Genomic DNA, 144,179 nt, shown 5'->3' on the forward strand with positions numbered 1-144,179 from the left:
CGTCCCAATACTTATATAGTAATATAGTGTATGTCCTTTATGTATTTATTGATTTATTGTCTTTGTATTTCTTTGCAGCTGGCCATCATGTTCAAATAGCAGTGGTAAATGGAGATCATCGAATTTAATGAAAATATTTTTTTTTTCTCTAGAAAATAGAGCTCTTCATTCCCAACAGTACTGGGTGAATAAAACAAGGGGTGGGAGGGGGGGTTATTTCTGCCATGCCAACCTCTCACAGTAACGCCAAGCTCTGTATTATTTGCTGGTGATATTTAGTACAAGAATATTTTACAGTACAATATAAACGTTTTTTTTTTTTTTTTTTGGAAATAGGCTTTTATTTCAGATATATCCAAAGGTCAAACAAGAGAAAAATATAATAGGAAAGACTTGGGGTCAAGTGCTTGTTACTGGATGAGTTTTTAATTAAAATGGCATACGTGTGTTTGTTTCAGAATAATACTGCAGAGAATCATGGAGAAAGTATCAGGAGAACAATTAAGCTCACGTTTTGATTGTTTAAGCATAAGTGATTTTAATTGATGAACATTAGTTTGTTTATTTCTGTAACAAGGTTTTGCAGCCTCATTAGCATGTGTGTGTGTGCACGTGTGTGTGTGTGTGTGTGTGTGTGTGTGTGTGTGTGTGTGTGTGTGTGTGTGTGTGTGTGTGTGTGTGTGTGTGTGTGTGTGTGTGTGTGTGTGTGTGTGTGTGTGTGTGTAGGTTATTTCGCACACATTCAGTGTCTCTTAACACAGAGAGAAGCAGAGCAATAATGAACATTTATAAAAAAAAAACCTTTGTTCCAAAATTAAATGTTCATAAACTCAAACTAATTATTTGTGATATAGTAATACCTCAAATCACGTTGTTAGTCACGTTACACCCTGCATACAGAAACTATGTAAGAAATCATATTTTGCATAAAGAAAAAGAGCATTTTTCAGGGAATATTATTTTATTTATTTACTTTTTTTCATGAATATGCTCTCAAAAAGACAAGTATTGTTTAATGTTAATATTATTAATTATCGCTAATGAAATAAAAACTGTAATAGAATTATTTTTAATTCAGCATTATTAAATAAGGCGGTATACATATAATTTAAATTCTGATTAATTATATCAATTTACAATTTTTGATCAATTTATGGAACAAATAGAAAGATTTTTTAAATTATTTAGTTAAAGAAGGGATTACAACATACTACCAATATCATAATATAATATACATTTGAATTACATATATTTAATTGTATTTATATATAATTCAAATGTATATTATATTGGGACTATGTACGATAAATTTACAGAAAAAATATTTAAAAATTATTTTACATTTAATTCAGCATAATTAAATAAGGCTGTACAACATACTGCAAATAATATAATATAATATACATAATTGTTATCATGTTAGAGTAATAAGAATGACAATTGCATACGATAGATTTCAAAAATCTGAGAGAGAAAAAAAACAGCCTTCATTGTCTTCATGCAAAATATACTTTCTTACTTTTGGTCAGTTTTTTCCCTCGAAATGTTTTGACATTTTCTCAGTAGAATGTGGCTGTGACACATTTACAAAGTTACTGAGGGTCAGAAAATGCCTCTTCCATGTTGAGTTATTTCACTCTCACACACACACACACACACACACACACACACACACACACACACACACACACACACACACACACACACACACACACACACACACACACACACACACACACACACACACTCATCCGTTTGGCCCCTGTTGGCTTGGATCACATCTTCAATCCCCTGCAGGTGTGCGTCCGCTCCCAACGGGAGGCCCATGGTGTGAAGCCTCTCTTAACGCCTGACTGGATCTATCAAAAACACAGACACCTTCTCTTTCAACCAACTCAGCTTGCATTTCTCCTTTTATTCATCCCACTTTTCTCCTCCTGTTTCAGAGGAACGGCTTTGGCATTTGCAGCGGCCCGACCTCTGGGGCACAACCAAGCAAACATGGATTTCCATCCCACTGCTGTTAGCCTTTCCAGCAGCCTTTGTAGGTTGCTGCTCCTCCCTTTTCAGTTTCCCATTGACTCGTCCATGTGAGAAAGAGAGTGACAGACGGAAAGAGGTGCGCGCCGGTGCCAGAGGATGAGAGTCGCTGATAAGACCCCTGTCGATTCCACAGGTGGTCACTGATCAGGGCTGAGAGCTCCTCTAGTTATCGTCTCCTCATTATAGACCCCTGACAGGCGGCTCGGAGAGAGAGTAAAACAAGAAAAAACCCATGGAAGAGGAGAGGAGGAACATCAGGAAGACAGCGAGAGAGAGAGAGAGAGAGAGAGATAAAAGAATCACCTTCATCCGTTCGTTCTTACCCCGGTGTGTCCTCCTGCCATTGCCTTGTGAGAAGACTCGTCTTAGGTTTCTCATTATATCCCATAGTTATATTTTACCTTTGTGTCTCACCAGAGACCAAAATATCACCAGCTCAGAAGCTGCCTTCAAGCCATGTCCGAATTATTGCATTTACTAGGAGAGAACACGTGAACCCCAATGCAATTGCCAGTATTTAACTCCCAGAGGTTCCAAGTTTGAGGGTTTCAGGTAAAGAAATCATGGTTTGAATTAGCATCGGTGTTAGCTCAATTTTGTATATCTTCTGAACTTCCCCGGAGGACTTAGGTAGGTCTACACAACAGTTTGTGTATCTCCTAAAACGTTAATGCTGCTAATAACAGCATTAGCATTTACAGCTAAAGGTAACCTGTTCACAATACTGACACTCCCAGAAGAAAATATTAATTCAGAAATCTAAACATGTAAACAAGAGGAGACACATTTGTGATCAAGGGCTCTATTTTAACAATCTGAGCATGTGGTCTGAAGCACATGGCACTGGTGCACTTAGAACGTGTCCGAATCCACTTTTGCTAGTTTAACGACTGGTCTAAAAGTGTTGTACTTAGTCTCTTAATGAGTCATGCTTGCACCATGGTTGATTCGCTATTTGTATGAAATCAGAATTTGCAAGAGACTGAACGCTAGCCTAGAAATCTAGACGCACCCAAATCTAATTTGCAGCCAGGGTAGTCTAGCAACTCTCCGTTGGCTTGTGAGCTGGAAAAACCAAACTCTGGACAGGCCAATCACATTGTGTATAGAGTCGGTGGGCGGGCTTAACATATTGACGGCAGAGCTGACGTGGTTCCGAGTGCTACTTTTAAACAAAGAAGCTGGCGAACGGCGGTCTTTCGAATCGGCTTTGGCCGCGACTCTGGAAGACTTGGAGTTCAGCTTTTCTTTGAGGAAAGAACAAAAAACGGCACTGAAGTCATTCTTAAGAAAGAAAGATGTGTTCGGAGTTTTGCTGACCGGATACGGCGAAAGTTTAATCTCTCAACTAGCTCCACTTCACCTTCTTCGTTGCTCTGGTTGGTTGTAGCGCTATCCAACTGGGTGCAGAGGGAATTTGAAAGACAACCGTTTATCCCGCCCCTTGGATTGAGCCCTGTCCACGGTGAGTTCCCAGACCCAACATCTTGATGTGGGTCTGGCTTGTCAGGCTAACTGAACGCTTCTCCAGAGAGGAATCCTTTTATTTTTCATATTTAAAAATGTTTGTATGCTGCTGCGCTCTCGTGTTTCTAGTCAACAGCTCTGGTCTAGCCTTCACTGGCTGCCTATTCAATTCAGAATTGATTTTAAAATCCTGCTATTTGTTTATAAATCTTCACATCATTTAGCCCCCATCTATTTATCTGAATTGCTGCAACCCCATATTCCTTCCTGAAGTTTGAGAACCTTCTTTTAGTCCCACATTCCAGACTCAAACGCAGAGGGGATAGAGCGTTTTCTGTGGCTGGGCCTCGGTTGTGGACCAATTTGCCTCCAGAAATTAGGTTAGCCCCTTTCCTGACCACTTTTAAGTCTCTTCTCAAAACGCACCTGTTTTCCATAGCTTATAATTCAATTTTATTTATAGTTTTTTTGTTGTGTTTTATGTTTAAATGTCTCTACCTTGCTTTCTTAGTTTTTTTCTTTATATCCATTTAGTTTTGTTTAAACTGAGGTCTGACTCTGTTTTATAGAGCATTTGATTGGACAGAAGACGTGATGAGAAGGTGAAGTCTGCGATGATGTCATCAAAATCTGTGATCCATTTTAACGGAAGTGAGAGACTGTAAGTTTTGAATGCTTATGTCTCCTAAATGCGAATTTTGTCATTGTTTTGGAGAACACCAACTTATTCATAACCTTAAGGCTAACATTGTAATACTAAAAGCTACAAAACGTCAAAATAAAAATATAAAATAACACAAAAAATACTGCGCTATTGACTTTAGACCAGGTTTCTGTTGGTCAGTGGCGCAGTCATTTTCAGTTCCTCAAAATAGCAACTCCCCAACAATGCAGCTGAACACACCTGGTTTTCAGACCAGCACCCATGGGCGAACAGATGGGCGCGAGTTTGCTATTTAAACAACGTGGCGCTGGACGTGAAAACGATAACTGCGTCGGGCTGAAACTAGCAAAAAAACACTTGCGTCGCACCGCGTGTAAGATAGGTCCCCAAATTGACATTTATCTTCACCTCGTATTTTTCCAAAAAGTTTTAGAGAAATATAGAAGTCAGAAATAAATATAATTATATAAATATTTGAAGCAATATTTACACTTTTTTCCTTTTTTTGTCTTGACAATTCTGAGCTTTTGAAACTCGTGTCCGGAAACGAATGTGAAATTACTAGCGTTTTTTATGGTCTAATCTGAGATGCTGGATATGTAAGCAAAAGTGTCAATTTGATCTCTATTAAATCTCTTTTATGTTTTGACAAACAAATAAGATAGAGATATCCTAGCATATCCTACTTTTTTGCATAAAAGTTTACAAAATTGCATGCTGTAAACGGCATATGTACTCTGTATTCTGTTCTTAACACATCCCACATCTTATCTTCAAGAAAAAAATTATGAATATTGACGGTACAGTTTCATTTGTATGCATTTGTAACCCATAACTACGTCTTTACAGCTTCCCAGGACGACTTGAAACCAGAAAAATATGCAACTGCACTTTAGCTCTAGCCATCAGCTGAAAATGCTAATGCTACAAAAGGCTAATGCTGCTAATTATAGCTTGACAACATTAGCATAACAGCTAACGGTAATGTTTTGTGTGTTATAAAGGTCATGCAAATCTAATTGGATATGCATGGTGTTTAAAATGTAGTATTTGTGAAAACCTTGAGGTAAATTGGATACCAGTCCAGAAAAGAAAAGAAAATCAGAAAAGAAAATGAGACCGGAAAATGAAGACTTCTTTTGGGTGAAGTTCTAAACTGATTCACGTTCACCATCAAAGAAACCGTTCATCTTTCTTCCTTTTTTTCCCCTCATATCTTTGATATTCAGATGGTGGAGCCATGAGAAATGCATCTTTATATTTGTTTGGAACTTATAGAGCAAGTGAGCTGGATGGAAATGTCAACGGCGTAACTACCAGCATTTGTTCTCCTCTTCGCGATCAATAGAGAATATCATTATGCTCCCTGTATCCCTCCACGGAGCTCAGGCGTGCAAAGTTTCCAGAACCTCCCTTTGATAGTTCCCGATTCCTCTGTGTCCTGGTTGTGGCCTTATTTATGCAGGAAAATGAAGGAGAGAAGAGACCAAATGAGATGAAAAGAGAACACGTGTGATTTTTCTTGTGTCATTTCAGTCATAATCATGTGTTCTCCAATTTCCTTGAAGCCAAAAGATGAAGAGACTAGAGAAACCATAAGGTGATCCTATATATGACGAGAAGAGATGAGCTGAGAGGACAACTGTAAGACAAACATAGCGAACTAAAGAGACAAGTATGAGATTTGAAGAGAACAACTGAGATATCTTTTCTGTTAGCAAAGAGATGAAGAAACAAAATGAGACAAGAAGACAACAACAGTCCCCTTTATATTGTGCAATTTTAGTCATAATTGTGTGTTCTCTTCAACAGAGATATGAAGAGACAAGAGAAGCCATATAGTTATCATTTCTATAAAAAGACGAGATGAGATGAGACAAGATGAGATGAGACATGAAAAGAGAAGACAACTGTGAGACAAACCTCTTCTCTTAGAGAAATAAAGGGACAAGATCAGATCAGAGAGGTCAAGAGAACAACTGAGAGGTTAACCTTTTCTATTAGCAAAGAGAAGACATATGGTCATAATTTCTACGAAGAGATGAGAGGGGATGAGACCTATAAGAGAAGACAACTGTGAGACAAACCTCTTCTCTTAGAGAAATAAAGAGACAAGATGAGATGAGAAGAGAACAACTGAGAGGTTATTCTTTTCTATTAACAGAGAGATGCGAGACAGAAATTAGACATTGAGAAATGCCCTGGACATTCGACATGTTAGAGGATCTGAAAATCTTGTAGCTGACGCGCTGTCACGCGCCCCTGTGAATCATTAGATTTTATTTTTGTTTTGTCTTTTTCCTCTCTTGGCCTTTCCTAGGTCCTGAAGTATTGTGTGGTATTGTGTGGTAACTCTTGTTTATTTGTTACGTCCCGGAGCTCAAAAAGGGACGCAACAAAAAGAGGGACACAAGAAAGCCGAAAAAATACCCAAATTTATTAACAAAAATAGACCTATACAGAAAGAAAACAGTATATAAATGTAACAGTCAGGAATCAGTGGTGTAGTGTAATGAATGCATGGAAAGGTAATGTGCTGTTGGAAGTGTCAAAGGAAAAACAACTTTAAAGGAACCCAAACGTAAATGAAAATCATGTCCAGTCTGTTGCCCTCCTTAGCCTTTTCCTCATGCTCCTTTTCAACACGCTCGACAGGAAGTCCACCACAGGTGTACGGAATAACCACTTGAAAGGGCGGAGCCAGCCAATCATTCACCTGAGCCTGGGGAAACCCCACTCAACAGAGGAGTCGTCACACCCCTCCCCTTAAGACAGGGGTCTGTCAAGAATCCCTGTAATAAACAAGAGTTACCACACAATACTTCAGGACCTAGGAAAGGCCAAGAGAGGAAAAAGACAAAACAAAAATAAAATCTAATGATTCACAGGGGCGCGTGACAGCGCGTCAGCTACAAGATTTTCAGATCCTCTAACATGTCGAATGTCCAGGGCATAGGCCTGCAGAAATAAAGACCAACGTATGAGCCTTTGATTCGGGCAATGAAGAGAATTCAAGAACTTCAACGGGTTGTGATCAGTATAAATCACAACAGGTTGACTCGGACCAACATAGACGTCAAAATGTTGTAACCCCCAAATCAAAGCCAATGCTTCCTTTTCCACCACCGAATAATTTAGTTGATAAGAATTAAACTTGCGTGAGAAGAAACTGACAGGACGAACTACCACAGGTGTACGGAATTACCACTTGAAAGGGCGGAGCCAGCCAATCATCCACCTGAGCCTGGGGCAACCCCACTCAACAGAGGAGTCGTCACAAGGGGGCTCGTCCGAGATGAGGAGATAAGAACAAACATATGGTTATCCTTTGTGTGAAGAAACAAGATGAGACAAGATGAGATGTGAAAAGAAGACAACTGTGAGACAAACCTCCTCTATTAGCAAGGAAAGGAAGAAATTTGATGAGATGAAAATAAATGAGATGAAGAGAGGTTAACCCCTAGAAGTCTTCATAGTTTTGGGGCCCTTTACACGTTTTGACATGCTCTGACATTTGTGCTTTTTTCAGTTGCTTATAAACATTAATTGCAAAAGTGTCAGTAGACTGTATTCAGCACAAACTGGGCGACCATAATAGGTGAGCAACATTGTGTTTTTGAGAGAATAATGTTTATGTGTGTCACTGAATTAAGCCCACAAAAAACACAGTAGATTTGAGTCCACAATACTTTTGACTAATGTCTGTCGTTGCCTAGAGTTTTTGCTTCAAACTGATTGTGCCTGCTCATTCACATCAAACAATATATTGATTTAAATTTTGTAAGACACTTCTTCTTTACAAAGACCGTATACGAAGGGGTGTGAATGACCATGAATACTGCTGTGATTTACACCTGAGGAGAACAAAAGACCCGCATAATGAGCTGCATAATGAATGAGCCTTTGAGTCAGGTATGTGACTGAGGGAGCTAAGCAACAGGACACAATAAATATTTTGTTGTAGTTTATTTTGAATATAGTTAACAATATAAAGTGAGAGCATTCAGTAAATACTAATAACTGAATAATTGGTAATGATGAATGTTTGAAGTTAAATATTTGGATTTAAAACAACATAATGGGGTGCAATTATGATTTCAAAAAGTATATGGTGAAATCAGGTTCATTGGGACACGTTTCCCAGTCATTTCAATGGCAAAACATTTCTGAATCATTTGATTCCGATACACACAATACTCAAATATAATTTTTAGTTTCGGTTCATTTATGACAAACGGCGTGCAATGCATGATCGCGCCTGCACTTATTATAGGCTATTGTCCGCTATATTTGCATCTTATTTGTTAAATCAGGGCAATTGGCTGATGAAACATTGATTAAAATTATGATACAATTGATACAATACGAAAGCAGAGAGATGAAGAGACAAAATGAGACAAGATGAGAAGCCCATGACATTTGTATTGTGTAATTTCAATCATAATCCTGTGTTCTTTTCTTTCCTAGCAGAGAGACGAAGACACAAGACGAGACGTGAGAAGAGAGGACAAAACCTAATGCTGTGTTCACACCAAACGCGAATAGAGCGTCATGAGCGAGTGATTTTAATGTTAAGTCAATGGAAAGGTGCGTTGACGCGCGTCTGTAGGTCCTGCGGCGCGATAGATGTGTTTCGCACGGTGCGATGGACGCGATTCCACCTCATTCACGCGTCCAGTTCGCGCGAATGACGCGAATTTGACACGAATTGAGCGTCTGACGCCCGAGTTGAACAATTTGAACTTTGGCGTCAATTCGCGTCGCGTTAACCAATCAGGAGCCTGCTCGCTGCTGTCACGTGGTGAAGTGACATGATGAGAAATCCTGCATAATTTAAAAATACTACTATTGTGTCACAAAATGTAGTTTTAAGACTTTTTCAGGTGAGAATGTAGTTGTTTAAAGCTCAAATCTGTGGTTTATTTATAAAGAGAGCGCCTATTTAAAAAAATAATCTTGTGTTTTTGGAGTTGTGAGATCCAGGCGATCACCAGCCGCTCAGCGCTCATTAACCCCAGCGAGAGCAGCCTTTCCTCGGCCAGTCCTTCTGACGTTTGCCGCTGGATCTGATTTCCTGTAGTGGTTCGTCTTGTGTGGATCTAACGGCCGATCTTTGGTGTCATGAATCTATAATTAGTTGTCTGCCAAATCGTTTTGACTGAGGGCAAAGAGAAGTTTCATAACTTTATTTTTTAAGGATATTTAAATATACATGCAGTGAAGATAATGTAGGAGTTGCCTGGACCACATTTGTGTGGCTATTAATGTTTAATATATATTTTTAATGAAAATGAGTGGTGTTTTATTACATATTTCTCCTGGAGTGCCTTGAACACGCGTCTATTTCGCTTCAAACGCTCGATTTATACGCGTGTCCAATTCGCTGTGGACACGCGAATGGATTCAAAATAGACGCGATTTTAACGCTCTATTCGCTTTTGGTGTGAACGCAGCATAAGAGCTGAAGATTTGACAAAAAATTGTTGAGAACAACTGAGATGTTAATTTTATTAGTAGAGAGATGAAGATGTGAGACAACAGGATAATAACCATGACATTTATTTTATGTAATTTCCATCATAATCCAGTGTTCTCCTCTTCCCTTGTGGCAGAGAGAAAAAGAGAAAACCATGAGATTATCCTTTCTATGAAGAGGAGAGAAGAGGCGAGATAAGATTTCAATCATAAACTTGAGACCATGAGGTTCTCAAAGAGAAGACAAATATCTGGGTTTTTTTTTCCTTGAGATGAGATGAGATGTGAGGTTAACATTTTTCCCTGATTAGCATAGGGATGAAGAGAAGCAAACAAATGGAGAAGAGAAGAGAACAACGGGGAGATTAGGCAATATGAGTTTACCTTGTTTACCTTTACTTTCAGAAGAAAATAGAAGTGATGGTTAGGGTTAATTGTGGGTTTAACTTTTCATATGAGAAGAGACAAGATGAGGTGAGAATAACTGAGAGGTTAACTTTTCCTATTAGCAGAGAAACTTAGCAGAGAAGTGATTAGACAAGGTAAGATAAGAATAACCGAGATGTCAGCTTTGTCTATAAGAGGAGGGATGAAAAAAGCCAAGAGATAACATGAGAAGAGAACGATTAATGAGATTAACTTTCCAATTAACAGAGACGAAATGAGTCAAGCTGAGAATAACTGAGGTTTACCTTTCCTTTAAGAAAAAAGCAGAAGATATGAGACAACGTGAAGAGAACTGTGAGTTTAACTTTTCCTACGAGAAGAGACAAGATGAGACTGAGGTTTTACTCTCCCATTACAGCAGAAAGCTGTAGAGAGAGAAACAGACAGCAGGACCTAGTAACCAAGATTTATTACAGTAGAAGAGCTTTGACGGACAGAACAAAAGGAAACACAGAGGAATGCGTCTCCAAATTCAGGCCTTTCTCTCCCAAGTCTGTCGTATTCTAGCCACTCTTGTCTGTCCTCATAATTCTCCTCGCCGCATCCTCCATAAACACATCGTCCATCATTACGGGAGCCCCTGTGGTTAGAAAAAAGTGACTGTAAAGGCAAGGAGAGAGTGAATGAGAGGAAAGGGTGTGGTGGTGATACACGTCTGTTTTAACCTGGAGACTTCGTCTGTCTGGTGAGATATCAACAGCACCACCTACTGGAGGCTTCGGTAGTTTTATTTTGACATACTTAGTTTGTACTTTTTTTTCTTCCTTTGCATGCAATTTGAGCCTTTCCTTTTAAAAACCGTCTTACGCAATCCCCTTTTATCTTGAGAAGAAAAATATTTATCCAGCGTGCCACAACAGCGGTTTAAAAACAACGATTGGTTTAAATTTCACACTTCAGAGGCGAACTCAAGCTTCCGTTTAATTAAACCCGCGTCGTTGTCCTCGCCGGAGTGATGAAAGAAGGAAAAACTCTGCATGTTTGAATCTGTAAAAATCCTCTGGGTTGACCCCGCAGCCATTGAGTTGTGGCCCACTGTGTGGGAGAGAGATAATTGGCTCACTGTTCGTTAGCTAATTGCGTTTTCCTCATAATTGTCCTTTTTCATCATTAATTTGGGCCGTTCGGGATGCGGTAACGAGCAGTCAGCAGTCACATGAAGGGGCCGTGGGTGGTGGAAGACACGGCAAATGAATTATATCGCAAATAAAAGGGTTTTCACAAGCAAGGTGTGTGTGGTTTGGCGTGAACTGGAATGGCTCAATGAGGATTTTCAGTTACATTTATGATGTGGGTCAGATGTGGATACACTTTTGTTCTGCTCATATATACACACACTCACCCACACAGATAAAGAAACATGAGCAGTGACGATCCAGCATGTGTGTCCAACCCAGAGGAAACTCTGTTCTCAGGAGAATTGCATTTCCAGCTCTATTTCAACAAACTTTGTCTTTGATTTTCCTCCTAAAATTCCTTGTGAAGAGTCAATTTTGAGGCAAGTGACTCAATTGTTGACATAGAGGAAGGGTTTTAATTTAGATGTTGATAACAAAGATCTGAACACTTGTTTTTTTTTATTTGAGAAATGTTTGAGTTCATAATGAGATCTCTGGCTTTTGATTGCAGACTTTAGCCGTGTTTCCACAGCAGGAACTTTTGGTAATCGGTGTGTTTCGACCGCAGGAACCAGGGTCTAAATGAAGTTCCGGGTAAATATTTCCCCCTCCGAAAGTCCCTGCTCACGAGGTAGTACTTTTTCAAAGTTCAGTAACTTTCGGGGGTGGGAATTGGTCGCTGAACATGCTGATTGGTTGAGCTGACGCAGTATTTTATTTCAACCGTCATTTTTAAAAGTCTTTTTGCGAGGTTCGTTCTGCGTTCAGTAAATATCAGTCTTGCTCTGTCTGATGGCGCGCGTTGTCTCAGCAATTGCTTGGTCAATGTCCGTAATAGCTGATAATAACATACGTCGTCTTATTTTAAATCTAGCTTTGCAAGCTTTCAGAATACGCTTTTGTGTCAGTGCTCATCTCTTTTCTGCCATTTTGTTAATTACATCTTTAGTAAACCAATACCTAACTAGCAAAAGCAGCGCTGCTTGCATCTCCTCCATACTTGTTATTGTTGCAGACAGTGTCGCACAAATATTATTGGGAGGAACAGTCGCGCGCAGTCCTACGTTTCTGGACTAATTTGCTTAATCTTCACAGTACTTTAGACTGCAGTGGAAACGCAGACTGTAGCAGGTCTGGGGAAAAAAAATTTCCTGGTACAAATTGGTCTGGGTAATTTCGGTGGAAACGGGGCTTCTGTTGGTGATTTTTCATTATAGCCGCATTTCCACGCAGGAACTTTCCCCAGGAACTAGGGACTTTGGGGTGGTACTCTGTGTGTTTCAACCTAGGATTTCCTAGGACGAATTGTTCCAGGTAATTTTGGTGGAAACAGGGCTTATGAAATCATTCAAGATGTAAAACTTCTTAGTTATGTTTTACTTAACCTAAGTAGTATCTTTGTCTCAGAGTATTCTGCATTTTTATATAATTATTATATAATTTTAGCATTTACTCTCACTTTCGAGTGCCATGGCAAAGCATGCTGGGAAAATAGAAATCCCATCCCAGTTTCAGTTAAATGTAAGTTTGTCTAAATTAAAAGAAATAAATTCGTAAAACTCAAAACAATTCAGATTACGTAAAATGTGTCAGTTTTGTGAACTCAAAAGAAAAAAATTTCTATATACTCATAAAACTTAAGTTGATTAAACTAATTTGTTTAATTTATGTTTACCCTACTAAAACCAAATCATTATTTTGCCAATTAGGGTTTTAAAAAATCTCAATTTGCTCTCAATTTAATCTGTGAGAAACGAATGAGCTATGAAAGAGATTTTGTTTGTGTTTTTCACTTTCCTTCTGGAGCTCTTTCAAGTCACTGTAGTTTATTTTCATGGTCTCTTTTTACTTTCTTTCGTTCTACTACTCTGTTTCTCTTGGCCTTTATCTGTCTTTCTTTCTTTCCCTTCCGCCTTCATGATGGCATTTCAGTATGTAGGGCGCACAAATTCAGAACAAGCGTCTGCCTCGTTAAATGTCGTCACATGTCTCCCTTCATTGCACCTTCCCCTCCATCTTCCCTTCTCTCCCTTCTTCATTCCCTCGGCATACTTGGAGGCTTCGGACAGTCACGTCAGAAGCTGAATACCAGTGTAAATGATGGCAAAAATATGGGTGACAGCATGTGAGACTGAGAGAGTTTATTATCGGAGGCTCTCCCAGTTCTTTTTCTGACTGAGTAAAGCAGGATTCAATTTCCAAAGCCAATTTTTGTCACTATTTTGGCATTTAAGGCCATTTTTGGGGATCAAAAAAGATTTTTGTAGTAGGATTACAATCTTTGATCGGCCAAATACAGAGCTCCTAAAGGAACATGGTGATTGAAAAAATATGATATATTTTAACGCTTTTGTGCTTTTACAGACATTTTGCATTCCCCCAAGAAACTTTGCATTCGCTTACAAAACCTTTGCGTTCCCTCGCAAAACTTTTGTTCACTCGCTTGAGATTACTGGGGTCTTTTCTTCCGGAGAAACATCTGAGCAACATGAGACTAAAGCACAGATCTTCTTTTTATCTAGCAAATAATGAGAAACAAGTGCGATATTGAAACGATCTTGTGAATTTTCATATGAGGGCTACTAAAGTATCATCCCTGAGGAAAATTAGTCAAAAGGGGTTTATTTGGTTTGTTTCCAATGCTAACATTTTGAGTGAGAATGCAAAGTTTCTCAGGGGAACGCAAAAGCACATATAATTTCCTCCCATCTCATATTTTTCTAGCCTGGATGCCAGCCGAACTTAGCCCCGCCCAAAACATTTGAGGTCGGGAAGTTTGGTCTGGACTTGATCCGTTGTGGAGCAACTATGCTCGAACCAGAGCTGTTCGGACCAATCAAATTGTCAGGGCGGGCTTTATACGATGATGTACAGATGATCAACAGTAATGTAGTCATCACGTCACCAAAGAGCGCTTGGGTTGAATTTGTTCTAATCCTAAACGAAGAACTTGTTCGTTTATGCGTTCACCTTTACTATTTCTCTCAAAAATTACGATTGTGTTGGTAAGTAAGTTTGTTTACACTCATCTTCTTCTTCTACTTCTTCCAGCTTGCGTGCAGTTGAGTTCTGTTGAAAACTATGCGTCGCTCAACATACGTCACTTAGTCCGTTGCTCTGATTGGTTGTGGGTCTATCCAATTGAGTGCAGAGGCATTTTCTTTCCTGGTTCGGTTGAAACACGCCTCATAATCACAGCCCAATGGAGCAGTTTCAGACTCATATTCTGACTAGAATCTGAGTATGACAATGTCAGGCTAATATTTTTCCCTTTTACCATGTCATTTTAGAGGCTCCATAGCCAAAGGATTGCTTTTGCGAATCTTAGCCTATGGCGAGGCGACTAGTTCTGACAAGTGATGTACAATATCTGTACCATATTGGTTATCGGCTGACAGTGTTTGGGAAAGTTACTTTGAAATGTAATGCATTACAATATTGCGTTACTCCCTTAAAAAGTAACTAATTGAGTTACTTAGTTACCTTTTAAGAAAAGTAATGCATTACATTACTTTTGTGTTACTTTTTATGGCTTGGTTTTTTTATAGCAAAAATTTTCTATTTTTGTGCAAATGTAAAGACCTCTTCGTACCAAAATTGAAATAATAAACCTCAGGCTGAGGTAAAAATGCAAATTCATGCATGTACAGTTGAGGGCGCAGCTCAACAAACCTTCTGCAATTCTGGATAAAGGAAGAATAGGACACAGGCGAAACAAGTTTTAACAATAAAAACCAAAAATCTAGTAATTTTTGCTCATGGTTTAACTCATCGAAGGTTAGCAGCAAGACATTGGTCAATAAAGGTAGATTAATAAAATATTTGTTTTATTTAACATTTAATTATTGGAGGTTTGCATAGATTCTGATTTTGCATTTGACTGATTGTATTCATTTTGAGGAGTGCTGAATCTTTATTGTGCAAGTGAGATGAATAAATGCTCACACTTAGTCTAGAACTACAACAACTCTTATGTTTACACACAACGCCTCTGCACTTACTCTCAATTTTTCTCAACATGGGGACAGGAGAGCTGTCAGTTAAATGAATGTGAAAAAGTAACACAATATTTTGTTGTGAATTTTAAAAGTAATGTGTTACTTTACTAGTTACTTGAAAAAGTAATCTGATTACGTAACTCAAGTTACTTGTAATGCGTTACCCCCAACACTGTCGGCTGATATTAAAGTTCTTTTATTTATTGTATCGGTCAATATTGGATATTTATGCTTATTTCCCCTCATTTTTACATTTAGATTGCATTTACAGTCCTCTCATCTAATGCTTACATTTATTTAGACAAAATAGTCTACAATTTTCAAATTGGCCAGTATCGGTAAACGGCAATAACATGAAAATAATTATCTGCTTATCTATACCAGCCAGAATTTTAACTCTCTCAGTGGTGACCACAATTTTAGCTAATCACGTCATACAGTCTGACATATTTTTGATGTTAACCCCTCCTGTTCGATCCGCCTGCTCCAAGCGAGACTCGAACCCGGGTCCACCGACATGAGAGTCAGACGCTCTAACAAGGAGGCTAAAGGCTGCAACCTCTAGGGTCAGTCGCTAGAGCGTCTCTTGAGATCAGAGGAGTGAGGTTTACTCGCACAGCAACTACTAGCTGGCCTCCGTTACAGTTGCACAATGCTTAGATCTCATTGATACAATCCCAAACAACGGTAAAGTACATAAAAATTGCACTACTTACCTGACATTGCTACAACCTGCAAATTGAGAAGATCTGATTCTCCTTATTGATTTAACTCTCTTTTTAAGCTAAGTGAGATGCCAGCGGTTCTTGAACCAACTGTTATTTTAGTCTGAAAGTTGGCAAAATGGTCCAAATCCATAATGAAGATCCAATGACAAATTTAGCTGTAGTTACGGTATTCAAGGAAGGTCAGGATAAATTGGGAGAAGCATTGTGGAAAAAGGTAATATACTAGAGACATTTCTGTCCAGACTGTATTGGATTTCTCAGAGGATGCAGCATTATTTTTTACAGACATTGGCGTGAGAAAAACATGATTAAAACATGATTAAAATCTCTAAATATGTCAGTGACACAGGAATTTACCTGTCAGTATAATCCTCTTCTGGGTTGTGCAAAATCTATATATATGCGTCAACGCCTCGAAATCCATCCAGTTCGGGCATGTCAAAAACAGACAAGCTTTTGGTATCAAACAGATATCAAATCAATAAATTCTGTCTCTGAAACCCCAGGAATCTTCCCTAATCTTTCTTTTATTAGTTTATATTCAGACTAAGAACATTTTTCCTCCTTGATATTTCACTGAACATCCTTTACAAATTGATGAGGCTTGTCCGCAATATTTAAATGCCAAGTACTTTAGGGGTCATATTATATTTATATATATATTTTTGCACAAACACATTTGCAATGTATTTTTATTTAATTTTTTCAGAACTTTTTTTTGTGTCCCAGAGAACAAAGAATACCGGTTTGAAATGACATGGGGGTGAGTAAATAATGACAGTATTTTTTACTTTCGGCTGAACATTATAGTTTCAGTGTACAGTCGTCCATCTTAACATTGATTAACTAAACGCACACCCACGCTAATTAATTTCCTTGCTAATACGTTTGTTTGAAAACACAATTAGCGAAGTCCGCGCTAAACATTAGGCAGTCATAAATAATGTAACAAGTCGCTACAATCATTGTTTTCCTTTCCGTTAGTCACAGAGAATACAGCAGGTCAGCGCATGTGTTTTCTCAGTAATTAATATCCTCGCCCATATGATCCAGCTGTAGCTGGCGGGGGGTTTCTCGTTGCAGCCCGCGTCCCCTCAGTCTGCGCGGCATCTGTGGCTGCTGACAGCCTGCATCAGTTCATTTCTGAGCAGAAAATGGCTGTAATTAAAAAGCCATTCCGGATCCCTTAACGCCTTCCGCCCCTCGCCCCAAGAGCTTCCCCCTTGGATGAGTGCCGTGAACAGAAAGTTGATGTCTCCTTTCCGTCATTTGGAGTATATATCATACAAATACAACTTTAATATGCTTAAAGTTAGGGATGGGCCATGAAGCAAACATCCACAACAACCCTGTGTCATAGTCCCTTTAATCAGCTCTGAACCCCCCCACCGACACACCCGTGGGTCCAATAGTACATCATCATAATCATTAAAACAAATCTATAAGTTGTGCAGCACAAAACTAGACATATATGATATCGTTTGAAAGATTAGAACCTCAACTTTCTTGATAACCCAATCACTTTTGCATTTATGTTACATAGAAAAAGATAATAATGTCTGAATTTGACCCCCCGCAATGACCCCACCTCGAGATAATCATATGAATAATATTACATTTCATGTTTATATCACTCAAACACACCAAAAATAGACAAGTCATATGTCAAATGAAAGCTCTTACCCTCAAGAATATCACTGTTTGTTTCACCGATCCAACACTTTACAGTAATGTTAGTATCAAAAGAATCACAAAGAGGGAAATGACTCCTTTGAACAAGCTAATATTGAGTCATATTCCTGTTTGGATCACTACCTCCTTGTGTATCTAATACCCTCTATATCACTATATCAGCTCGTTCCTTAGGTTGTTTTCTTCAAAATGAGACCATTTTCACATGTCTGTGAGCATGCATGGCCAAACCACACGGTAATATGCCACCGATGTCCAGATCAAAACATGTGATGTACAACCCCAAATTCAGAAAAAGTTGGGACAGTATGGTAAACGCAAATAAAAAAAGAAGAGGTGATTTCTAAATTTACTTTGACTTCATTGCAGACAATATTAACACAAAATATTTCATGTTTTGTCTGGTCAACTTCATGTCATTTGTAAATATGCATCCTTTCCTGTCATTCAGACCTGCAACACATTTCCAAAAAAGTTGGGACAGGAGCAATTTAGGGCTAGTAATGAGGTAAAATGGTTAAATAATGATGTGATTTGAAACAGGTGATGTCAACAGGTGATTGTAATTATGATTTGGTACAAAAGCAGCATCCAAGAAAGGTCTAATCCTTTAGGAGCAAAGATGGGCCGAGGATCGCCAGTTTGCCAACAAATACGTGAGAAAATTATTGAAATGTTTAAAAACAATGTTCCTCAAAGAAAGATTTGGATATTTCACATTCAACAGTGCATAACATAATTAAAAGATTCAAGGAATGTGGAGGAATTTCAGTGCGTAAAGGACAAGGGCGCAAGCCTAAGCTGAACAACCGTGATCTCCGATCCCTCAGGCGGCACTGCATCAAGAATCGTCATTCATCTAGAACTACTTTGGCAAACCTTTGTCAAGTACCACAATACGTAGTTACATCCACAAATGCCAGTTAAAACTGTACTGTGCCAAAAGGAAGCCCTATGTTAACAGTGTCCAGAAGCGCCGTCGACTTCTCTGGGCTCCGAGGCATCTGGGATGGACCATTACACAGAGGAAACGTGTACTGTGGTCAGATGAATCAGTATTTCAGGTATTTTTTGGGAGGAATGGACGCCGTGTGCTCCGGACCAAAGAAGAAAAGGATCATCCAGACTGTTACCAGCAACAAGTCCAAAAGCCAGGGTCTGTCATGGTATGGGGTTGTGTCAGTGCCCTTGGCAAAGGTAACTTGCACTTCTGTGAAGGCACCATTAATGCTGAAAAGTACATAGAGATTTTGGAGTATAATATGCTGCCTTCAAGAGGACATCTTTTCCAGGGACGTCCATGCATATTTCAACAAGACAATGCAAAACCACATTCTGCACACTTTACAAAGTCCTGGCTGCGGAGGAAGAGGGTACGGGTACTTGACTGGCCTGCCTGCAGTCCCGACCTGTCTCCAATAGAGAATGTGTGGCGCATTTTGAAGCGCAGAATGCGACAACGAAGACCCCGTACTGTTGCCCACCTTAAGACTTGTTTGCAGGAAGAATGGGACCAAATTACACCTGAAACACTTCATCACTTGGTGTCTTCAGTCCCTAAACGTCTTTTAAGTGTTGTGAAAAGGAATGGCAACATTACAAAGTGGTAAATGCTTTACTGTCCCAACTTTTTTTGAAATGTGTTGCAGGTCTGAATGACAGGAAAGGATGCATATTTACAAATGACATGAAGTTGACCAGACAAAACATGAAATATTTTGTGTTCATATTGTCTGCAATGAAATACAAGTCAAAGTAAATTTAGAAATCACTTCTTTTTTTTTTTATTGCGTTTTCCATACTGTCCCAACTTTTTCTGATTTGGGGTTGTAGACAAATACTCTTATTATCCTTAGTTTTGAAAGTCTTAGTTAGCCGCCATACGCAATATTGCATCATACGTCAAAAAAGCTGAGTATCTCAGCTCTCTATAGACGTGTCGATCATGCTTCTAGACCAATCAGAGCCCGAGATCACCCTTTACAAAGTTGAGGAGGCGGAGCCTTCTTTTCAATGAATTAATTAAAACAAATGAATTAAAACATAAATCAAACTATGACTTTTTAAATATGTTTCTCATAAAATTGTGAATAAACTCAATATAATATATGCAATATTCCACCACTGTTAAAAAAGAGTGTTTTCTGTAAAATGAGACCATTTTTATCAATTTACTCCAATGTATGTTGGTTGGGCGCTCTTTTAAATTCAGACATGCCTAATTCTCAAAAAAAAATCTAAATATGCTGCAGAACTGAAGTGGTTAAAGGGGATGCTAATTATACTTTATTTTTACTAAAGCCTCAAAATGTACTTTACTTATCTACTTGTTTTCGTACAATCTGTTTACCTCCGGGACAGTTAGGTTTAAGTGGGACTTTCATGTGTATGTTATTTCCTAAGAATACGTTTCCGCTAGGGGTGTGTCACGATCACCAGTGAGAGTGCCCGTGTAGTCCACCAGAGGGCACTCCACCTCAGACTATTGCCATATCACCACAGACTACATTACCCACAATACTCACTGCCCGGACACATCATTCCTGATTACATTCACCTGCATCTCATTTACCTTGTTAGCTCACCCTATATAAGGCCTAGTCCACACATACACAGGTATTTTTATAACCAGAGTTTTTCCTCCTCCGTTTTAAAAAACAACCGCGTCCACACAAGCACAGTTTTAAAAAAAAAATCTCTGTCCACATGAAAACGCAAAACCTAACTGTCCCGGAGGTAAACAGATTGTACGAAAAAACTATAATTGGCTGCCGGATATCCACATGGGTCTCATCCACGGCACCGATGCACTGAGGGTTGCCATGGGCTGCAAGTTTACTTTGGACTCAGTGACAGGTAACTGTACACAGGGGCTGGCCCAAGTGGACTGAAGCTTCACACACTTGCCTTACTATGTTGTATTATTGCATTCTGGTGCCTCTGTTCTGCAATACAATGAGATAACTGTGCATGTATCTGTATACATGTGATAAGCTCTGTTAGCAGAGTTATTAAAAGCTACATCCGCCATTGCATAGACTCCACTCATGTAAACAAAAGCGATAACGGCGCACAATCTGACGTCAAACAAAGGAGAGAACGGCGCACACTTCGACTCAACAAGCCGAAATCTCCGGTTTCACCGTCTACACGACATCGCTGTAACCAGAGTTTCTAAAAATCTTCACCCTGGCCGGAGTTTTCAAAAAAGTCTGGTTACAGTAACCGGATACTGCGCTTGCGTGTGGACGAACAGCCAAACCGCGTAGAAAAAGCGGCGGTTTTGAAAATACCCGTGTTCGTGTGGACAGGGCCTAAGCCTGGTCCATTCTGTCAATCATGGCTATATCTTGTTTGTTGTAACACTGCATGTTGTCTCTTATATCTTGGATTACTTGCCTGTTCTGTGGATTACCCTTTTGCCTGTCTCTCCTGCCTTGTTGGACTGCTTGCCTGTTTTTGATTAAGATTGTGGATTACTCTCTCAATAAAGCTGCGTTTGGATCCTAAACCTTCTGTCCCAGAGCAGTTACATTACAGAAGACTTAGCCATGAATGAATGAATGTGATAACCAGGCTATATACACTCACCTAAAGGATTATTAGGAACACCTGTTCAATTTCTCATTAATGCAATTATCTAATCAACCAATCACCTGGCAGTTGCTTCAATGCATTCAGGGGTGTGGTCCTCGTCAAGACAATCTCCTGAACTCCAAACTGAATGTCAGAATGGGAAAGAAAGGTGATTTAAGCAATTTTGAGCGTGGCATGGTTGTTGGTGCCAGGCGGGCCGGTCTGAGTATTTCACAATCTGCTCAGTTACTGGGATTTTCACGCACAACCATTTCTAGGGTTTACAAAGAATGGTGTGAAAAGGGAAAAACATTCAGTATGCGGCAGTCCTGTGGGCGAAAATGCCTTGTTGATGCTAGAGGTCAGAGGAGAAAGTGCCGACTGATTCAAGCTGATAGAAGAGCAACTTTGACTGAAATAACCACTCGTTACAAAACCGAGCAACCCAGCAAAGCCACAACACGCACAACCTTGAGGCGGATGGGCTAAAACAGCACCGGGTACCACTCATCTCCACTACAAATAGGAAAAAGAGGCTACAATTTGCACAAGCTCACCAAAATTGGACAGTTGAAGACTGGAAAAATGTTGAGTCTCGATTTCTGTTGAGACATTCAGATGGTAGAGTCAGAATTTGGCGTAAACAGAATGAGAACATGGATCCATCATGCCTTGTTACCACTGTGCAGGCTGGTGGTGGTGGTGTAATGGTGTGGGGGATGTTTTTCTTGGCACACTTTAGGCCCCTTAGTGCCAATTGGGCATCGTTTAAATGCCACGGCCTACCTGAGCATTGTTTCTGACCATGTCCATCCCTTTATGACCACCATGTACCCATCCTCTGATAGCTACTTCCAGCAGGATAATGCACCGTCACAAAGCTCCAATCATTTCAAATTGGTTTCTTGAACATGACAATGAGTTCACTGTACTAAAATGGCCCCCACAGTCACCAGATCTCAACCCAATAGAGCATCTTTGGGATGTGGTGGAACGGGAGCTTCGTGCCCTGGATGTGCATCCCACAAATCTCCATCAACTGCAAGATGCTATCCTATCAATATGGGCCAACATTTCTAAAGAATGCTTTCAGCACCTTGTTGAATCAATGCCACGTAAAATTAAGGCAGTTCTGAAGGCGATAGGGGGTCAAACACAGTATTAGTATGGTGTTCCTAATAATCCTTTAGGTGAGTGTATAGGGTGAGGTAAACAGGGTAATGAGACACAGGTGTAAACAATGAGTGATGTTGAGTCCGGGCAAAGGATAATGGGTAATGTAGTCTTTGATGGAATGACAGTCCGGGATGGAGTGCCCTCTGGTCGTGATCAGGGGCACTAACACTGTTGAATCATTAAAGGGTGTAATGATACAGTCGTGTCACGATTCGATATAAATCGCGATACTGAACTCACGATATGATATGTATCCCGATATTTTAAGCCAAAATAAAGAAGAGGGTTTTTCGCAAGAAAGCGTGCCAAAATGACCACTCTCAAACTGTAAATGTTTAGCTCATCCAAGAATTTTAATTCTGCATTTACACACTCTCGTGTTGCTTTCGCGTGTCACACAATCATTTGAACGTCCGTGTTTACTACAGTATGCGTCGTGTTAAATATATTCATCATATAAAGCCATTGTGTCTCTTCAAAAGACATGGATTTGGATTAGACCACTCGATTAGTTAATCTTACGATGGCTTTATGACATTTTTTGGATCTTTTAAGATTGAGAGGAATGGACTTTAAATGGAGGGACAGAAATCCCTCTGGTTCCATAAAGAATATCTTCATTTGTGTTTGGTAGCTAAACGAAAAAACGACATGATGGTGAGTCCATGATGACAGAATTTACATTTGTGGCACATTTGTATGTTTGTGTTTGGGTGAATTATACCTTATAACTTGGCCTACTACAGCAAGTTGTGCCTTGGATAAAACAACTCTATTGCGAATCATATCGTTTCCATCAACGATACATATCGTCACATTTTTATATTTTTTGTATTTTTATATATAGTTTTAATCTAAAATTACTATAAAATCAAAGTCATATGTCTAACCAAGTTATGTTCCAAATTTGAAGTTGATATCACAAAAATTGAAGTTCCCATGAAATTTTGTATAGGCGCTGTACCACAAATAGCCACCGGGTGTCATTGAAATTCCATTGATTGTTTTTTTATGCATTTTCCTGTACATTTCTGTCCAAATGTCACTTCCATCACAAAACTGTTACCAAATATGGAACCTTGAGACTCGGACCTTTCTGGCGATATGTGTTATGTCAAGATTAGAAAAGAAAACATAAACATGAAACATGACACCGCCCACTAGGGGAGGAGCCCGCTAGAAGAATTTAAAGTACCATTTCCATGGTAACGCAACATCCAATTTCAAAACGGTTTTCACAGGATGAATTTTGAGTTCATAAGCTTTAGAATGATACCTAATTAATGATAATTACTCAAATATATGATGTGAAAAAAATGCGATCAAAAAAAGAGTGCCCGGTGTCCTGGCGGGACGGTGACAGTTAAGAGGGTACAAATCTGCAAAAGCAGTAAGACAAAAAAATTATATTCAAAATACAATCACTGAAATCATGTCTTATTATCTTATACAGTGTTGGTAAGTAAATGTATCGTTTTGAGGATTATTAGATATTTTTATTATGAAACGAGTAAAAAAAAAAAAAGACTAACTAGGAACGTAAAAAGTCTTTTTTTGCCATGTGTGTAAATGTTAGAACACTAAGCCGTTTGAACTTTAGGGGTGTTTTGGGAAGGATAAGTGAATGAATGACTGAGAAGATGATGTAACTGTACATTTGAGGTCTCATTTGTACTCCGGAGATTCCTGAGGTCTCACACTTTCTGTTTTATATAGCAATATATTCTGTTTCTCACCATTTCTGGAGCAATTTCAGTACGCATCACCCCATTTATATCAAGCGTGTTACTTCGTTTGGTCAGACAGTGTTGGATTCCTTTTCCACCGCAGTGCAGATAGAACTGGATAGGATTTGTATTACTTTTGTGTGAGATGACAAATTTAACTTTGTACAGCCAAGTGTTTTGACAGGAACAGGGGAATTGTAAAAGATGAGCACTTGATGAAAACTTGATCCGAAGACTCGTGCCTTCAGAAAGTGTGAGTATATGCATTATGAGTGCAGGTTTTTGAAGAATATGACCGACGTGATGATTTCTAGAGATGGTACTGAAAGCAGATGGATGTTAAAAGACCATTACTTCCATTCAATTGTCAAGCTTGAAAGTTTTACAACCTACTATCCAGTTAAATGCGTCAAGACTAAGCTATCCAGAGGTTGCAACCCACTTCTGCAATCTCGTTTTTGTTTTCTGGGAACGGAACTGGATATTCAATGAGAAAAATGAATTGTGTCCATTGGGAATTGGCTGGATAATGAAAAGTAGGTGTTGCGTAGTCGAATGGAGGCAGGAAAACAGCTGAAAAAAGGTGGAAAAAAATATTAGGTTAAAGATTCGTCAGGCACAAAAAGAGCAGAAACATGCTTTTGAAACGTATAGTAAATGGGCTATTTTGACTTCATGTTGACTTGCATAACAATATCACGGCCCTAACATCTGCGTGCTGACTTCACCAGTTCCACCACGGCCAACTTCCTCCAAACACATGTGTTTATGGGTGTGGGTCTTTCTCTCCAGAGCCCCTCTTCATATCTGGTCTAGGGAGCAACTGCAGCTTATTTGAATTCAAAGGGTGGGGCTACACGTTCAGATAGCCGACATGAGAAAAATATGAGGTTCATATCTGAAAAGCACCAGAGAGAGACAGATAAAGAGGTGAGACGTTTAGCACATGGCCCTTTAACAGCGTGCACTGTCAAACTCGAGGCAAAGTTCCAGTCAGTGGACGTCAATTGGTGAAACAAGGCAAACCAACCTGCTGCCGCTGGCCTGGTAAGTTTTAGCTCTGTCGTTCACTCCACTTTGTTGTGTTTTTGCTGTCGTGAGACCCTCATGTAGCTTCGTAAGGACATGCTGCCCTTTCGCTGGGACAGAAGGTGAGGACATTAGATCCACGCTGCAAGGCAACACCTGCAATGTAACTAATTGTCGGTCTCATTCTGTCAGCAGCGACGCTTTCGAATTTGACAAATAAGACTCATCACAGGCGCCTGGTCCTTCGTGTCACTTTTGCCTTTTCCTGGGAAAAGTTTGAAATAATCCACAACACCTTAATTAGCTTCCACACGCACATATTCCTCCTCTATGTGACTTTACGCTGAAGTGACTGATTTGGAAGGTTAAACAGGATTAGCATGCTGCTAAGCTAACATTGCGATAATCTAATAAGTATAAGAAGCACATAGCACTCATAAATGTTAAGTAAAATGTTTTTTTGTTAGACTAGACTTTTTCATTATTGAACAAGTGAACGTCTAGTCAACAAGTCAGGTGGATTCTGATTGGCTGTCAGTGTTTTTATCGTTCATCAGATGGGAAAAAAATCTTTCTGAAAGTGATTCCAACTATATCGTTCCTCTGTGTCATTGTTATAGTTGTGGTATGGACTCCGGTATTCTTTTAGCGATTATTAAAACGTTATAGTTATTGTTATAGGTACTGTCCATATTCCAGTAGGCCTAGTTGATGTTAGCATGTTGCTAAGGTAACAACATGATGTAATAAGCATAAAAAAGTACATAGGACTAAAAATATTGATTCAAAATTACATTTTTATATTAGATTAGACTTTTATTATTTCTAGTCAACACATCTGCCATCTTGTATATTTTTACACAGCTTGTTGATGGCCTATAGAAGCATGAAAAGGAAAATACACGCACATTTTGAGTAAAATAGTGATTGTTTTATTATATAAGACTTTTTAAATGATACACTCTAAAAAATGCTGGGTTAAAAACAACCCAAGTTGGGTTGAAAATGGACTAACCCAGCAATTGGGTTTTTTTAACCCAGCGATTGGGTTGTATTAACAAGCAAACATTTAACCCAACCGCTGGGTTAAAATGACCCATTCACTGGGTTAAAACAACCCAATTGCTGGGTTAGTCCATTTTCATTGTACTTTCATTCAGTGTACTTTTTGATGTTTAACATATTACAAGTGTATAATCCAACCCGATCTCACGGCAATTCGTATATATTTTACGAGGTTTGTACAACCTCACTCATACAAAATTTGTAAGTTTTTTGCTAAATCGTACTTATTTGACGAGTTGCCAAATTCGTATGAATTCGTACGAATGACCTACCTCAAAGCCCGCCCCTAAACCTACCTGTCACTGGGGTTTAGACAAAACGTACAAATTCGTACGAGTAAGGTCGTACGAATTAGCCACCTCGTAAAATACGTACGATTTGGTCGTGAGACAGCGTTGGTATAATCAGCATTTCTCTGGACTTATCAGCCATTTTATCACAAAGAATAGTCTCTATTGATTCCAGTAAAAACTGATGTTAGCTTGTTGCTAAGCTGACAACCTCAAATTTTTTTTACTTTTATTATTTCTAGGCGACACATCTGCCATCTTGTATATTTTTACACAGCTTGCTGATAGCCTATAGAAGCATAAAAAAGAAAGTACACACACATTTTGAGTAAAATAGTGATTTTTTTTATTATATAAGGCTTTTCAAATTATACTTTTTGATGTTTAACATATTACAAGTGTATAATCCAACCCGATCTCACGCAATTCGTATATATTTTAAGAGGTGGCTAATTTATACGAATTTGTACAACCTCACTCATACGAATTTGTACGTTTTTTGCTAAATCGTACGTATTTGACGAGTTGCCAAATTCGTATGAATTCGTACGAATTACCTACCTCAAACTCTGCCCCTAAACCTACCCATCACTGCGGTTTAGACAAAACCTAAAAATTCATACGAATTAGCCACCTCGTAAAATACGTACGTTTTGGTCGTGAGATAGCGTTGGTATAATCAGCATTTCTCTGGACTTATCAGCCATTTTATCACAAAGAATAGTCTCTATTGATTCCAGTAAAAACTGATGTTAGCTTGTTGCTAAGCTAACAACCTCATACTCTAATAAGCATCAAAAGTACAAAGCACTCGTAAAATTGATTAAAATACTATTTCTTATTAGAATGCGCTTTTTAATTGATATTTTGCTACGTGAATTTCTAGTCGACTTGTCCACCTTCTTGGAAACATTCTGTTTACGTAGCTTAAAAAGCACGAGAAGTCCTTTACACACAAATATTAAGTAAAATATTTTTTTGTTTATTATACTAGACTTTTTGATTGCTACTTTTGAAGTATTGAATAAATTATATCAATTATATAAACACACGGGGAGACTAATCAACATGAAAAACTACAAAGAACTAAAAAATAAAGCACAGGAAACACTTCAACTTAAAGGGTTAGTTCACCCAAAAATGAAAATTCTGTCATTAATAACTCACCCTCATGTCGTTGGACACCCGTAAGACCTCCGTTCATATTCGGAACACAAATGAAGATATTTTGGTTGAAAGCTGATGCTGAGAAAGGCTTCAGACAGGCCTCCATTGGCATTCAGTACATTGACACTTCCAAGATCCATGAAAGGCACTTAAAACGTCGTTACAAAGTCCATCTCACCACAGTGGCTCTACAATAATTTTACGATGCGACGACAATAGTTTTTGTGCGCAAAAAAAAATCAAAATAACACCTTTATCCAACTTGTTCTCGACTTCCGTGTATGCCTCCACGACGCATGCGCGAGAATATGACGCAGATCCGGCGTTCGGACATATGACCCAGAAGCGATTTGTTTACGAGCAGAGGAAGACGCGCGTGTCTAAGCTGTTGGATTCTACATTGATCGTGCTTTAGGTCTCGGCGTAGTGCTCAAAATGGGGCTTAAGTGTGTATTTCATGGATTCCCGAACGCCGTCGCTACATCATATTCTCGCGCATGCGTCGTGGAGGCACACACGGAAGTCGAGAAAAAGTTGGATAAAGGTGTTATTTTGATTTTTTTTTGCGCACAAAAAATATTGTCGTCGCATCGTTAAATTATTGTAGAGCCACTGTGGTGAGATGGACTTTGTAACGACGTTTTAAGTGCCTTTCATGGATCTTGGAAGTGTCAATGTACTGAATGCCAATGGAGGCCTGTCTGAAGCCTTTCTCAGCATCAGCTTTCAACTAAAATATCTTCATTTGTGTTCCGAAGATGAACGGAGGTCCAACGACATGAGGGTGAGTAATTAATGACAGAATTTTCATTTTTGGGTGAACTAACCCTTTAAAAGTCCAAGGACAGACACAGAGCACATGTGATACCGCCCTATACCTTAAATAGGGCACTATTTGAAGGGACAGTCATTTGTAGGGATGTCCGAAACCATAGTTATTGAGTGCACTTATTCTATCCCACATTGCACCACAATAACGAGTGTCCGAATTCACTCGCTTGTTTTCATTCACTCCTTCAAGTGAACTGTATTAGTGGACTAATGTAGGGAATAGTGAATGAGGGTTTAGGGGGCGATTTCGGATCCAGCCATCCTTTCTCGAGTCTTCCGCCATTTTCATTTTTTTTTAGCTTGCACTGCATTCTGGGATTTTCTTCTTTGTAAAGGATATGTGGGTTGTTGCCTTAAAGGATTAGTTCACTTCAAAATGAAAATTTCATGATATTTTACTCGCCCCCATCTCATCCAGGATGTTCATGTCTTTCTTTATTCAGTCGAAAAGAAATTAAGTTTTTTGAGGAAAACATTCCAGGATTTTTCTCCACATTATGGACTTCAATGGCAACCAAAATGTTGAAGGTCCAAATCAATGCAGTTTCAAAGGAAGGGCTTCAGAAGCTCTGCACGATCCCAGACGAGGAATAGGGTCTGATCTAGCGAAACCATCGGCCATTTTAAAAAAAAACATTACAAATTTATTTATGTCTTAAAAAATGTCTTTTTAACCTAAATGACCGGAAAGTGACCTTTCCGACGTAATTACGCAATCTGTGGTGGTTACAAAGTATATCTTTTTTTTTTATGACCGATCATTTCATTGGATAAGACCCTATTCCTCGTCTGGGATCGTGCAGATCCTCTGAAGCCTTTCATTTGAAACTGCATTGATTTGGACCTTCAACATTTTGGTTGCCATTGAAGTCCATTATGTGGAGAAAAATCCTGGAATGTTTTCCTCAAAAAACTTAATTTCTTTTCCACTGAAGAAAGACATGGACACCTTGGATGAGATGGGGGTGAGTAAAATATCAGGACATTTTCATTTTGAAGTGAACTAAACCTAATTTTTGTCCAAAAGTAAGGTAATGTAGAAGGAATGAAATTATTTGAGCATGTATATGTTGTCTTAAAATGCTGCCTAAGTAGACAGAACACTAGCACAGTTGATGTGTCTTTAATTAGCTGTGTGTATGTATATGTGAATCTATTACTGCTAGTTTACTCTTTTGAAGATGACCCTTTTAGTTATCATATATGAGACTCGTTCTTAAATTGGGAAGAGAAACTCTTTCAACGGCAAATTAAAACTGCAGCATGTTTACGTGAACTGGCCGCAAGATCAGTGAACAGATTCATATGTTCTTGACTGATAACTTTGAGCGCTCACCAGTGTTTCATCCAACGATTAATTTTCTAAAAATAGGGGCGTGGGTCTGTATGTGTGCGGCGACAGCCAATCAGAAGCCAGATCTCTCTCTGAGATTCTGTGCCGCAGCCAACAGCTTCACAGTCTGATATCAGACAACTGTCGACACTTTCTGATCACAGCTGATGTGTCAGAGCTAACTGAGAGTCTCATGAAAGCAGTTTTTCTTCGTAGATGCACCAGTATTGAAGAAAATACAGTGTTAAAAACATGATTATACATACATTTTAATATGTATTTGTATTTTAAAAACGGATACCCTCATGATTCTTGTCTAGATTACATTACCAACAAGCAAGTCATGGAGAATTTTACTTCCTACACCCCACTCCCTACCAAATCTACACTCTCCATAAGCCCAAATGATCCAGATCTACAGACCACAACTTTACACAATGCCACATGTAAGTGTGTGTTTCTCATATTTCTGAATAACTAAGGAGCCATTTATTCACTCTTTCACACACTGTTTTGTTGTGATTGCATAATTATAACTTAATTGACTTGAAATGTATTTGAAGGGATACTTTACCCAAAAATCTAATAAAAAATATTTTCAGTCCTGAAATGTATTTATTTATTATGATATATGTGGTTGTTTGGGGGTTTGTTTGATATATATATATATATATATATATATATATATATATATATATATATATATATATATATATATATATATATATATATATATATATATATATACACTCACCTAAAGGATTATTAGGAACACCAGATAAATTTCACATTAATGCAATTATCTAATCAACCAATCACATGACAGTTGCTTCAATGCATTTAGGGGTGTGGTCCTGGTCAAGACAATCTCCTGAACTCCACACTGAATGTCAGAATGGGAAAGAAAGGTGATTTAAGCAATTTTGAGCGTGGCATGGTTGTTGGTGCCAGACGGGCCGGTCTGAGTATTTCACAATCTGCTCAGTTACTGGGATTTTCACGCACAACCATTTCTAGGGTTTACAAAGAATGGTGTGAAAAGGGAAAAACATCCAGTATGCGGCAGTCCTGTGGGCGAAAATGCCTTGTTGATGCTAGAGGTCAGAGGAGAATGGGCCGACTGATTCAAGCTGGTAGAAGAGCAACTTTGACTGAAATAACCACTCGTTACAACCGAGGTCTGCAGCAAAGCATTTGTGAAGCCACAACACACACAACCTTGAGGCGGATGGGCTACAACAGCAGAAGACCCCACCGGGTACCACTCATCTCCACTACAAATAGGAAAAAGAGGCGACAATTGGGCATCGTTTAAATGCCACGGCCTACCTGAGCATTGTTTCTGACCATGTCCATCCCTTTATGACCACCATGTCCCCATCCTCTGATGGCTACTTCCAGCAGGATAATGCACCGTCACAAAGCTCCAATCATTTCAAATTGGTTTCTTGAACATGACAATGAGTTCACTGGACTAAAATGGCCGCCACAGTCACCAGATCTCAACCCAATAGAGCATCTTTGGGATGTGGTGGAACGGGAGCTTCGTGCCCTGGATGTGCATCCCACAAATCTCCATCAACTGCAAGATGCTATCCTATCAATATGGGCCAACATTTCTAAAGAATGCTTTCAGCACCTTGTTGAATCAATGCCACGTAGAATTAAACTATTGTTGTTCCAAACCTGCATGAGTTTCTTTGTTCTGCTGAACACAAAAGAAGATGTTTTGAAGAATGTTTGAAACAAAGATAATAGAGCAACCATTGACTACCATAGTATTTGTTTCCCTACTATGGTAGTCAATAGTTGCTCTTTCTGCTTGGTTACAAACATTCTTCAAAATATCTTATTTTATGTTCAGCAGAACTAAGAAACTCATGCAGGTTTGGAACAACATGAGGGTGAATAAATAATGGGTGAACTATCCCTTTAAGGCAGTTCTGAAGGCGAAAGGGGGTCAAACACTGTATTAGTATGGTGTTCCTAATAATCCTTTAGGTGAGTGTATATATATATTGATATACACATTTATAACAATCTTCAAAAAACAAATAAAGACGTTGAGATCTGAAAGGGCGGGAAAAGTAGGAAGTCAGGAAAACATAAAACATAAATATAGGACTTGTGCAGATGGTGTTTTGTGATTCTGGTCTGGTAGAGCTTTGTTCAGGTTGGCCTTTGATTTAGTGCCTTTGAAAAGTGCCCGATTGGTGTATGTACACGAGGCCTTTTCATGATATCCAGCTTTGAGCGAATAACGGCAAGGATGGCGAAGTGTGTATTGATTCTTCAGACTCCTTGTGTGTGGATAGTGTTTCAGGATCATGAAACTGGATCTACTTTTGGATTAAAACTAAATAACTTCCTCTTAATATATGAATATACAACATGTTCACAATAGTCTAATTGTTTAATGTTATATAATATCTATTTCATATTTCTATTAATATATGTTTATAATAATCATAAGTAATGAAAAAAGACAATGAATTTCTAAATGATAAAATAAACTATAATATAAAATTATGATGTTGATAAATTATAATTTATATGATAAATTATAATTATTATTTTTTTTAAATGATTTTTAATATATCTATTTTATTAAAACAATAGAAATTATCATTTCAATAAAATTATTATTTGTGTACATTAGTAATAAGTAAAGCATATTCTAAGTATAATATAGCTCAAATAAATTATAATTTAAAATTATACATATAATTTGAAGCATGAAGGAAAAACATTGCATCATTTATTTCCATCAAGAGGTGCATCAATTTTTTGGTTAAGATCTTGTATTGACAATGCAAGAGTCCAGCACTCGGTAAAGTGTGTATTCAAAGTATGGCCTGGAATATGGCCATAATGTGTCTTCCTACATGGTTGTTTAAGAAATTAAAGCTACACACTCAATCAATTAGGGTTAGAAGAACGGTCGCCAAACATATAACACGCTAGAAACACAATAATCATTGCAATAATGATCCAATCATAGACTCTTAAGCATTTGCCTATTTTAATCCAAACAGAATTGGCCGAGCAGTGTGTGTATAACTTTAATGTAAATATTGTAAACCTTTTTTCTTTGTTCTACAATAAAAAAATATTTCATCTCTCCATCATTCGCTGTGTCCTTAAATATCTCTTCAGAAAGACTTTGGACTGTGATCTGACTGGCAGGAAAGTGGAGTGCCTATACATTTTGCTGTTGTCTGAAAGATCTCCATGTTGGAGCAATAAAAGGCTTTTCTTCCAGTTGCGTTCCTCCCTTTAGCCGTTATAGAGTGCCTCTCGCTAAACAAATTGCACATCACTCTAGCGCGGCGGCCCGGCGTAGAGCAAGCAATGTTTTGAAAGCTTGAGATTATTGGGCTGCCATACGTGCGGCAACTTACCAAGACAAAGAGAGAGTGTTGTATAACAGTTATTGTGCGCACACAAAAAGGACCATAACAATATGTACTAAAACCACATTTGGCAAGTAATTGTTTCTCGAGGGAGCTTTTGTAAAATAATGTTTGCATGGATTTTTCATGATAAAACTCTTGATTTTTGACAGCTATTAATTAACTAAAGGAAAAAATATTGTATACCTTTTAGCCATAAAAGGGGGGGGGGGGTCTGTTTGAGTCGAAAATGTCTGTTTTCCTAGCCTAGTCCTACCAGACTCGCGTACGTTTCATTTGTACAGAGAGTCTGGCCACTATCCATTGACAAGCGTTAACTTCCTTGAAGGCGGGAACTCTGTTGAAGTTTAAAACTATTGGATCTGCCCAGAGCCGCTCTGGATCTGCCATAACCAATCGCTAAAATTTGGTCGTGACGCATGTCATCTCAAACTAGCGCACAACATCAACGTCATCGTTCTCACCCACTCCCTCTGTTCGCTGATTGGGCTGATATGAATACAATTGTCACTCATAAAATTAAACATCTTGAAAAATAAAAATGCATCTACAAATATCTCACAACACAACCAAATACAAAAATGTGCTGCAAATACTCACAATGTAACCATATATAGAAACGTGCTGCAAATACTCGAAACTCAACCAAATACAAAAACACGCTGCAAATAACACAGACCACAACGGAAATGTTTTTCAAGGGGACCCCAACAAGTGACGAACCTGGCTGGGACGGCTTACTGTGCTGCTCAATGTCTACTCGTCTGTGGTGCTGTCAATGACCTGAAAGGTTTGTTTTTTGTTTATTTTAACATGTTTCTGTATTTGGTTGTGTTGTGAGTATTTGCAGTGTGTTTCTGTATTTGGTTGCGTTGTGAGTATTTATAGTGTGTTTCTTTATTTGGTTGCTTTGTGAGTATTTCCAGTGTGTTTCTTTTTTGGTTATGTTGTGAGTATTTCCAGTGTGTTTCTGTATTTGGTTGCTTTGTGAGTATTTCCAGTGTGTTTCTGTATTTGGTTGCTTAGTGAGTGTTTGGTTGCATTGTGAGTATTTGCAGTGTGTTTCTGTACTTGGCTGTGTTGTGAGTATTTGTAGTGTGTTTCTGTACTTGGCTGTGTTGTGAGTATTTGCAGATTGTTTCTGTATTTGGTTGCGTTGTGAGTATTTGCAGTGTGTTTCTGTATTTGGTTGCGTTGTGCGTATTTGTAGTGTGTTTCTGTATTTGGTTGCTTTGTGAGTATTTGGTTGCGTTGTGAGTATTTGTTGTGTGTTTCTGTACTTGGTTGTGTTGTGAGTATTTGGTTGCATTGAGTATTTGTAGTGTGTTTCTGTATTTGGTTGCTTTGTGAGCATTTGTAGTGTGTTTCTGTACTTGGTTGCGTTGTGAGTATTTGTAGTGTGCTTTTGTATTTGGTTGCTTTGTGAGTATTTGTCGTGTGTTTCCGTATTTGGTTGCTTTGAGTATTTGGTTGTGCTGTGAGTATTTGCAGTGTTTCTGTATTTGGTTGTGTTGTGATTATTTGTAGTATTTCTGTATTCTGTATTTGGTTGTGTTCTGAGTATTTGCAGTGTGTTTCTGTATTTTTGTTTGTGTTGTGATTATTTGTAGTGTGTTTCTGTATTTGGTTGTGTTGTGAGTATTTGTAGAGTGTTTCTGTTTTTGGTTGCGTTGTGAGTATTTGCAGTGTGTTTCTGTTTTTGGTTGCGTTGTGAGTATTTGCAGTGTTTCTGTATTTGGTTGTGTTGTGAGTACTTGCAGTGTGTTTCTGTATTTGGTTGTGTTGTGAGTATTTGTAGTGTGTTTCTGTTTTTGGTTGCGTTGTGAGTATTTGCAGTGTTTCTGTATTTGGTTGTGTTGTGAGTATTTGCAGTGTGTTTCTGTATTTGGTTATGTTGTGAGTATTTGCAGTGTGTTTCTGTATTTGGTTGTGTTGTGAGTATTTGTAGAGTGTTTCTGTTTTTGGTTGCTTTGTGAGTATTTGGAGCACAAACGATGTCAATCAGGTTTTCTTAATTTGCTGGTGTTTTTTTCTATTTGCATGTGTTTTCTTCAGTTGCAGCGTGTTGAGCTCTCTCGGCCACTGTACACAAGTTATTCTGTCCAATTTGTGAGTGAATCAGTCAGTGAGTTAAATAGTGAAATAAATAATTCAGATTGGTTCTTCGAACCTGTTAACATTATTCTTTAAAATTATTTCACTCAAAAGAGTGATTTTTAGCACTTAGATTTAGTTGCGTTGCCTATATGAATACATTTTACTTGTAAAATGAAACATAAATCTTGCAAAATAATAATTGAGATCACTCATAACAAAGTTAGAGAAGTGGTGTTGACAACTATTCCATTTTTTATTATTTTATTAATGTTATTCAAAACAGATTTCTCTGAAACAAGCCTCAACTGTGCCAAATACCCAAATTCTAAAAGTCGTATCTCATCATTAAAAGGCTCATAATTTGCTTCTGAATAAATTACCGTTTAGTATCAATGTCTGATTAATGAAAGAATCCTTCTTTTGAGTCAAATCTCGTCAGAGAATCATTTGAACAGGTTCACAGAACTGGTCTGAATGATTCATTCAGGAAACAATCTGATCGATTTTTTCACAGTTGGACTATTCAGTCATGAAATGGATTGATGGAAATGTTCACAAACATTGAGTTGAATCTTTTGTAGTAAAACACTGGCATTTCCTACTCCAACAAGTGCCTGTTAATTCTGAAATTACCCCACATCCATGTTAAACAATTCCCATCTGAATATCACTTAAGATCTGCCTCTTGTCAATCCTACCTTGATATGTCACGTAATGAAACTTCTCATTCTTCTGAATTCATAACGAACTGTGTTTCATCTCCAGGCTGAGGTTAAAATGTCTTTGAGATTTATTGTTATTGTGCCTCTTCAGATCTGGAGGGCGTTCTCGTCTTTTTCTTGCGTGCCAAATCGATTGCAGGTAAACTAATCTACTTTTGAAGTCACCTGAATAAAGAAGCCCTCCAGACGAAAGCTTTTACCGTACATGCCGAGTGGACAGGGAATTGTGGGATTGCAGTCAATGGGGCCTGTCATGGTTTCCATGGTTGCCGTCTCCAGGGAGACGGAAGATGAGAGAAGCATCCATGCTGATTTGGGCTCAGATAACATGTGAGTGGATGTAGACTCCATAAAGTCTTAAAATCATTTACGTAATATGAGGTATTTTTATGGTTTTGTAAATAATTTGCTGTACCATCCATCTATTCAAGGGTTCAAGAGTTTCACATGAATTTTGTTTTAATGATTTCATTAAGTGATAAAAGTTCAGTGATTCAGTGAGTTGTTCAGTGAGAGTGACTCGGGAAACAAATCAGTCAAATTTGTGAATTGTTCAATCCTGTTTGTGAATGTTTCAGTCAGTCCATTTCACAAGCAAATTGGTTTTCGTAAACAAGTCATTTTGTGAGTCTGAATCTATCATTTGATTTGGTGAATGAATAATTTAGACCAGTTTTGTGAATCATTCCATTGTTACCTTAAACAAGTCTTTTACTCCATTTTAAGAGTGAATCAGTAATTCCGTTGGGTGAATAAATCATTCAGACTGATTGTGTGTGAATTGTTCAATCATTTTCACCCACAAGTCATTGAGTCCAATTTAAAAGTGATTCAATTGTTTTGTAGGATGATTAAATCATTCAGACCAGTTAATAGTTTTATTGTTTGCATTTATTTGGTTGCGTTGTGATTATTTGTAGCTCTTTTCTGTATTTGGTTGTGTTGTGAGTATTTGTAGTGTGTTTTGTATTTGGTTGAGTTGTGAGTATTTACAGCTCTTTTCTGAACTTGATTGAGTTATGAGTATTTGCAGTGCGTTTCTGTATTTGGTTGCGCTGTGAGTATTTGTAGTGTGTTTCTGTATTTGGTTGCATTATGAGTATTCGTAGCTCTTCTGTATTTGGTTGAGTTGTGAGTATTTACAGTGTGGTTCTGTATTTGGTTGAGTTGTGAGTATTTGCAGGTGTTTCTGTATTTGGTTGAGTTGTGAGTATTTACAGTGTGGTTCTGTATTTGGTTGAGTTGTGAGTATTTACAGTGTGGTTCTGTATTTGGTTGAGTTGTGAGTATTTACAGTGTGTTTCTGTATTTGGTTGCCTTGTGAGTATTTGTAGCTCTTTTCTGAACTTGGTTGAGTTGTGAGTATTTGCAGTGTGTTTCTGTTTTCGGTTGCGTTGTGAGTATTTGCAGTGTGTTTCTGTATTTGGTTCCTTTGTGAATATTTGTAGTGTGTTTCTGTATTTGGTTGCCTTGTGAGTATTTGTAGCTCTTTTCTGAACTTGGTTGAGTTGTGAGTATTTGCAGTGTGTTTCTGTATTTGGTTCCTTTGTGGTAAACTGAGGTCCACCAGCAAGGGGGCCTCAAGGGGGTCAACGTTTATCTGATTAACATTCTGCTACCAAAAAACGTCTTTCTCCATTAACCTCCATTGACTTAAAAAAGCCGGATTTCGTCAACATAATAGATGTCTACCAATGACGAACTGCTTTGTCTGGAACTTTGGTTGTCTTTTGACTTCTCAGGATAGTTGGTGACAAAGGAATGGGAAGACTTTAGACCTCCTTGGTTGACCTGCTAAGCCACGTTTGGTGAAGTTGGTTAGGGTCTACATGGTCATGTAAAACCAGATTGACCGCCATAAGCTAGTCTGACTTCAAGGCATTAGGTTGAAAAGCGTTTTTTGACATAGAACCAATGTCTATAAATTCACCAATTTTTGAATGAGAAGGACAAGATTAGAAAAAAAAAACGAAGAGACTTTAACATTTCTACCGCTGACATGAACTTGGAAGGACACAGCCCGAGGTAGGGTTAAGAAAACAGCAAAAAGGTTCACACATCTGCTGGAAGAGGACCAGAGGCATTAGATGACATGAGCATTCACTTTAGCACGATCCTAACAGAAAAAAAGGTGTGAAAAACGGAGGTGTGGGTTGTGATTTCCTCTACTGTCGCCACTTTCTTCTCACTTAGAGCGAGAAGAGCACACTTGAAAGGGAGATAGGATGTAGACAGGAAGTAGATATCTAGTCGCAATTTTTCTGTTGCCATACAGGCAGACAATAATTGGCATTGAGCGATCCGGACAACACAAACGTACTGGTAGTGTGTTTTCACACTCCCTCAGGAACAATAACAGAATCGGAAATAACCTAAAGCCTACAGTGGAAACTCAAACATGCTACAGGAGAAAGTGGACACAATTGTAAGTGTGTGCGCTACAGACTCTCTCCCTCTCTCTGATACACACACACACACACACACACACACACACACACTGTGCTGGTCTGATTAAGTGGGAGTGTCGGTTTATCGTGGGCTCTCAGGGAGTCATGGACGCAGAGCTACAGGAGGACTCACACAATGTGTCTTGCAGGCCTGATAGCACTAGGGTTCTCAACTCTGCATGCTCCATTTGTCCAAGACCACTAGAGCAAATACTTCTGTTTGTATTTGTTAATACACTTTTTTTGTGAGTGAAAGTGAATATGCAAATTTGTAATTTCTCAGTATTTCTCTGATTCGTGGTATACTAACTAGTCGTGGTGCAATGTCATCAAAATCACCATGAGTGATGACCTTAGACCTTTACTTTTTTTACCTTATGCAGCTAAAACAATACTTCCATCTATTGTAGAGGACATCATGGATTAAAGGTTAAATTTGCTTTTTCTATTGAAAATGAATGTGATTTTGATGAGGTCTCAGATATTTGGAGCTGTGTATGTGTCTTCATTTCCCTTACGTCAATACTGTGCCAACAAGAAAAGTTTTTTTTACCCAGAATCCCACTGTATCTCTTGTTTTCCTCTGTCAATTAGAGTAGTGACAACTGGAGCAAGCGATAATGGCATATTTCCATTGCATTCTGGGATGTGAGTAGACAGAGGTGCTTGGAGCAATTATCAGCTTCTTCAAACACTACACTGGCGTTCTTTAGGATCTTAAAATCTGCACTGTTTGTCTTAAAACACAAATGGCTTTTACAACACATGCATCCTGTGTCCTTTTGAATATCAAAAAAGAAAAATAGCAGGAAATAATGTTGGCTAAGTCTAAGATTTTTTTTTAAATTAAATGTATTTAAAAAAAAAAAGAACAATTTCAATTTCATGTTGATTTTATAATACATTTTTATGCCTTGTGCTTTTTTGAATATTACATTCCATGTGTGTAGCTGTTTGTAAATCTGACCAATCAGAGCAGAATAGACCAATCACAACAGCCTGGGTCTGACCAATCAGAGCAGAGTAGACCAATCACAACAGCCTGGGTCTGACCAATCAGAGCAAAGTAGACCAATAACAACAGCCTGGGTCTGACCAATCAGAGCAGAGTAGACCAATCACAACAGCCTGGGTCTGACCAATCAGAGCAAAGTAGACCAATCACAACATCCTGGGTCTGACCAATCAGAGCAGAGCAGACCAATCATAGCAGAGTAGACCAATCACAACAGAATGGGCCATCTGACCAATCAGAGCAGAGTAGACCAATCACAACAGACTGGGCAATCTGACCAATCAGAGCAGAGTAGACCAATCACAACAGACTGGGCAATCTGACCAATCAGAGCAGAGTAGACCAATCGCAACAGACTAGGGATGCACGATATTATCGGCACGACATCGGAATTGGCCGATAAATACATAAAATATAAGAATCGGCATCGGCTGATATAAAAAAATTATGCCGTTATGCCTTGTCGATATGATAACGTGTTGAAACGAGCCTGCAATAACTCACATGTGCAAGGACTGCTATAGTGATAAGATCATGTCAGCGGTGTGGTCATTCTTGAAGCAAAAACAAGCACATACATTGCATGTATGGTTATTTATATTGACCGTTTTTAAATGCTGCCTTGAATTTGTGAATGTACTGAAGGACGTGACCGACAACATAGGGTTGCAGGGTTTTCACAACAAAACTAGCCAAAAACAATCGCGTCTCCCCACTCTCTAGCGGGCGCGCGCAGCAGCCTCCACAGCAGCAGAAGCCTCCTCCAGGTCCAAGTGCCCGCCCGCTAAACGTCTCGGTTACGTATGTAACCCTCGTTCCCTGAGGAGGGAACGGAGACGTACGTTAGTGACTAACGAATGGGGGTTTCGCTTAGAAGCCAATCATCTTCATCGTATTCAACAGCGCCCAATGGCAGTGCCAATGCCATGGGCATGCGGAATTTGCATGCGTAACTCCGCCCCACCTCGTGGGTATATAAGGAAGTACGCTGCGAACATCGCATTATGTTACTGCTGCAGGAGCCAAGACTGAACTCCGCGTTCCAGGCAGCACAGCTGACGTGGCTAAGGAAACGTACGTCTCCGTTCCCTCCTCAGGGAACGAGGGTTACATACGTAACCGAGACGTTCCCTTTCGTTCAGTCACTACGACGTACGTTAGTGACTAACGAATGGGGGATCCTATTCAACAACGCCACTCAGCTGTCATCCAGTGCCCTGCGTAAGTGTGAGATCCCGCCACTTAAGGCCCTAGGACTCCCACTTATCACAGGATTACCAAGGTACACTGGGAAGCATATCCCAGTGAGGGAAATGCCAAGATGCCTACCGTAGGGAGGACTTAGAGAATACACAGATCTCTAGGGTACCAGCCGAAGGTGGATTTTTAACCCTAGGGGTGGCAGGGACTTGCCAAGGGAAAGACACCTGCTCACTGAGGAGGCTTACGGTGGGAATACTCGTGTGGGGGTCGCCGGAGGGGAACCATGCACACGGAGCACCTGGCCGGACATGAGGGTCTGGGCTCGAAAGGGCAGACTGAACTGATGTCGGCGTAAGCAGTGCTGGAGGAGCTCAGGGCTCTCGGGGAGCTCACCTGAGGAAAATATCGCACGTATCCAGTCCTTGGAGTGGAATGGCGAGCAAGCGAAGACACCTGAGCCTGGCCCATTACCGGCCACCCGTAGGGGCGAATACATAGTCGGACACTGGCTCCACTCGGAGATTGTAGAATCTGGCGAATGTGTTGGGTGTCGCCCAGCCTGCAGCTCTGCAGATGTCTGTTAGCGAGGCGCCATGCGCTAGAGCCCAAGAGGAGGCCACACTCCGGGTGGAGTGTGCCCTCACACCAAGGGGACATGGTCGGCCTTGCTGCTGGTATGCCAAAACAATGGTGTCCACTATCCAGTGAGACAACCTCTGCTTTGAGAGAGCGCTTCCCTTCCGCTCTCCACCATAACAGACAAAGAGCTGGTCTGAGGTCCTGAAACACTGCGTCATGTCTACGTAGGCGCGGAGAGCGCGTACTGGACAGAGCAATGCCAAGGCTGGGTCTGCCTCCTCCAAAGGCAGCGCTTGCAGGTTCACCACCTGATCTCGGAACGGAGTGGTAGGAACCTTGGGCACATATCCGGGCCGGGGTCTCAGGATCACGTGAGAGTTAGCCGGCCCGAACTCAAGGCACGCTTCGTCAACCGAAAATGCTTGCAGGTCCCCGACCCTCTTAAGCGAGGCCAATGCGGTCAGCAGAGCCGTCTTCATAGACAAGAACTTAATCTCGGCCGACCGCAAAGGCTCAAAGGGAGGCCTCTGCAGAGCACTTAAGACTACTGAGAGGTCCCAAGAGGGAACGAGAGGAGAGCGAGGAGGATTCAGTCTCCTCGCCCCCCTCAGGAACCTGATGATCAGGTCGTGCTGACTTACCTTTTTGTCTCCCAGGAGATCGTGGTAGGCAGATATTGCGGCCACGTACACTTTAAGGGTGGAGGGAGACAGCCTTCGCTCCACCCCCTCCTGGAGAAACGATAGCACGGACCCGATCGGGCATTTCCAGGGGTCTTCTTGGCGGGAAGAGCACCATGTGACGAAGAGGTTCCACTTCAACGCGTAGAGACGTCGTGTAGACTCAGCTCTAGCGGAAGTGATGGTAGCGACCACCGCAGGTGGAAGGCTACTCAAACCTACCGTGTCCCGTCCAGAAGCCACACGTGGAGCTTCCAGAACGCTGGACGCGGGTGCCAAAAGGTGCCCCGTCTCTGAGTAAGGAGGTCCGGTCTCAGAGGAATAGGCCAGGGAGGGGCTGTCGCAAGGAGTAAGAGTTCTGGGAACCAGGTCTGGCCGTGCCAAAGCGGGGCGACCAAGACGACCTGCTCCTTGTCCTCCCTGATCTTGCACAGTACCCGTGCAAGAAGGCTCACTGGGGGAAACGCATACTTGCGTAGCCCTGACGGCCAGCTGTGCGCCAGTGCATCCGTGCCGAGGGTGCCCTCGGTCAGGGAATAATACAGGGAGCAATGGGAAGAGTCCTGGGAGGCAAACAGATCTACCTGTGCGTCGCCGAACCGTTCCCATATCAGCTGGATCGTCTGGGGGTGGAGTCTCCACTCTCCGGGGAGAGGCTGAAACCGTGAGAGCTCGTCGGCTGCACAGTTCAGGTCTCCAGGGATGTGGACAGCACGAAGGGACCTCAGGCGCTTCTGACTCCACAAAACGAGATGGCGGGCGAGTTGAGACATACGGTGGGAGCGTAGACCGTCCTGGTGGTTGATGTACGCTACTACGGCCGTGTTGTCTGTCCTGACTAGCACATGTTGACCCTTCAGCAACGCTCGGAAGCGGTGCAGGGCGAACCGTACAGCCAGTAACTCGAGGCAATTGACATGCAGAAGGCGCTGGGGTCCTGTCCAGGAGCCCGCGGCTGCTTGTCCATTGCACATGGCACCCCAGCCCGTGGATGATGCATCTGTTGTCACAACAACATGCCGGGAAGCTCGTTCTAAGGACACTCCGGTCCGTAGAAACTTGAGGTTCGACCACGGGGTGAGTGTCTGTAAGCAGGCCCGGGTCACTGGGACCCGGAGCGTGCCAGACCGCCATGCCCATCTCGGGACTCGATCGCGTAGCCAGTGCTGAAGCGGTCTCATATGAAGCAATCCGAGCGGCGTTACCGCGGCTGCAGATGCCATATGCCCCAGGAGCCTCTGAAAGTGTTTCAGTGGAACCGCACTCTTGCCCTCGAGTTGTCGAAGGGAAGTCAGCAGAGACTGCGCGCGCTCGCTCGAAAGCTGCGCGCACATGGCGACCGAGTCGATATCCATACCGAGAAAAGAGATCCTCTGCGCGGGGCAAAGTTTGCTCTTCTCCCAGTTGACCCGAAGGCCCAGACGGGCTAGGTGATGGAGCACCAGATCTCTGTGTCCGCAAACCTGCTCTCGAGAGGGACCCAGTATGAGCCAGTCGTCGAGGTAGTTCAGGATGCGGACCCCGTGCTGCCGAAGGGGCGCAAGGGCTGCCTCGGCAATCTTCGTAAAGACGCGAGGGGACAGAGATAGCCCGAATGGTAGAACTGCGTACTGATATGCCCGCCCCTCGAAAGCAAACCGTAGGAACGGTCTGTGTCGAGGCAAAATGGAGACATGGAAGTAGGCGTCCTTCAGGTCGATCGCTGCAAACCAATCGTGTGGACGAACGCATTCGAAAAGGCGTTTCGCTGTCAACATCTTGAACGGAAACCGGTGAAGGTAACGGTTCAAGACGCGCAGGTCCAGGATTGGCCGTAGCCCACCGGTCTTTTTGGGTACAATGAAGTACGGGCTGTAAAACCCGCAATTCATCTCGGCTGGAGGGACAGGTTCGATCGCACCCTTCGCCAGTAGGGTGGCAATCTCCGCTCGCATGACGGGGGCATTGGCCCCGATCATGGTGGAACGGACTCCCCGGAAGCAGGGAGGAACCTGCGCGAACTGAATCGCGTAGCCGCGCCTGACGGTCCGCTCGACCCAGCGGGACAGCCCTGGAAGCTGAAGCCAGACATCCAGAAACTGCACCAGCGGGGTCATACGGTGTACAGACGTACCCGGTGTGGGCTTGCAGCGATGCAGCGTCACCGGCCCGGACATGGGAGGCTGTGGGGCGTCCCGGTGCGGGGGCACGGTTGACAGCTGCGTCCTGACAGAGGAGACCAGGGAAGGACGCGCATTCCACTGGGGTCTGCTCTGCCAGGAGGCTGGCGACAGAGTGGGATGCGAGTGGCGGGACCCGTGGGTGGCGCGCACCGTCATCACCGGACTCTGTGGGCTCAGGGATGGGAGTGTTAATTCTTTCTTTGACCAACATAGGGTGCTGCTGACCCGGGGGCCAGCAGCTGAACAAAGGATTCTCCCCCGGCCCTCCACCGGGGGAAGGAGTGGTCCTGCTACCATCTCCTCGAAAGAATTTCCCATCCCTGAGCCGTCCGTCTCAGGAGCGCCGCTTGGCCTGGCGTTTAGCGGGGCGCGGGGCGGCCTGAGGGGACTTGGACGCCTTCCTACGGCTTCCTCCGTGACCCGGCCCGGGTGAAGGCTGCTGCTTGGACCGGGTGGGAGGGGCGGGAGCCTTAGGAGGGCGTCCTCGGCGTGGAGCAGACTGAGGCGACTGTGCGGGCGGCTGGGTGGAGGCAGCAGCTGGCCGCCGGGGCAGTACGTGTTTGATTGCCTCAGTCTGCTTCTGGGCGATTGAGAACTGTTGGGCAAAGTCCTCAACCGCCCCGCCGAAGAGGCCGGCCTGGGATATGGGGGCATCGAGGAACCGGGTTCGCTCGGTGTCCCGCATATCGGCCAGGTTCAGCCACAGGTGACGCTCCTGGACCACATTTGTGGACATCACTTGACCCAGGGAGCGTGCGGTCACCTTCGTCGCCCGGAGAGCGAGGTCGGTGGCGGCACGCAGCTCATTTAAGAGCCCCGGATCAACTCCACCCTCGTGCATGTCCTTGAGGATCCTGGCCTGGTAGACCTGGAGGATCGCCATGGCATGCAGCGAAGCGGCAGCCTGCCCCGCGGCTCTGTGCGATTTCGACACCAAGGTTGATGTGAATCGACAGGCTTTGGAGGGGTGCTTAGGATCACCACGCCAGGTTGAAGCGCTCTGAGGACACAGTTGCATCGCAACAGAACGTTCAACTGGAGGGACCCCAGTGTACCCTTTAGCTGCCGCCCCATCGAGGACGGAGAAGGCGGAGGAAGTCAGTGAACGGTCACGGGAAGACAACGGGGACTTCCAGGACCGCGTGAGTTCCTCATGCAGCTCGGGAAAGAAAGGTATTGAGGGCAAGGACTGACGGGTGTCAGCGCGAGCCCCCAAAAACCAATCATCGAGCCTTGAGCGTTCGGGACAGGGTGGAGGGTTCCACTCGATCCCTAAACTCGCGGCTGCCCGAGACAACATGGCTGTCAGCTCTGGATCTGACTCGGGCAATGCTGGCACGCCCGAGGGCGGCAGCACAGCCGAGTCATCATCTCCAGAGGACTCGAGCCCACCTTGTGATGCGGTGATCGACATCGCATCCTCCTCCGGAGCGCCAAATGAGATGCGCGGGGGGGCAGGAGCCGGCCCCGCGATCTGCATCTGAACACTCGCGGGTTGCAATGTGCAAGACGGGGGTGTGGCCCGAGGCATGAGCGTCGGGGCTTTGTTCCACACCGTAACCGTCAAGTCACCCTGACCACCAGCCGAAGTACTGGGCCTCTGAGACTCAGTAGATCGGGGTGTGGTAGAGGGGACTCTCACTTCAGAACGAAGGTCTTGACCGCAACATTGCGATGGTCATGTTCCCGCAGTGAGAACATGACTCATCCGCGAACGCTGTCTGAGCATGCTGAAAGCCCAAACATACCAGACAGTGTTCGTGCCCATCAGAGGAGGAAAGCAACCGACCACACCCAGAAGTACACGGACGAGACATCCTGAAAAGGACGCGTCACGTGTAAGCTCTTTTATGAGAGGAAAGCCTCGCAGAGAACGCCGAAGCGCCCAGGGACCACACACCGGCTGTCTAGCGGACCTCTGCGCAGATCAGCAGGCAGGCAGTATGATGATCACTGGAACGCGCCGTAACACCAACGCCTCTGGAAAGCTGCTCGTCTCGAAAGCTGTCGATGACTCAGATCAGGCTTGTAGGAGTGAAGAGATCCTCTTGGCTCCAAAGCAGAAACATAATGCGATGTTCGCAGCGTACTTCCTTATATACCCACAAGGTGGGGCGGAGTTACGCATGCAAATTCCGCATGCCCATGGCATTGGCACTGCCATTGGGCGCTGTTGAATACGATGAAGATGATTGGCTTCTAAGCGAAACCCCCATTCGTTAGTCACTAACGTACGTCGTAGTGACTGAACGAAAGGGAACTGTTATATCTATATGTAGAGGGGGGCGCTGTTGTTACAGTAATAAAATGAAAAGTAGAATACACAAATAAATTGAAGTTACTTTTTTTTCTGAATAAATAAAGCAGTAATGATGTCAAATCACAAACATGACACTGTTTCAAATTAAATACTTGTATATACAGTTTATTAATCTGTAATACAATTTTATGAAATGGATGATGAAAAATAATCCAAGGAGCACTAAAATAATTGTATATTTTTTTATTTGAAGCTAAAGACAGCATCAACTGATGCCATGCCACCCCCACTTCATAGGCACAAACATTAAATCCAAAAATAAAATATTTAGATTACAACTGAATCTGTCTGGGATGAAAAATCACTGACTTTATTATTATTATTTTTAGAGAAAATATACTCTTATTATAAAAATAACTTTATTAACATTTATTTATCTTTAACAAGTATCCTTTTAGCAAGGAGACATCAGAAATCTGAAACCAGAATGAAAAAAAAAATGTTTTTGCTCAAAATGGTGTTTCCAAACAAAGGGAAAAAATAAACATATATCGGTATCGATATCGGCATCGGCCAAAATGAGTTGAAAAATATCGGCATATCGAATATCGGCAAAAATCCAATATCGTGCATCCCTACAACAGACTGGGCCATCTGACCAATCAGAGCAGAGTAGACCAATCACAACAGACTGGGCCATCTGACCAATCAGAGCAGAGTAGACCAATCACAATAGACTGAGCCATCTGACCAATCAGAGCAGAGTAGACCAATCACAACAGACTGGGCCATCTGACCAATCAGAGCAGAGTAGACCAATCACAACAGACTGGGCCATCTGACCAATCAGAGCAGAGTAGACCTATCACAATAGACTGAGCCATCTGACCAATCAGAGCAGAGTAGACCAATCACAATAGATTGAGCCATCTGACCAATCAGAGCAGAGTAGACCAATCACAACAGACTGAGCCATCTGACCAATCAGAGCAGAGTAGACCAATCACAACAGACTGGGCCATCTGACCAATCAGAGCAGAGTAGACCAATCACAACAGACTGGGCCATCTGACCAATCAGAGCAGAGTAGACCAATCACAATAGACTGAGCCATCTGACCAATCAGAGCAGAGTAGACCAATCACAACAGACTGGGCCATCTGACCAATCAGAGCAGAGTAGACCAATCACAACAGACTGGGCCATCTGACCAATCAGAGCAGAGTAGCTCTCTGAAAGGAGGGGTTTAGAGAGACCAAATCTTCGAAAGAACTGTTTTCAGAGAAATGAGGTGATATGTAATGTAAATTCAAAATAAATGAAAATTAAAGTGTTTTTTTTTTTTTTTTAATCTTGGATGCATGAAAACCTATTAGGAGACCTCCAAAACAAAAGCCGGAGCCTTGAAAAATAGCATAACTGGGGCACTTTAATAGAAACCAAATTTTTAATTTACATATTCCCTGAGACGCAGAGTTCAACATATAAATAAATCTTTGAGATGTTTGTGAATAGCTGTCATTTATGCTTTATATAGACATGGTATACCTTAAGTTCAGCTCTCAGCATGCAGGAATGAAACTCCCACATGAGAAATTCCTCATTGAAAAGACACAAAACCCCTCCTTCAATCTCTTCGTCTCATTAGCTAAAAATGGAATGTGCAATTACAGTGCGGTTTGGTCCCACTACAGCTTTAACATCTAATGAAATCTTCTCGTATATGCACACAAGAAATAAAAATGCTCTTCACCTTTCACTTCCAATTTATTCCTGGGGATTTTTTTTCCACCCTTAATTGTTTTGTTTTGAATTTGCAAAGAGAACAAATGCAGTTGATAGCTACACGGTTTTCTTTTCAGGTCCCTTGTTAACTTTATAGGTAACCTAAATACATTTGAGGTCATAATTGGATACAGAAATTAACAAATAAAACTGTTTATTCAAAATCAAATGCCGCCAAATTAAAATAAATCAGTATTTTGTTATATTGGGACTTGTTAAGCATAATAAATATGCAAATGTGAAACATTTGCATATTGTATTATAAGAAATTTCTCATTTTTTCAACACATTGTTAGATACCTGATGGAGAAATTGTACAATGGATTATAGAATTTTAAATCCTTAAACTTGCCTTTTGTCATTTTTAAGATAAATTGGACGATAACATTTTCAAATATAGCTGCAAGCAGCCATTATCGGGGCCAAGCGCAAAGAAGAAGACAAGACATGCCAAAATGGCTGGGAGTATCAGATCAACTGCAGCAATGAGCAATTAAACACATTTTAAAATTATTTTAGGTAAACAGGCTGAAAAATGCATTGTAGTCAATGGGAATTTCATGTTTTGTTTTATTATAGCGCCACCAATAGGCACAATCCCACCTTTTTTGTGTGTCCTCGGAGTGAGTCCATAAATGTGTGTGTCAATTTTGGTGAAAATATCTCATTTCGTTTTGGAGTTAGAGACATGTATATGAAAAAACACATAAAAAATACACCTGACTTTGACTGGATTTTACTTCCCCTTAATATCAATATTTAGGCATTACCGTTATGCTATCGACCTATGTTTCTGAACTTCTGGCACTGGTTTCGTCTCGATCTTGTGTTTTAAGCGCTAAATTACAACGCTGCACAAACCATAGACCGAAACCTGGCAAGTCTGGTATCGTTGGACTCAGCAACGATTCAGGAGACTAAGGAGATGACTTTCGTGAAAATAAGTCAACCACACCCAAAGTTATAAGCATTTGAAAAATTGTGCTGATGACCCATACCGAGTTTTGTAACAATCCGTTCATGTGTTTATAAAATACAGCATTTTAGCACATAATTCAAAATGGCCGATATGGTAAAATTGGATATCAGCCGACTCGGCATGACGCCCCTGGCTGCAATGTTGCCTCAGGTTATGCTTATGATGACATGTACCAAGTTTGGTTTGAATACGATAAAGCGTTGTGGAGATATAGCCTTATGTGTATTTTCACAACCGCTACGTAAAATTTGTTCGAGCGTTTATCGAAAACGATTTGATGAATCAAATGGAATTCCATAACTTTTTGTTGGTACCACCTTAAGATGATCTGGTTAAATTTTCGTGCAAATCGGACGAACCGTCTAGAACGAGTTCGCAAAAGTATTTTTTTTTAAACTTCTAAATGCCGGGAAAGGGTCATAAGGTGCAATCGAATCGCCATGAGCTCAGGAATCAGAGAATTTTGTTTCTAGCCATTATGGTTCAAATGTTATTAGCATTAACATGAGTCAAATTTTGGACTGGTGGTGGGGCTAGAGGGATTGAGTTAGAGACTCCAAATTTGATGTGATGACAGCTCAGACTGTCCTCTATGAGTGTGCCAAATTTCACAACTTTCTACCATACATTTCTATGGGCTGCCATACACCCCCATGGCGGAAGAATAATAATAATAGGAACGCTAACGCTAACGCTAACACCACCAAGAGGCACAATCCTACCATTTTTTTTGTGTCCTCGGAGTGAGCCCATACATGTGTGTGTCAATTTTGGTGAAAATATCTAATTTCGTTTTGGAGTTATAGACATTTATATGAAAAAACATGTAAAAAATGACTGACACCTGGCTTTGATTGGATTTTACTACCCCTTACAATCAATATTTTGACATTTGGGCATTACCGTTACGCTATGTTTCCGAACTTCTGGCGCTGGTTTCGTCTCGATCGGACTAGCAGTTTCAAAGATATCAGCTAATGTTTTTTAAGCGCTAAATTACAACGCTGCACAAACCATATGCTGAAACCTGGCACGTCTGGTATCGTTGGACTCAGCAACGATTCAGGAGAGTAAGGAGATGACTTTCGTGAAAATAAGTCAACCACACCCAAAGTTATAAGCATTTGAAAAATCGTGCTGAATACCCATACAGAGTTTCATAACAATCCATTCATGTGTTCATAATATACAGCATTTTAGCACAGAATTCAAAATGGCCGACAGCCAAAATTGCCGATATGGTAAAATTGGATATCAGCCGACTCGGCATGACGCCCCTGGCTGCAATGTTGCCTCAGGTCATGCTTGTGATGACATGTACCAAGTTTGGTTTGAATACGATAAAGCGTTGTGGAGATATAGCCTTATGTGTATTTTCACAACCGCTACGTAAAATTTGTTCGAGCGTTTATCGAAAACGATTTGATGAATCAAATTGAATTCCATAACTTTTTGTTGGTACCACCTTAAGATGATCTGGTTATAATTGTGCAAATCGGACGAACCGTCCGTCTAGTATTTTTTTTCGAAAATTCAAAATGGCGGGAACATTTTCATGATGGAAAATGACATCATATGGTGCCATCGAATCGCCATGAGCTCAGGAATCAGAGGACAACATTTTGTTTCTAGCCATTATGGTTCAAAAGTTATTAGCATAAACATGAGTCAAATTTTGGACTGGTGGTGGCGCTAGAGGGATTGAGTAAGAGACTCCAAATTTGCAGTGATGACAGCTCAGACTGTCCTCTATGAGTGTGCCAAATTTCACAACTTTTTACCATACAGTTCTATGGGCTGCCATACACCTTCTGTGCTTGGCCCCTAAAAATATTATGATATATTGGTGAAATAGACAGATATAGTGACTCTTGAAGGACCAGCATCACATCCTCTCTTACCACTGTTTGAAGAATTCATCTTCCAGAATCTGTCAGTAAGTTTTGAGAGTTCATTTTTAGTCCATCTCTGCAAAACGGACTTCAGGATATGAGATGGACTAAAAATGAACTCCCAGATTTTGGAAGATGTGGTACAGTGGTACGAGAGGATGTGATGCTGGTCCTTCAAGAGTCACTCTCATCCTATCTGTCTGTAAAGCCTATAAAAAAACAGTCTTCATGTATTTTACAACACTTCAGCTTGTGATTCTTATTAAGTGGGGGTCATTTTTTAGGATTCTTTACCTAGCTTAAGTCTCATGAGATCCTGACCCCTTGCACTTCTGGAGACTAGAGGGTTCCTGATGGTTTCACACTTAATTCTTATTTCTTTTGCAGTTAACATGTGTGTTTTCCTCACCAGCTGTTTTTGTCTGACCCTGCTGACCCAATGAGCATTTCACTGTCCAATGGTCATGCCTTAACTGCAATTTCTAGTATTGCATTAGTATTGCATCCTTCTCATGGGCATTTAATCATTTTTTCAGTCTGAGTTAAATCTCTCTTTTTTTGGGGGGGGGGGGGGGGGGGGGGGGGGCTCATTTTATCTGTAAAAGAAAACGTGCCTAATATGCCCACCTGAATATAAACCGTTTTTCATTTCCAGCCTTCATGAACAATTATATATCACTAAATGATTAAATACAAAATTAATAGTAGTTATTAAGATTAATATGGTTTGGAATTGGAAAAATGTGCCTGGAAAAAAAATATGGTCAGAAAATCAACGTGTCTAATAATTTTTGTATGCACTGTAGATGAATCGACAGACAGATACATGTATAGATAGATGGATGGATAGTAGATGGATGGATGGACGGATTGACAAACGGACGGATGGATGATGGATAGATAGATAGATAGATAGATGTATAGTAGATGGATGGATGAATGGATGGATGGATGGATAGATAGATAGATGGACAGATAGATGGATGGATGGACAGCGAGATGTATTGTAGATGGATGGATAGATGGATGGATGGATGGATGGATGGATGGACTGACGGACGGACAGACAGATAGATAGATGGATGGATGGATTGACGAATGGATGAATGGACGGATGGATAATAGATAGATAGATAGATAGATAGATAGATAGATAGATAGATAGATAGATAGATAGATAGATAGATAGATAGATAGATAGATAGATAGATAGATAGATAGATAGATAGATAGATAGATAGATAGATAGATAGATAGATAGATAGATAGATAGATAGATAGGGTGATCGGGCTTTTTCTTCTTTGGCTCCTAAGTTGTGGAATTCCCTGCCCTCTGAGATTAGGAATGCAGAATCCCTTAGTGTTTTTAAATCTTTACTTAAAACATATTATTTTAGGATAGCTTTTATGTGATTCATTTGTCTATTTTGTTTATTTTTTTCTGCCTGCAATGTTATGTGTTTTTTAATTCATATTTTTATGTAAAGTGCTTTGAGATGTAACATTTAAAGGCGCTATATAAAATAAAGTTTATTATTTATTATATTAGATAGATAGATAGATAGATAGATAGATAGATAGATGTACAGTAGATGGATGGACAGATGAATGGATGGATAGATAGATGTTTAGTAGATGGATGGATGGGCAGATGAATGGATGGCTAGATGGACGTATAGTAGACAGATGATGGATGGATGGATGGATGGATGGATGGACAGATTGAGGAATGGACGGATGGATAATGGATAAATAGATAGATGTATAGTGGATGGATGGATGGATGGACAGATTGAGGAACGGACGGACAGAAAGATGGATAGAAAGATGGACAGATAGATGTATTGTGGATGGATGGATGGATTGATGGACAGCGAGATGTATTGTAGATGGATGGATAGATGAACAGATAAATGTATAGTAGATGGATGGATGGATGGATGGATGGACGGACTGACGGACGGACAGAGAGATTGATAGATGGATGGATGGATTGACGAATGGATGAATGGATGGATAATAGATAGATAGATAGATAGATAGATAGATAGATAGATAGATAGATAGATAGATAGATAGATAGATAGATAGATAGATAGATACATAGATACATAGATACATAGATAGTAGATGGATGGACAGATGAATGGATGGATAGATAGATGTATAGTAGACAGATGATGGATGGACAGATGAATGGATGGCTAGATGGATGTATAGTAGACAGATGATGGATGGACAGATTGAGGAATGGATGGATGGATAATGGATAAATAGATAGATGTATAGTAGATGGATGGATGGACAGATTGAGGAACGGACGGATGGATGATGGATAAATAGATAGATGTATAGTAGATGGATGGATGGACGGACAGATGAATGGATGGATAGAAAGATGGACAGATAGATTGTGGATGGATGGATGGATGGATGGATGGATGGATGGATGGATGGATGGACGGACGGACGGACGGACGGACGGATAGACAGACAGACGGACGGACGGACGGACGGACGGACGGATGGATGGATAGATGATAGATAGATAGATAGATAGATAGATAGATAGATAGATAGATAGATAGATAGATAGATAGATGGATGGATTGACGAACAGACGGATGGATGATGGATAGATAGATGTATAGTAGATGGATGGATGGATGGATAGATAGATGGACAGATAGATGTATTGTAGATGGATGGATGTATTGTGGATGGATGGATGGATAGATAGATAGATATGAGGAAAAAAATATGATCAGAAAATCAACGTACCTGTGAAAAAAAGTTGAGTTGTCAAAACACAGTTTCCGTACAACTTCACACATTTTTTCTTCCTATTATTTCAGAAATCATTTTTTTCTTTTCTAGAGCAGAAACACATCTATGTGTTGGGTGTTGAGGGAATATTGACGACATACCTAGAGCTCTTTTTTCAGCAGCAGAAAAAATAGTTTTGCAGGAAAGTAATTTCATTTATTGTTCACGCTCCCAGTCCCTCGCTGAAACACACACGAGTCCACACACCTCTGGAGATCACCGACACGCCACTGAAACCAGTTTCCACAGACTATAACCCAGACGGATGCTTATAGTGCTTTTCAAACGGCACGCAACATGCAACCAGGGTGTGAATAATGGGATGGGGGGTTTAAAGGTATAGTTCACCCAAAAATGAAAATTAGCCCATGATTTACTCACCCTCAAGTCATCCGAGGTGTATATGACATTCTTCTTTCAGTCGAATAAAATCTGAGTTATATTAAAAATGTTCTGGCTAATCCAAGCTTTATAATGGCAGTAATAGTTGCTCTGTTTTTGAAATCCATAAAAAATGTATCTGTCCGTCAAATAACTGCTCCACACAGCTCCGGGGTGTTAAAAAAGGCCTTCTGAAGCGAATCGATGCGTTTGTGTAAGAAAAATATCCATATTTAATAATGTATTTCATTTGAACATCTGCCGTCCCCGCGTCATCACTTCCGGCGAATAAGGTCAAAATACATGCAAAATAGACCCTTTTCACAGACTGTGATGACTGTAAATCCTGCAATGTTTTTTGTATTTTCATTTTTTTTTAAATATATATGTACATTTATAACACTAATACTTTGTATTTTATTACTTTTGCATCAAATTACAATAAAAAAGTTACTGCTGCTGTGAGGGTGTTTAGTAATAGCATCTATGGGAGTGATGGTAAAAATTAACGTATTTCTCTCTTTTCACTGCCGTTATCAATCTCACTCTATTTTTTCCCTCTTTTTGAAAGTTGTGAAATCACTACTGTGGCGTTTTTCTTTTGCTATGTGAGCAAATGGGCACATAAAAAAATATTTAATGTATTCTCTCATTCACAGCTATAATATTTAACCCAACTATGACGACTTCCGCTCTGAGAAACCCGGAAATGTGAAAAGGGTCTATACCGGCGCGATCGTAGATATATACATAGATTCCTCATTAGTGTCTGTGTGGATCGGTCGAATGAGGCATCTACGTATATATATATCTTTGATTGCGCCAGTATTTTGACCTTATTCGCCGGAAGTTATGGCACTGGGAAAACTAGATGACATTCGTCTGATAAGAGGTAAAAAAATAACATAAATACTGTTGGGTTTCTCGCAGAAAGTGATGGTTTTGTGTCTTCAGACATCAATGTGTCGCCACGAGCCGCATGGTTTAATAAGGATTTGTATGTCTGTGTGTTTTTACTCTCATTGCTCTCATACTCTAAAATATCCCCATTGACATGCATTATACGACTATCACACTGCAGCGGTTGGAGTTAAGCATCTTCATTTGTGTTCTACTGAAGAAACAAAAACACCTAGGATGCCCTGGGGGTAAGCAGATAAACATAAACATTTTGTTTTTGGGTGAACTATCCCTTTAAGTAAGTTTCATTGGATGGACGTATAGTTTCATTTTACACATACAGAGCAGATATGTGAAATATAGGTGCAAAGACGAAAACAGAAGTCTACTTAGCAATACATGCATTTTTGTAGCATTTTTTGTTATTTTTTAAACACTAAAAGCATGCTATGAAATTTTTTGGAACTTAAAAAAGAAAAAAAATAGTTACAGTTTGAACGTAGCTCTCGATTGACAAGACAGTCTGATATGCTTAGCTTCACTGTGAGAAAAGTTTCCAGACATCGGCAGTCGAAAGTAATGCTGTAATACCGCGAAAACACCCAACAACCCACCTGAAGCCTCTTCTGTTACCCTCCCTCTCTCTCTCTTCAACTGCAATAGCACCCTACTGAGGCTCGTAGCGCACGTCAGCGTTGAGATTACGTCTGACATTTCTGACGCGGCCATGCGTTTGATCAGTACGTTTGATCACCGTGTACGTTTGCGTGTGTGTGCTGTAATGAAAAGGGGAGCTGGCGTGTCCGTTGTGTCTGGGAAAGTGCTGCATGCCTCCTGTTGAGACGGCTCGTTGTTTTCGTGCCAGGTTGGAAGGGCTTTGACAGGTTGAACACGCAGACGCAGACTCGGGAAGTCATTTTGCGATTTATCATAGAAGAGCTCTCTGATTAAGTGCTGTCTCCGTCTTAAAGGAACAGCTCACCTGTTTTCGACTTGTGCCAAACCTGTAAGAGTTTCTTTCTTCCTTTGAATCATTTGATGGTGATCACTTTAAAGGATTAGTTCACTTCAAAATTAAGATTTTATGATAATTTACTCACCCCCATCTCATCCAAGATGTTCATGTCTTTCTTTCTTCAGTCGAAAATAAATAAAAAAATTGAGGAAAACATTCCAGGATTTTTCTCCACATAATGGACTTCGATGGCAACCAACGGCTGAAGGTCCAAACCAATGCAGTTTTAAAGGAAGGGCTTCAGAGGCTCTGACCGATCCCAGACGGAGGAATAGGGTCTTATCCAGCGAAACCATCGCTAATTTTTCAAACATTTTTAAAATATGATTATTACGCAGGAATGAGAGTATAGTTCCTTGCCATATTGGCCTAGAAAATCGCAACTTTTCATTTTCCGTCAGTCTTAGTACACGATGTAACTATACACATCACAACATGTAAATAGGAAAATGTTGGCGTTATTTTGTCACTTATTGAGCAGTAGGCTAGCTGGAGCCATTTACCTCCAGTCTTTGTGCTAAGCAAGGCCGTAACCAGAGTTTGAAAATGAGTGAGGTCCGGGGTGGGGTGTTAAGAATTGTGCTATAATAATTGTGCATCTTCGGGTGACTATCCCGTTACAGTTTTTTTCAATTGCTGACAAGCATTGTTCAATACTGAAACCACATCTTCAAAACTTTTCTCACATTCAGCGACACAAGTGTATACGGACCAAACTGTGAATAATTTTTCATTGCTTTCAGTCAAAATGCATTCAATCACCACATTTTTCAAAACACTTTTGTCATTCATACTCCACAAAGTCAAGTCAAGTCAATTTTTACAATGCAGATTGTTTCAAAGCAGTTTCACAGTGTTAAACAGGAAAATAATGCAACAGAATTTTATTCGGCTGTACAGCCGCTCTGGAGAAAACGGTGATGTCATTAGCTCATTTCAATTATCATACAGTGACAATGTGGACAGATCTGTAATTTAGTTTGTATGGTTAATTAATTTAGTTTACTAATTAGATTTATTTGGATATTTAGTTGAAAATTTAGTGTCCCCAACTGAGCACGCCAAGCCAAAGGCAACAAACTGCAAAAAACGATATATTTGCAGGATATTTTTCATATGCTAACACACTACTTTCAAAATTGTTAAAAGCACATTCAAATCAGAATGATGGCAAATTTCAAGCATTTCTGCAGAAATTATTTTGAAATATAGAAAATCTAGCTACCTGTTGTTAGTGTTTTTTAGGTCAGTGTGTTATGAGTGACATACATGTTTTCTGAAGGAGAATTTGTTGCCAGTGATTGGTGGAACGAGCTTATTTTGAGACATATGAAGTGTTTTGTTGGTCTGAGTGAGTTTTGGGGGTTAGATTAACTGTTTGGCCAAAATTAATCTTGGAAATGCAGATTGTATGAAGAGTTTTGAAAATGTGGTTTCAGTATTGAACAATGCTTGTTAGCAATTGAAGAAACCTGGAAAAAAAAAAAAAAAATTAAGAATACGACACTGATGATGAATAAACAGCATGGTAGCAGTTCCAAACAAGATTTTGTTAATAGGCTACAATAATGTTAGTTGTAAGTTGGTATGAGAGACCAAAGTAAAAATAAAATGGCATTTTGGGGTTAAGGAAACAACAGTTACCATGGTTAAAAATAGTAGCTACACAATATTAAGATGAACTGTTAATGAAACATATGAATAGGCTACTGATCCTGAGGATGAATGAACAACATCATAAACCTGCATGTAAATCATTCGCAGCTAACATAGGCTACTAAGTTTAATTTACTGGCACTTGGTAATTTCATGACTTACTAATTAACATGCATTGTTGCATGCTCTTAGCTTATTTTGCGCTTTATTTATAATCAAGTGAGATCCACCGCGTTTGCGCGTGCAATTGAAGAGTGCGTGCTACACAATATTGGCCGTCTGAGAGGACAAGGAAAATTCTGTAACCTAAGCTACTTTTTATACAGATCTGTATTATGCTACTTGTTTTGATTGAGTTGATACCTTACAGATAATAATTATGATCATTGCGTTTTGTCTTACCGAATGTAGCATCTTCCTGTCAGCAATTATACTTTGTCTATGAGGGTTTTTTTTTTATTAATGCCGGGTGGCGCAGTGTTGCCAGATATTAGAAACTACGAAAAGACAAGCAAAAACAAAAAACAAACAAACAATATAAATCCGAAATAAGTTTTAAAAAGCTTGTGTTTTGGGAATAAAATAAATATATCACTAAACCTAACATGCAGTTACCACTTTATTAACTTCCTAAACTGTCATGATGTTAAGTGGGAAAACGAGTCCAAACCGCTTATAATAACTGGATCTGGCAACACGGAGGCGGCACCCGTGCCCTCACTTACAAAAGCTCTCGAGTCCCGTTCACTCTTCTCGCAGCGACATGAATCGCAAACAGTCATATAAGCCTATAAGAGGTGGTTCACACGGCTTATTAGTCATTTAGAGAGCTTGAAATTTTATTTTTGACGTTGAAAAAAATTACCGAGGTCCGGACCTCGGTGACCTCATAGCTGGCTACGGCCCTGGTGCTAAGCTAGGCTAGCGGTGTGTGTGTCAGACAGAGTTATGGCACAGAGATGAGAATGGTGTGTATGGACTTATCTAACTCTGGGGGATACGGTGAATAAGCTAAAGTCCCAAGAAGTCGGCATGTTTCTTTAAAAAAAAGCCATAGAATAGTGCATAAGTATGCGAATTGGGATGGGATGCCAGAGGCGTTGCAAATATGGCCGCCGAGTGAACAGACTTTCCTTGATATGGACTTTGCTTTGAGTCATTTAATGGGGTCACATTGAACCATTTTACATGGTCACTTTGAGTCAGTAAATGTGATGATTTTAAATAATTTAAGAAAATAGCTTTGAGTCATTCAAGGTGGTCACTGAGTCATTTAATGTGATCTCTTTGAATTTTTAATGTGGCCACTTTGGGTTTTTGAAAGTCATTTAAGGTGGTCATTTTGAGTCATAAAAACGGTCAGTTGAGCCATTCAATGTGGTCACTGAGTCAGTCAGTAAGCCATTTTGAATCATTTAAGGTGGTAGTTATGAGTATTTAACAGGGTTGCTTTGAATCATTTTAGGTGATCCCACTGAATCATTTCAAGTGATCACCTTGAATCACTCAATTAAAGGGATAGTACACCCCAAAAATTAAATGTTGTCATTTCTTTCTTACCCTGAAGTTGATCCAAACCTGTATTTTCTTTGTTTCCTTCTCCTGTTGAACACAAAAGGTGATATTGTAAAGAATGTCAGTAACAAGACAGTTGGCACCCGTTGACTTCCATAATAGGAAAAAATCCTATGGAAGTCGAATTGGTGCCATCAACTGTTTGGTATAATATGTGACACTGCTGGAGCACAAAAACAGTCATAAGTCACATGGATATATTTGTGGCAGTAGCCAACAATACATTCTATGGGTCAAAATTATCAAATTTTTCTTTTATGCCAAAAATGATTAGGATATTAAGTAAAAATAATATTCCATGAAGATATTTTGTACATTTCCTACTGTAAATATATATATATATAAAAAAATAGTAGTAGTAGTAATATGCATTGCTAAGGACTTCATTTGGACAACTTTAAAGGCGATTTTCTCAATATTTAGATTTTTTAATCAGCTTTCAGATGATATATAGATCTCAATTTCAATTCAAATGGACCCTTATGACTGGTTTTGTGGCCCAGGGTCACATTTAATGTGATTATTTTGATTGATTTCAAAAGCAGTCACTGAGATTTTTAAGGTGGTCAGTTTGATCTACTGAAAGAGGTCAGTTTGAGTAATTTAACTAAACACTTTTAACCATTTAATGCAGCCACTTTGAGATGGAAGTCATTTAAGCGATCACATTGAATCATTTAAGGTGATCACTTTGAGCCATTGACAGTGGTCGAGTCATTATTTTGAATCATTTGAGGTGATTCATTTAATAAGATCACTGAGACATTTAAGGGGGGCATTTTTAATCAATTAATGTGGCAACTTTGAGTTGTTCAAGGTTTTCACTGACTCATTGAATCATTTAAGCGATCACATTGAATCATTTAAGCCAATCATTTAAATGGATCACTTAAGGAAGTCATTTTGAATCATTTAATATGGTTACTTTGAGTTCTTCAAGGAGCTCTTTTTTAACCATTTGAAACAGGTCACAGTCTTTTATGTGGTCACCGAGTCATTTATGGAGGTCTCTGAGTCATTTCATTCAGTTAATGGAGGCCAGTTCGGGGTCACTTTGTACAACTTCATTTTGAGGTCACTTTGAGGTGCTAAACCAGGTTAGCCCACACCTCTTCCATCACATCTGCTTATGTGATAATGTACCCATTGTGTCTCATTATTAATTGAACCACTTCAGAAATAATCGTCCTAATTCGGGCAGCATATACAGTAGGTCCACTTAAAAAAGCCTGAGTGAGTTGTTCTGTCTCTTTCTTTCACATTGTGCCAGAGTTAATGAGAAAAAGGAGAGCATCTGTCAGATATGTGGAGCTCGGTGCCCCAGAAGTACCGCCAATGTGTGTCTATATGTGTGTGTAAATGAGTATGTTTGCCTGTGCAAGCTCTGTGCCCCAATAAGACCAGCTGTAGATTTCAAGGTCTCTACACGGGCTCATAGCGCCACTGTATGGGGCCCTCAGAGAGCTAGCGAGGAACCTCGGCATGCAACGATGACAGCTGGGAAAATGATGGCTCAGATAAATTAATAAACTGCGAGAAGAAAGAGAATGCTCCATCTAAATCAGGCCATGCCTCGTATGATGAGCTTATATGCTTTATTAAAAGCATACTGTACTCTTCTTTAAAAAGAAAGCAGGCAGAGCCAAGTTTGTCATCGATGGTTTCGGGTTCATATCTGTGTGAAATCACAGGCAGACATCACTTTTTCATTGATTCTTTGCTGAACTGCAAGGAATCATGGGATACTGTTCAGAATAGAAAAGGAAATCTCCCAGTGCTCATGTCGTCTCATATCCAGCGCGTTACCCTGAGAACATTCACCGACTCGCTCTAATTGTCATTTCCTATTTAAACATGTCAAAACATAGCTGAAGCGCATTGTTAGCGCTAGCTAGCTAGAACACTTTTGAACCTGAGAACATGATTCCTGCCGCAGCTCTTTGTGTTAAATTAGATCTCGCAGCGATGACACATTGTGCTCGTGACACTCAAGGGGCTCAAACATGTTTATGTTCGGTGACTATTTTCAGAAAGTACGCTCGTCAGGAAGGCTACTGTGAATTGTTCTCACAGTGTAAATGGCGAGCATGATTTCTGTGAGAAATTACTTGAGGTAGCTCTCTCTGTTTTGACTTTGACCACAAAGGAACAACCTAGGAATGTGCTAATGCACACTTGCAGTCAGAACAAACTAGCAATAACAATGTGTGAAAATGCACTCCAAACACATTAGCAACCGCATAGGAATACTCTAAAACAGCTCAAATCACATGTGTATGCGCTAAAACTACTCAGAAAATGCTAGCGTGGTAAATAAAAAGAAATAGTCAGAACACACTAACCACATAGCATTGCACTAAATCCAATCCAAGCACATTAGCAACCGCATAGCGATGTGCTAAAATCACTCCAAACACAGTAGCAACGAAATATTGATACACAACCAACTTAAAACACACTTGCAGCTTTGAATATGCTAATAGATTTAAAGTGTGTTTTAAGAAGATACTAGCAAGCCCATAGCAATGCATTACCAGAACTTGGAACATCAATTGTATAGCTACTAAAAGCAATCAGAACACCTATGCGCTGTTCTAGCCTACACACAAAAAATGCTAACAATCGCATGTGTGGTAAAAATAGACAGAACGCACGTTAAATCCAGTCTAAACACATTAGCAACCTCATAGTGATATGCTAAAACCGCTCAAAATAGAAGAAATCACTATATGCTAAAGCATATCACTAAACGGTGTATGTGCTAAAACTACTCGGAAAACACTTGTGTGGTAAAAAGTCAGAACACACTAGTAACCACATAGCTATGCATTAAATCCACTCCAAACACATTAGCAATCGCATAGCATAGCAACCGCATATTGTTGCACTAAAACCTCTTAAAACACAGTAACAATCACATAGCATTAAACTAAAACAACTTAAAACATATTTACTACTGTATACTACTTGAAAAATACTAGTGAGGTAACAATAGTTGGAAGTTACACACTAGTAACCACATAGCAATGCGTTAAATCCACTGAAAACACATTAGCAACCTCATAGCGATGTGCTAAATCCACTCCGAACACACTAGCTATAGCGATACAAAAAAAATTCAAAACACATTTTCAACCATGTAGCCTATGTGCTAAAAATACTAGTGTGGTAAAAACAATTAGAAGATACTAGTAACCACATAGCTATGCGCTAAATCCACTGAAAACACATTAGCAACCGCATATTGTTGCACTAAAACCTCTTAAAACACAGTAACAATCACATAGCATTAAACTAAAACAACTTAAAACACATTTACTACTGTATACTACTTGAAAAATACTAGTGAGGTAACAATAGTCGGAAGTTACACACTAGTAACCACATAGCAATGCGTTAAATCCACTGAAAACACATTAGCAACCTCATAGCGATGTGCTAAAACCACTTCAAACACAGTAACACTCGCATTAAACTAAAACAACTTAAAACACGTTTACTACTGTGTATGCACTTTAACTACTCAAAAAATACTAGTGTGGTAACAATAGTCGGAAGTTACACACTAGTAACCACATAGCAATGCGTTAAATCCACTGAAAACACATTAGCGACCGTATATTGTTGCACTAAAACCTCTTAAAACACAGTAACAAACGCATAGCATTAAACTAAAACAACTTAAAACATTTTAACTACTGTGTATACACTTTAATTACTCGAAAAATACTAGTTTAGTAACAATAGTCGGAAGTTACACACTAGTAACCACATAGCAATGCACTAAATCCGCTCCAAACACATTAGCAACCTCATAGCGCTGCGTTAAATCCACTCCGAACAGAGTAGCTATAGTGATACAAAAAAAATTTCAAAACACATTTTCAACCGTGTAGCCTATGTGCTAAAAATACTAGTTTGGTAAAAACAATTAGAAGATACTAGTAACAACATAGCTATGCGTTAAATCCACTAAAAACACATTACACATATCGCATATCGTTGCGCTAAAACCACTTCAAACACAGTAACAACCGCATAGCATAAAACAACTTAAAACACATTTACTACTGTATATACACTTTAACTACTCGAAAAATACTAGTGTGGTAAAAACAATTAGAAGATACTAGTAACCACATAGCAATGCGTTAAATCCACTGAAACACATTAGCAACCTCATAGCGATGTGCTAAAACCACTTCTAACACAGTAACAATCGCATAGCATTAAACTAAAACAACTTAAAAAAAAGTTTACTACTGTGTATGCACTTTAACTACTAAAAAAATACTAGTGTGGTAACAATAGTCGGAAGTTACACACTAGTAACCACATAGCAATGCGCTAAATCCACTGAAAACACATTAGCAACTGCATATTGTTGCACTAAAACCTCTTAAAACACAGTAACAACCGCATAGCATTAAACTAAACAACTTAAAACACATTTACTACTGTGTATGCACTTTAACTACTCGAAAAATACTAGTGTAGTAACAATAGTCGGAAGTTACACACTAGTAACCACATAGCAATGCGCTAAATCCACTCCAAACACATTAGCAACCTCATAGCGCTGCGCTTAATCCACTCCGAACACACTAGCTATAGCGATACAAAAAAAATTCAAAACACATTTTCAACCATGTAGCCTATGTGCTAAAAATACTAGTGTGGTAAAAACAATTAGAAGATACTAGTAACCACATAGCTATGCGCTAAATCCACTGAAAACACATTAGCAACCGCATATTGTTGCACTAAAACCTCTTAAAACACAGTAACAATCACATAGCATTAAACTAAAACAACTTAAAACACATTTACTACTGTATACTACTTGAAAAATACTAGTGAGGTAACAATAGTCGGAAGTTACACACTAGTAACCACATAGCAATGCGTTAAATCCACTGAAAACACATTAGCAACCTCATAGCGATGTGCTAAAACCACTTCAAACACAGTAACACTCGCATTAAACTAAAACAACTTAAAACACGTTTACTACTGTGTATGCACTTTAACTACTCAAAAAATACTAGTGTGGTAACAATAGTCGGAAGTTACACACTAGTAACCACATAGCAATGCGTTAAATCCACTGAAAACACATTAGCGACCGTATATTGTTGCACTAAAACCTCTTAAAACACAGTAACAAACGCATAGCATTAAACTAAAACAACTTAAAACATTTTAACTACTGTGTATACACTTTAATTACTCGAAAAATACTAGTTTAGTAACAATAGTCGGAAGTTACACACTAGTAACCACATAGCAATGCACTAAATCCGCTCCAAACACATTAGCAACCTCATAGCGCTGCGTTAAATCCACTCCGAACAGAGTAGCTATAGTGATACAAAAAAAATTTCAAAACACATTTTCAACCGTGTAGCCTATGTGCTAAAAATACTAGTTTGGTAAAAACAATTAGAAGATACTAGTAACAACATAGCTATGCGTTAAATCCACTAAAAACACATTACACATATCGCATATCGTTGCGCTAAAACCACTTCAAACACAGTAACAACCGCATAGCATAAAACAACTTAAAACACATTTACTACTGTATATACACTTTAACTACTCGAAAAATACTAGTGTGGTAAAAACAATTAGAAGATACTAGTAACCACATAGCAATGCGTTAAATCCACTGAAACACATTAGCAACCTCATAGCGATGTGCTAAAACCACTTCTAACACAGTAACAATCGCATAGCATTAAACTAAAACAACTTAAAAAAAAGTTTACTACTGTGTATGCACTTTAACTACTAAAAAAATACTAGTGTGGTAACAATAGTCGGAAGTTACACACTAGTAACCACATAGCAATGCGCTAAATCCACTGAAAACACATTAGCAACTGCATATTGTTGCACTAAAACCTCTTAAAACACAGTAACAACCGCATAGCATTAAACTAAACAACTTAAAACACATTTACTACTGTGTATGCACTTTAACTACTCGAAAAATACTAGTGTAGTAACAATAGTCGGAAGTTACACACTAGTAACCACATAGCAATGCGCTAAATCCACTCCAAACACATTAGCAACCTCATAGCGCTGCGCTTAATCCACTCCGAACACACTAGCTATAGCGATACAAAAAAAATTCAAAACACATTTTCAACCATGTAGCCTATGTGCTAAAAATACTAGTGTGGTAAAAACAATTAGAAGATACTAGTAACCACATAGCTATGCGCTAAATCCACTGAAAACACATTAGCAACCGCATATTGTTGCACTAAAACCTCTTAAAACACAGTAACACTCGCATAGCATTAAACTAAAACAACTTAAAACACGTTTACTACTGTGTATGCACTTTAACTACTCAAAAAATACTAGTGTGGTAACAATAGTCGGAAGTTACACACTAGTAACCACATAGCAATGCGTTAAATCCACTGAAAACACATTAGCGACCGTATATTGTTGCACTAAAACCTCTTAAAACACAGTAACAAACGCATAGCATTAAACTAAAACAACTTAAAACATTTTAACTACTGTGTATACACTTTAATTACTCGAAAAATACTAGTTTAGTAACAATAGTCGGAAGTTGCACACTAGTAACCACATAGCAATGCATTAAATCCACTGAAAACACATTAGCGACCGTATATTGTTGCACTAAAACCTCTTAAAACACAGTAACAAACGCATAGCATTAAACTAAAACAACTTAAAACATTTTAACTACTGTGTATACACTTTAATTACTCGAAAAATACTAGTTTAGTAACAATAGTCGGAAGTTACACACTAGTAACCACATAGCAATGCACTAAATCCGCTCCAAACACATTAGCAACCTCATAGCGCTGCGTTAAATCCACTCCGAACAGAGTAGCTATAGTGATACAAAAAACATTTCAAAACACATTTTCAACCGTGTAGCCTATGTGCTAAAAATACTAGTTTGGTAAAAACAATTAGAAGATACTAGTAACAACATAGCTATGCGTTAAATCCACTGAAAACACATTAGCTATTGCATATCGTTGCGCTAAAACCACTTCAAACACAGTAACAACCGCATAGCATTAAACTAAAACAACTTAAAACACATTTACTACTGTATATACACTTTAACTACTGGAAAAATACTAGTGTGGTAAAAACAATTAGAAGATACTAGTAACCACATAGCAATGCGTTAAATCCACTGAAACACATTAGCAACCTCATAGCGATGTGCTAAAACCACTTCAAACACAGTAACAATCGCATAGCATTAAACTAAAACAACTTAAAACACGTTTACTACTGTGTATGCACTTTAACTACTCAAATACTAGTGTGGTAACAATAGTCGGAAGTTGCACACTAGTAACCACATAGCAATGCGTTAAATCCACTGAAAACACATTAGCGACCGTATATTGTTGCACTAAAACCTCTTAAAACACAGTAACAAACGCATAGCATTAAACTAAAACAACTTAAAACATTTTAACTACTGTGTATACACTTTAACTACTCGAAAAATACTAGTGTAGTAACAATAGTCGGAAGTTACACACTAGTAACCACATAGCAATGTGCTAAATCCGCTCCAAACACATTAGCAACCTCAGCGCTGCGCTTAATCCACTGAAAACACATTAGCAAACCGCACAAAGTGCTAAACCCAATTTGAACACTAGAAGCAAGCAAATATTGACAACCAACTCAAGACACACGTGCAGTTGCAGATGCTAAATCTTCTTGGAACATACTTGCGACCACTCAGAACACCTTAATTAAAGTAATGTGCTAAGAAAACACCTTAGCGATCACAAATTACACAAGCAATATAGCAATGTACTAAAACCACAAACAACCCACAAGACCTTAGCACTGTTTCTATTGCTCAAAAAAAAAAAATTAAAGCAGCCATAATTTCAAATCTGTGTTGATTAATTCTCTGCTAAGATTGGATCAAACCACTGCAGCTTCTGTGAGGGTTGGGTTTTGTTGTGAGCAACTGATTCACACTGCCTTTTAGCTCGTCTGCTGACAGTGTCGACATAGACAGGAATATTATATTATTACATTTGACAGTAGCTGAAGTCTAGGCAGGAGTCATGGTGAAGTATGTCATTCTGAAGGCATTTTCTGCGCTGGAGACACACAGCTCTGGCACACAACACGGGTTCCAGCTCGGCTAAGTGAACAGTTGTGTTCTGGTGATGTCATGGGTGCAAAGGGACTTTTTTAAGTGACTGATTCTGAGGCTTGGGGTTTTTTTCAACAGAATGTAAGTCACTGGGGATATCACTTGATCGCTGTATACTGCCTACTATTATATCCAAAACACTGCAAAAAAATTCCTTAATCAGTGTTTTCTTATTTTCACAGTCATGTTTTTTAGTCAAATATCTTAATGTTGAATTAAGTTGTGTGACAGAAAATGGAAGGTCAAGCTGAACGTATTGCAGAGTATAGTGTGCTATACTGAAAATAGCCCATGTTTTAGTACTCTATAGGTAAAATGTGTATTTAAAGGGATAGTTCACCCAAAAATGAAAATTAGCCCATGATTTACTATATGTATATGACATTCTTCTTTCAGACGAATAAAGTTATATTAAAAATGTTCTGGCTAACCCAAGCTTTATAATGGCAGTAATAGTTGCTCTGTTTTTGAAGTCCATAAAAAATGCATCTGTCCGTCAAATAACTGCTCCACGCGGTGTTAATAAAGGCCTTCTGAAGCGAATCGATGCGTTTGTGTAAGAAAAATATCCATATTTAAAAATGTATTTCATTTTTTTCTATGGCTCTGCATCAGCCGTCCCTGCGCCATCACTCCCGGGAAATAAGGTCAAAATACCGGCGCAATCATAGATATATACATAGATTCCTCATTAGTGCCTGCGTGGATCGGTCGAATGAGGCATCTACGTATATATATCTTTGATTGCGCCAGTATTTTGACCTTATTCGCCGGAAGTTATGACGCTGGGAAAACTAGATGACATTCGTCTGATAAGAGGTAAAAAAATAACAAATACTGTTGGGTTTCTCACAGAAAGCGATCGTTTTGTGTCTTAAGACATCAATGTGTCGCCACGAGCCGCATGGTTTTATAAGGATTCGTATGTCTGTGTGTTTTTACTCTCATTGCTCTCATACTCTAAAATATCCCCATTGACATCATTATACGACTATCACACTGCAACGGTTGAGTTAAAAATCTTCATTTGTGTTCTACTCAAGAAACAAACACACCTACATCTTGAATGCCCTGGCTGGGGGTAACAGATAAACATAAACATTTTGTTTTGGGGTGAACTATCCCTTTAAGTGCTTTCAGATAGTAACTGAAGTGAGAAATTAAGCAACACCTCTCCAAAACGTCTTTTAACATGTGATCCATGGTTTCCAGAAGCTCCAGTGAAGAACCCGAAACATCCCCAAATATCTCAATGTTCAAAAAATAAGTTAATTTCATGCTCACCACCTGGCCAGTTATTCCACCCTGATACCGTTCCCACTCAGTTTCCTGTTGAAACCTGCAGTGCGACTGCGTATTTGAGCAGAGTCTGCCATAGAAAAATCACACCTCCGTTCCACACCTGTGAGGGCTACAATAATAGCGTCTGAACCCATGCTGTGGTCGGCAGATAAACCCGACCAGCAGGGTTTACGCCAGCATTTGGCAACAAAGATGCAAGAAGTGTGCGGGCGTTGCAATTTCAAGTTGGACACTCTAGTTGAAGACTTGTTTCACACATCTATCTATCTATCTATCTATCTATCTATCTATCTATCTATCTATCTATCTATCTATCTATCTATCTATCTATCTATCTATCTATCTATCTATCTATCTATCTATCTATCATCTATCTATCTAGCATCTGTCTGTCTATCTGTCTGTCTATCTATCTAGCGTCTATATCTCTGTCTGTCTGTCTGTCTATCTATCTATCTATCTAGCATCTGTCTGTCTGTCTATCTGTCTGTCTATCTATCTAGTGTCTGTCTGTCTGTCTATCTGTCTCTCTGTCTGTCTATCTATCTAGTGTCTGTCTATCTGTATATCTATCTATCTAGCATCTATATCTCTGTCTGTCTGTCTATCTATCTATCTAGCATCTATATCTCTGTCTGTCTGTCTATCTATCTATCTATCTAGCATCTGTCTGTCTGTCTGTCTGTCTGTCTGTCTGTCTGTCTGTCTGTCTATCTGTCTGTCTGTCTGTCTGTCTGTCTGTCTGTCTATCTATCTATCTATCTATCTATCTATCTATCTATCTAGCATCTGTCTGTCTGTCTATCTATCTATCTATCTATCTATCTATCTATCTATCTATCTATCTATCTATCTATCTATCTATCTATCTATCTATCTATCTATCTATCTATCTATCTATCTATCTTCTGTCTTTCTGTCCGTCTATCATTTGCCCATCCATCCCTCTTGTCCATCTGTCCATCATCCATCCACCTCTCATGTCTATCTATCTATCTATCTATCTATCTATCTATCTATCTATCTATCTATCTATCTATCTATCTATCTATCTATCTATCTATCTATCTATCTATCTATCTATCTATCTATCTATCTATCTATCTATCTATCTATCTATCTATCTATCTATCTATCTATCTATCTATCTATCTATCTATCTATCTATCTATCATCTATCTATCTAGCATCTGTCTGTCTATCTGTCTGTCTATCTATCTAGCGTCTATATCTCTGTCTGTCTGTCTGTCTATCTATCTATCTATCTAGCATCTGTCTGTCTGTCTATCTGTCTCTCTGTCTGTCTATCTATCTAGCGTCTGTCTGTCTGTCTATCTGTCTCTCTGTCTGTCTATCTATCTAGTGTCTGTCTATCTGTATATCTATCTATCTAGCATCTATATCTCTGTCTGTCTGTCTATCTATCTATCTAGCATCTATATCTCTGTCTGTCTGTCTATCTATCTATCTATCTAGCATCTGTCTGTCTGTCTGTCTGTCTGTCTGTCTGTCTGTCTGTCTGTCTATCTATCTATCTATCTATCTATCTAGCATCTGTCTGTCTATCTATCTATCTATCTATCTATCTATCTATCTATCTATCTATCTATCTATCTATCTATCTATCTATCTATCTATCTATCTATCTATCTATCTATCTATCTTCTGTCTTTCTGTCCGTCTATCATTTGCCCATCCATCCCTCTTGTCCATCTGTCCATCATCCATCCACCTCTCATGTCTATCTATCTATCTATCTATCTATCTATCTATCTATCTATCTATCTATCTATCTATCTATCTATCTATCTATCTATCTATCTATCTATCTATCTATCTATCTATCTATCTATCTATCTATCTATCTATCTATCTATCTATCTATCTATTATTTGTCTATCCATCCATCCATCTTCTCAACTTTCTCTCTGTCTGTTTTTAAATTTTATTTAAGTTTTAGTTTTTTTACTTCATCAAGTTAAACTAAATGAAAACGGGAAATGCTGCCAAGTTTTGTATATTTTATTTCAGTTAACATTTATTTTATTTCAAGTAATACAAATGTTTTATAATGGTTTTAGTTGACCCTGCTATCTATCTACCCATCTGTCTGTCTGTCTGTCTAGCTGTCAACCCATCCATCTATACAGTAGAAAACATCAAGCTAACAAAAATAGTACGCATGTTAGCATAGTAACCTCAAAAAGACATGTCCATCTTCACTGGAGCAAGTCTCATGGCATGTTTTCTGAGCGAGAGTGGGTCGATAATGACTATTCATGTACAGTATGTTAGCTTAGCTGTTTTGTTGTGTATGTGCGCTAGTGTGGAAATAAAAAGTCACTTTCATCTCTCTGGGGAAAATATTACAGCTTCTTTAAGCTTTTTCCCCTCAACCAATCATCTTGTCATTTTGATTTATCTGAAGTGTGTATCTCCCTGCGTGTGTTTGTGTGAGAGGAGAGCGAGAGACTATTAGGTGATCGTTTTATGAGGAGAACGGTGGGGGTACAAACGACTTCCACGGGGGATGAACTTATGGCTCTGTCTTATGACTCTATTTAATTTCTCACCGTCTCTCGCTGTGAGTATAGTGGAAATTGCGCATTAATATGCTTTAAATTATATAAGCAACTTCAGTAAAGACCGCACAATTACCACACGCAGGTCCATTTCTCATAGGCTAATGCTAATGCAAACGTTTACAAACTGGCCTTTTTAATATCGTTACACCCAAAATCCACTTTCATTCAGTAATGTTGTGATTTATACAAGTTAAGCTCTACTACCACTGAAAATTATTTAGACTGTCTTGAATTTTGTACCTCAGTTTACCGAAATCGAACTAAATTTGTGTTACAGTCTGTGGGGTGAGGAATTGTATCAGGTAAAAATTGAAGTAAAGAGAAAATTCACCTGAATCAGCTCTTTAAAATGACTAATGTGCGCTCAAGTACAACTTTCATTTATCACCTGCTATTTAATCGCCTGCTTTAGTGGCTGCTATTTTAAGCTCTATTATGGGATGGTTTTCGTACTGCATGCTAAAGTATAACCGCATTAGCCTACAGAAGCATTATACTGTACATGTAAACTTGACACTAGCGTACTAAAATTAGCTAACTAGTGTAACCTCTCCTGTTTGAACCACCCGCTCCAATCGGGACTCCTCCGGCATTTGAGTTGGACGCTCTAACAAGGAGGTTAAAGGCTGCAACCTCTAGGGTCAGTCTCTAGAGCGCCTCTTGAGATCAGAGGAGTGAGGTTTACTCGCACAGTAACTACTAGCTGGCCTCCGTTACACTCACCCCCATAAACTTCACTCCCATACGGGTCACGGCACCAATGTAACCCCTCCTGTTCGAACCATCCGCTCCAAGCGAGACTTGAACCCGGGTCCGCCGGTATTTGAGTTGGACGGTCTAATGTGGCGTTCACACCGGACGCGATTCGCGCTAATCGCACGAAGGTGGACGCTTGAACATTTTGAGTTTACTCGCTTCAATAGCGCGTGACATTCACTTCACAACAGACGTGAATTCGCATCATGGGCAGGGCTTCTGCCAGCGGCTCGTCTCGTTGAGAAATGGCTGACATGGGCTGTGTTTACACGTCTTTTTTGTTAAAATCTACTGTTAATGTGTGACAAAACGTAGTTTTAAGACTTTTTCAGTCGATAATGTAGTTGTTTAAAGCTCAAATATGTGGTTTATTTATATAAATAGTGCCTATTTGAACATTTTATTTTTAACGAAGGCCTTCGTTACACCAGCCTTGTCTGTGTAAAGTTGTGTCCAAGATTTTAAACCAGCAAAATTTGTACGATATAGAATTACATTTCCTACATATATTGAAGATAAACAGCCTATAAAAGTACTTTGTTTACTCACCTTTACACACCTTTAGAACAACCAAATCAAGCCCAGATTTTTTGTGCATGTTTAGATAGATTATTTAGGGAAAGTCACAGAGTCTCATGGCCCTGAGATGAAGGGAACACTTTTTAAAAATGGAGGAAAAGTCCAGTGGGGTCAGCTGGACCCCAAGGGACGATTAAGGGCATTTGGAGGGTTAAATACTGCATGCTAAAGTGTTTTTAAACTCTAAAGTAAAAAAAAAAAACATACCTAGGGGTGTAACGGTACACGTATTCATACCGAACCGTTTGGGCACAGGGCTTTTGGTGCGGTGCCCGTATGTACAGAGCAGTTTCCGAATGCAATCTTTAACAGTCAGCTTGTTTTAAGCGTGGAACACACTTCAATCCGAGTTCCCACACGAACATATTGAGTATTCAGTCCATTTTATCACCAAATTCAAACGATAAATGCCGTTTTGACGCTCTTTAATGTGACGTGACCGATCACTGTATAGGAGTGAACACGATCATCTCTTCCTAAAGTATAAACATGAATTAATATCTTAAGGTATCATATGTGGTGTAATTGCTCAATCAGTGTTTCAACCACGGAAAGGCGTCAGTAAAACAGCTTGAGAACGAAGCATCACATTTACCTCAGGAGTCCTTCAGTGTCCACAGCTGTGAGTTTACCAGAGAAATTAACTCTTTCACTGAATATATGCACTATATTAGCCTATATTCATTATATTCTACCTAACCTGTTAGTGATGTCTTGTTTATTTAATGTATGTTTAATAAATCAGTCATGAAAATGACTCACACTGTGTTAAACAGTTATATTTCAACAACGAATTGGAGAAAAAACTGATTTAGCAGTTAATAAATCAGCTCTTTTCAACAAAATGAAGAGCTGCAAACTTCTACTTTTAACTCTCTGGAATTACTTGATTGCTCTTGCAAATGCATATCCTGTGCAATTTCTGTTTGTTTTTATCAGCTAAGAGATAATTGTGTAATTGTCGCAGATGTTTAACTTGTATTGAACCCGGAACATTCTTTTAAATGCAGTCGGCGCACACATGTACGATCTGACTCTTATACTCATATTCATTCAAATTCTCTGTGCGCTCCTGATGGGTGATTGTTTACTTCCATTATGCTTGATGGCAATAACAGGAGGTTTCCCGACCCATGTGCCAGGAACATCACCCGCTTCCCATGACACTGTGGCCTGAGCTCATTGAGTAAAGTCAGAGAAGCGGCGATCTCACCGGAGAAGCAGCCTTTGCTTTTAAACCACACAACTATAAGCAAAAATGTGTGGCTTTCGGCTGACCTGCAGCATTGACTAGGCAATGGGGTATATTAGGTGGCGTCCGCTGACTGTAAACCCTTTGTTTACATAAAAAAAAAAAAAGTACGGTTATTACTAGGGCTGGGTAAAAAAGATCAATTTCTCGATTTTAATCGATTCTCACTTTTACAAAACAATATTGATTCTTAAATCCCAAGAATCGATTAGTCATCCTGTTTCAGTTAAAGGGTTAGTTCACCCAAAAATGAAAATTCTGTCATTAATTACTTACCCTCATGTCGTTCGACACCTGTAAGACCTCCGTTCATCTTCAGACACAAATGAAGATATTTTAGTTGAAATCTGATGGCTCTGAAAGGCCTCCATTGGCACAATGCACGGTTCACTCTCAAGACCCATAAAAGGCACTAAAGACGTCCTTACAAAGTCCATCTCACTACAGTGGTTCTAAAATAACTTTATGAATCGGCGAGAATAGTTTTTGTGCGCAAAAAAAACCTAAATAACGACTTATATAGTGATGACGATTTCAAAACACAGCCTCATGAAGCTTCAGAACGTTATGAATCAGTGAGCCGAATCATGATTCGGATCGCGTGTCAAACCGGCAAACTGCTGAAATTTGGTGATCTAAACTGCTGAATCGACTCACTGATTCATAACGCTTCGAAGCTTCATTATGCTGTGTTTTGAAATCATCATCACTATATAAGTCGTTATTTAGGGTTTTTTGTGCACAAAAACTATTGTCGCCGATTCATAAAGTTATTGTAGAACCACTGTAGTGAGATGGACTTTGTAACGACGTCTTTAGTGCCTTTTAAGGGTCTTGAGAGTGTAAAGTGCATTGAGCCAATGGAGGCCTTTCAGAGCATCAGATTTACACTAAAATATCTTCATTTGTGTCTGAAGATGAACGGAGGTCTGACGGGTGTCCAACGACATGAGGGTGAGTAATTAATGACAGAATTTTAATTTTTGGGTGAACTAACCCTTTAATGAATGAAATAAACATTGTAGCGCACCTCCCATCCAATAAATCGCAATAATCTTTGTGCTTTATTACTATTGATATGAAACAAAGTCTCAGATTTCAGATTACATCTATTTTTTATGAAATTCAAAAGCATAAATACCGCTGTGGCGTGAGATCGCTCTGCCGCAGCTCAGCTCAAGAGAACCGGCAGCACGGAGCAAACATGAACGGATCTTCTCTTCCGCCTTAATACCAGTTACAGTGCGAAATAAACATGAATAAGCATCTAAAAGTGTGTTAAAGGCGGCATTAAATCAAATTTTACAATTCGTATTTTTATATTAATATTGTAGTGTTTACTATAACTGATTTATCTGTGCACTTCGTTATTTTTTTTAAATTCATTTACCCTTATAATCTTTAATCAAATATGTTAACTTTCCCTCCCCCATCGAAACAACTTCTCTTCTCTCCCGGTCATGTGCTATGGCGCGAGGACGGGATTATCACCCGGCTCATTTCTGCACCTCCTCTCAGAAACCTAGCAATATGGTGGTTAGGTGCATTTTTCTCGGTATACACAATGCCTTCTTCAAGAAGTACTTGAGACAAAAAGAGAGAAATACATGAGAAATAAAAGCTTTTTTTAAGTAAAAATTACTCATATAGTCGGACAAACAGCTTGTAGTGGACTGCAGTGTGTGTGAACCCCCTTATAAGGGAGAGCTGAGAAAAAAGTTTTACAGAAATAAAGCCATAAAAGGCTTAAAATAAGTAAAATCTGTAGCATAAACCAGCGAAAAGTGAGGAAATATGCTCAGTAACGTGTAGAAAATATTTAGAGAGAAAATACTTTTATTTAAGAGATAGATCAAGTTTTTCTCCACAACTGAGTGCAAACTTTAAAGAGCACCTATCATGGCATTTAAAATGTTCCAAATATTGTTTTAGAAGTCCCCAACAACAGTTTTGCATGCATGCAATGACAAAAAAGACTTTAGTTTTCTTAAAATATGCATTTATTTTTACCTGTTTTGACAGCGATTCTCAAATGATTCCTTTAGTGATTCACTTTTCAAAACCCCGCCTTTACGTGACGCTAATCTGCGGTGATTGGTCAGATGACCTAGTCAGTTGTGATTGGTATAATCTGTGCAGATATTTTCGGAAACGGAACGCCCATCAAAGTCTTATAGTGACAGTAATTTGTTAATATGTGTCAGGAGTTATGAATATGAAAACCGCGTCGGTACCGTTCGATTGTAATATGAGCCTCAGCTGATCTCATTCATAAAAAACTCCTCTATTCTCCTCACAAAGACTCGCGACAAATCAACATCCCTCAGGGCTTTTAGTTCAAAAGTGTGCAGATGAGGAGACATATTGATAGATTCTCATATGTCTGTGTCAAATTTCTAAACAGAGGAGTATTTTTTATTCAATACTTCCTCATTATGCGCAGATATAGCCTAATCATGAGCGATTGAGTCTCTTATGTGTTGTTTTCAATTCATCCTGGCAGCCGGAGGGCGCTCTGTGCACATGTAGTCCATATATGGTACAGACAGACGAAGAAGATACCATGTGCCATAATAGAAGTCCATAATAAAAGCTTCCTGAGATCGCGAAACATGCAAATAGAGACATTTGACGATTAAATAAACACACAATCGCGACAATGTATGGTTTGTCTTCAAGCCACTTAGTCTTCAAATGCTCATCCTTGGGCAGATGAAAGAAGTTTGCTTTTGAGTCGCACTTCAGAACACAGCGTCTCGTCGCCATGATGTTTTCTAGTTTTCACTGGCGTCTTGGAGCGCAATAAGTGGGCGTATCGTATTCAAATAACTTTACAAGTTGACGTCATCTAGTCAGAGAAAAAGCTTCGGTCTTCTAACGATTCTTAAAAATTACTCAGAGTCGACTCTTACTTTTGAAAGAAAATAACTATATAGGTGTACTGTCATATTTCAAAACTTTGCAGGATGTTTTTGTTCACTTAGATCTATGTTACACACTACATGAAAGGTAAATTTCAAAATACCATGATAGGTGCTCTTTAAATATGCCTCCATTTTGTTAGCAACGCCCAACTTCCAACGATCCAATCAATTCCCGAAGGACGAAATCAAGCCCCGCCCTACATTTTTTCTTATTTCAGAAGCCGTTTCACTCGGATATACGTCACAATAAGGAGAAAAAGACAATCTCAACTTCCGTTTCATGCCGACTTTAAAAGATACAGGACAACTTACTGAAATCCGTATCATGTCACATAGAATACTAGCTCAAGTGTTTTAACTGCAGAAAGACGTAAATAAAATGGCTTGTAAACAATGTCATGTAATGTCACATATAGCTCTCAAAAACCATATCCAGTGTCCATAAACTCGTTAGTCAGCTTTAGTCAGCTAGAAAAATTAACTCTAGAGTGGAGAATTTTGCTAATTATATGCACCATTACATAGGCTATTGATTGTCATTTTTAATGTTCTTCAATATTTAATGCATGTAGCCTATGAATACATCTTGCAAGTTTTTATGACAGCCAAATGTTTATATAAAAAAAAAACTAATTGGAGTAGAATTATGATTATATAATTGTAAGGTTAATATTATAACTTTATTATTATAAAAACTAAAATCATTTAGTGTAATTTAAGTGTTTGTATACAAATCAGTTCATTTTTACCTTCACTATTAGTAGGCTAATGTAGTACCAACTGACTCCCATAGTTTACAACATTAGTCCAGAGATTTGTTTTCCTTGAGAAAATTGGCCATGTATTGTACCTTATATATATCTAAAATAATCTAAATTGAATTGAATTGAATCGAACCGAATCGAAAGCTTGTGAATCAAAATCGAACTGAGAAATTTGTGTCAATACCCAGCCCTAGTTATTACTTGTAAATATCCTCAGAAGGAACTAAAAGGAATGACTTTCTTGGCAACTTGAATGGTTGAAGGGAAAACTACTCCAAGTAGTGCATTAGCAAGAAACCCAGTAAAGAAAAACAGCTCACTTTAGGTTTTTCCCAGCAGGTTTGGACCCCGTACGGGTCAGCGGTCCCAGTGCGGGATATTTTTATGTTAGCCAACTCCTGCAATCGTCAGAAACTCGCCGGCCTTGTGTGTGTTACTATTCTCATTTCTTACATCTATCAATTCCTACTTCACTTTATAAATAAGAAATATGTTTTTCTCATCTTTTCATTTCAACTCTTATGTAAGAAATGGAATAACCAGAAATGGAAAGACGGACGAGGCTTAAAAGTCATTTGGAGCCATTTCCTCGCTAACGGGAAAAAAGCATCAATAATACAACAAAGCCTTAAAAACGAATGCAACCAATTTCAGCGCAGAGGATTCGAATTCTGTAAATGTTGGGGCATTTATATTGATGTGCTGTTAAAAACAGCGGGGGGGGGGGTCTAACTTCCTAGGAATAAAGCATAAGGATAAAATGGTGCAATGCACTCTGGAGGATGTTTTTATTAGGATATGTGGGTTTTTTCATTAGTGATGTATTGTTTGGAAGAAAACACCTGCTAGTTTGTCTTTAGCTTGTCAATAACATCTTTCAGTCGTCATAAACTGGGCTCCACAGCGTCTGTACTGAAGGATGTAACACAATCCCAATCCCATGTTATTTGTTTGTTAGACCTATTAAATGTTTGATAAACTATAATTTAACATAAACATTTGCCTACCATGAAAACTATTTTGATTTGCTAATTGTTCAAAGGTGATTTCATGCATTTAAAACAGCTCATTTTATATTTTGTTTGCCATCCCTTATTCCCAATATGGCCTTTTGTTTGTTTTTAGTTTTTTTGCTTGATTTGCTTTACTTTGTGTTTTGCTTGTTTTGCTTTGCTTTACTTGTTTTGTTTTGCTTTGCTTTGCTTGTTTTGCTTTGCTTTGTTTGTTTTGCTTTGTTTTGCTTGATTTACTTTACTTTTTGCTTTGTTTGTTTGTTTTGCTTTACTTTACTTTTTGCTTTGCTTTGTTTGTTTGTTTTGCTTTGTTTTGTTTAGCTTGATTTACTTAACTTTTTGCTTTGTTTGCTTTGCTTTGCTTTGCTTTGCTTGTTTTGCTTTGTTTGTTTTGCTTTGTTTTGTTTTGCTTGATTTACTTTACTTTTTGCTTTGTTTGTTTTGCTTTGTTTTGTTTTGCTTGATTTACTTTACTTTTTGCTTTGTTTGTTTTGCTTTGTTTTGTTTTGCTTGATTTACTTTACTTTTTACTTTGCTTGTTTTGCTTTGCTTTGTTTGTTTTGCTTTGCTTGATTTACTTTACTGTTTGCTTTGTTTGTTTTGCTTTGTTTTGCTTTGCTTGATTTACTTTACTTTTTGCTTTGTTTGTTTTGCTTTGCTTTTTGTTTTGCTTGATTTGCTTTACTTTTGTTTTTCGCTTTGTTTTGCTTTTGTTCGTCTGTTTTGTTTTCATTTTATTTGTTTTTAAATATTCTAATATTGTTTTTATTATTTCTATTTGTTTTTAAATAATCTAATATTTTTATTATAATTTTTTATTATTATTATGAAATATTATTGTTTTTTTATTATTATGTAAAATGTCCATACATCCCTGAAGGAACTTTTGTTTGCCTCAATTTGTTTTGTTTTGTTTGATTTGCTTTAGTTTGTCTCTCTATTGTTTTTAAATAGTATAACTGTAGTAAAACGTTGTTTGTACGGGAAGAAGGAGGCGGGAACCGGCGAACAATAAACAAACTTTTAATTAAACAAACACAAACTAAAATGGCGGCGACAGCGCCTCGCGGACGACTGTCGCCTACAAACAAATAAACACAAAATAAAATAAAAGCTGCAGCCCCTCACGGACGACTGCAGCATACACAAAACAGAACATAAATAAAACTCAACATAAAATCCAGGCCTGGTCCTCTCTCGTCCCTCACTGTCGTCACTAATCCTTTATACTCCCTCACTCCTCCGCAAGGGCCGAGATCGCTGCGGCTCGCAGCTGGCGCTCATCCTCTCTGATGAGTGCCGCCTCGTCCCGCCCTCACGGTCCCTCGGCCTCGCTGCTCGCCACAATAACATTGTTTTTTATTATATTTATTTGTTTTTAAATTATCTAATATTTTTATAATTATTTTATTTATTTGTATTATTATTATGAAATATTATTGGTTTGTATTATTATGTAAAATGTCCATCCATCCCTGAAGGGACTTTTGTTTGCCTCAATTTGTTTAGTTTAGTTTAGTTTAGTTTAGTTTAGTTTAGTTTAGTTTAGTTTAGTTTAGTTTAGTTTAGTTTAGTTTAGTTTAGTTTAGTTTAGTTTAGTTTAGTTTTGTTTAGTTTAGTTTAGTTTTGCTTGATTTGCTTTTTGCTTTAGTTTGTCTCTCTATTGTTTTTAAATATTATAATATTGTTTTTATTATATTTATTTGTTTTTAAATTATCTAATATTTTTATATTTTTAATTATATTTTTTATTATGTTTTGTTATTATTATATAAATTATTATTATTATTATTATTATAAAAAACGTCCATCTATCCCTGAAGGAACTTTTGTTTGCCTCAAAAGGTAAATATGCAGAAGCATCACTGAGATCCCCAAAAAACACTGATACTGTTTGCTACATATTTGTGCAAAAGGGTTTGCATTAAAAAAACAAACACCAATTTAATTTTGGATAGAAAAGCAGGGTCACAAAAGGAGAGAGCTTTTATCCCCTAGTTAAAAAGCGGCCCATTCCCACCAATAGGCTTTGCAATCAGAAAAGTGTCTGTCGGCCGTCCAAACAGAACCGCCTCTCAGCTCCATTAATCTGGCAAAATCCATCAGAGAGCCTTCATCAGGACCCAAGCGAGCCGTCTGTCAGAACGCCTGTCTTAAAGAGACAAGCGCTGTTTGGGCCTGACAAACAAAAGACGTTATTTTGACAAATTGCCTGCAGATTAGGGACCTCTTTGAAAGCGGGGGCCCCCAGAGGTGCGCCGGGGGGGAAACTGCTCCAGGTGTTTGTTTGTTTGTTTGTTTGTTTACTCGGGCTGAATGTGGGCCAGGGTTGGAGTGATGGAGCGACTGACAGAGCGAGGGCCTTCGCTCTATAGGGGACATGTAAAGATCACAGCGGCCGTGTTTGTCACTCAGCATCAAAGAGAGGTTTCCAAAACAACTTAAGTTGACACTCGAATGAGAAACGCTCCGTTTGTAAAGCCTCGCTGTGCTTTGATTCAAAGTCGGCATGGATTTGATGCTTTTATGTGCGATTATTTTGAGTTTGTGTGTGTGCGCTTACAAAATACACCCAAGCAGGTATAAGTCTTGTTTCAGTTGTTTCTACTTCAGTCAAATTTTTTTCTGTGAATCTGGTTGAATTAATATAATAATTTAATTTAGGTCTAATTTATAACCATGATACTTATTCTTGATTTGTTCATTTATTTTACATCTAAATAATAATGTTTATAATATATTATACAATATAGTTATTTTCATGGATGGATAAATAAAATGTATTTATTCATTTAAAACCCTGTTACTCATTCTGGTATTTTTCATTAGTTTTTCTTGATGTTTTTATTTAAATAAAATATAATATAGTAATTTTCATGGAATCTACTGGAGTTAGATAAAATATAAAACATTTTAAACTTAATATTTGTTTAGGGTTAATTTGTAGCCCTGTTTCTCATTCTTTTTTTAGTTTTGTGATGTAATACTTTGTATTATGTCATGTCATATATCATATATATCAATTATATCATATCATATTTCATGTCATATATCATATCATATATCAATTATATCATCATATCATATTTCATGTCATATATCAATTATATCATATCATATTTCATGTCATATATCATATCATATATCAATTATATCATCATATCAAATTTCATGTCATTTATCAATTATATCATATCATATTTAATGTCATATATCATCATATATATCATATCATATATCAATTATATCATATCATATGTCATGTCATATATCATATCATAAATCAATTATATCATCATATATTTCATGTCATTTATCATATCATATATCAATTATATCATCATAACATATTTCATGTCATATATCATATATCAATGATATCATATCATACATATATCATATAATATATCATATATCAACTATATCATCATATCATATTTCATGTCATATATCATATAATATATCATATATATCAACTATATCATATTTCATGTCATATATCATATAATATATCATATATATCAACTATATCATCATATCATATTTCATGTCATATATCAATTATATCATCATATCATGTCATGTTATATATCATATCATATATCATCATATCATATTTCAAGTCATTTATCATATATATCAATTATATAATCATACCATATACATACATCATATCATATTTCATGTCATATATCAATTATATCATCATATCATATTTCATGTCATATATCATATCATATTTCATGTCATATATCATATCGTATATAAATTTTATATCATCATATCATATTTCATGTCATATATAATCATATCATATTTCATGCCATATATCATATCATATATCAATTATATCATATCATATGTCATGTCATATATCATATCATAAATCAATTATATCATCATATATTTCATGTCATTTATCATATCATATATCAATTATCTCATCATATCATTTCATGTCATATATCATATATCAATGATATCATATCATACATATATCATTAAATATATCATATATCAACTATATCATCATATCATATTTCATGTCATATATCATATAATATATCATATATATCAACTATATCATATTTCATGTCATATATCATATAATATATCATATATATCAACTATATCATCATATCATATTTCATGTCATATATCAATTATATCATCATATCATGTCATGTTATATATCATATCATATATCATCATATCATATTTCAAGTCATTTATCATATATATCAATTATATAATCATACCATATACATACATCATATCATATTTCATGTCATATATCAATTATATCATCATATCATATTTCATGTCATATATCATATCATATTTCATGTCATATATCATATCGTATATAAATTTTATATCATCATATCATATTTCATGTCATATATAATCATATCATATTTCATGCCATATATCATATCATATATCAATTATATCATATCATATGTCATGTCATATATCATATCATAAATCAATTATATCATCATATATTTCATGTCATTTATCATATCATATATCAATTATCTCATCATATCATTTCATGTCATATATCATATATCAATGATATCATATCATACATATATCATTAAATATATCATATATCAACTATATCATCATATCATATTTCATGTCATATATCATATAATATATCATATATATCAACTATATCATATTTCATGTCATATATCATATAATATATCATATATATCAACTATATCATCATATCATATTTCATGTCATATATCAATTATATCATCATATCATGTCATGTTATATATCATATCATATATCATCATATCATATTTCAAGTCATTTATCATATATATCAATTATATAATCATACCATATACATACATCATATCATATTTCATGTCATATATCAATTATATCATCATATCATATTTCATGTCATATATCATATATCAATGATATCATATCATACATATATCATATAATATATCATATATCAACTATATTATCATATCATATTTCATGTCATATATCATATAATATATCATATATATAAACTATATCATATTTCATGTCATATATAATATATCATATATATCAACTATATCATCATATCATATTTCATGTCATATATCAATTATATCATCATATCATGTAATGTTATATATCATATGATATATCATCATATATTTCAAGTCATTTATCATATATATAAATTATATCATCATATCATATCATATACATCATATCATATTTCATGTCATATATCATTTATATCATATCATATTTCAAGTCATATATCATATCATATATCAAGTATATCACATCATATATCATATCAATCACATCACATCATATCAATAATATCATCTCATATCAATCATATCGTGTCATATTAATTATATCATATCAATATCATTATAGGCCTGTTAACATGCCTGGTAAGCAAAGACTATTTTATTTAGCAATTTATTCAGCTCACATAACCTCTTTCCAACTGAACGCAGCTGAGTTTTAACTAAATTAGCAGAACCGTAAACACCAAAGGAACAGGAACAATGCACGGGGTCTGTAATGCATCTCTGCAGTGAGAGAGAGAGTGTGTGTGATCTTGCATCCAACAGATGGACGTGTGTAAATGAGGCAGTGACTGATGAGATGTAGAGCTGCTGACGAGGGATTTAATGAGGCTTGGAATTGGGGTGAGGTGGGGGGGGGGTACAGAGAATAGAAGAGAAGAAGAAAAACAGATAGACAGATAAACTGAGGAAGAGAGGTGGACGGAGGTCAAAAGAAAGGATTCTGGAAAACATCTCACTTAGAATTGCATTTGTGCTCTTTATTCACAGAATTAATCAGCTTGAGAGCTTTCTCATTCAATCACACACACACACACACACACACACACACACACACACACACACACACACACACACACACACACACACACACACACAGGCTGTGTTCCAAAACCTAGTGCGCCTGCTTGCCTACTGCATACTTAGGCAGCTGCCCTCGAAAGCTTTTTTGCAGCAACAAAGCTCTCGGAAGCCATTCATTTTCAAAGAGAGCTGGCGATTTGTTGGCGACCATTTGGGGTGTCTCAAGAAAGTTTGAAAAGTTTGAACTTTATCAATTAAACAGCAGCTACAAAAGGAACATCTGTAATATGTCTCCATATAGAAGTTAAATTTACTATGTACACTCACCTAAAGGATTATTAGGAACACCATACTAATACTGTGTTTGACCCCCTTTCGCCTTCAGAACTGCCTTAATTCTACGTGGCATTGATTCAACAAGGTGCTGAAAGCATTCTTTAGAAATGTTGGCCCATATTGATAGGAGAGCATCTTGCAGTTGATGGAGATTTGTGGGATGCACATCCAGGGCACGAAGCTCCCGTTCCACCACATCCCAAAGATGCTCTATTGGGTTGAGATCTGGTGACTGTGGGGGCCATTTTAGTTCAGTGAACTCATTGTCATGTTCAAGAAACCAATTTGAAATGATTCGAGCTTTGTGACGGTGCATTATCCTGCTGGAAGTAGCCATCAGAGGATGGGGACATGGTGGTCATAAAGGGATGGACATGGTCAGAAACAATGCTCAGGTAGGCCGTGGCATTTAAACGAGGCCCAATTGGCACTAAGGGGCCTAAAGTGTGCCAAGAAAACATCCCCCACACCATTACACCACCACCAGCAGCCTGCACAGTGGTAACAAGGCATGATGGATCCATGTTCTCATTCTGTTTACGCCAAATTCTGACTCTACCATCTGAATGTTGATGAGCTTGTGCAAAATGTAGCCTCTTTTTCCTATTTTTAGTGGAGATGAGTGGTACCCGGTGGGGTCTTCTGCTGTTGTAGCCCATCCGCCTCAAGGTTGTGCGTGTTGTGGCTTCACAAATGCTTTGCTGCACACCTCGGTTGTAACGAGTGGTTATTTCAGTCAAAGTTGCTCTTCTATCAGCTTGAATCAGTCGCCCATTCTCCTCTGACCTCGAGCATCAACAAGGCATTTTCTCCCACAGGACTGCCGCATACTGGATGTTTTTCCCTTTTCACACCATTCTTTGTAAACCCTAGAAATGGTTGTGTGTAAAAATCCCAGTAACTGAGCAGATTGTGAAATACTCAGACCGGCCCGTCTGGCACCAACAACCATGCCACGCTCAAAATTGCTTAAATCACCTTTCTTTCCCATTCTGACATTCAGTTTGGAGTTCAGGAGATTGTCTTGACCAGGACCACACCCCTAAATGCATTGAAGCAACTGCCATGTGATTGGTTGATTAGATAATAATTGCATTAATGTGAAATTTATCAGGTGTTCCTAATAATCCTTTAGGTGAGTGTATATATATATACACCCCTTTTGCTGCTAAAACAGCCCTGACCCGTCGAGGCATGGACTCCACTAGACCCCTGAAGGTGTACGCAGTCGTCTAGCCATCCCAATTTGGCCTTTGTCAAACTTGCTCGAATATCATATCATATATCAATTATATCATATAATATATGTCATATTATATTTAATGTCATATACTATATCATATATCAATTATATTCTCATATCATATTTCATGTCATATATCAATTATATCATCATATCATATTTCATATTTTATATCAATTATATCATCATATCATATTTCATGTCATATATCAATTATATCATCATATATTTCATGTCATATATCATATCATATATAAATTTTATCATCATATATCATATCATATGTCATATTATATTTAATGTCATATACTATATCATATCAATTATATCCTCATATCATATTTCATGTCATATATCATATCATATATCAATTATATCATCATATCATATTTCATGTCATATATCAATTATATCATCATATCATATCTACCATATCATATTTCATGTCGTATATCATATTTATCATCATATCATATTTCATATCATACCTGTATATATCAATTATATAACTTCACCTGTCAGTGGTCATAATTTTATGCCTGATGGTGTGTGTGTGTTTGTGTTTGTGTGTGTGTGTATATATATATATATATATATATATATATATCGTGTTTTAATTGTACTTTATTTATTGCTTGTTTTTGTTTGGAAAACCATGTCAGACATTTTTAGCATTCTGAATTATTTTATTTAAAAAAAAATTATTTTATTTTAGATAATGCTAGGGAGACCTTATTATGGGGCATTAGGGGACATAATGAAAAATGCAAAAATGTAATTGTTTACTTCAAAGATGTTCAGGGTATTTTTTGGGATTTTGTTTTTATACTAAAATAACGTTAAATTGACAGCTACCTACCTTTTGGCACAGCTTTTGCATCATGAGTGTGTCTAGAAATGCTTCCTACGCTGTTATCTCACTAGGTTTTGGAACGGAGCCAGTATCTCTCTCCTCTTCAATTCAAGGTGCTTCATTATCATGATGTCCTCTCCTAGCCGCCCCCTTCTCTCTCTTATTGACGCTTGTTGTTTAATGGCTCTGAGTGGGCAGTGCATTTTAAGCTCTGATTAATGGAGCAGTAATGATAGGCTAACACCTAGATGTAGCAGGTAATTAAGCATTAATGAGCTGTGCAAAAGCACTCAGACACACAGAGACTCGGTCACACGTAACCACACATCACCGCCAAGGGCTTCAGTTTCTTGAAAGTTGCTCCTCCATTGCTCAGGAGACTTAATTGAGATCTCATTGATGGTTCATTCATGAAACTCATCACAGATGTGTCTCTTAAAATTGCTTGGGAGAAAAAATGAGACAATCGCTGATGTCGAATAAATGTGCGGCCGCATTTGCAAAATTTCTGCGGAATTTTGTGAACAAAAAAGGTCTTATCAATAGTGTAGCGATGTATGAAGCACTGCTCACACTGAAGTCACTGTTAGTCAATGAGGTTTAACCACCTTAACTTGCATCGATAACTTGGTTACACCACATTGACTAACAATCTGTGTGGGAACATTTTTAGCTTTCATGCTAAATTCCAAATCTCTTGCCTTCCTATTGAAATGACTGGTCGCCTGCAAAAAATCACTAAAAAGTAGTAAAGGCCTGTTCACACCAACAACAATAATGCTAGTTTTGAAAATGTATCTTATTTTACGAGAATAGCAAAGCCTACAACTGTAATGATAAATATAGCTACTAGCAGCAATTGCGGGGCCAATTTATTTATTTTTTTTATGGCCATTTTTGGACATTACATACAACGGCTTGTTTAATTTTACAAATACTTGAGTTTTGGAAGGCAGAACTTGTTGTGCCACTGGCAGACATGCATTCAGACAGCAGCCGAAGTTCCATAGTTCAAGTGACAATCAACTCAAAATCAAGGATTTTTAAATAAATGCACAGCATTTTATCTTTAAAAAGTTCAGTTTAGATCATTCTCAGAAAGACTTACTGTCTGGAACAGTAGCAAATTTTACAATTGACCAATTAGCATGCTAAGCTAACTAGCATAAAGACACAAACTGACTCATTTCTGTGCGGCTTGGTCCAAAGATCATCTGGGCTGATTTTGGGCAAAATTTGTAGCCGGAGTTGCGAATTTGCTTCAATATGGCGGACAGTCACATCTTTGGAAAATTACCAATGAGACATCATCGGAATCGGCATTACACCAACATAATGACATAAAGAAATCTAATTTTGAACTTTGTTTTCAAAAGTTATTAGCGTTTTTGCAACAAAAAAAAAACATATCTCTGGAACACTAGGTGGCGCTATGTTGAAACTTCTCAGGTAGTTTCAAGACATACTTTCGGTCATCCCTACCAAATTTTGTGAAGATATGTCAAATACTTTAAAAGTTATTGCAATTTATGACAAAATTCAAAATGCCGGTCACGTGGTTTGTCCGATCCTGGCAAAACCGGTATCCACGATTCGGCATGACATGTTATGAGGAAAAATAGACATTTTTCATGTCTCATGACCTGTAGGTGGCTCTGTTCCAATATTTGGGATGGTCCCTCAGATTGTGGTTCCGATGAAGCCAAGTGTTGTTTTGACTGACCAAAATTTGGCCGAGATACAGCCTCTGAACCAATTTTGGGTCAACCTTGTTAAGTTTGGGACATCATAACTTTTTTTCACCAGTAGGTCAAAAAATTCTGTTCAGTCATTTCTGTGCAGCTCTGTCCAAAGATCATCTCTGCCAAGTTTTGTAAGAATTGGACAAATTTTGAAGAAGGAATAGCGAAAATCAGGTGTATTAAGTTTAATTTTTCTAGATCAAATGGTTCAAAGGTTATAACCATTTTAATTGTGAATTTTTGAACTGGTGGTGGCACTATAGATTTGGTCCTAGAGACTCCAAATTTGGTCCAATTACTATTGATGAACATCTCTACAATTGTACCAAATGTCATCCTTTTCCTATGTTCTGTTGATAGAGCTGCCATTGACTCCCATTTGGGAAGAAAAATAATAAGAAAACTAACAGGTACAATAGGGGCTACAGCCAATGCAGGTCTTGGCCCTTAATAATTGAGGAACTTTAAAAGACTTTAAAGAGCTCAGGCATTTAAAGTGGCAGATGACAAAACTGCAGCATACGCTTATAATAAACAGAATATTATTGTCTGTTGGTGTGGATGCTTAGCCTGACGTCGTCATACTCAGATTCTAGTCAGAATATGAGTCTGAGACTGTAAAAAGTCTTTGCCGGTGTTGTACGCGGAGTACTTACCAACATGAAATAGTAAAGGTGAACGCATATACGAACAAGTTCTCCGCAAGGTTATTTTCGTAAACGAAAACTGAAACTAAGACTAAAACTATTGGTCAAAAAACGTAAACTGAAATAAAATTAAAAAATCATAATAAATGAAAAACTTAAACTAAACGAAACTAACAACTCTTACTGAAAAACTAACTGAAATAAAATAATAATTAGCAAAAATAAATATTCGTTTTCGTATTTAATGGCGCTGTATATGGCCATAGGTCATAGTTTGACTCGAGCTTTTTTGCTTAAAGGTGAAGACCCAACTTTATGCATGTTTTGTAGATTCCCCTCTCCGTTAAACATATTTTGTTGTACTGTCCTGGGTTAAAACAAGAATTCTCTTTTATCAAGTTATTTCATTTAAGAACTTATTTAGTAAGATTATGCATGAAAAGGTTTTGGATTTTTTTTTTTTATCATAAGTTGATTTAAAAAAAATCTTGTATATGACATGTGTTTGTTTGCTTGGTTTTCTTGTATTTATATGATATTTGTATTTTTGTAATTTATTTTTTGCCATGAATATAGCCTTAGCTGCTGAAATGGCATTAAATAAAACAATCTGTATTCCATTATTTTATTTATATTATTAAGATGTCTGCATAAGAGTAAACTCTACTCTGTGTAAACATTAAACTTTGCTAAAATTAAAAATCTTGATTTGTTCACTACACTTCGTTCTGGTAACTCTGCTAAACTATAATTACTAAAACGAAATATAGAAAAACTAAATAGAAATGTGTTTACAAAATAAAAACTAAACTAAAACTAGCAAAATAATTTATAAAACCGAAATTTGTTGCAAAATCGAAAACAATAATAAATTAAAAACTAATTTAAAAAATGCAAAACTATAATAACCTTGGTTCTCCGTTTAGTAAACAAATTCAACCCAAGCGCTCTTTGTGACGTGGATGGTTACGTTACTTTTGATCATCTGTCCGTCATCGGATAAAGCCCGCCCTGACAATCTGATTGGTCCAAAGAGCTCTGGTTCGAGCATAGTTGCTCCGCAACGGATCAAGTCCAGACCAAACTTCCCGACCGCGAATGTTGTGGGCGAGGCTAAGTTCGGCTGGCATCCAGGCTAGTGGATGCTAATATAATTATCGTTATAGTTCTCGTTTTGGTGTTAAAGAATTACAAAATTTATGTTAATGGCACAACTCAACCAGAAAGTTGATCTTGAAAAAATATGAAAGTTGGAGCTAATTTTGAGATCTTTGACTGGTATCTCAGCAAATCTGAGCACAGTTTGATACTTTATTGAGATTTGTGGGTTCTGAAACTCAAGGAGAGATGCATGTTCTCAAGAGAAAAATCTTGGAAGCAGGACACATTCTCCAATTAGCGTCATTGCTGTCTAGGAGAAACACTTAGAGATATTTAAAGATTGGTTCCTCTCAAACCAAACGACAGCTTGACCAACATTTCAAATTCAATTCAATTCCAAAAAGTCAAAGCACCAGATTTGACATCTTGCTGTTGATCCTATTTCGTTCCTTTTGTGTCCCAAACGGCTTAAGAGCAACTTGATGCAAATGATTACAGACATTTCATCTTCTTTCCTTCACAAATCTATTGTATGACTTCTGAAACCACTATAAACTCACGGAGCGAACTTGTCAATCCATCTTGTTTACATCTTTACCAGATCTAAACAAGAAAATGCAGCATTGTAACAAATCTCTGTCCCTGTTTTGGAACAAAACAAACTATCAACAGATCTGAAAATGCCCTTAGACTGTAGCGCACAAATGGTATGGACCTATTTTGGAACTCAATATCTCCAATCTACATTGAATCTCACTCATATGGCTTTGGAATGACATGACTGTGAGTAAATGATGAGTTTTGGGTGAACTATCCCTTTAGAGAGCTCACATTTGCATTTTTTGTCCTCCGGGATGCCCTGCAATAAGAAAATGTGGCATTCTCTGGAGTGGAGAGCAGATGTTTGCACTCAGATTTAGATCATCCTCATTGGCCAAATGATCCTTTTCATGGTGCTTCCTCTCTTAGATCTGTGCTCCCTCCATTAAGATTGTTTTCAAGTGCAGCTTTCATGAAAAGCACAACATTACTGGAGGAAAGGGTAGAAAAACCATTGAATCAATTCAATATAAAAATACATGGAATGTTTTGCTTTTGTTTCAGATTTGGCCCCCATTGCCAACGAATCGGAGCAACTCATTCTGTTGGGTAAGAATGCAATCATATCAAAAGATGATCTATTCATCTACAACTCTTTGAATCATACAAGGCCACACTGATAATATAAGTATCTCAATGGATATTTAAAGAGGCACTTCAGCGCTGGGAAGATGAATGTGTATTTAAACTGGGTCATTTATGTATTAGAAATGTGAAATTGTTTTTGAATTTGGTGCCTTCTAGACTGAGAAAAGACAGAGAATGTATTTTTGTCTCATGTGGATGAAAGACAACAACTCCCAGAATGCACTTGCTTCAGAAGGCCACTCCCAAAGCCACGGCTACTGGTTATCACTTGCCCACCATGACACCGCCCCCACCGTCGTTTTGATTTTCATAGTAATAAAATGTCGATATTTGCATCATCGGAGGATTTTTTCCAGAAATAAAATGCGTAATTCACTCGAGGGGGGAAAGTACGATAATTTGAATATACTACCGGGTTTCTACTGATACAAAGCTTAATGCTAATCGCTGAAGTAACCCTTTTTACCCACTTTCCACAATCCAATCAATTTCCAATCGATTAAAGCTATTTCTCTGAAGAAAGCACTGGTTTTTAGATACACTCTTAGGGGGGTTTTAAACGACACCGTTTTCAACCAAAAATGGGAACAAATGTATTTTGGCCATTCATTTACATGACAATGTTATTTTGAGGGCCTTTGAAAACGAGATTCAAAGTGCACGTTTTTGAATGTGATACTGTTATCGTCTCCGTGTAAACAACAAAAATGTGAATTTGTGAAAGCGGTCATGTGTATTACGTGTTCAGTCTTTTAGTGTTTCTTTACAAAGTGACACCGCCATCTACTGGCCTGACATGAATAATACAGCGTTTTAGGCCCGGTCCCAAAGGGCACACTTCATATGCACTTTCGGTCTTGTGGACTTACGATGGCTGCCGCGTGCTCGTGTCCGTTAAATCCACGAGACCGTAGGGTGTCCTATTTGTCATTTTAGGTCTCAGAAGGGTGCTCGCGAGCGTCCCCTTTGCGGTCGACAGGGACGTCGTTAGGCCTATTTTAGGGGGGCTGAAGCTACCCCAAAATGCTCCTAAGCCCCCCTAAATGATAATAAGAACAACAATAACAATTTGATTTATCAATAACCTTATCCTCATTCATATTTAGACACAACAAATTATATATATCCAGCTCTCTCTCACATACACGCGCACCACATACACACACAGCCGTCTTCATGAGAACGTTCGCGAAAGGTTGGTATCTCCTGAACACCTTTACACAATCACACATTAAAAAGTGGTATAAAAATATTTTTAATTCAGAATATAGTTTTGTCAGTGTGTTAATGTCGACCCGAGAAGCGATTGCTACTTTAGAAAGTTAACTAGTCGCAAGTTTGAGGTAAAATGCACTTGGGTTGTCGATGTCAAAACACTATAGAAGCTGTGATTAAAATATTAAATAATGTTATGTCATTAGGCTATTGTATAGGGTAAATTTAGTATAGGGTGTGAAAATTGTATAGCTGTGGTATTTGTAGCCTATAGGTTTAGCTCAATTTAGGTTTAGCTGTATATTTGAATTTTAGCTCAAAAATGGGTTGAATCCATGCGGTTCTGTGTAATTAAATAGCATTATGTGGACAACTTATCTTATATAGAGAGGAATAGTATGCTATTACTTTATCATACATTTACATGAGCAGACAGATAGCATTTAAGTCATTGCTTAGTAACTCATAAGTGTAGCTCTAGATGTGAGTGCAAAGATTTTGCAAACGCAAGTTACAAATACCCTGGGGGCTAAGCCCCCCCTGTCTTCCAATCCTAGTGACGTCCCTGGCGGTCGATATGCGCCCTTGATTCGCACTTTTGCAGAGCCCGCAACGGACTTCTTCCCGACAGTCAAAACGGCATTACGTCATGAAAGTGCGAAGACTCGTAGGAAGACCGCGAGGGTTTAGGGTGCCATTTGGGACAGGGCCTTAGTTGTTTTCGTGTATCCATATGTCCTTGACCATTTTTAGTACATTGTTGTCGTGTAAACCTACCCCTAAAAAGAAAGATTCTTTACTGGCATCGATGTTTCCATGAAAAACCTTTAACATCCACGGAAGCTTTCCATTCCACAGAAAAGTTTTCTGAAAGGTTCTTTGGGCAACCCAAAATGGTTCTTCTATGGCAGGGGTGTCCAAAGTAAGTCCTGGAGGGCCACTTTCCTGCTCCAACTTGCCTCAACACAACTGCCTGGAAGGCTACGTTCACACTGTCAGTCCAAATTCGATTATTTGTATATCCGATTGGAATCTGATCAAAATTGATTGACTGTCCATACTGTGTATCGCAACTGTTAGCATCCAAATAGTCTGTCCAATGCCGGTTTTATAAAAGGAACCAATTATGCCCCTTTTTACAAGATGTAATAAGTCTCAGTTGTCCCCAGAATGTATCTGTGACCCCACATATTTATTATACCATGTTGTAAACGCCCATTTTTGAGTGGAAGCAAAAACATGCTGTTTTTTTGTGCATGTATCTTTAAATGCAAATGAGCTGCTGCCAGAAGAGGGCGGAGCAGCTTGTGCCTCGGATACTCAGCCAAACTAACAAAACATCTGTTTGGTTTTGATCATCATATCTATCGCGGTCACGCTCACATGACAGTTCTTTATCATCATGAAAGTTTATTATCTACATAGGTTTTAAAGCCATATCAGTCTAAACTTCTGATATATGGTTTTCTGAGCGCACACATCCGAAGCACGCGCACAGAAAACTGTGTGTCAGATGGCGCGTCCTGTGATTATTAAACTAACTTCTTTTCCGCGTCTTATTGCGCTTAAACTTTCAAATACACTTTCAAAGGTTATGTCAAAAACACACAAAGTTCACATAAACACAGTCAGTTATGTCTGTGAACATAAACAGCAAGCAAAGAAATCGCTTGTGTATATTAGATCGGTGTATTAAAGTGACAGTAGCGTAATACACATGACCTACTGCTAAATATGCTGTTAATATGAATCAAACAACAAAAGAAAAACTTCTCTCGCTGCTCTGAATAACTTTGTAGCTTTAATAAGAATACATTTCTTACTTGAATGCTGCTGTTTTATGCTCTGGTGAGGAGATAAACATGGCCGTGTACAGCTCACTGTGGGCGGGGTCTATGCTAATAGGGCAGAGTCTGTCACCAGTTATGGGCGGGGCCTAAGCATTTGTTATTCATATATGCTAGATTCTGCAAACGTGTAACTATGTAAAAGTTAATTTTGCATAATAGGTCCCCTTTAAAGCACGTCTCTGTTATATTGTCATTTTCTGCTCATCTGGCATTTTGCACCAACACAACTTCGTTTCTGCCGTGACTTTCAGACCTTCCTACAACAACTTACGTTTTACGTGCCTCGAGAATGTCACATAACCCACGCAAAATCCATTCAGAGCAGTCACACTGAAACAGATCTCGCGATTCCAAACCACATATAAATGTAACTCTAAATGCATTTGTAAAAATAGCATTTCATGTGATTTTCGGCCATTCACACTTGCTAAATCTGACTGGATTCCAATCGGATTTGGACTGACATCCGTGAACACAGCCAAAGTTTGCCTGGTGAGACCTTTATTAGCTGGTTCAGTTGTGTTTAATAGGCGTTGGAACTGAACTTTGCAGGAGAGTGACCCTCCAGGAGCAAGATTACACACCCCTGTCCATAAGGCATCGCTGCGAAAACCCCCTTTTGAAAACTTTATTTTTAAGAGTGTATCAACTTGATTTCATTCGTTTCTGTTCTTCTTCCGATTGTTCACCCAGGAGTCTCTGTAATAGCGGTTGTCGTGATGCTACTGCTAATGATGATAGTGGTTCTCCGCTACATTGCCCACCAGAAAGGTACATATTACACCAATGAGGAGGCCTTAGCCTTTAAGAGCGACCCTGAGGTGCAGGATGTCCTAGAAAGTCCAGATTCAGACGAAGGTAAGAGTCAACCTCCTCCGTTTTCCCTCTTTGGATTCAGAAGTGTGAAAACTGACGCCTCCTGCTTAAAAACTTAATAATAACTTTGTATCAAGTGACGACAGTCGTACTTCTCATAATAGTGTTGAAAATCTGTTTTACAGAGGAGCCTTAGTGTCTTCTGGCGGGAAGCCTTTTGGGACGTTTCCTGTGTGAAATGTATCACTGCGAGCGACAGAAGGATCTGTCGTGGCTCCTCTTTCTTTTCACTCCAATCACATATGCCTTTTCCAACAGATGTCCTTTTCTGATGACTTTACACTTTACCATTCCTAAACTAATAGGATTCCATATGCATAAAGACTTGTGTGTAAATTATTTTACTCTGTGTGTTACAGAATACTTAAACAGTTTTTATGTAACTTTTACCCTCATGAATAAACACACTCATGTCTCCATCTTTCATGTGAACATATACTATGAAGTTGCTAATATTGTATATTTCATAGATTTCTTTTTTTAAGTTTCGCCAATTAGTGACTGGTTGGCGTGTGTCTTTTGATAGAAACTCATTTAGATTGTCATTTATCGTTATCAACTCATTATCCAGGAGGTTGTCAAAAGCTCCTGGATAATGAGTTGTCAAAAGGTTGTCATCTTTTATGCCAGTTCTTTTGAAACATCTGTAGTCACTCAAAAAATATTCACAGGTGGAAAGCGAGTGGAAGAGCCTTCGGCAGCTGTCCATGAGCTTAGTGGAATATTTCAGTCAATGGAAATTGTCGATTTTTACAAAAACATTTTTTTTGGAGCCCAATATTAGACATTTAGCAGAATGTTCACACTGTCTGTATTTCACACTGAGTATAAAGCTCCAAAAATGACAATAAATGGTGTAAAATATGACTAAATAAGTTCAAAAGTTTGGGGTCAGTATTTTACTTTTATTCAGCACTTATTGATCAAGTGACAGTGAAGACAATGTTAAAAAGTTACAAAAGATTTATATTTCAAATAAATGCGTTCTTTCGAACTTTCTATTTCAGAGTCCAGAAAAAAAAGTGATCATGCTTTCCACAAAAAATATTAAGCAGTTCAACAGTGATAGTTAAAATAAATGTTTCTTGAGCAGCAAATAATCATATTTTAAACTGTTAAATTGACCCCAAACTTTGGATCGGTTGTGTGTGTGTGTGTGTGTGTGTGTGTGTGTGTGTGTTTGTTTGTTTTTGTGATTTATGAGGACACAAATTTGTATAATGACACATGAGGACATTTCATAACATACTAAACAATGTTTTATTAAAAATGCAGAATGTTTCCTGTGATGGGTAGTTTTAGGAGTAGTGTGTGAGTGTGTGTGTGTGTGTGTGTGTGTGTGTGTGTGTGTGTGTGTGTGTGTGTGTGTGTGTGTGTGTGTGTGTGTGTGTGTGTGTGTGTGTGTGTGTGTGTGTGTGTGTGACGGGTAGGTTTAGGAGTAGTGTGTGTGTGTGTGTGTGTGTGTGTGTGTGTGTGTGTGTGTGTGTATGATGGGTGGGGTTAGGGGTAGTGTTTGCGTGTGTGTGTGTGTGTGTGTGTGTGTGTGTGTGTGTGTGTGTGTGTGTGTGTGTGTGTGTGTGTGTGTGTGTGTGTGTGTATGTGTGTGATGGGTAGGTTTAGGGGTAGTGTTTGTGTGTGTGTGTGTGTGTGTGTGTGTGTGTGTGTGTGTGTGTGTGTGTGTGTGTGTGTGTGTGTGTGTGATGTGTAGGTTTAGGGGTAGTGTTTATGTGTGATGAGTAGGTTTAGGGGTAGTGTGTGTGTGTGTGTGTGTGTGTGTGTGTGTGTGTGTGTGTGTGTGTGTGTGTGTGTGTGTGTGTGTGTGTGTGTGTGTGTGTGTGTGTGTGTGTGTGTGTGTGTGATGGGTATGTTTAAGGGTAGTGTTTGTGTGTGTGTTTGGCGGGTATGTTTAAGGGTAGTGTTTGTGTGTGTGTGTGTGTGTGTTTGTGTATGTGTGTGTGTATGTGTGTGTATGTGTGTGTATGATGGGTAGGTTTATGGGTAGTGTGTGTGTGTGTGTGTGTGTGTGTGTGTGTGTGTGTGTGTGTGTGTGTGTGTGTGTGTGTGTGTGTGTGTGTGTGTGTGTGTGTGTGTGTGTGTGTGTGTGTGTGTGTGTGTGTGTATGTGTGTGTATGATGGGTAGGTTTATGGGTTGTGTGTGTGTGTGTGTGTGTGTGTGTGTGTGTGTGTGTGTGTGTGTGTGTGTGTGTGTGTGTGTGTGTGTGTGTGTGTGTGTGTGTGTGTGTGTGTGTGTGTGTGTGGGCATGTTTTCGTGAAATATCAGGACACAAATGTGTATAATGACATGGGTATGACATAGGTATTACAAAAAGAGGGTGAAATATGAGGACGTTCCCCATGTCCTCACTTTTCAAAATGCTTATAAATCACACAGAATGAGGTTTTTTTCACAGAAAGTGAAACTGCACAGTCTCCTGTGAGGGTTAGGTTTAGGTTTAGGGGCAGTGTAAGGGGATAGAAAATATGGTTTGTACGGTATAAAAACCATTACGCCTATGGAATGTCCTCACATTTCACAAAAACAAACATGTGTGTGTGTGTGTGTGTGTGTGTGTGTGTGTGTGTGTGTGTGTGTGTGTGTGTGTGTGTGTGTGTGTGTGTGTGTGTGTGTGTGTGTGTGTGTGTGTGTGTGTGTGTGAGGAGTTCAGTATATTTCAATGAATTTGTGTTTGTGTGTGTTTTATGGATTTTAATATGAACCAAAGAACATTTTTGTTGTATTATTTGTGGTTTGTTTGTTGTTTGTTAATCTACTTAAGCTCCAGAAAAAGCTATGTTTCGCTTCAATAAAATGACTGATACAGAAAATGGTCAAAGGATATTTTAATGCTTAATAACATTCTTGTGTGCTCAAAACAAGACTAATAATAAGAGCCATGATTTGACCTTTGATTCGTGTCATAGAGCTGTGTGTAGAGCACTAATTGTATATAGACTCTCTTAATGTACAGAAATATAGAAGTTTCAGGTTATTGCTAAGAAGAATCCAAGTAAATAAAACTGAGTATTTGAATCCAGCTTGATATTTATACAATCTGAACCCCCTGCAATATCTGTTTGATGACCTATATGTGGTATGGATACAGTAATACTCTGCTAGAGCTCTAAAAATACATATTTAAGAGACGCAGCTAACGCTAATGTAAGCGTGGCGGTCCGCGTCGGAAACAAAAGACAAACAAACAAAGACTGAGGTTGTAGAGTTGCAAAAATAGCCGACTTTGCAAATCAAAAGCTACATCTCAGAATACCAGACACAAACCAAACAGCCCAAACGCACAGCTCTCCTTTTGTCTACAGCAATTTGTGGAAACTGGTACATCTCGCTATACGACGGAAGCCAGTGACCTGATTAGGGCTGGATGAAAACAGTTTCTAATTAGCGGTGAACAGCGTCACCCCCTCAGAGAGTTGAGCTGAAATAAAGTGTCAACAACAGCAGGAAACTTTCAAAGAAAAACTCTGATATAGCATGTGCGCGCTAGGGGAATTAGCCCGTACCCAAACTCGCGACGATTATACGACCATGCAAAATACAATTTAGGAGGGAGAAGCTCAAACAAACAGCGAATGGGCAAATGCATCAAACGAAACTGGTTATTTCTGAGATATTTGCTCTGCACTGAGGCTCTCCGGAGATGCTACGACGTACAGCATTCAGACCACCAGTAAACCCAAAAACGACATCTAATCACGCCAACTCATGTTTGATCCAGCTGAGGTGACGTGATGCCTCAAAAACATGTCCGAAATGTAATAGCTCCGCCAGATTCGAAAATTAACTTTCCTGAGGTGTTAGCGACCGATTTGTTTATTTGTATTAAATAGGTTAATAATGGAGCATCAAGCAATTTTCTGCTGTGGACACGCAGCAAATGAACCCGAACAAAGACCTTTTTTTTTCTCCTCCCTCCCTGAGTAGACGACACAATAGGGTCGGTTTGATCCAGCTCTGTTTGGACGTTAATCATCATCAAAAGCGTCAATTCGCATTGATTTCTCATCTCCGCGGAAACCATTACAGGGAATAAAAACGACAGATATGACAGAGCGAGTTTCAGTCCTCTTTAGAGAGGTCGACCTTTGTCAGAAGAGTCTGAATCAAGGCCATCATCTCTCAAATATCATGTAAATATAGCAGGATACGACTGAGGCGGATAATGCTGCATGTATCGCACATCAATAGCCACATAGGGAACAAAATAAGTGCCTTCAAGTCATTCATCGTGAGATTAAAGGAATAGTTCACCTAAATATGAAAACTGTGTCATTTACTCACCCTTATGTTGTTGTTGTTTTTTCAGAGGAGCCCAAAGGGATATTTTTTTACACAGTATTTTTGTCTTTTTCTCTCCATAAGATGTAGTGACCATGTTTGCCAAAGTCCAAATAGATTACAAATAGGCTATTTTTTTGAGGGGGGAAATAACTTGTGTGCTATATTCAAAGTGTTTTAAAGCTATACAGTTGCTGTGTGCTAATTGTTAGCGCAATTGTTCAGGCAAACTTTTAGACACCACATTTATTGACTTGAGGGTGAGTAAATAATCACAGAACAGGTTTGGAACAACCCTCAATTATTGATATTATAGATATAAATTACAGATATTGAGTTAGAATAGCTTTATACAGGATTTTGTTGTAAAGCATTTGTTTGTTTACTGTGCTACAGGTGACTAGGTGTTGTTTAGCTAAAGTAGCACAGTGAATTCCCTCATTAGAATCTGCAACTATCTTTACATTTTCATTTTACTGAGGGAAGAAATTAGTTTATTCATCAGAACATCTGGATGTTTGAGCTGTCGATAAGGGTAAAGGTTTTAGCCTTAAATAATGTGGTAATGTGATTTAGCAAAGCTGCTTAGCATGGATTTGAGTCTTTTCTATTTTCATGATGCCAGAGTTGCGTGTGTGTGTGTGTGTTCATAAGTCCAGAGGGCAGTTGTGAGTGGCGTGAATTTAATCCAATTTCTCCATCTCCAGCACTGCGGAGCAAGCCGTAATTCACCCCAAACCTCTTCCTGATGGCATGGGAGTTTATGCTAATCAGAAATTAGCACAGGTTGGGTGTGAGTACAAATGTGTTAATCCCATCATTGTTTCGTCATCTGATCGATGCCATTGGTATTCCCATGCTCCTGAATTTCCTCTGTCCTCAGTCCCACTCCGGGGTCGAGCGGGCCACATATCCTCTTCTAAATGGGATAGTCAGAATTAGCGATAAAGCATTAGCATAGGCCACCATGGAAACTTCTTAGCTGCTTTGTGAAAACGATGCTATTTCCAGACTTTTTTTTTTTTTTTAACACTGTCCAACTAGACCATGTTTCATAAGCCTGGACAAATTTTGAGAAAAGTATGAGGACTTTGATTGAATATAATTAGCTAGCAATGAAAATATGTTTTGAAAATATGAATTTTTTCACCCCAGTTAACATTGATGTAATGAATTAATGTAATAAATCACACATACTCGTTTTTTATAATAAATCTTAATATACACATATATATTTATATATAATAAACTTGAAGCTGTTTAAAGGATTTTTTGCTGTACAAACTGTAAAGTGCTTTCATTTATATGTACATATTGTACAGTTCAGGCTGACTTAAATGACTGAGGTATAATGCAAAAATGTCTTTAAACAGCTCCAAGTCTTCAGGGAATATCGTCTTTATAGAACCCGACTCTTCTTACAGAACTACTTACAACATAAGGTGAAAAAAGAGACAAGGTAAGAGTTCTGTTTCATATTCTTGGCTCCCCTAAAGGTTTGAAGAAGTGGGCTAGAGGAGAGCCGCTCAGCGTTACGTCAGCTGGAAACAATAACCTGAACGGAGCCATCCATCACGAGCGTTTGATTCCGCTGACAGCACGTCAAATCCCATTGATCTCCAGGGGAGCCTTCAGGATCGCTGACGGGACTCTGGCGGTGCTCTGATGTGACGAAAATTCAGGTTTACCTCTCTCTCTGGCAAACTTTTTATGACATTATGGAATTATGGAAAAGCCTTGTAAAAACGTATGACGGTAATATAGGAAAGCATGTTTTTCTACTTCGTGTTACATCTGAAAACGAATGGACAATTCAATTTTGTATGATACTTTACAGTATTTTGGGATACTTTCTGAAGATTATAGATTTCACTCATTGTAATTGCAAAGAAAAAAACGAAAATGTATCCTAATTTTGTTTCACAGAAGAAACAGGTTAGGAAAGACATGAGGGTGCGCAAATAGTCATAGCAGGGGCGAAAGTAAAATTTTTCAGAAAACGTAATTTTAAAAGATAAATTAGCCTAATATGCATTATATATAATAGAGGGACAAAAGTAACAAGTGTTACTTTCGTCCCGACAGGATGTCCTGACAATTAAAGACGATTTACTTCAAAAAACTCTGAAAAGACAAACCTCCAGGGTGTGTAATGTAGCGTTCACACTGGAAGTAAATGACGCGAATAATTCGCGCTATTAACACGAAGTTGGACGCTTGAACATTTTGAGTTCAGTCGCGCGTGACATTCACTTCACAACAGACACGAATTCACGTCATGGGAGGGGCTTCTGCCAGGCGGTTCGTCTCGTTGAGAAATGGCTGACATGGGCTGTGTTTACACATCTTTTTTGCTAAAATACTACTGTTAATGTGTGACAACGTAGTTTTAAGACTTTTTCAGGCGATAATGTAGTTGTTTAAAGCTCAAATCTGTGGTTTATTTATAAAAAAGTGCGCCTATTTGAACATTTTATCTGGCGTTTTCGGAGTTGTGAGCTCCAGTGGCGATCAGCGGCATTCCGTGCTCATTAACCCCGGCGAGAGCAGCCTTTCCTCGGCCAGTCCTTCAGACGTTCGCCGCTGGCTCTGATGTCTCTGTGGTGTCTCGAGCTATAATTCGTCTTGTGTAGATGTAACAGCCGATCTTTGGTCTCATGGATCTATAATTTGTTCCCTGGCCAATCGTTTAGGCTGAGGGCAAAGTGAAGTTTCATAACTTTTTTTATTTTTAGGCTATTTAACTTTATGTTACCGTTGTAGCCGACTAGCGCTGACTTTGAATGTTTGACTGAATTGTTTGCTTTATTTCATGTATAGCTTATTATACCTTTTAAGTTACTTATACTTTTGTATTATTAATCATACATAAACTTGCATTTAACAAAAAGAGACTGGGTTGTGTTTCATGTCATTTAATTGGGTTGTGTTTCATGTCACAGTGATAATCATATGTACACTTGTCTGAACCAGATATTAATATATGATTAATATAAACCAGATTTTCTCCTCATTGTTGTCAATACTAGAGCAAGCTCCTGATTGGTTAACGCGGCGCAAATATCCGCCAAAGTTCAGATTTTTCAACGTCTCATTCGCGTGAATCGCGCCGCAGAATGTCTATTCGCGTCTTTGCATTGACTTAACATATAAATCACTTGCGCGAATCACGTCATTCATGTCCGGTGTGAAAGCACCAAAATAGCACTAAAAAACCTGTAGATTGATCATCACTGTGGCACATGAAACCAGAAACACAACTTGTAATTAGAAAAAAGTACCGCTTCAGTAATTTACTTGCCCATTTCGGACCTAACCGCAAGAAATTATGACAAAATCACATGATATTTGGCAGATCCGTCAAGGGTTGTGTGCTAAACCTGCTGTCATAGCTTGGAATGCAAATGTAGTCAGAGCTCTGAGAAAATGTCTTTGTTACTTTCGTCCCGCGTTACTTTCGCCCGGTTTTCCCCTACTATTTTCCATTTTGGTAGAATTATTTTGTACAATTATGTTTTTGGAGCACTTTGGTCATTTTCTTTTCTTTCTTTTTTTAATCTTATAGATCCAAGAGCACGGTTCCGGGGGGAAAACGTAATTTCCCCACATGCAGTGCTTTGTGTCACAGAAATTATTTGCCTTCGATCCCTTTATGGGATTTTCGAAATGTCATTTGAAATGGAAAGGTGGTGTGCAGTTTGAATGAACAACAGTCAAGTTCCCTTTTCTCCCCTGGCCTTTGAGTACAGTGCGTATACCTTCATAATGCAGAAATAAACTCTCCAGGGTTTCAAAGTCTTTTATTACTGCTCGAAAGTACCACTCTGTCTATGGCACATTTCAAAGAAGAGACTTTCTTTTCCATCTTGGAAATCATAGTTATTGAAAAGATAGGTCAGCTGGAAAAAATATAAATGTGTGCGTCAGTGTAAAGACTATGGCTCTGCACTTGTTCTGCTGTTATAGGTCATCAAGTTACATATGCTTTTACGGTTCTGGTCCAGCTCAGATTGTTAAAGGAATTTGTAATTATTTGTGAATAGGCTATTACAAATTCCATGACCAATCTGAGCTTTTTGAACTTTTTAATTATATAATGTATATAATGACATATAATATTCTTTTCCATAATTGTTGTGAGGGCCAAAGACATTTCACAATCTTTAAGGCTGCTGTGACCAAGCGGCAACCTCCCGCAGTTTCTCTTGAAGCCAATCCGGAAGTGACTTAAACTGCAGTTCATGGACTGGCCACTAGAGACAGACTCCAGAAGGAGCAGAATCTCATTGAGCTCATGTTAAAATGCCCAACTTTACAGCAGAAGAACACATGTTTACAGTCTGGGACAAATTGTGGTTTTGGTCTTTATACCTAATTTTGACCTTCATGACGACTGTGAGGGGGGTGAATTTTTTTTTGTAACTCATTCGTTTACATTATATAAAGCCTTAAAGCTCTGCATAATTAAGGGCGTGGCCACTTTGAGTGACAGGTGGATTGCCGTTTGTCTGCTGTCAGTTAGTCGTCACCTCAGCTCCGCCCACGTCCCGCCTCTTTGCCCATTTTCTGTTATCCGGGAGTGATGTGTGATGACGCTCTGCCAAGATGGCGATGGCCAGCTCGACCCTACTTTACGCTCCAAAACTCCTCTTCAGAATCCTACGGGTGACATCACGGACACTACGTCCATTCTTTTTTACAGTCTATGGTTGTGACCTCACTTTTAACCCTTAAATGCTTGGATGTTTTGCCAATCATTATGACATATTCGGGTCTTTAGTGACCTGGATCTATATCTAACATGGATGGATATCTATAAAATATATAGAGTATAAAATAAAGCATATTTTGTTACCATTTGGTAGCAGTTTGAGCAGATGTTTTATAGCATCATCGCTGTCCTCGTCAGACCTCATTTCCTTGTGCATTTAGCATCTGGCTCATATTCACCATCTCAAACATATTGTCAAAACTATCATTTTCAACATCTCTAAAATGTACATTTTAATAGCTGACAGCTTCTTCACCAGATCCATCATCAAGTGACAGTGACACTTATATTTGAGTGCGTTCAGAACTTGCTCTGCAGTAAATCTCTGAGCCATTTCAAGTTTTGCAGATTATTCTTTCGTTTTCTGTCTGAGGTTACTATGAGTGAAACGTCCCTTTATCATTGTGTATCAGACATTGCCACCTTGTGGAATAAAGGTGAATTGCACTTATTCAGTCACCATAGATTAAATTATGGTTGTGCAGAAAAAAATATACTTACACTGTTTCACACCTCGGGTCATTTGTTTTTTTTTACAAAAAAGGACTGGAAAACAGGCATTCTTTTATAATATTATTTTTTACTATTATTGCTTAAAACAATAGATTATTTATAACGGGATGTCTGTCCATTTAGATTCTTCTTAACCTCATTGTGGCTTTTGACACTAAGCGCGTTTCCATTACCCTTCAAATTGCGCAAATTAAAAATGGCAATTGAAAATACGCCCGCAAAGTGAAATTTCGCAGAAACTCCCAAATATCGCAAACAATTTTTTTACACTTGCACAAGGTGGTTTTTCAGGCAATTTGAAAAAGGGAATTGCAAATCTGCAATGGTTTGCAGGTCACCTGTCGTATGTAAAAGTGGATCATTCTTTACAGATGAAGCGGTGTGTTTGGACAAAACACGAGATAATAGAATTACAGGAATACTGGATTCTAAACACAGAAATGCCACATTATCATGAAGAGCTTGAGGGAGAAACACCCACACACACCTCATACGCTCAAGTACAAGGGGCTTTCCTTGCCATTAATGCTTGGATAACACGCACATCTCCTTCCATTAAAAATAATGGCTAGCGCATTGGCTGGTATATACATAAACCTACCAACATATACTCAGCTAAAGGATTATTAGGAACACCTGTTCAATTTCTCATTAAAGCAAATTATCTAATCAACCAATCACATGGCAGTTGCTTCAATGCATTTAGGGGTGTGGTCCTGGTCAAGACAATCTCCTGAACTCCAAACTGAATGTCAGAATGGGAAAGAAAGGTGATTTAAGCTATTTTGAGCGTGGCATGGTTGTTGGTGCCAGACGGGCCGGTCTGAGTATTTCACAATCTGCTTAGTTACTGGGATTTTCACGCACAACCATTTCTAGGGTTTACAAAGAATGGTGTGAAAAGGGAAAAACATCAAGTATGCAGCAGTCCTGTGGGCGAAAATGCCTTGTTGATGCTAGAGGTCAGAGGAGAATGGGCCGACTGATTCAAGCTGATAGAAGAGCAACTTTGACTGAAATAACCACTCGTTACAACCGAGGTATGCAGCAAAGCATTTGTGAAGCCACAACACGCACAACCTTGAGGCGGATGGGCTGCAACAGCAGAAGACCCCACCGGGTACCACTCATCTCCACTACAAATAGGAAAAAGAGGCTACAATTTACACGAGCTCACCAAAATTGGACAGTTGAAGACTGGAAAAATGTTGCCTGGTCTGATGAGTCTCGATTTCTGTTGAGACATTCAGATGGTAGAGTCAGAATTTGGTGTAAACAGAATGAGAACATGGATCCATCATGCCTTGTTACCACTGTGCAGGCTGGTGGTGGTGGTGTAATGGTGTGGGGGATGTTTTCTTGGCACACTTTAGGCCCCTTAGTGCCAATTGGGCATCGTTTAAATGCCACGGCCTACCTGAGCATTGTTTCTGACCATGTCCATCCCTTTATGACCACCATGTACCCATCCTCTGATGGCTACTTCCAGCAGGATAATGCACCGTCACAAAGCTTGAATCATTTCAAATTGGTTTCTTGAACATGACAATGAGTTCACTGAACTAAAATGGCCCCCACAGTCACCAAATCTCAACCCAATAGAGCATCTTTGGGATGTGGTGGAACGGGAGCTTCGTGCCCTGGATGTGCATCCCACAAATCTCCATCAACTGCAAGATGCTATCCTATCAATATGGGCCAACATTTCTAAAAAATGCTTTCAGCACCTTGTTGAATCAATGCCCCGTAAAATTAAGGCAGTTCTGAAGGCAAAAGGGGGTCAAACACAATATTAGTATGGTGTTCCTAATAATCTTTTAGGTGAGTGGACGTGGCATAATTTTTTGAATGACTTCTCTTATTTTAAAAAATCGGTTAATTGAAATGCTGTCATTTCGTAATAGTTTTTAATCGTCATTTATAAAATATCGCAAATCTGTAATGGAAACGCAGCTAGTGTCGATCATTCCCTTATACTCTGTCGTATGGAATGTTTAGCATCACACTGGTTTAATTCTTACCTATCAGACCATAGGCAGTTTGTTGCCATGGGTGGACACAAGTCCAAAATTGGCTCAGTCAGATTTGGTGTTCCCCAGGGATCCACTCTGATTCCATTACTCTTTAGCATGTATATTTTTCCTCTTGGTCAGCTCCTTAGAACTCTTGGACTCAAGATTCATTTGTATGCAGATGACACCCTGATTTACATTCACTCAAAACCAGGTGATCATGCGGCTGTTGCTTTTCTGGAACACTGCATTTCTGAGAGAAAAACATGGATGTCTTAATGTAGATGGCTCTGTCTTGGAGTTCCAAACTTATTAAAATACCTGGGGGTGATTTTTGATGCTCATTTAACATTTGTCCAGAACACTGTTAAAACGTCATTTTTTCATCTCAAAAATATTGCAAGATGGCGCCCCATGTTATCATTTTCTGTGGCAGAAAAAATTATAAATACATTTGTTTTCTCTCGTATTGATTATCGCAATGCTTTGCTTGCAGGGGTCTCGAAAACTACCCTAAATAAATTGCAATATTTCCAAAATGCTAGAATCCTGACAGGGACCAAGTCTAGAGAGCACATCACACCTATTTTGGAATCTCTACATGGGCTCCCTGTCAAGTTTTGTATAGATTTTAACATTTTGATGCTTACTTATAAGGCCTTGCATGGTCTGGCACCAAATTACTTATCTGAACGCTTAACTATTTACACACCAAGTGATCTCCGCTCCTCTGACTCTGACTGTTCCCTCAACTCGGGGAACACTCTAAAAAAATAGTGCTATATGGCACTAAAATTGGTTCTTGGCTCGTAATCCTAGGGTAACCACTTTTGGTGCTATATAGCACCATATCTTAACACGTTCTGTATATGGTAGCGGTGCTATATATAGGTAGTGAATGATGTCCTGGGTCACTAAAGACCCGAGGTATGCATTTAAGGGTTAATGTCTTAAAAAGTCCATCTATTAACATTGTGTAATAGAATTGTAGCAAATGAGTCTCACCCAGAGTTGCACAGGTTTCTGTTTGAATGATGTCGAATCACAGTTATCTAATCGAGATATAATCACCTAAAGAGTCCCAGACATTTTTAGATCTGCTCTGGAGTCATTAACGGTTGAGATTTGTAACACCTGCTTAGGAAAAGTGCTGTGTCAAGAAAAGAAGATTAAGGCCAAGAGTTCTTTATTTCGCAGCAAGAAGATGTCTGCACACACACATGCTCGCAAACACACACACCCTTAAGGCCCTGCCCATTATCTGTCTGACGTGTAAAATGTTCCTTAGAGCGATCGATGAAGATCAGGTCCAAGGAATTGATAACCTTATAAAGCCTGTAATTACTTTCCTTCCTCGGCAACGAGCAATAAAGTTTTTATTATGGATCTCTCCGCTCACTCAGCGAGTCTAAGACAGTGAGGGATGTTAGAAATTAAAACTCACAGACTGTGATTGTTTCACCGAATGAGGATGCACGGATACAGCGGATTGAAAGTGAACTTCGCTGATGAACAGAATTTCAAGGGCAACTTGGGCTTCTATGTCATTCTCTTCAACGGGAGTTGTGGGAAGAAACTAATGGCCCTTCATTAGCAGTAAAACAGTAAGTCAAGGTCAATTTGATTGGTTTCTGATTTGAAAAATGTGTTTTTTTTATCTTTTCCTACTCATATAGGGGCTACGTTTCAATGACTGGAAATGGCTGGCCGAGGGAATTCCCAAGATGACAGGAAAAGATCAGGATATGAGGAAAGAATGAGATTGGGAAATGTCACCAGATGAAAAGTCTAGGGGTGTGTCCACACTTGTCAGGTTTGGTTAGATTAAAACGAACCCTGTCATTGCTCTGTTGGTGCGGTTCATTTGAGTAAGTGAATATCCAAACCCACATCCGCACCAAACTAGTGGGCCGAGACCACTGAAAAGATGGGGCTCGGTCAGCTTCCAAACGAACTCTGGTGCGGTTCGACTGAAATATGAACGCGGCACAAACCAAAAACAAGACGTGATGTCACAAGATGCAACCCTAAAAAGGACAGAATGCATACCTGAGGTGGGTCCGAAATCGCATACTCTATATAGTAGGTACTTCGTTTGATTTAAAACATACTTTGCGACTGTTAAAAAGGTATGATCTATGTAGTATGAATTAAATTCGATGTACTACATCCGCCATTTTGTCATGTGACTTAAATTTCATTACATTTACATTTATGCGTTTGGCAGAGGCTTTTATCCAAAGCGAATTACGTTGCATTCAAGGTACACATTTTACATTTTTTCAGTTCTTGCTTTCCCTGGGAATCGAACCCATGACCTTGGCGTTGCTAGCGCCATGCTCTATTGTTTGAGCTACAGGAAAGGTATTTGGATGCAGTCCTGGTTTTTCTCATCATAGTTGTGATACTGCCAATTACAGTTCGGTACAGTCAAGTCAAGTCACCTTTATTTATATAGCGCTTTATACAATGCTGATTGTTTCAAAGCAGCTTCACAGTGTTAAACAGGAAAATAATGCAACAGGATTTGATTCGGGTGTACAGCCGCTCTGGAGAAAACAGTGATCGCTCATTTAAATTATCATATGGTGTCGATGCAGGCGGATCAGTAATTTAGTTGAATATTTAATGTCCCCAACTGAGCAAGCAAAAAGCCAGAGGCGACGGTGGCAAGGAACCAAAACCCCATCAGGTACAGGCATCAGAACTGTGTCTCCTTGCAGCAGATCTTCATTTGTGTGTGTGATGGAGGAATTTCTGGTGCTGATTTGACTCCTTAACACATTTTCTTAGCTCTTTGTGAGTTCTCAGCTGGTAAAAAATTAGGGATGTACGAGACTAGCCGACTAGTCGATTAAACGATAGTGCTGCTGCTAGTTGACTTGAAAAAATACAAGTCGTTTACATTTTTTTTTTCACATTTGATGTTTTGCTTTATATTTTTAAAAAGGCTGCATTTAAATTACTTTCATGTTAATGTTACATCTTAAAATGTATATATTATTTTGAAAAGTGTATATCTGCAGCAAAACCAAATTATTTAATTTTACCTTAATATTTTCATTACAATTTTTTCATTGCGTTGGGTTAGACTAGTCGACTATTCGGTTACAAAATTTCCATTTAAACGGTTTATAAAATTAGTTATTGCGCACATCCCTAGTAAAAATATGATCATATGTACGTACAAACAAAAAGCGCATTTTGCCCAGTTTCTTTTAGCCCAGGCTGGGTAAACCCAGCCTGATCTGCCAGCGATTTGATTTGATCGTCCTGCAACTCAGTCTGGAAACCTGTACATTAATTTCCATTGCTTCTGTCACACTTTTGCGGGAACCAATCACAGACTGGCACCTGGCGTGCTATTGGTGGGTTTAACACGCTGACGGTCTGATTGATTGAAGGACTATACAATTGCGTACAGTCATTTGAATTATGCTCGTTTATCACACCTCTTGTGGTCTGATTGGTTGAAGGACTATCCAATTGCGTACAGAGTAATTTGAATTATGCTTGTTTATCACGCCTCTTGTGCAGTAAAAATACAGAGCCCCCAGAGCCCCCAGAGTCCCCAGCTTTTCTCCTCATCATCTCACTAACACACCAGTGGGCAGAGCCAAAGTTGCAATGATGAAGGATGTTTGCCAATTTATACTTTTTTTTATCTTTAGGTTGTGTGTTAAAAATGAAAGTGAGAATGCTGTGAACCAGGAATTTATGTATCGTTTTGTTTTTTAGTCTACTCTAGGCCGAAAGATCCAAGAGAACATATTGGATAGAACTATTTTATTTACCATAATCTGACATAGTTCTGAGGGAAATGTGATATTTAGGAAGAAAAAAAGATGGAACTTGCTGGAGGGAAAAGAGGGCTTGCTTATGTAGGCTTAAAAAGAAAGCTGTTTTAGATGTTAACTTATTACATTACAAGACCATTTGGAATGATGTGACTAAACTGTTCAAAATAAGACCAAGTGCATGTATTAAAACAGCAAATATAGTCAATTTCATGGTTGAATATGTTACTTGTTTCATGGATTTGAAAAAGATTGACCTCAAGATGTCGGTCAATCCCTCTGTTTCTCTCAATTCCTCCCTTTTTCCTCCCTTCTGGATGGAAACACTGCTAAATCAATGCTAAATCCCACAGACAAAATTATATTGATAAAACATAATGAAATAATAGAGCGCGAACCCAGTAAATGGCAGTTAACGGATTTGATGTCAGTTGTCGGTCAGCTGCGGTTGTAGTCGGCGTGTAATTGGAACTGGAGTAAATTAATATTGGAGTGTGGTAACAGTTTTTGGGTTGTCCTCTGTGGAGGTTATGAGACTCAAAGCAATTGAGCCGATGTCCTTTATTCTGCGGGCCTAATAAATACTTCAAGACCTGTCTGTCAATCAGGGCAAGATGAGATCTCTTTAACATCACAATTGTTGCTTCGGAGACGATTCGATTATGAAGAGGACAAATGGAGACTTTTGGTGACTTACTCATAAGGCCCCAGTAATTTCACATGCAAGATGTTTCTCCATAGGACCAGAAGGGACCAGAAAAGATCTCAACAACTTGTAAAAACGTATCACGGTTTGCACAGAAAGTTTTCAACATATATAAGAAATGTTTCTTGAGCAGAAAATCAGCATATTATAATGATTTCTGCAGAATTATGTGACTAAAGACCGGAGTAATGATGCTGACCCCAAACTATTGAACAGTAGGGTCCATGAAACATTACTGGAGCAACGTCTGAGCAATACAATTTTCATCTGGACTCAGACACTGGGAAATAGCTGTAAAAATTCTCATCAGACAGTTTCCTCCAGACAGTTCCTGAAGGAATTACCTTATTACCGGGATGTTCATGTGCATTCTGAAGTGAACCAATAACTTCACTCTCGGAAAATCACGGCTCCTTTCACGTTAGGCTGAAATTTATTTAGCCCCTCCAAATTTGTCTGAATCCATCCCAGTCAAAAGTGAGCCACATATGACAAATGAGAAGTGACGGACTTCGTTTCGAGCCGGTCTGTAGCGAGCACATGCCTTTCTGATAGAGCAAATCCATTTTAACTCTATTGAAAGTATCAAAAGAATAGATATGTGTTCATTTCATACTCCACTCCAGAGCTCAAAGTAATCTGGGCTTAGCGAGTCCCTCTCATGAGAAGCACGAGAGGGAGGGCGAAGAGGATAGAAACTGTTCAAACAAAGTGAAGAGGATGAGACATTAAATTAGAAATGTTCTATTTGGCGGCCTGGCGGATTCCAACTGACGTGAGTGCGAAAAGGGCTTTACATAATCGTGAAACAAAAGGTGAAAGACTGGCACGGCTTTAGCTAGTTGTTTCACCCCGGAATCCGGGGTTGGCGTCTGTAATGAAGACGTCCTTGTTGACATTGTACAGCCACAGTGTTGCTAAATGAGAGGAGGTTGAGCGACCGTTACTTGAAAAGCCATTTTGATATGTCACTGCTGTAAGAGGTTCTGTAGAATAAGCAGTTCCCTTCGCAAATAGCACAACAGAGAGACAAAGTACTTGCAGAGGACTTTGTTCAGTAGAGCGTAGGGCATTAGGTTATGAAGTTTAATATTTCTGGCGGCCATTCAAAGAGAATAACACAAGAGAAGACGGATGCTATGCCGCTACTGGCACACATGACACAATCCTCAATACTCTTCTGAATGTCAGAGTGTGTGTTGTGTGTGTGTGTGTGTGTGTGTGTGTGTGTGTGTGTGTGTGTGTGTGTGTGTGTGTGTGTGTGTGTGTGTGTGTGTGTGTGTGTGTGTGTGTGTGTGTGTGTGTGTGTGTGTGTGTGTGTGTGCCTCAGTGGACAAAGTGTGGTGTTTTCATTCCTCTGTGAGCGCTAGTTATTATGTGGGGGTCAACGTTTGGCTGTTTAGCATGGCCCTGTTAGGATGTTAGCTTGTAAATCCTAGTGTCATTCAAGATCCATGTACTGGGTGTTTTATTCATTAGGCCTACCTTGTTGCAAATTATAGAAATTCAAACCGAACCGAAAAACCGCAATACACCACCCACGGTTCAAACCGCGATACTCTCATGTCGAACCAAACGTGCCCGACTCGCCCCTACTGCCCCAGCCCAGCTCTCACTTCACCTAATGCCACAAAAAAAAATCTTCCTTGACATTTGATTAAATAGTACACTTTTAACAACTAATAAGAGCTGTATTTGTACTAAATATTATTACTATAATAATATTATTCACTAAATATTAGGGCTGTCAAAATTAACGCTTTAACGCAAATTAATTTTAACGGCACTCATTTTATTAACGCGCGATTAACGCAGCGCGCATTTTCTGTTTGATCCATGGCCTAGCCCGTAGTTGGAGAAATTGAGAGCAGCCATAGACGTAAAGGATGCAGCAGCAGACAGAATTAGGGAAAGAAAAGGGCTAACATTAACGTTATTATTCTGAAAAAAGTGACGTTATAGCCTACATAAGCTACCATTTTTTCTGTTTAACTTTTATTAGACTCCAGGTCGAAATGAAAGAAAAGGGCGTTTTTACACCGAGCACGTTTGCTACAGTCCAAGTCAGAGCGCGATAGTTCTCGGTTTCCCTCACAGCGCTGGTCAACTTGATTCTATTGAACCCTGGTGCATTTGCGTGCGTCTTAATCACAAACGCACAGGGCATGATAGAAAAAAGAACGCGGGTCAATATATTGGATAAAGGGTTCCTTTCTGTTGCGTGCTTGCAAAGGGACTCTGAGGAGATTGCATTCGCGATGCGCGAATACACTGCAAGCTTGATCTCGCTCAGGTAAATCATTAACACCATCACCACTTATGTGTTTTATTTAACTATCGGCTAAAACGAATTCGCAGGTTACTTTTCTGAACAAACACGCTCCCGAGTCCGTGTTTCTCACACTGTTCATGTGAATCGCGGCACAGTTCGAGTGCAACTCCTCCAGCTCTTGGGTGTGGTACCCTGGTGCGCTCCCAGGTCCGCATGACAGCTTTCACATTACCATTTTTTCATACAAACTGTGCCCCGTTCTTAACTAAACTGCCAGTGTAAAAACGCCCTTTATTTCTATTCTTAAAATGAGAGAAATCACTGCTTTTTCTGAATTGTTACGCTTAGGCTTAAGAGACATGAACAAGTTCTTTGAAAAACATCTATGAGCTTTGATACATGTCTAGTCTTCATGCTCTGTCGAGTATGGTTTCACTAATAATAAACATACATTTGCATAAAGCATGCATATTTGTCCATACCCATGTTGATTAGAGTATTAAAAACTTGAAAAATATTAATTTAAGTTAACTTACGATTAATCGCGATTAAAAATGTAATCGATTGACAGCTCTACTAAATATACACTAACTGTCTAACTGTCACGTGACTTGGGTGATCGCTCAAGCTGCATGGTGGACAGACAAAGAGACCTTGGAGTCCCAGCAACATTGTCATTTTCGTAGCTTGTTACAAAATAAAAAATCTCGCTCATCTCAGAAAACCGCTTTCCTGTCCTGTCAGCCGTTATACTGCACTCGTAGCGTAAATTTTTTTTAGTTACACGCGGACATGCATGCCGTATATAAAGCGCAAGATAAACTACGAGCATGCAACGTTACAATGTCAATTTGTAAGTCATGAAATAAAAGTACCAGTAAATCACGTAACTGGTTCGACGTGTGTTAGCTGGGAAGGCATGCAGGTATGATGTGCATTCTGTTCATCAGCAGCAGTTTTCATGTTTCATTAACAGTTCATGATGTATTGTGTATTCACCATGGTAACGTCTCGGTTACGGATGTAACCCTCGTTCCCTGAGGAGGGAACGGAGACGTAACGTTAGTGACTAACGAATGGGGGTTTCGCTTAGAAGCCTATCAACTTCGAGTTTTGAGAAAACGCCCAATGGCGTGCCAATGCCATGGGGCATGCGGAATTTGCATACGTAGCTCCGCCTCACTGCGTGAGTATATAAGGAAGTACGAGGCAATATCGCATTATGTTACCTGCTTGAGGAGCCAAGACTGAACTCCTGCGTTCCAGGCAACACAGCTGATGTGGCAAGGGGACGTTACGTCTCCGTTCCCTCCTCAGGGAACGAGGGTTACATCCGTAACCGAGACGTTCCCTTTCGTTCAGTCACTACGACGTAACGTTAGTGACTAACGAATGGGGGTCCCAATATAATCCCGCCACTCAGCCGTCTTCCAGCGCCCTGCGTAAGTGTGAGTTCCCTGTCGTAAGACTAGTACGGACGAAGGACTCCCACTTAACACAGGATTACCAAGGTACACTGGGAAGCATATCCCAGTGAGGGAATGCCAAGATGCCTACCCGTGGGGAGGACTTAAGAGACACATATGACCCGGAGAGGGCTGCATATGGAAGATCTCTAGGGTACCAGCCGAAGGTGGATTTTTAACCCTAGGGGTGGCGGGGACACGCCAAGGGAAGAAACCCGCTCACTGCGGAGACTTATGGTGAAATACACATGTGGGGGTCGCCGGAGGGAACCATGCACATGGGGCACCTGGCCGGACATGAGGGTCTGGGCTCGAGAGGGCAGACTGAACTGATGTCGGCGTCGACAGTGCTGGAGGAGCTCAGGGCTCTCGGGGAGCTCACCTGAGGAAAATATCGCACGTATCCAGTCCGTGGAGTGGAGTGGCGAGCAAGCGAAGACACCTGAGCCTGGCCCATCACCGGCCCCTCGGGGGGGCGAGTACATAGTCGGACACTGGCTCCACTCGGAGATTGTAGAATCTGGCGAATGTGTTGGGTGTCGCCCAGCCTGCAGCTCTGCAGATGTCTGCTAGCGAGGCGCCATGCGCTAGAGCCCAAGAGGAAGCCACACTCCGGGTGGAGTGTGCCCTCACACCAAGGGGACATGGTCGGCCTTGCTGCTGGTAAGCCAAAGCAATGGTGTCCACTATCCAGTGAGACAGCCTTTGCTTTGAGAGAGCACTTCCCTTCCGCTCTCCACCATAACAGACAAAGAGCTGGTCTGAGGTCCTGAAACACTGCGTCATGTCAACGTAGGCGCGGAGAGCGCGTACTGGACAGAGCAATGCCAAGGCTGGGTCTGCCTCCTCCAAAGGCAGCGCTTGCAGGTTCACCACCTGGTCCTTGAACGGAGTGGTGGGAACCTTGGGCACATATCCAGGCCGGGGTCTCAGGATCACGTGAGAGTTAGCCGGCCCGAACTCCAGGCACGCTTCGTCAACCGAAAATGCCTGCAGGTCCCCGACCCTCTTGACTGAGGCCAATGCGGTCAGCAGAGCCGTCTTCATAGACAGAAACTTAATATCGACCGACCGCAAAGGCTCAAAGGGAGGTCTCTGCAGAGCAGTTAGTACTACTGCGAGGTCCCAAGAGGGTACGAGAGGAGAGCGAGGAGGATTCAGTCTCCTAGCTCCCCTCAGGAACCTGATGACCAGGTCGTGCTGACTTACCTTTTTGTTCTCCAAGAGATCGTGGTGGGCAGATATTGCGGCCACATATACCTTGAGGGTGGAGGGAGACAGCCTTCGCTCCAGCCCCTCTTGGAGAAACTCAAGCACGGACCCGATCGGACATTTCCAGGGGTCTTCTTGGCGGGAAGAGCACCAGGTGACGAAGAGGTTCCACTTCAACGCATAGGCATGCCGAGTGGACTCTGCCCTAGCGGAAGTGATGGTGGCGACCACCGTAGGTGGTAGGCCACTCAAACCTGCCGGGTCCCGTCTAGGAGCCACACGTGGAGGTTCCAAAGGTCGGGACGCGGGTGCCAATGGGTGCCCCGTCTCTGAGTGAGGAGGTCCGGTCTCAGAGGAATAGGCCAGGGAGGGGCTGTCGCAAGGAGAATGAGTTCGGGGAACCAGGTCCGGCCGTGCCAGTACGGGGCGACCAAAAGGACCTGCTCCTTGTCCTCCCTGATCTTGCACAGAAGCTGTGCGAGTAGGCTCACTGGGGGAAACGCATATTTGCGTAGGCCCCGCGGCCAGCTGTGCGCCAGTGCATCCGTGCCGAGCGTGCCCTCGGTCAGGGAATAATACAGGCTGCAGTGGGAAGAGTCGTGGGAGGCAAACAGGTCTACCTGTGCGTCGCCGAACTGTTCCCAAATCAGCTGAACCGTCCGGGGATGGAGTCTCCATTCTCCCGGGAGAGGCTGAAACCGCGAGAGCTCGTCGGCTGCGTGGTTCAGGACTCCCGGAATATGGACAGCACGAAGGGACCTCAGGCGCTTCTGACTCCATAAGACGAGATGGCGGGCGAGTTGAGACATGCGGCGGGAGCGTAGACCGCCCTGGTGGTTGATGTACGCTACTACGGCCGTGTTGTCTGTCCGGACAAGCACATGTTGACCCTTCAGCAACGCTCGGAAGCGGTGCAGGGCGAACCGTACTGCCAGCAACTCGAGGCAATTGACATGCAGGAGGCGCTGGGGTCCTGTCCAGGAGCCCGCGGCTGCTTGTCCATTGCACATGGCACCCCAGCCCGTGGCAGAGGCATCCGTCGATACGACAACATGCCTGGAAACTCGTTCTAAGGGCACACCGGCCCGTAGAAAGCTGAGGTTCGACCACGGGGTGAGTGTCTGTAAGCAGGCCCGAGTCACTTGGATCCGGAGCGTGCCAGACTGCCATGCCCATCTCGGGACTCGATCGCGAAGCCAGTGCTGAAGCGGTCTCATATGAAGCAATCCGAGCGGCGTTACCGCGGCTGCAGATGCCATATGCCCCAGGAGCCTCTGAAAAAGTTTCAGTGGAACCGCATTCTTGCTCTCGATTTGTCGGAGGCAAGTCAGCAGAGACTGCGCGCGCTCGCTCGAAAGCTGCGCGTACATGGCGACCGAGTCGATCTCCATACCGAGAAAAGAGATCCTCTGCACTGGGCAGAGTTTGCTCTTCTCCCAGTTGACCCGAAGGCCCAGACGGGTTAAGTGGTGGAGAACCAGATCTCTGTGTCCGCAAACCTGCTCTCGAGAGTGGCCTAGTATGAGCCAGTCGTCGAGGTAGTTCAGGATGCGGACCCCGTGCTGCCAAAGGGGCGCAAGGGCTGCCTCGGCGATCTTCGTGAAGACGCGAGGGGACAGAGATAACCCGAATGGGAGAACTGCGTACTGGTATGCCCGCCCCTCGAAAGCAAACCGTAGGAACGGTCTGTGTCGAGGAAGGATGGAGACATGGAAGTAGGCGTCCTTCAGGTCGATCGCTGCAAACCAATCGTCCGGACGAACGCATTCGAAAAGGCGTTTCGCAGTCAACATCTTGAACGGAAGCCGGTGAAGGGATCGGTTCAAGATGCGAAGGTCCAGGATTGGCCGTAACCCACCGGTTTTCTTGGGTACAATGAAGTAGGGGCTGTAGAACCCCGACCTCATTTCGGCTGGAGGGACAGGCTCGATCGCACCCTTCGCCAGTAGAGTGGCAATCTCCGCACGCATGACGGGGGCATGGGCCCCGGTCACGGTATAGCGGACTCCCCTGTAACGGGGAGGAGCCTGCGCGAACTGAATCGCGTAGCCGAGCCTGACGGTCCGGGCAACCCAGCGGGACAGCCCCGGAAGCTGAAGCCAGGCTTCCAGAGACTGCACCAACGGGGTCATACGGACAGTAGGCGTACCCCGGGTGGGGCAGCGAGGCAGCGTTACCGGCGCGGACAGGGGAGGCTGTTGGGCGTCCCCGGGTCGGAGCACGGTTAACGGCTGCGCCCTGACAGAGGAGACCAGGGAAGGACTCGCGTTCCACGGGGGTCTGCTCTGCCAGGGGGCTGGCGACAGAGAGGGACGAGAGTGGCGTGACCCGAGGGTGGCGCGCACTGCCGTCACCGATCTCTGGGGGCTCAGGGATGGGTTTGTCAGTTCTTTCTTTAACCACATTAGGGTGCTGCTGACCCGGGGGCCAGCAGCTGAACAAAAGATTCTCCCCCGGCCCTCCACCGGGGGAAGGAGCGGCCCTGCCGCCGTCTCCTGGAAAGAACTGCCCATCCCTGAGCCGTCCGCATCAGGAGCGCCGCTTAGCCTGGCGTTTCTTCGCGGGCTGCGGGGCTGGAGCGGACTGGGACGCCTTCCTGCGGCTGCCTCTGCGCGGCCCGGGTGGAGGCTGCTGCTTGGGTGGCGCAGAGGCGGAGGAAGCCGCGGGAGGACGTCCTCGGCGGCGAGCAGGCTGAGGCACCTGCGCGGGCGGTGGGGTGGAGGCAGCAGCTGACCGCCGGGGCAGGATGTATTTTATTGCCTCAGTCTGCTTCTGAGCGGCCGAGAACTGTTGGGCGAAGCTCTCGACCGCTCCGCCGAATAGCCCATCCTGTGATATGGGGGCGTCGAGGAAACGTGTTCGCTCGGCGTCGCGCATATCAGACAGGGTGAGCCATAAGTGTCTCTCCTGGACCACATTTGTGGACATCACCTGACCCAGGGAGCGCGCGGTCACCTTCGTCGCCCGGAGAGCGAGGTCGGTGGCGGCACGCAACTCATTGCTGAGCCCTGGATCAGCCCCTCTCTCGTGCATATCGCACAGCAACTTGGCTTGGTAAGCCTGAAGAGTTGCCATGGTATGCAAAGAAGCGGCGGCCTGCCCCGCAGCTCTATAGGACTTCGCCACCAGAGATGACGAAAACCTACAGGCCTTGGAGGGGTGCTTTGGGTCACCACGCCAGGACGAAGCGCTCTGTGGACACAGTTGCATCGCAACAGAACGTTCGACTGGGGGGACCCCAGTGTACCCATGAGCCGCGGCTCCATCGAGAGAGGTGAAGGCGGAAGAGGCCGCCAAACGTTCACGGGAAGACAACGGGGCCTTCCAGGAACGCGCGACCTCTTCATGCACCTCGGGGAAGAAAGGTATTGGAGGAGCGGCCGGACGGGTGTCCGAACGCGCCGCCCCCAAAAACCAATCATCCAACCGCGAACGCTCGGGCTGAGGCGGAGGGTTCCACTCCAGTCCAAGCGCTGCGGCGGCCCGAGAGAGCATGGCTGTCAACTCTGGGTCCGACTCGGGCAATGCTGGGACACCCGAAGGTGGCAGCACAGCCGAATCCTCATCCTCAGATGACTCCAGCCCACCTTGTGATGCGGCGATAGACATCACCTCCTCCTCCGCCGCGCCAAACGCCACAGTCGGGACAGCAGGAGCCGGCCCCGATGTAGACGCCTGAGCGCGGGCCGGGTCAAGTGCTTGAGAGGGGGGTGTGGGCCGAGGAACTAGCGTCGGAGCTTTATTCCACACCGTCACCCTCAGATCACCCTGGTCACCAGCCAAAGTGCCGCCTCCAGAGGAGACCGCAGATTGGGGGGGGACGGAGGGGACTCTCGTTCCGGCATCAGCACGGAATTCACGGAGTCTCGATCGTAGCACTGAGATGGCCAGGTTCCCGCAGAGAGAACATGAGTCATCCACGAGCGCTGCCTGAGCGTGCTGAAAGCCCAAACACGTCACACAGCGCTCGTGCCCGTCGAAAGAGAAAAGCGATCTACCGCACCCAGAAGTGCACGGACGAAACATCCTGAAAAGGACGCGTCACGTGCAAGCTCTTTTGTGAGAGGAAACTTCACAGTCGATGCCGAAGCGCCCAGGGAAACACACACCAGCTGGATGCAGACCACTGCACAGATCAGCAGGCAGGAAGTATGCGATCACTGGAACGCGCCGTCACACCAACACCGACTGGAAAGCTGCTCGTCTCGAAGAAGCTGACAGAGTCTCAGAAGGCTGTAGGAGTGAAGAGGTAGGTACTCTTGGCTCCGAAAGCAGAAACATAATGCGATATTGCCTCGTACTTCCTTATATACTCACGCAGTGAGGCGGAGCTACGTATGCAAATTCCGCATGCCCCATGGCATTGGCACGCCATTGGGCGTTTTCTCAAAACTCGAAGTTGATAGGCTTCTAAGCGAAACCCCCATTCGTTAGTCACTAACGTTACGTCGTAGTGACTGAACGAAAGGGAACTATTGTTTCCATAACCACAAAATGCCACTTTATTTTCACTTTATGTTATTTTGTTGATTTTTAAATCAGTGTGGTGTACTTTATCGTATTAACAAAAACTGCTATTTAATGGCTTTAACTTATAGGCCTATTTATTCATCAGTATTAGTCATATTCATACAATTTATGTTTGTTAAGTATGCTAAAGTGGGACATTTACTTGTATGTGTCATCATTTTTTATTAAATAAATGTGCTTGTTTTGTTTTTTTTAGACATTATGGCAAATGATAAAATGTCTACAGTGGAGGCATTTATTTCATTTTAGTTTACTCAGGTTTGCTAACTGCTCTAAAGGAAACGTGTAGCCAATGAATACAGTTAATAAAGAAAAAGTTAATAAGTTAAATTATTGCTGTTGTTATTATTAAGTTAAAAGTGAATCTTGTTATTATTGCTGGTGCCCTGTCATGAACCCTGACCCACAGCAAACAGAACCAAACCCTGGCTCCAAAACCACGACATGAACCGAACCGTGGCATTGGTGTATCATTACACCCCTACTAGAAACCATAACAACACCACAGCAAATCTCTGGCAACATGGCAGTAAGTAACGCTTACATTTTCTTTCTCCACATTTACACCACAATAATTGTCTTATTGTATTTTTTTTGTTACATATTGCTATTTTTATTAATTACTTAATTATTGTATTTATTCATTTAAATTGTGTCAATATCACATTTACTATTGAAGCCAATGGGTTAATTAAACATTTGCCTGTGCTTTCAGTTAGCCTTTGATTAGCAAGCAAACAGCTTAGCTTGCTGGCTTAGCATAGCTACTCCTACTCCTTTTGTTAACTACAACAAGGAATCATGATAACATGCTATGTTTTTGATCAGCCATTGAGGATGCACAATCTGGATCCTAAAAGCAAATATCTTCAATGAAAGTCATTCACAATTATGTATTCTTTTGCAGTTTTACCAGGCCCAATTCTTTTTGGAGGGCTCCTTTTTAATCTTTCTTTTCATCTATAGTTAAAGATAATACTCAAAGCACAGCTAATTTTTTTTTACTTGAGGCAAAAGTTAAAGCCGCTTTAAAGTAAAGGAAAGAAATGAACAAGAGAAAGACAATGTAGATAAATGAGCCTGGAGTTTTAATGAATACCTTTGTTGTTCTTTTGAAATTTAAAGTAGGTCCCATCCCTCGTTCCTCAACTTGATGAAGAAAACAGCCTGCCATGCTCAGAGCAGAGGCGGAGCGATCTGTCTTCATCGTACCACAGAGGAACGGATTCCTCTATAGGGGAAAAGTGCTAATTGCAGTTAAACTTTGTCGCTAAAGTACCGTCTCTGCGAACAATCAGTCGTGCTGCCGCAGACAATAGAGACAAATCAAGGAAATCTCAACCTACATAAAACAATTAACCATCCAAACATCAGCCCTGTGCGCAGAGGGTATTGTCTTCATGATGAATACTCGACTTGAGGTGAAGAAGGTTTTCTATGGTGTCTTTTTTGTTTTTCCTTGTTTCCAAATAGAAAACTTGACAACGTTGATAAATTCTGGTCCAATTTGCAACTGATTCTTGTCTAGAACCACCCATTTAAACAGGACGGGACTATATTCGGACAATATCGCACACTTTGGGACAAACTAATCTGATTTGACTCGGACACACATATTCCTATTTTGATTCCTATTTGAGCAAGGCCTATAAATAATATTTGAAAAGAGAAGGTTTTAATATAAAAGTGCTTGGGTATCAGAGTGTGTGTGCATGTGTGGTTGAGCAATCGTACACCACACTGCAGTTTATCAAATCACACCTTCAAGGTCACTATTACAGCACAGCCTCTTTTTCTTCGTCTACCTCTCGCTCTCTTTCCATTTCCTCTGGAGCATTTTTCAGTTGTGCTCTGTTTTCTCAATGAGATAACGTACCGTTTTCCCCAGCTGTCTCCGCAGCTTTAAATGCATGGCTACCCATTCCAATCTCCCTATAGGGGAACCGAATGAGTCTACTTTACTTCAGTGGGGTCTGCCGTAGGCCGGCGAACCTCTCCAGGGGACAATGCGTTTAAACGCGAGGCTTCCCACAAGCCCCAGCTGGAGAGATTTCACAAATCATCATATCAGAAGCAAAAAATATGCGTAATCATGATACACTGTCATTTTCCATTACACGTAGAGTGATGGAGATGCATATGTACTTCTGAATCAAACACGGTTTATGCCTGCTGTTCATGTAAAAATGGCTGCATTTCAACTTTGATATTAATCTGAGACGATCATTAAAATGTCTATTTTTATCAAAATCCTGACATTCAATTATCACTCACTTAATTTAAACTGATATTAGGGCAGTCAATTTATTAAAAATTGAATTGAATTGATCAAATTAATAGCATTAATTTATGACATTATTGTTATAAATTATATTGTTATAAATATAAATTAATATTGTTAATAAAATATATATTTATATTAAAATACATAATAAAGTGAGCAAAGCTATAGTTATATATCCTATAACGAAGCACTTTGTCCTGACAAAAAAAAGGTTATGAACATGTATCTTATAATATAATTTTGTCAACATTGTCAGATATTTAAATACAGGCAATAAGAAATTCAGTTTAATAACTACAAAACTCAGATCAGAGGAACACACAGGATAAATGAAAACTGAACATTACATTAACAAGAACTGACAGAGAACCAGGGGTATAAATACACAGGAAGTAACAAGATAACTCAATTAGACACAGGTGGCGATAATCAGTAACTAAGGGATCAAACAAGCAACACACTAACTAGGTTATTTAACTGTCTAAACCAAAAAAGAACTACACATTAAAATATTGTAATGAAGTTCGTTGTTATGGGAAGAAGGAGGCGGGAACCGGCAAACATTTAAAGACTTTAATAAATAAATGAACAAAATGAAGGTAAAAGCGGCAATCCCTCACGGACGACTGCCGGGCACACACATAACAAAACATAAACAAAACAACAAGTCCAGGCCTGGTCCTCTCTCATCCTTCACTTGTGTCGCTCGTCCTTATATGCCTCCGGGCTCCCTCATGAGAGGACTCGGTGTGCCTCGAAGGTGATGCTCCCCACTGAGCAAAGTTATGTCCAAAAGACGTCTTTTCAACGTCTTTGCCACTAGAGGCGTACGTTGAAAAGACGTCCACTGAGGAGCCAGAATGAAAGTTTTTATGACGTCTGTTTTTGACGTGTTCTGCACGTCCGATATAGACGTTCATGGAACCTCAAGGTTAAAAACTAGTAATGTGCTCATTGTGGACATATTTCCCATTTGTAATTGCAAAGCAACTCACAGACAGTGTGTGTTTGTCCAGAAATCATGAAAATAAAAGAAACTTAGCTCACACCTTTAGACACTTTAGACAACTTAGCATCTGTAATTCACACATCTTTGGATCGTGAGAGAATCGTGGGATTCAATCCAGGATCTTTTTGCTGTGAGGAGACGGTGTTTCCCACTGAGACACTGGTGCTGCCCTTAATCACAGACATAAGACACACTTTGACTATTTCTGTCAGACGTCTACAGAAGCTCTTACTGAGAATTAACAGAGGTTTAGATGTTGATGTTTGTTTCATTTGAAGTCACCATTGTGGTGGGAAGCGTTTGCTTTAGTTGGGCTCTTGGTCCCTGTACTTAAGTTAGCTTTCCTTTGGCTGCTGTAACTGTGTGTGAGAAACACAATAGTTGTGGCTGAGAAAGTTGATGACTAAATCATCAGATAGCAAGCATCTGATGTTGTGCCTGTGAGTTTTGCGTGTGTTGTTTCTTTTTAATATTTTATTATTTCCACTATAAACAGTACTGGCACCAATAGCATCAAAATGATCACTTGTCTTGAAGGATGATAAAACAGTATGTGCACACAATGTTTTGAGCAAATATTTCACATAGTCACACACAGACATCAAGATTTTGCCTATGCTTCACAACAACGGTGACAATCAAAACAAAAAAGCTTCATGCTGCAATGCATGATGGGTAGCTTCATAGTACAAAACTCATGCTTGATTGTCACCGTTTTTGTGAATCATATGCAAAATCTTGATGTCTGTGTGTGACCATATGAACTATTTGCTCAAAACATTGTGTGCACATACCGTTTATCATCCTTCAGGACAAGTGATCATTTTGATGCTATTGTGCCAGTACGTTACATTCACAAGTTAGTTTGCCAAACAAGCACACAAAACTTAAAAAAAAAAAAAACATCAAATGATCACTTTCCAAAAGTTTAGTCATCAACAAGGAGCTGACAACACCTGATGTCGCTTTGTCTTTGCTTTCTCAGCCACAACTATTGTGTTTCACACACACAGTTACAGCAGACAAAGAAAAGCTAACTCAAGCACAGGGACCAAGAGCCCAACTAAAGCAAACGCTTCCCACCACAATGGTGACTTCAAATTAACCATAAACATCAACATCTAAACCTCTGTTAATTCTCAGTAAGAGCTTCTGTAGACGTCTGACAGAAATAGTCAAAGTGTGTCTTATGTCTGTGATTAAGGGCAGCACCAGTGTCTCAGTGGGAAACACTGTCTCCTCACAGCAAGAAGATCCTGGATTGAATCCCACGATTCTCTCACCATCCAAAGATGTGTGAATTACAGATGCTAAGTTGTCTAAAGTGTCTAAAAGTGTGAGCTAAGTTTCTTTTATTTTCATGATTTCTGGACAAACACACACTGTCTGTGAGTTGCTTTGCAATTACAAATGGGAAATATGTCCACAATGAGCACATTACTAGTTTTTAACCTTGAGGTTCCATGAACGTCTATATCGGACGTGCAGAACACGTCAAAAACAGACGTCATAAAAACTTTCATTCTGGCTCCTCAGTGGACGTCTTTTCAACGTACGCCTCTAGTGGCAAAGACGTTGAAAAGACGTCTTTTGGACATAACTTGGCTCAGTGGGTCATTCTCAATCATGCACCGGTCTCGCTCGCTCCTCCCACGTCTCTCGCTCCTCAACCTCACCACATACCCCTATCGCCCCTCGCAGGCCAGGGTTTTTTTTTTTTTTTTTTTTTATTTTTTTTTTTTATGTGATGGTATTGGACGCTCGGTGGACGGCTCGAGCGGTGGCTCCTCCTGTTGAGGGAGCCCTCAGCGAGTCCCGCGCTCCCTGCTCCTCCCAAACATGGCAGACGGCAGCAGGCTCCGGCTCACAGCGAACGCCGCCGACTCCGCCGCTCCGTCTAGGACGGCAGCCACCCCACCTCGACCCAGGGGCACGGCAGCGACCTCTCCGTCCCACCAGGTCTTCACTCGCTCCAGCACCACCGCCTCAGGCAGCCACTCGCGGTCTTCACTCTTCTGCGCTGCCCGACCTCCTCAGCACCGCGATCCCCTTCAGCAGCGAGGGCTCTTCGACAGCATGTCTCTCCTTCCTCCTGGGTTTCGGAACCCATGTAATGAAGTTCGTTGTTATGGGAAGAAGGAGACGGGAACCGGCGAACATTTAAAAGACTTTAATAAATAAATAAACAACATGAAAGTAAAAGTGGCAGCCCCTCACCGACGACTGCCGCACACACACATAACTAAACATAAACAAAACAATGTAAAGTCCAGGCCTGGTCCTCTCTCGTCCTTCAATGGTGTCGCTCATTCTTATATGCCTCCGGGCTCCCTCATGAGAGGACTCGGTGTGCCTCGAAGGTGATACTCATTCTCAATCACGCACCGGTCTCGCTCGCTCCTCCCACGTCTCTCGCTCATCAACCTCACCACATACCCCTATCGCCCCTCGCAGGCTGGGGGGTACACCCGAGACGGCGCCTACACCATCCCCCCGGGGGCCAATCTCAACGTCTCCCGGGTCTGGGGGTATGGACAGATGCGACGAGAGAAACGGGAGACAGAGACACAGACAGCGACAGGACGAGAGAGTGGAGAGAGGGAAAAAAAAACTTGGACACACTGCCGCTCGGTCCTCAGCCCGGCGAGAGGCTCTTCCTCACGGTGCCAGGTGATCATCGACGCGCCTTTCCATTGACTTAACATTGAAATCACTCGCTCCTGATGCTCTATTCACGTTTGGTGTGAACGCAGCATCAGTCTGTTTCTTTGCACTAGTTTTCCCGCCACTCCTGTGTTCCCATGGTCACCCTCATCAGTTAATTTGTCCCAGCTGTGTCTTGTTAATTATCAATGTCATTCACCTGTGTCTAGTCATTACCCCATTTGCCCTGTGTATTTAGTTCTCAGTGTTCCCTCAGTGTTTGTCCGTCGACGTTCCTGTATACTGGTGTGTTTGAGTGTATCCCGAGTTATTGTACATTCCTGTTCCAAGTTCTCCTTCTCCTTCTCCTTCTCCTTCTCCTTCTCCTTCTCCTTCTCCTTCTCCTTCTCCTTCTCCTTCTCCTTCTCCTTCTCCTTCTCCTTCTCCTTCGTGAGTTGTTATCTACACTAGTTTTGTAACACCATCCACATGTGCAAATGTTTTAATTAATGCACTTTTATTTAATTGAAATGCACTTGAGTTGCCTTTGGCTTTTTTTTATTTGTTTTGTGATTGTGTGATCGAATTTGTTCTGCTATCTTGGCCAGGTTTCTCTTGAAAATAACGCTGAATAAAGGTGAAATAAATGTAGATCTAATTTAGAAAATATACAAGACAATGTAAAATATTTTGTCAATAAAATAAAATTATTAACTTTTTCTAATTAAATAATGGCGCTTTTTTAAGAATTAAAAATAAACTAATTTTGGACAATTTGTTTTGACAATGAACACCCCATGCCTGCCCAAATCACAACACAGCTATACAGCATAGTTCAAAACAATGTGAGCAAATAGATGAAGAAACACCTTCAGAAAAACACAGAGACAAATACAACACTCCCCTCCCTCCACACACAGCTTTCACAGAACAGGAGACATATAGATGAGCCGGAATGCTTTACATTTCTTGAAATATTAATTTCTGAATATTGAACCTTAACTCTCAGTCTTTATTCACCTGTTTCTCGTGGTTTCTCATTAAAATTCATGAAAGTAATTAATGTAAATTACACCCTTAATGTCATAGAATAGCATAGTTCTAATAGGGATCATATTCAATGATCCAGTTAAAAAAAAACGGTTCACCAGTTCTTTTACGTCCTGACACAATGATGTCATTTCTATCATCCCGGCGGATGAAAATACATTAAAACACATTCATATAAAGTAATTTGTTATTATAACTTAGTATAATAATAATAAGTATCGTCATCATCATCTTGGATAAGTTCTTACATTTACGCTTTGCAAAAGCACTAATACAGCCACTGTCGTGCAAACGAGGATGTTTACACAGATTAAATAAACTTACAATGACATAGCATAAAGTTACACAAGTGCTCGGTTCACCCGTGCTCATAATATCAGCACCGCATCAGCTGTCCGAGAGAAACCGTTCGGTTCAGACGGTGCTATGCATGCTCACTTTGCTCAGTCTCTCAGCTCATCGGTTCTCAGTACCGAACGTGTCCGAAAGAAACAGTTCTCGATTCTGTACTGATGATCCTGTAGTACACGCATGCTCATTTCATCAGGTCATCGGTTCTCCATATCGAACGTGTCCGAAAGAAACGGTTCTCGATTCTGTACTGATGATCCTGTAGTACACGCATGCTCATTTCATCAGGTCATCGGTTCTCCGTATCGAACGTGTCTGAAAGAAATGGTTCTCGATTCTGTACTGATGATCCGGTAGTACACGCATGCTCATTTCATCGGGTCATCGGTTCTCCGTATCGAACATGTCTGAAAGAAACGGTTGTCGATTCTGTACTGTTGATCCAGTAGTACATGCATGCTCATTTCATCGGGTCATCGGTTTTCTGTATCGAATGTGTCCGAAAGAAACAGTTCTCGATTCTGTACTGATGATCCGGTAGTACATGCATGCTCATTTCATCAGGTCATTGGTTCTCTGTATCGAACGTGTCCGAAAGAAACGGTTCTCGATTCTGTACTGATGATCCTGTAGTACACGCATGCTCATTTCATCGGGTCATCCGTTCTCTGTATCGAACGTGTCCGAAAGAAACGGTTCTCGATTCTGTACTAATGATCCGATAGTACACGCATGCTCATTTCATCAGGTCATTGGTTCTCTGTATCGAACGTGTCCGAAAGAAACGGTTCTCGATTCTGTACTGATGATCCAGTAGTACATGCATGCTCATTTCATCGGGTCATCGGTTCTCTGTATCGAATGTGTCCGAAAGAAACAGTTCTCGATTCTGTACTGATGATCCAGTAGTACATGCATGCTCATTTCATCGGGTCATCGGTTCTCTGTATCGAACGTGACCGAAAGAAACGGTTCTCGATTCTGTACTAATGATCCGTTAGTACACGCATGCTCATTTCATCAGGTCATTGGTTCTCTGTATCGAACGTGTCCGAAAGAAACGGTTCTCGATTCTGTACTGATGATCCGGTAGTACACGCATGCTCATTTCATCGGGTCATCGGTTCTCTGTATCCGAAAGAAACGGTTCTCGATTCTGTACTGATGATCGGGTAGTACACGCATGCTCATTTCATCGGGTCATCGGTTCTCTGTATCGAACGTGTCCGAAAGAAACGGTTCTCGATTCTGTACTGATGATCCGGTAGTACACGCATGCTCATTTCATCGGGTCATCGGTTCTCTGTATCGAACGTGTCCGAAAGAAACGGTTCTCGATTCTGTACTGATGATCCGGTAGTACACGCATGCTCATTTCATCGGGTCATCGGTTCTCTGTATCGAACGTGTCCGAAAGAAACGGTTCTCGATTCTGTACTGATGATCCGGTAGTACACGCATGCTCATTTCATCAGGTCATCGGTTCTCTGTATCGAACGTGTCCGAAAGAAACGGTTCTGGATCCTGTACTGATGATCCGGTAGTACACGCATGCTCATTTCATCGGGTCATCGGTTCTCTGTATCGAATGTGTCCGAAAGAAACGGTTCTCGATCCTGTACTGATGATCGGGTAGTACACGCATGCTCATTTCATCGGATCATCGGTTCTCTGTATCGAATGTGTCCGAAAGAAATGGTTCTCGATTCTGTACTGATGATCCGGTAGTACACGCATGCTCATTTCATCGGGTCATCGGCTCTCTGTATCGAACGTGTCCGAAAGAAACGGTTCTCGATTCTGTACTGATGATCGGGTAGTACACACATGCTCATTTCATCGGCTCATCGGTTCTCTGTATCTAATGTGTCCGAAAGAAACGGTTCTCGATTCTGTACTGATGATCCGAATGTACACGCATGCTCAGCTCATTGGTTCTCAGTATGGAACGTGTCCGAAAGAAACAGTTCGTTTAGATTCGAGAACTTTTAACTCGAGAACCGCTGTACGTTCGGTAGTACACGTGCATGCTCAGTATCAGCTGCTCATGAGTTCTCATCAGTTCTCTCAGCACAACATCAGTTCAGTGAACTTTTGGAGTTACTAGAGTAACATATACTTCAGGATATTAGTTTATTTCTAGTCGGAGGGACTGTCACTCTTGTCAGAAAGTGAGTAACTTTAGCAACTTGTGGATCAGCATTGATTTGAGAAGCGAACCGTTTAGACCGATTCAGTCTGATTTGATCCAAACTGATTCGACCGGTTCACTAAAAAGAACCGATTCAAAAGAACGTTTCGTTCACGAACCGGACATCACTTTTACTTACTAGCAGCGGCAGAAAAATAAGTGTCATATGCAAATATGCAATTTTGATACAGTTTGACACGACTTTCAATATCAAAGCTACAAGTGATGATATAAATGTATATAAGTTGTCTGACTGACGACATCACATAGTATAAGGTATAAAATATCAGGAGGTAAAAACAGTGATATAGGGGGATTTGAACCTTTCATAATATACTTATCGTATTGATTTTTGACATAATATTTCGAATATGTGCATCTGGCATTTAAGTGCTAATGCACCTGAGCCCCTGAAACAGGATGCATGATAAAAATAATCCTGTGTGGAGCCAGCATTGCTAATCAATACACTTCCAGGCTTGGCTGCTAACATTAGCTTGGATGGCTAAAGTGGCTAGATCTTCAAGATTAAATTCATTGCGTCAGACTTGTTTTGCTTTTGCTTGCATTTGTGTGTAATCAAACGGACAGGTAGTCCCAGTCGACTCATTTAGATCTGTTGTTGTTGTATTTTAAGTGTGGTCTTGGCTATTTGTTCATTTATGTGTGTGTGTTCATGTTGCCATTTTCTGCTCATTATCTCAAAGGGCTGCTAGGAAAGATCCACCTGAGTCTCTCACAACCTCTTAGCCATTTTTTGTCTTTGTAAATTGAGAGAAAACAGCCCCTGATCAGACTGTCAGTGCTCCTCCGAGCATGAGAAAACCAACATAATGAACGATCAAGCTAACTTGCTAATGCAGGAGCAGTAAGCTGTACGTGGTTTGCTGCAGCTATTTTGGTAGCACATACAAACACTAAAACATGAGCTGTTTAAAATATTTATAGGCAATGTGTGTTTGGATTTTAAACTACCTTCTTCTATTCCAGCTTAATGAGCAGAGACTTCTTGAGGTCTTTTTTTGTTCTTGCTAACAGACATCTCATACGGGACCGCCGTTTATCAGCTGCAACGTAAATACTGTGGGAAAGTCCAAAACGTTTCTATCACACTCTGAGAAAACTCGCAACCCAGAACCCCAGAATTAATTTGCTATCTCTCTCATTCGAATCTTTTAACTCCTTCCCCGACAGATTTTTTTTAAAAAGTTGTGGCCGTAGTTGTATCCCTTCTAGTCTTTACCGTGCAAAGATACGGATTGGCTGTACACACGAAAACGCAAGGGAGTCGATTTCAGATTTATCCACTCTGGGACCCGTTTTAAAAAAATATCGGTTTTATGCTACCAAAACGCCGGATCAGTCTCGACGAAACGCTGATACGGTACAAAATTTTTACGTATACAGCTAAACGCATCTCCATGTGGATGGGGCCTTATGCCGCGTTCCAGGCAACCCGTAACCCGTGTTTTTCCAACCTTCTACCTGTTAAAGGGCACTGGAACGGCAGTAAAACCCGTGACTTCCCACCCGTGAACTCGTACAAGATCGATGTACTCCCAGTTACGAGATCTGACGTCACATAGCTCGCGAAACAACAATGGCAGCCCCCATAGACGCGGTGTTTATGAAATTCGTACATTAAAAAACAAATATAAGGTATTGCTCTAACGTTATTTATCCGCAAATGTTATGCATTATCAGCAGCTTTTCTAGTGTTAGCTAGTTTTCAGGCCATTGAGTGCAAGAATAAATGAATACCACATACATTTCCAAATATATAAATAACGTAAAATAAAAGGTATAACAGCTTCTCTTGCCTTATGCGCCGTTTTTTCTCCTCCGTTTCCCTCAAATAAGCAAGGAGTAGGCACCTTTGGCAATAGAAATGATTGTAAATGAGCATAAGCCCCGTACGGTTCGCCAGTCTTTTTTTACATCTAGCAAAGTCTTGAGTCGTGGTTTGAAGTCGTAACTTACGGGATCAAAAACCTGCCTGGAACGCAGCATAAGTCTAGAACTACAATACCCTGTTCACACAAAACGCCTCTTAACTTACTCTCGATTTTTCTCAACATGGGGACAGGAGAGCTGTCAGTCAAATAAATGTGAAAAAGTAACTTGTTATTTTTTTGAAAAAGTATCTCAGATTTTTTGTTAATCCGATAAGATAAGAAGATAAATACGAAAAGGATAGTAAATAGCATTTAAAGGTGCACTATGTAACATTTTTTCAGTCAAATATCCAAAAACCACTAGGCCAGTGTTGTATATTTTGTTCAGTTAAAACTATTTGTAAATCGTGAGAAAATTTCTATTTTACCCGAGGAACCGGGAAGTGTGAGGGCGTGGCCTATCGATGGCATCATATCCGCATTCCCCTCAGTTTGCAGTTTTCTTCTGCAGAAACGCTTTACTCTCACTGCAGTGTGAACAAGTGTCATAGCAGCGGCGAGAGAACACACAGAGTAACGTCATCCCATCATCAACACACTCAGATGTGTCTAATATGATCAACAGAGCTGCGTTACCTCACACTCATGAGCGGAGGAGCGAAGTGGCGCCGGCGACTGTGGCATAATAAAAGTCCCGCTGCTCGCGAGGCGTGTGTTGCATTCATCTTAATAACAATCGCTTCAGCGGTTCCTCAACTCCACAACACTCGTCATGCTCTGCTTCAGACTACAGTAACGTTAATAATCACATCCATCAACATGATTTCTGCCCGAGTCCTGTCCCGATTCTTTCCCACCGGCTGAGGTGAAGACCACATGTCCCAAGATTCTACGTCATCAAACTACGCCTTTGTTTTGAATAGGCGACCTCTAAAGAATGGAAAAGTTACATAGTGCACCTTTAATTAAAATGTGCTAAAAATGTTTAGTGCAAGATATGATTCATTAAGTATTGTTTAATGTAAATACAATTACTTAATTTGTTTAATAAACTGAATTGACGGTGTTTTGAAACAAATCATTTTTTGTTAATCAATTTGATGCTGTGCATAAAAGCATTATGAATATTTTTCCAGAAACACTGTCATTAATTGCTGTTTTAATTTTAAGACGGCCTGAAACAATCTGTTGACCCTTTTTCAACAAGTACACAAATTATAATTCTCTAATTCAGTCGCACAGTCAAATCTCTATTCCATGTTAACAGAATTTAAGTCTGCAGACCCGTTTTAGCAGGGAAACTCCCATAAGCATGATCTATTGTTGCTGTCACGTTTCTGTGGCTCATCTCATTATGGATTCTTATCACCATGAGAAGTTTCTGTGCGCTGTATGAGAGAGTAAGATAAGGTTGGGGTTTAAAATAATTTTAGGCCTGGCCATTGTGATAAAAAATTATAGCCCCTTCCTCTTATCTTTCAAGCGCAAGAGTGGATTCATCTGATGTAAAGGTATGTTTTTGCAGATAGACACTAAAGAATGTTGTTTTGTTATTGGCTGAGCTGTTGAGCTGCTTTGCTGTCATTGGTTTACTCATGCCATGCTTCACTCTTATTGGTTCACGCATCGCCAGGCCCATAGCGACGACTGTCAGAGATTACCAGAAAGCTGTGAGAGCCACTGTTTACTTTTGAGAGATGCCCTCGGGTTTCTGATTACCTCAGATGCTATGGATCCCTGCAGTTATGTGTCCTTGTCGTTTTTGTGTGGTTCTCCAGCTAATATTTAGCCACAGGAAATTACAAAATTACAGTTAAGAGCAGCAGGGAAAGGAGGGGATACGTCTCTCCTGTCCCACCGTGTGGTGAGTGACACTTCCTATTAGCACAAAATGAGGAGTGTGATCATCAAATGAAGGGACAAAAAGTATTTACGGCTTTAGTGACTTCAAGGAGGGGATATAACTACAGTTTAAAGGGGAAAAGATACTGACACACACACACACATACAAGATACACACAAAAATATAGCTAGCATTGTGCCCCAGTGGCAATGTTTGGTAGATTGCCCTGAATTTTATAGTAATTTTCTGAATTCATATAAATTATATTTGTATACTTTTTTATAATATTTACACTTCTAGAATTCTAGAACACATTTCCATTGGGAAAATAACTTATTTTTAGTATTTGTTGGCTAAAAGTATGACAGTTGACTGTAGTTCTATCAGCTTTTTTTTAAAGCTTAGTTCATGTAAGTCATTTTTAGTTAATATGGACTTTATTCAGAGTTGTGGTTATATTTATTTTCTATTCTCTATATTTGTCAAAATATAATTTGACAATGCTTGAGTGTGTCACACACAGACTTCAACATTCAGCATGCAAAACAACAATGGTAACAAGGATTTGTTTTATTTTATTTTTATTTTTATTATTATTAATACGACCTTTACTATTTTACTTGCTGTCATTATTGGGGTTATACTGACAAAAGACAAATAGTAAAATAAAGCCAAAAATAGTAAAACGAAGCAATTCATTTATTCATGTCACAATGCACTCTGGGAGTACACTTCCTCAGATCCCAGATAGAATTAAACGGTTTAAGTAAGAACAACTTAATGCAATTAAGTAATGCTAACTTAATTGAATTAAGGCAACGAGTTTGCACAATTGAATTAAGTTAACTGAACTAATTCGTTTTTACAGTGTACGACTACAGGCACAATTTATTCAAAAAGTACAAATATTCCAAGTGCTCCAAGGCCAAACGATTGATTTTGTGTGAAGAAAATCCCCAAAAGCGATAAGCGTTTCTTCAGAAGACTTGGTATGCAACATGAGTTAATACTTTTATACAGTTTTTGGTCAGTTTTTGCAATAACCTCCTGGGACCCAGAAAAAAAAGTGTTTTGAATTTAGTATTTTTTCATGTCATTACATAGTATAGAGCATAAGAAACAACGAGAAAAAAAAAAACATTTTTGAAAAATTATATTTTATGTTAACATGTTAACATGTTATATGAACATGTTATGCTCTGTAGTTGACACCAGGACTCAGTTGTTTAAAAAATTAAATGACATGAAATTGCATGTATAGGCAAAAAGATTTATTAAGACAAAGATTTATTTTTAATACATCAATCAATTTTTAGGTTTCAGGATTTTTTTTAAACAAACTTTGTTTAAAGATGATTCTGAACTATGTTATGAAAGATATAACGAAATGCATTTATATACCATTTTACTTTATGAAATATGTGGGGAAAATGGCCATACTTGGATTTTCCCATTCAATACAATGTATCTATACGCTGCATCTACTTTGCATACCGTATTAATGTGTTCTTGGTGCAACATTTAATGAAAAAATAAGTGTAATAATGGGAGTAATAATTGGCAACATTTTCATAATAATATCTAATATTTAGATATTAGATCTGCCGGGCGGCAGTGGCTCAGTGGTTCATGTAGGTTGGCTACAAACCGGAAAGTTGGTGGTTCGATCCCCGGTTCCACCTGACCAAGTGTCGAGGTGTCCATGAGCAAGACACCTAACCCCAGCTGCTCCCGACGAGCTGGATGGCGCCTTGCATGGCTTGACACCGCCGTCGGTGTGTGAATGGGTGAATGTGAGGCAATGTGTAAAGCGCTTTGGAAGGCCATTGGTCTGTTAAAAGCGCTATATAAATGCAGTCCATTTACCATTTATTTCCTAGGAATATTGATATGTAATTTCTTTCCCTATTCACTTGTTATGTCTACAAAATGCCTGATAAACATTATTTAAATCCTGGACATTTATGAAATCAAAGCCCTGTTTTGTAACAGAAAGTCATATTTTGATTAGAAACCCCATAACATTTTCCTGGGATGTTGATTTATAACAAACAATTTGAAAATTATTCCGATTTAAAATATAATAAAAAAAATATGATCCTATTTCCATAAGAGTGCCAAACATTAATTTCAGCCATTTTTAAAGACCAAGAACTTGTTGTCCTGGTGAAACCTCCAAACATTTTGTATCTCTGCAAAGCCCCAAATGTGCTCTTTACCAGACTGTGACATGTATGACGTCCGAGAAATTCCCTAAAATATAATGTCCACTACAGTGGACAAAAGTCTATTTGTGGGTCCCAGGAGGATAAATACCTGTGATTGTACTTTATTTTCCTGTTGTGAGTTTTATATTATGTTTAGAAGTGGGTAGGTTTAGGATAGGAGTTGGATTAGTGGCTCCAAAACATAAAAGTAGCCTATACATATAAAATCATGTCTGCTTTTACAAATGCAAAGAATTAAACGCGTTTTGATCTGGCTCATTGGGAAAACCTACATTATCCTCACTGCATGTATATTTAAATATCCTTAAAAAATAAAGTTATGAAACTTCTCTTTGCCCTCAGTCAAAACAATTTGGCAGACAACAAATGATAGATTCACCAAAGATCGGCCGTTAGATCCACACAAGACAAATTCTATCTCATGTTTAACCACTACAGGACATCAGAGCCAGTGGCAGACGTCAGAAGGATTGGCAGAGGAAAGGCTGCTCTCGCCGGGGTTAATGAGCGCTGAGCGCCCGGTCATCGCCTGGTGAACGCCTCTTTATAAATAAACCACAGATGTGAGCTTTAAACAACTACATTCTCACCTGAAAAAGTATTAAAACTACATTTTGTGACACAATAGTAGTATTTTTAAATTATGCAGGGTTTCTCATCACGTCACTTCACCACGTGACAGCAGCAAGCAGGCTTCTGATTGGTTAACGCCGGCGCGAATTGACGCCAAAGTTCAAATGTTTCAACTCGGGCGTCAGGCGCGAATTTGCTTCAAACGCGCGAATGCACAAAAACCACCATTCGCACGTAACGCGTATTGCGCAAGACAAATTTGCGTCATTTGCGCAAATGAGCCGGAATCATGTCTATCGCGCCGCTGGACCTCCAGACGCGCGTCAACTAGGGATGGGAATCTTAAGGCACTTAACGATTCGATCCGATTCCGATTCTGGGGGTAACGATCCGATTCCCAAAACGATTCTTAACATACATTTTGGAAACTAATTATTCTGCTGTGCAAATACATGAACTTTTTTTTAACCAAAATTGGAGCTAATATGTTTTTTGTTTTTAGTTAGAATATCTGTTTCACAGTATTGCCATATTAAAAATGATTATGAAGATTTCTTTCAATACTTTTATTTTATTAACAGTTATATTCAAGATAACAAGCTCTAATGAAACATGGTAAGCCATACAATTGCAAAGAACAATCATTAAGAATAAACAGTTCTCAATTTACAACTAAATGTGAAATTTAAACAAATAATGTCTTTAAAGCAAAAAAAAGTTTACTTTGGTTAGAGCCACAAAAAAATCTTTAAAACATAGGCTAATGCAGAAGAAAAACAACTAAAGCGCTCACTGAGAAGCCAAATTCAGTGTGTGCGTATAACATCTCCCATAAGAAAACTTGCCGAGCCGCAACAGTCATGTTAGAGACATTTAACCAATCACTCGCCAAAATGAAGTCTTTGTTCAGAATTTTCCATTCGTTTGAAACATTGTGCAGAAGTTCAGCAATATTCGATGAGTCATTCCAAAAATTATGCCACCGATGTTGGTTTATGTCCCGGCCACCGCATCAGAGATATAGGAGTGTTATTAAGCATTAATGGCAAGGAAAGCGCCGTATAGCCTACTTGAGCACCACTTCGTTATTTTGGCTCAGAATTTTGTTTGTTGGATATATGAACTTAATTTAGAAATGCGTTTGAAATTAAAAACTTTGCATTTAATAAGCAAAATAAATTTTTGAAATGGGGATGCAGCCGCAGCGAGCGCAGACACAGGTCGGCCAGAGAAACAGAGGAGCGACTGCTGTAAGGCGTTTGTGCAAAACTGCGGAAAAACTGCATTAAACGTGCGGGTGTTGAACCCTCTCACCGGGAAAAGTGTCCCCACGGGTGCGACGCCCCTCAGCAGGTCATCCTTTGTCCATTTTATCTGAAACAAAGCCAATTCACCAGCATACAAACGTTTGCCTATCAACGGATTTTTCTATTTGGCCGGTGACCGCGCGCACACAGTGGTGAAGTGGCCATTTGAATTGAACACAGAATCAATTCTGAATTTTTGAGAATTGATTCTGAATCGTTGGATAACGAATCGCGATGCATCAATGCATCGACCTTTTCTCCCACGCCTAGCGTCAATGCGCCTTTCCATTGACTTAACATTGAAATCACTCGCTCCTGACGCTCTATTTGCGTTTGGTGTGAACGCAGCATAAGGGTACCTTAAGGCCCAATCCCATTTCTACCCCTTAGCCCTTCTCTTTCCCCTACCCCTTTGTTTTGCGCGTTCACGTGAAGGGGTAGGGGTGTCTCGATTCTTTTTTGGCTGGAGTGGTAGGGGTAAGGGGAAGGGCCAGATAGCCCTTGAAAAGAAGATTTTTCAGGACCACACTTCGAACGAAGGGGTATGAGAAGTTTCCCTCCACCGGCTACCGTGCTGCTAGAATGTGTGTGTGTTGCCACTCGGGATCGATCACTTGCGTGTCGCCTGGCTGCCGTTTCTCCGTAGCTTGCTAAACTCACAATTTGGGTGATTTGAACACATTAATAATAGTTAAAAAATATATATCTGGCCATCCTTCATAACGCAGTCGATATTTACAATACATATCGTCTGTAAACTCTCGCGTTACCAAGGCAACGACTGACTTGACGTATAACGTATGAACATTATCGCAGCACCACAGTGGATAACGAAACCATATCCTTACCGGCCGGCTCGGATCAGCACGGAATGGAACGGTTAATAAACAAAGAGAACAGTTTGGCCCGATGGAAAAGCGGCTTCACTAGTCTTGTTTGTTCTGTATCATTCTGTATCATCTTAGGAAACTCTGGCTCATACGTTTTTGAACTGAAAACGAGTGCCATTTTATTAAGTCCAAATACAGCGCAAAACTCTGTTGGGAGTGAGTAATTTGTTAAACGTGCTCGCGTCTGATTTCTGTTAGATATAGCCTACGCACTTCATTGCTGTTCATACTGGTTAAATGTCACAGGATTTTATAATAAAAGAAACAGGGTATGACGTGTAATGGTATGGTATTGGTGTCCCATTTCTTAGGGGAATATTTTCACCCCTACTCCTTGGCACTCTGTTTCAAGGGGCAAGGGGAACAGGTAGGTGTAGGGGTAGGGGTAGGGGTAGGGGAAGGCGAAGGCGAAGGCGAAGGGGTATAAAATAGAATTGGGATTGGGCCTTAGTGTCTTCATTGTGAAGGCACTTGACCATGCTTCAAATTTTGACGTCTTGGGAGTGAGAATGGGTTGTTATTTTAACGGCAATGAAAACAAAGCAAAATTGTAGTAGATAATGGGCTTTATTCATGAAGAAATGTTTGTGTAAATTGTACATAAAATAATTTTATATCTATTAAATTAAAACTATTAACATAAATGGTTGCATTCAATTCAAAGGGATAATTTACATATGAACAATTTACAAGCAAATTAATTGTATGTTTCATGAAGACAAGCCACAATGACATTCAAACCCTAATAAATATTAATGAGCCAAGTTATTTAGTTTAAGTTATTTGACATCACACACAAAAAAAACAATGTGTTATTTTCTTTCCACCAGTTCTCTCTCTCACTCCTTCTCTTTCCCTCCCTCTCTTCTCACCTTCAGTGTATGAATACATATTGCAAAATGTTAAGTGAAGGTCTGTCAGGATGATGCTCATGGTACATCATTGAGGTGCGACTTCCTGCCCCAATCCGCTAATGAGCAGCAAGCCTCGCCAAGATCGTGCTCTGTCAGGTGCGGTGACAAGTAATATTAGTTTTCTTGCCTATAATTAAATCTAAAGTGGCCCAGTAGTCTAGAGCGTAATTGGACGCTTGGTTTGTGAGTTACCAGCCCCAAAGTTCATCATAACAAATACGACTGGATGGGCAAGTTTAATACCCTCTGCTGTGCGGCTGCTCCCTGCATGAACACATTTTCACAATTAATTTCCTATGGGTGACAAACACATCGCGACCCAACATTCACATGTTCCTGGCCAGAATAAGGTACTGAGGGAATCCAAAGCACATAAGTTCCTATCTTTGTTCAGTTTTCTGTTAATTTGATGAAGATGGATGGGCGCCTTCATCTTCAAAGTGTCTCTCTCGTATTGCTTTTTAGGGGCACATCTTTATCTGCAAGGCTAATGTTTTCTTGAAGTTCATGGATCCTCCTGAGGAACAGACAGCAGAGGAGAGATGACTCGATGTGTTGAATATCTGATGCCTTCCTCTTTCCCCGCTGTGGCCATTACTCACCTCCTCGGAGATGATTGCAGAAGCCACAACAGACGCAAAAGTGACTGACACGGAGACACTGTGTGAGTTACATCTCAAAAATACACACATTATGAATGATTACTTTCACAGGATGGATCTTGGCGCTCACTCTCCGTCTTTGTTTTGCTCCTTCCTCTGTGCCTTTTGAGTCTCGTGTGTGTGTGTGTGTGTGTGTGTGTGTGTGTGTGTGTGTGTGTGTGTGTGTGTGTGTGTGTGTGTGTGTGTGTGTAAAAGTAGAAAGGAAATCATTCAAGTGAGCACAGAAGCAAAACTATAAAAAGTAAAGTAAGAAAGGAAATTACTGGAACTTTAAAGTCAACTTGAAATTGGGCCAATTTACTATCCGAACGCATGTTCTCGGTCTCATTGTGAATAAAGCACATTATTCCAAAGAAAAGAATATTTGATACTTTGTAATCTTTCATCAAATATGACTTGCTTTGCCTCTAAAACTTTTTTCCCTTCTATGCTGACATCAATTCCTCTTATTTTTAGCCCCTCCCTTCCAACCACTTCAACACTTTTACCATCCAATCAATTCTCAACGAATAAAAGTATATCACTATATCTGAAATCCTATTCGCATCCATGTTCTTTGAAGTAAGTCAAGCTTTATTTATATAGCACCTTTTAAAACAGTTTACAAATTGCTTTACAAAAGAGAACTACAGAGAAATAAAATATACATACGCATATAGAAATAAGATGGTAAAATTACCAAAAATAATAGAAATAAGACAATAAAATACAACAGTGAAATAAATCAAGGCCTTAGTGAAGAAATGTGTTTTGAGATACTTGTTAAAAGTGCATAGTGAGTCAATTGCTCATTGGTTGTCAGGAAGAGAGTTCCATAGCTTGGGACCGAAATTACTAAACGAAGACTCACCAATTTTTAGCGTTTTTGGCACAGCCAAAAAATTACTATTTGATGTTTGGAGCGATCTTGCTGGAGTATACACTACATTACCAAATTTATATGTACATGAACTTTAATGACATCCCATTCTTAATCCGTAGGGTTTAATATGGAATTGGCCCATCCATTGCAGCTATAACGGCTTCTGCTCTTTTGGGAAGGCTTTCCACAAGGTTTAGGAGTGTGTTTATGGGAATTTCTGACCATTCTTCTAGAAGCGCATTTGTGAGGTCAGGCACTGATGTTGGACGAGAAGGCCTGACTCTCAGTCTCCGCTCTAATTCATCCCAAAGGTGTTCTATCGGGTTGAGGTCAGGACTCTGTGCAGGCTAGTCAAGTTCCTCCACACCAAACTCGCTATGGACCTTGCTTTGTGCCCTGGTGCGCAGTCATGTCGGGACCATCCCCGAACTGTTCCCACAAATTTGGGAGCATGAAATTGTCCAAAATGTCTTGGTATGCTGAAGCATTAAGAGTTCCTTTTACTGGAACTAAGGGGCCAAGACCAAGCTCTTAAAAACAACCCCACACCATAATCCACTTTTCTTGAGCTAATCTGAAGGCTACATGAAGTTTGGAGGTCTGTAGCTCTTCATTGACTCGTGCAATTGGCAAGTTGGCGACTTCTGCGCACTGTGACCCTCAGCATGCGCTGACCCCGCTCTGTGATTTTACGTGGCCTACCACTCCGTGGCTGAGTTGCTGTTGTTCCCAATTGCTTCCACTTTGTTATAACACCACTAACAGTTGAGCGTGGAATATGTTGTAGAGAGGAAATTTCACAAATGGACAGGTGGCAACCTATCACGGTACCACGCTAGATGCTTCATTTTATACACCTGTGGCCATGGAAGTGATTGGAACACCTGAATTCAATGATTTGGAGGGGTGTCCCTATACTTTTTGCAATATAGTGCATTTATTCAACCAATTAGAAAGGTATATTAGGGCAGATCAATGAAGACATTTAAAAACTAATGAGAGGATCTTGAATTAAATGCTTAATGATACAGGCAGCTTGTAAAAGGATCTGAGCGTTGGAGTAATGCGATTTCTAATTTTAGAGCGAGTTAACAGCTGCATTCGGAACTCTTTGTAAGTGTTTAGAGCTTTTTGGTAACCCAGCAAAAACGCTATTGCAATATTCAAGTCTAGACATAACAAACGCATGAACAAGTTACTCACTGTCTGAAGGGGAGAGAATGTCACATACTATGGAAATGTTTCTGAGGTGATAATATGCTGTCTTAGTAACAAGTTAGTGCCCTGATTATTTGCTTTTTGTGATATAGAGTCTATATTTGGAGCAGTAGATTTTCTCTGTGCGTCATTACCGATAACAAGTACCTCTGTTTAGCTGTAGAAAGTTCTAAGGCATCAGTCATTTTATGCTCTCTATGCAGTCCAGCAGGGTGGAAATTGAATTGTGGGCATCTGGTGCAAGTGAGAGATAGAGGTGAGTGCCATCTGCTGAAGGAAGCATGTATAGGTTAAATAATAGAGGACCCAAAATTGAGCCTTGTCCCACAAGAAATGGCATAAAGCCTGGAGGTGTAGGTACCCAGTGTAACATAGTGTTAAGTACAATCTGAACCAGTCTAAGAGTTAGTTACACAGAATTTATCTCATATTTCAGACTTTATTTTTCAAAATTGTGAGTTTGTACAGTGTTCCACAATTCTGAAGGTTTGCGCCAGGTTTGATGCCACTGATTTTCAGTGAATAAGATCCTAAATATGTTGGCCTTTTTGAAGTTTGACAGTCCTGGTCACTATGAATTGCGAAATATTCTCATACTCCATGGTAAGATTATAACAGCATATGGGTTTGGAATGAAGTGAGGGTGAGTAAGTGATGACAGTTTTCATTTTTGCACGAGCTATCTTTAATTGGCATGAAAATTGGTGCAATAAGAAAAATATTAATATGCTTAATTTTCCTTTTTTCCTTTTTGATTTCAGGATGATTTGTGACCTGGACATGAAATTCACCCTGAGGCTCATAATAACCTCATTAATTGGTTTCAGTCAGTCATAACTGTGTGCATTTCCTATTAAAAAAAAAAATAGTTTTACATCAAAGCCAACAAAATGTATTTCTACTCATTACAACCATGAACGACCTGCGCCAATCCCTGAGATGTCAATTATGATCATCTCTCTTTTATAACGTACAAAAAACAT

The 144,179-nt window shown here is 39.9% G+C and overlaps 1 protein-coding gene across 1 annotated transcript; it reads left to right on the forward strand.

Annotated features, from left to right (window-relative positions):
• Window positions 1-24,973: 24,973 nt before the first annotated feature.
• Window positions 24,974-96,976, forward strand: LOC307120130 (uncharacterized protein). The gene is made up of 5 exons (XM_079807013.1): window positions 24,974-25,158; window positions 30,147-30,272; window positions 91,679-91,723; window positions 95,521-95,685; window positions 95,829-96,976. The coding sequence occupies exons 2-5, from the start codon at window positions 30,170-30,172 to the stop codon at window positions 95,837-95,839; spliced, it is 324 nt and encodes a 107-aa protein (XP_079663139.1). The 5' UTR covers window positions 24,974-25,158; window positions 30,147-30,169; the 3' UTR covers window positions 95,840-96,976.
• Window positions 96,977-144,179: the final 47,203 nt, after the last annotated feature.

The sequence above is a fragment of the Gobio gobio genome, assembly GCF_949357685.1.
Source record: "Gobio gobio genome assembly, chromosome: 24".
Classification (NCBI taxonomy): Eukaryota; Metazoa; Chordata; class Actinopteri; order Cypriniformes; family Gobionidae; genus Gobio; species Gobio gobio.

Bases quoted from the DNA above. Each gene is read 5' to 3' on its own strand.
- LOC307120130 (XM_079807013.1), top strand. From the start codon at position 30,170: ATGGAGAATTTTACTTCCTACACCCCACTCCCTACCAAATCTACACTC. The intron at 30,273-91,678 runs GTAAGTGTGTGT...CTTTTGTTTCAG, and splicing joins AACTTTACACAATGCCACAT to ATTTGGCCCCCATTGCCAAC. The intron at 91,724-95,520 runs GTAAGAATGCAA...TTGTTCACCCAG, and splicing joins GGAGCAACTCATTCTGTTGG to GAGTCTCTGTAATAGCGGTT.